The 144,179-nt window shown below is 39.2% G+C and overlaps 1 long non-coding RNA gene and 1 other non-coding gene across 2 annotated transcripts; both read left to right on the top strand.

Annotated features, from left to right (window-relative positions):
• The first annotated feature begins 68,402 nt into the window (after positions 1–68,402).
• LOC126955375 (uncharacterized) lies at positions 68,403–111,423 on the top strand. The gene is made up of 3 exons (XR_007725915.1): positions 68,403–68,682; positions 83,847–83,983; positions 111,082–111,423. It is a non-coding gene; the product is annotated as an uncharacterized LOC126955375 (long non-coding RNA).
• On the top strand, positions 97,596–97,702 carry LOC126955785 (U6 spliceosomal RNA). The gene has a single exon (XR_007726084.1). It is a non-coding gene; the product is annotated as a U6 spliceosomal RNA (small nuclear RNA).
• Positions 111,424–144,179: the final 32,756 nt, after the last annotated feature.

The raw sequence follows: 144,179 nt of genomic DNA, 5'->3' as shown, positions 1-144,179 counted from the left end.
TAGGGCAATTGTAAGGGTTAAATGAGATAGTCTACATAAATGCTAAGCACAGTGCCTGGCCGTAAATATGCCCTGCTATTTTGACCTGTTATTTTGGTTTGATTTCTCTATGCAGCTGAGTAGAACATATGTGACACATAAAATTGTCACCAGAAAGAAGCACAAGCTAACTGTTTACCTGCTAAAAGGAAACAAAACTGAGTACAATACACTGCAGAAATCTAGGAAAATTTATTTCCTAGTTCAGGCATTGGGTACATTCTTACATTTGCATGTGCTACATCATAAGTAATCAAATCAAAAGGATTTTTCAGAAAAATAAAAGTACTTTATAAATACAAAAAAATCTCTTCCTGATCTAAGAGTTTTGAAAGGTTGGATGTTTCCATGTTGAGTGTATATTTGCGTACTATATTGTGACTAAAATTTACGTAGGTTATTGTCCACCTTCTTCATTCAAATCACTCTATATCACTTTGATTTTGGAATAAATATAATGCTAGTACTACATTTTCCCTCTATTTTAAAGTAGTCTCTTAGAAATAACCCTCAGTTTTGCATCATTCAAATTTGTGTCTTAGCACTATTATAAATATACCTTAAAGTAAGATTTTCTTGCATAAAGTAACACTACTAGTGTTTTTGATCTATATAAAGTGAAGAATAAAAATGACAGAGTATTATCCAACTGAAAGTACCTCTAATTTAGAAATAAGACATAACATGTTATTTAACCATGCTAGGGTTTAGCTATGGATGAAATTATGTATATAAAGTTACTGTCTCTGCCAGATTCAATATTGTTAAACGCCTGAGTTTTCCATCCTCACGTTCCATATACATTTCCATACAACGTGTGTGTATTTTCTCACACACGTTGCTTTAATTGTAGGCAACGCTTAACACAATTGTTCCCTCTATTTATAGCCAAAAACTATGGGATCATCTTCAAGCAACTCACTCTACTTTGTGACATTTCCTCTTTCTTCACATTCTCCCAATATTATTAATTAAACATTTTATTTTAGGTCATTTCTTACATAATTTGTAAGAAATAATACAGAGATATCCCATGTAACCTTTACCCAAATTTCCCTAACAATAACATCGTGCAAAATCATAGTACAATGTCACAACCAGGATATTGACATTGATATACGAAGACCCAGAACATTTCCATCACCACAGGGACCCCTTATGTTGCCTTTTATAGCCACACCCACTCCTCTCCCACTCCCTTCCTCTCCTTAAGCCCAATAGCTACCAATTTGTTCTCCATTTCTATAATTTTGTCATTTCAAGAATTTTATGCAAATAGAATCCTATAGTATGTGACTTTGGCAGTTGACATTTTTACTCAACAAAATTCCCTGGAGATTCATCCAAGTTGTTATGTGCACCACTAATCTATTCCTTTTTAAAAAAAATTTATTGATAAATAATAATTGTACATATTTATGAGACACATGTGATATTTTTATACATGTATACAACGAGTAATGATCAAATCAGGGTAACTAAGATATCCATCACCTCAAATATTAATCACTCTGTGTTATGAACATTCCAAATCTTCTTTTCTTAGATATTCTGAAATATACAGTAAATTATTAACTATAGGTACCTTACCGTACTATTAAACACTATAACTTATTAAATCTATCTAATTGTATTTTTGTACCTATTAGCCAACTTCTCTTCATTCCCCCAGATTCTCGAGGAACAGAATATTAAAGATGGAGTTTTTTCGTTGGTTTTGGGGATTCTGGAGTTGGCTGCTTAATATGATTAGACTCAAAAATGCTAAGGACTGTATTTCTAATAGTATGGAGAACAATGATAGCCCTTGGTGTGAACTATTTAGAGAGTTATGCAAAATAAATGCATTTGACACTCCTGATTCACCGCTCATGAGAGGCAAGGAGTTTAATGACTCTATACATAATAAATTTGACCATATGTGGAGAACCAAGGAATATAATGAAGCTGATTGGTTGCTCCTAAGTTCAGTGGACAAAGTGATGAAAGAAAATTATGAACTCAGGGATTCTGTCTCCCAGCTTCATAAGTAGATACTGAGCCTCAAATCTGCTAAGATTGCTCTGAGTGGGAGTCTTGTCACCTGTAGAGAATGAGCTGAAATTGTGGAAAAACAGATACAAGCTCTTACATGAGTAGCTGACCTGCAATGAAAGGTACATGCACAGCCTCACCAGGTGTCTACTATGAAAGTGAGGGCATTTATTGGAAAAGAATGGGACCCTGCAACTTGAAATGGGGACATGTGGGTGGACGCTGATGAAGTTGGGGACACTGAGTTTGTAAACTCTAATGAACCCTTTTTGCCAGAAGAAACACTGTCCTCATTCCCATTAGTGGCAATATCCCCTCCCCGACCCATGCTGCCATCAGCCTTTGCACTTTTGTCTGAGGAGACAAGCGCTGGGCTGCCTGAGGCAACAGTGATGGCCTCCCCTGAGGCAGTTGCCAGGCAAAATAATGTTGATTCTCCCTAGGAACTACCCCCAGCACCCCTGTTTGTTTCTAGACCTATAACTAGAGTAAATCTTAGAGGTGAAGTTGAGAGTGTGACCCATAAGGAGGTTCACTACAGAACTGCTTGAGTTTTCTAATTTATATAAACAGAAATCTGGAAAACGGGCATAGGAATGGATATTAAGGGTGTGAGATAATGGTGGACAGAACACAGAGTTGGATCCGGCTGAATTTATTGATTTGGGCCCACTAAGTAGGGACTTCGCATTTAATGTTGCAGCTTGGGAAGTTAAAAAAGGCTCTAATAGTTTATTTGTTTGGTTAACTGAAATATGGATTAAAAGATGGCCTACTGTGAGTGAACTGGAAATGCCTGATCTCCCTTGGTTTAACGTAGAGGAAGGGATCCAAAGACTTAGGGGGATTGGGATGGTGGAGTGGATTAGTCACTTTAGACCTACTTATTCCAGGTGGGAGTGTCCAGAAGATATACCCTTGACCAAAGCCTTGCGAAATAGATTTTTGAGGGCAGCACCTGCATCTTTGAAGAGCCCTGTAATTGCTTTCTCTGTATGTCAGATTTAACAGTGGGAACCACAGTCACTCAACAGGGGCCAACTGGCAGTACTCAACCATCAAAGACAAGGTGGGCATAACTACCGTAATGGACGGCAGAGGCCAACTGGCAATCCGAATAGTCTGACTCGTGTAGCGCTCTGGCACTGGCTAATTAATCACAGTGTTCCTAGAAGTGAAAATGATAGGAAGCCTGCTGCATTCCTACTTAATTTATAGAAGCAGAAAACTTCTAGGTTGAAGGGACAAAAGACTAATTTGAATTATAAAAGCAGAGAATCACGGCTTGTCAACCAATTTCCAGACTTGAGCCAGTTTACAGACCCAGAACCCCTTGAATGAAGCAGAGGCCAGGTCCCCTTGAGGAAGGACCACACTACATTACCAAAATTTATGCAGTGAATCTTTCTGCCACCTTCCCCAAGGAGACCTTCAGCCTTTTACCTGGGTAACTGTGTACTGGGGAAAAGGAAATGATCAGACATTTCAGGAACTACTCAACACTGGCTCTGAACTGACGTTGATTCCAGGGGACCCAAAACATCATTTTGATCCTCCAATTAAAGTAGGGGCTATGGAAGTCAACTAATTAATGGAGTTTTAGCTCAGGTCTGACTTACAGTGGGTCCAGTGTGTCCCTGGACTCATCCTGTTGTCATTTTCCCAGTGCCAGAATGCATAACTGGCATAGACATGCTTAGCAGCTGGCAGAACTCCCACAATGACTCCCTAACTGGGAGGGTGAGGGCTATTATGGTGGGAAAGGCCAAATGGAAGCCATTAGAGCCACCTCTACCTAGAAAAATAGTAAATCAAAAACAATATTGCATCCCTGGAGGTACTGAGGAGATTAGTCCTGCACCATCAAGGACTTGAAAGATGCGGGGATAGTGATTCCCACCACGTCCCCATTCAACTGTTTCAGCTGACCTATGCAGAAAACAGATGAATCTTGGAGAATGACAGTGGATTATTGTAGGCTTAACAAAGTGGTAACTCCAATTGCAGCTACTGTACCAGAAGTGGTTTCATTGCTTGAGCAAATTAACACATCTCCTGGTACCTGGTATGCAGCCTTTGACTTGGCAAATGCCTTTATCACCATTCCTGTCCATAAGGCCCACCAGAAGCAATTTTCCTTCAGCTGGCAAAGCCAGCAATATACCTTTACTCTTTTACCTCAGGGGTATGTCAACTCTCCGGCTTTGTGTCATCTTATTTGGAGAGACACTGATCGCTTTTCACTTCTGCAAGATATCTCACTGGCCCATTATTACATTGATGACATTATACTAATTGGATCCAGTGAGCAAGAAGCAGCAAACAAACTTATTGGTGAGACATTTGCATGCCAGAGGATGGTAACTAAACCTGACAAAAATTCAGGGACATTTACCTTAGTAAAATGTCTAGGGGTCCAGTGATGGGGGGCCTGTCAAGATATTCCTTCTAGGGTTAAGGATAAGTTGCTACATGGTGCACCTCCTACAACCAAGAAAAAGGCACAATGCCTAGTGGGCCTACTTTTACTTTGGAGGCAACACATTCCTCATTTGGGTGTGTTACTCTGGGCCATTTATCAAGTGACCCAAAAATCTGCCAGTTTTGAGTTGGGTCCAGAACAGGAGAACACTTTGCAACAGGTCCAGGCTGCTGTGCAAGCTGCTCTGCCACTTGGGCCATATGACCCAGGAGATCCATTGGTGCTTGAGGTGTCAGTGGGAGATAGGGATGTTGTTTGGAGCCTTTGGCAGGTCTTCATAGGTGAATCACAGTGGAGGCCTCTAGGATTTTGGAGCAAGTCCCTGCCATCTTCTGCAGATAACTATTCTCCTTTCAAGAGACAGCTCTTGGCTTGTTACTGGGCTTTGGTGGAAACTGAGCGTTTGACTCTGGGTCATCAAGTCATCATGCATCCTGACCTGCCTATCATGAACTGGCTGCTTTCTGACCCATCTGGCCATAAAGTGGGTCATGCACAGCAGCATTCCATCATCAAATGGAAGTGGTATATATGTGACTGGGCTCGAGCATGTCCTGAAGGCACAAGTAAGTTATATGAGGAAGTGGCTCAAATGCCCATGGTCTCCACTCCTGCCACCCTACCATCTCTCCCCCAGCCTGCACTGATGGCCTTATGGGGAGTTCCCTGTTATCAGTTGACAGAGGAAGAGAAGACTAGGGCCTGATTCACAGATGGTTCTGCACGATATGGGGGCACCACCTGAAAGTGAATAGCTGCACTGCTACAGCTCCTTTCTAGGACATCTGTGAAGGACAGTAGTGAAGGGAAATCTTCCCAGTGGGCAGAACTTCCAGCAGTGCACCTGGTTGTGCACTTTGCATGGAAGGAGAAATGGCCAGATGTGCAATTATATATGGTTCATGGGCTGTAGCCAATGGTTTGGCTGGATGGTCAGAGACTTGGAAGAAGCATGATTGGAAAATTGATGACAAAGAAATTTGGGAAAGAGGTATGTGGAGGCACCTCTGTGAGTGGTCAAAAACTGTGAAGATATTTGTGTCCCATGTGAGTGCTCACCAACGGGTGACCTCACAGAGGAGGAGTTTAATAATCAAGTGGATAGGATGACCTGTTCTGTGGACACCACTCAGCCTCTTTCCCCCAGCCACCCCTGTCATCGTCCAATGGGCCCAAAAACAAAGTGGCCATGGTAGCAGGGTTGGAGGTTATGCATGGGCTCAGCAACATGGACTTCCACTCACCAAGACAGACCTGGCTACAGCAACTGCTGAGTGCCCAATTTTCCAGCAGCAGAGACCAACACTGAACCCTCCATATGGCACCATTCCTTGGGGTGATCAGCCAGCTACCTGGTGGCAGGTTGATTATGTTGGACTTCTTCCATCATGGAAAGGGCAGAGGTTTGTCCTCACTGGAATAGACACTCTGGATATGGGTTTGCCTATCTTGCATGCAATGCTTCTTCCAAGACTACCATCCTTGGACTCATACGCCTTATCCACCGTCATGGTATTCCACACAGCATTGCCTCTGACCAAGGCACTCATTTTATGGCTAAAGAAGTGTGGCAGTGGACTCTTGCCTATGGAATTCACTGGTCTTATTATGTTCCCCATCATCCTGAAGCAGCTGGATTGATACAATGGTGGAATGGCCTTTTGAAGTCACAATTACAAAACCAACCAGGTGACAACACTTTGCAGGGCTGGAGAAGAGTTCTCCAGAAGGCCATGTATGCTCTGAATCAGTGTCCAATATATGATATTGTTTATTCCATAGCCAGGATTCTTGGGCCCAGGAATCAAGAAGTGGAAGTGAAGTGGCACAGCTCACCATCACTCCTATTGATCCACTAGCAAACTGTTTGCTTCCTGTTCCTGCGACATTACATTTTGCTGGCCTAGGGGTCTTAGTATCAGAGGGAAGAACACTGCCACCAGAAGTCACAACAACAATTCCATTAAACTGGAAGGTTGCCACATGGACACTTTGGGCTCCTCCTACCTTTAAGTTAACAGCCTAAGAAGGTAGTTACAGTGTTGGTTGGGGTGATTGCCCCGGACAATCAAGATGAAATCAGTCTACTACTCCACAATGGAGGTAAGGAAGAGTATGCATGGAATACAGGAGATCCATTAGGACGTCTGTTAGTATTACCATGCCCTGTGACTAAGGTCAATGGAAAACTACAACAGCCCAATCCAGGCAAGACTACAAATGGCCCAGACCTCTCAGAAGTAAAAGGTTTGGGTCCTCCACCATGAAAAAAAACACGACCTGCTGAGGTGCTTCCTGAAGGCAAAGGGAATACAGAATGGGTAGTAGAAAAAGGTAGTCATCAATACCAGCTACGACCACGTGACCAGTTTCAGAAACGAGGACTGTAAGTCATGAGTATTTCCTCTTCTTTCGTTAAAAACACGTTTGTGCATGTGTACACTTGTACTAAGAAAATATCTTCATTTTAGTTCCCTTTTTCCTTTATCATATGGCATAACATTTATTGACTTCATATCAGCATTTAAGTATTGTTAACTTTATGTAATAGTATTTGGGTTGGGGACTGCTGTGTTTCCAGTTGTATGAAGGATAGTTGTATTATGTTAGGTATAATTATGACCTTATTATTGTCTTTATTTGAAGATTATGTATGATCTCAGGAGATATGTATGGGTTCAAGTTGACAAGGGGTGGACTTGTGACAAGGGGTTAATACTGAGTGTCAACTTGATTAGATTGAAGGATACAAAGTATCGATCCTGGGTGTGTCTGTGAGGGTGTTGCCAAAGGAGATTAACATTTGAGTCAATGGGCTGGGGAAGGCAGACCCACCCATAATCTGGGTGGGCACCATCTAATCAGCTGCAAACGCAGCCAGGATAAAGCAGGCAGAAAAACATGAAGCAGTTAGACGGGCCTAGCCTCCCAGCCTACATCTTTCTCCCGTGCTAGATGCTTCCTGCCTTCGAGCATCGGACTCTGAGTTTTTCAGTTTGGGGACTCAGACTGGCTTTCCTTGCTCCTCAGGTTGCAGATGGCTTATTGTGGGACCTTGTGATAGTGTGAGTTTTTATATATATATATATCTCCTATTAGTTCAGTCCCTCTACAAAACCCTAATACATTACCCTATCATGCCATTAAGCATTAGAACTTATTCCATCCATCTAATTGTATGTTTGTATCCATTAACCAACTTCTCTTCATTCCCCCCATCGAAACCCTTCCAATCCTCTGGTAACCACCATTCTACTCTCTATATTCATGAGATCAACTTTTTTAGCTCCCACATATGAGTGAGATCATGTGATATTCACCTTTCTGTTTCTGACTTATTTCACTTAACATAATGACCTCTAGTTCCATTCATGTTGCTGCAAATGAGGGAATTTTATTCCTTTTTATGGCCAAGTAGTATTGCATTATGTACATATACCACATTTTCTTCACCCATTCACCCCATAGGTTGATTCCATATCTTGGCTATTGTAGTGCTGCAATAAATAGTCTGTTCCTTTTTATTGCTGAATAGTATTCCATAATATATCACATTTGTTTAACTTTTCACCTATTGAAGGATATCTTGGTTATTTCTATTCATTTTAAACTCTAGGTTAATATTTATAATGCTTCTAGTTTACAATACCAATGCTTTATCTGTTTCTACAGACTCTCAGAGCTTTAGATCATGTTCTGTATATGTAATGTGATTTTTCTCATTTAATATCATCTCTCTTTGCCTACATTATATTGAATTGTCCTTTTCATTCATCTGGGTGTCATTTTTATGTATCTCAATGCAAAAGAGATGACTTGTCCATGTTTTCTACTGTACTTCTGCCTAGACTTGAAGAGCAGTAGAGAAATCATAGCCCCAGTCACCACCAAGAAAAAGCCTCATTTCCCCAAACAAACAGACTTCTGCCTCTCTGTCTCCTATCTCCTCCAAAATACCCTCACACATGAGCTCTTCCATGCTTCAGTCCTCAAATTTAAAGCCAGCATAAATCAATTCTGAGGCCCCAAGGCAGCAGACCCTTAGAATAAATCCTCTCTTCCATGCATATAGAAAGAGGCCGCCAAAGACTTCTAAGAGTTATGCCTGGCTGCCAGTTCTCTGGACTTCCAGTTCACATATGTTCTCATTTTGCCAAAGAAGATGTGGATATTAGTCATGATTCACAAATAGCAACAACATAAGGAAAACCACCCATATTTTTATCCTGGAGACAAAAATAGTGAAGAAAAGACAATTATTTCTTTTGCTAGACCAGGGTCTTCCCAAACGTTTCCATCCATTTATCAAGTGGCCAACCAACCTGACAAACACCCTGCCACATATTATAGGTGTGGAATATACAACACCAGTATGGCATATTTCTCAGTATTGGGATATGAGGTTAGCGTTGCTAACTAGAAACTCAGATGAAAAGAGCAGATGAGAAAAATGAATAACCTGTTCCTGGCCAGTGATTGAATACTAACAAATGTACTGTCCAATGGCCTGGGCTCAGAGCTCCTCAGTCAGTGTTACTCCTGAGTGGCAGGTTAAAAAAAACCGTGTGTGTGTGTGTGTGTGTGTGTGTGTGTGTATGTTATACCAGTTATTCCAACAGATATAAAAACTTGGTGCTGCTCCAAGGAGAGAAGTGAGGGTTAGGAAATGAGGGATGGGGTGGGGGAAATGGAATTCTCATTGAGCCTGATTATCATGAAATGTGTAGAATATAAAGGCTGAGGTGAATTAAGAGACCTTAAAGATAGATTTTTCTCCTAACTCTGAACCTCTGATAATTAATAGAGGACCAGCAATGAAGAATAACGATGCTGCATATTTGTATACTGCAGGCAGAAATGGAGTGATGTCTTCTACAGAAAATGGCAAGCCACAAATTCCAAATAATTTCTAAAGGGAGAATAAAATTATTACTATTTATATATTTTTAGTCATCATTAAATGTGTTATTGTAAAATTAATCAGCTGAACAAGAACACTAATACTTTCTAAAATCCATTGAATATTTACCACATGCCACACACTGTGCTAAGCTGTTTATATGCACTAAGCATCTCTCTCACTTCTCAATGCAACTCTTTGAAGTTATTATCTCCGTTTGTAGTTAAGAAAATTCCACTTTAGGGAGGTTGTGTTAGGTTCCCAATACTGCTGCACAAAATTACCACAAACTTGGTGGCTTAAAATAACAGAAATGTATTATCTCACAGATCTGTAGGCGGAAGTTCAAAATCAAGGTGTTGGCAAGGCCCTGCTCCCTACAGAGACTCTAGGGTGGATTCTTACTTGCCTCTTCCAGCTTCTGTTGATTCTGGGAATTTCCTGGCCTGTGTATTCATAACTCCAATCTCTGCCTTGTCTTCACATTGTCTTCTCCTTTGGGTGTCTCTCTCAAATCTGCCTTGGCCATTCTCTTATAAAAACACTTGTCATTGGATTTAGGGCCCATGCAAACATCAGGATAATTTTATCATGAGATCTTTTACTTAATTATGTCCACAAAGACTATTTTCCATATAAGGTCATGTTCATAGATTCTGGGTGTACAGGCATGGACATATCTTGTTGGGGGCCACCATTCAACCCATTACAGAGGTTGAACAACATCTCCAAATCCATGTAGATAGTAAGGGTCAAATTCTAGATGTCTGACCCCAGGGTACATGCTCTTAATCACTTCACTCTTTTTACCTGCTCTCTGACAAGCTATGTGTTCATTAGTGAAAATATTTATGAGTTAGAAAAATACGTACTATTTTTCTGTAAAACAAAAAGCACCTAATACGTGATATGCACAAGGCATTATTAAAATGCTATTTTTAACTTTTGTTAAAATACACAAAGTTCAAAACCATTGAATATAAATGATATGTATTGTTTTTAAAAGGATTTATTTCATTTAGAAAATATTGAAATGACCACATCTTTCTCAGTTTTTGCATTTTAAACTTCTGTTAATTCACTACTATCTAATTGGTTTAAATACAAACGGACAACTCTGACAATTGCAGTAACTTATTCATCCTCATCCAGGTAGTTTTGTTTATCTCTGTGGATTAAATTTTTTTTTTTTTTTTTTTTTTTTTTTTTTTTTTTTTTTGAGACAGAGTCTTGCTCAGTCGCCCAGCCTGGAGTGCAGTGGCGCGATCTCAGCTCACTGAAAGCTCCGCCTCCCGGATTCCTGCCATTCTCCTGCCTCAGCCTCCCAAGTAACTGGGACTACAGGCGCCTGCCACCTCGCCCGGCTAATTTTTTGCATTTTTAGTAGAGACGGGGTTTCACCATGTTAGACAGGATGGTCTCGATTTCCTGACCTCGTGATCTGCCCGCCTCGGCCTCCCAAAGTGCTGGGATTACAGGCGTGAGCCACCGCGCCCGGCTGGATTAAATTATTTTAATGTCCAATCAGAATACTGCAATAGTCTTATCCTAAAACTGGAAGTGAGTTCCTGTGTAGGTGCTATTGAATGCTGCGGCCAAGCTACACTCTGTGAAGAAGCAAAGAAGCAATGACTGACTGTTACAAATTTTCTCACCAAATCTTTTATCTTTTATTTTATTTTGGTTACAAATTAGATGAGAAGATACTCGGGTTGTTGAAACTGTTTCCTGAAGATACTCTAAGAAACTGTTTTTTTAAGATACTCTAGCCCAATGGCTTTTAAATGATCCATTAGTTTGGAAAAAATGAAGAAAAAATACGTCTTTTGACTCCATTTGTCTAGAGGAGAAATTCATTCTCTGCATGATTGCATAATGTTGGAACATTATCAACCTCACTCTTTAATGGTTCATAACAAAGTAAACACCAAGAGGGTTGATAAGCATAAGACCCATCCCACCTCCCCAAAAAAGTTACCGCTACCTGCTCTGAGCACCATTAAAGCAAATGAGAAAAACAGCCCTTTTTTTCCAGAGGAATAAATTTATGTGATAGACAGCCAACCAGAATTCTTTTGGCATGGGGTATCCTTCTTTTAAATATCTTGTTATTACTTTGGACACAGAAAACATATTGGCATGCAGCAGGCATATAGTAAAAGAGTCAAAAACAAAGGGTAAGACTGAGAGATACTGTCAACTTTCAAATACAGAAACTGCAAGTAAACTAAATACAGTTCAGATACAAATATAGAATTTTTAAATCAAATTAGAGAAGGTCATTATCTTTCTTACAAAACTATAGAGCTTACCGAACCTTTGTTACTTTGCTTCCATGGGTGAGCTATTTTTTTTTTTTTTCTTTCCTGTTACAGATCAGGATATTCTTACCAGATGTCAAAATTTTAACTGCCTTTTTTTTCCAATGGTATGTGCCCAAAGCATCTTTTTTTAATTGTCCCCTTTGTCCATATAATAACTTGATGTAGAGAATAAAGCAATGCATTAGCAGCAGTTATCGAGCAATTTACGTGACCATAGATGAAGTAGGAGAGACACAGGAAGCGTAGATAAGATATAATTAAATGCCAAATACGTGTTAAAGAAAATCCTCTAGGAAGCAGTAGAAATAAAAGATTCATAAGGAAGGGGTGGACTTGAGCTTGGCCTTGAAGTTTTGGTAGAATAAATATAAGAAAAATGGAAGTCTTTACAGCACAAGGAAGGGCACAGGGGTGGGAATGTACATGTCTGTGTTTGCTCACTAACTTATTACAATACCTAACATAAGGCCTGGCACACAGATGGCACTCAGTAAATATGGGTTGTTAAATGGTGAATAATGAATACAGATAATATTGATGTAGGACTAGCCCTGCATCTTAAAGACTTCTTGAAGCTACTCTGAGTGCTTTAACATAAGGCAGTAAGCCACAAAGTGCACTGTTACTAACTTCCATATGTTCTCCAGCATACATAGCCCAGTTCATCCCTAAAAATGGTGGTGACATTGTGAGAATGTGGACATAGCAAGACTTTTCATTCTCAAGTTAAAATTATTACAATAGTCTTCCGCCGGGCACAGAGGCTCAAGCCTGTAATCACAACACTTTGGAAGGCCAAGGCGGGTGGATCACCTGAGGTCAGAAATTCGAGACCAGCCTGACCAATAAATATGGTGAAACCCCTTCTCTACAAAAAATACAAAAATTAGCTGGGCGTGGTGGCCTGTACCTGTAGTCTCACCAGCTACTCGGGAGGCTGAGGCAGGAGAATTGCTTGAACTGGGGAGGCAGAGTTGCAATGAACTGAGATTGCACCACTGCACTCCAGCCTGGGCAACAGAGTGAGACTCTGTCTCCAAAAAAAAAAACAAAAAAGTTTTCCACTGGGTAGCCCAGGTGGGACTGGAGGAAGCAGTCAGTCTGGAAGTGTGTTAGGAGGGATTTTCAGAGCCTCTATATTCCAGCCCTCGTCTTGAATTCCACTACCCTTAGCATGTGTCAAGTGAGGTAGTATTGCTATATTAAAATCACTGTAACCAACAGAGGCTTTCCATGAGTGATGGCCAACTGGAGCTATTCTCTTCAAATTAGCGTTCAAGTTAAGGATAACATTAAAGAACTATGAGCATGGTTTAATGAGAAAGACAAAGTTTCTATCTGCACTGGTGCTAGGTAATGCTCAAGTTCCAAGCCAGCTAGCTGGAATGAAAGCATTGTTCATGGGCTACCGCAAACATTGTGCCTGCTCTTCCTTTCTGATGCTCTGTCTCACCTTGGCGGTATCCACAAAGGAATGAAATGTGCTTTGGGCACTATTCCCAGTTGAAAAGTCATGGAATCAACCTAAGTGTCTATCAACAGTGGACTGGACAAGGAAAATGTGGTATGTATACACCATAGAATACTATGCAGCCATCGGAAAGAATGACGTCATGTCCTTCACAGCAACATGGATAGAGCTGGAGGCCATTAGTGTAAGTGAAATAAGTTAGAAACAGAAAACCAAATACCACACGTTCCCACTTATAAGTGGAAGCTAAGCAATGGGTACACACGAACATGGGATGGAGATAGACATTGGGAAAGCCAAAAGGGGAGAGGTAGGGAAGGGAGTGAAGGTTAAAAAACTACCTACGGGGTACTATGTTCACTATCTGGGTGATGTGCACATTAGAAACCCAAACCTCATCATTATGCAATATATTCATGTAACAGACCCGCACATGTACCTTAGAACTTAAATTTTTTTAATGTGCTTTTGAGCATTTATTGCATTTACTGGATAAAGGTTTATATGTATATGCTCCTTGATTTTAGAGCAGATGGTTAATGGATTTGTTATATGTGTGTGTTATATGTGGGCTCAAATGGCTTTCCCTAGAAGTAAGCAAGAAACTGAATGGAATTCTTTTATTTATCTGTGGCTGCTGGTAGATAGCACTACCTGTGAGCATCCATAGTTCTTGAAAGAAGTCTATGATCTCTCAGCTAGCTTGTAATTTCTCTAACACTTTTTAATTCTACTTTTTATGCATGGTAAGTGTGACTTATACTGAAATATTATCCATTCTGCTTGGCTTCCACAAAGTGCCATCCAGCAAAAGAATGACACCTAGCATGCTCTCTCCTCTTCTTCTTCCCATTCCTGTCACTATCCATGATCAACAGTGCTTTTCTAAAGATTTATTAGGCAAAAATATAGGTAGGAAAACAGCACGACCTGTATACCTCCTTTCCTACCTGTGCCTCTTGGTATGAGTCAAATTTACTATAGTATAATGCTTTTCTAGTTCTAGTATTGAGGACAGGATTAACATCAACACAATAGGCTGTATTTTATTACTATATCCCCTCGAGCCTAGTTCAGCCTGCTATATTCCTGATCTCATGAGCTACCAAACCTTTATGTGAAGTCCTGGCAAAAATTTAGGATAAAAACCTCAATAGAAAAAAACAAGAACATCCCTGGTGTCAAATAAAGGAGAAGAGTAATCAATATTTATTTTATATTTAAATGTTTCAATGTATGCGATGGAATGGTACTCTCTTCCCAAATATTAATTTTACATTCAGGTATGCATACATTGTGGAATATATTTTGTCACACTTCAAAAATTTTCAGGATTATCACTGAGATGTGTGTGGGTGGGGGAAGAGAATACGTAGATAGTCTCATAGAAGAGGTGATGAGTAAGTTGGTCTGAAAAGAAGCACTTACCTGAAAAGCAGCCTAGGAAGGATGTTTATGAGAGAGACTTCTCATTATCACATCCTTGACCCAACCGCTGCATTTCTTACTGTGAAAACTCATCACCTACACAGCAAACGTTTTCTGTTTCATTTTCCTATCTATATTCTTCCTTAGCAGGCCCCAGCCGGTGAGGGCTCTGTTCTTTTTGTGTCACTTTTCCATAATTCATATTTTTAATCTTGATAATCATCCTCTGCAGTTTTTTAAAACCAATGGTGGGAAGCCACCCAGAATCAAAACACAGTAGACATCAGTAAGACATCTTATGAGCAAAGTAGCCCTAAAACGAGTAAGTTCAACCACTCGGGGTCGCCACTGCTCCACCTAAGTGGGGAAGCATTTTTTTAAAATATCTTTATAGATGAGAAAATATGCAACATCAGGTCATCTGGCATCCACAAAAGAAACAACTTTACAACACAAAGTTATCCACCTCCTCAATTCATCAATTTACAGTTGTATCTCCAGATCAGTTCTTTCAATTATAACCAAATATCAAAGACTAGTATTACATATTGACAACACTTTGAGTTAGCTGTCTTAAATTTGTAATGGACAAAGGTAGGTAGAAACGACAAGAAGCTTGTCAATTCTAACACACGACATTTTAAAATTACTTCAATCAGCTGAAAACCAATTTATAATGCCCAAGATATGACATATATTTAAAGGCAAATTATTTAGAAATGACCTTCTGTTTTACCGTACTTTTAACCATTACTGGTCTTTATAAAGAAGAAATGGATTAATAACTTCATTATAAAGATGATAGGTACTACGTCTTATTCACACTGATATCTCCAGCCCAGTCCAGGCCCTGACGTTCAATAATACTTCATTGGACAAAAACTTAAATTAATGAATACATGAATGAATGAAGAACAAATGCATAAAATCACCGGCAGAAAATTAAATTAGATATACATTAATAGAAAGCTCTGCATTTGCAATAATTTTAACAAATTAAAGTGTTTAATTGCTTTTAACACTCTAGTAATATATTTATACCAAAGATCCCATCTAGGTCTACAGATGGGGATCCTTGCCTTAAAAATAATTTCACTTACAATATTCAACAAATGTTTCTTCAAAAAGATGGCAGAAACATCACAAAACGGGGAAGTTTGCACGATAGCACTGACTCTGTATAATTAGTTAAGATATGCATCCAAGGCAAAAACAATTATCATTAGGGCAAAGAGAAATGTTCGTGTTTAGGGAATTGGCTAGAATGAGCAAGGTTATGCTAAATAACAACCCCCAAATCTCAGTGGCTTAGAATGACAGAGGCTTATTTCTCACCTATGGGCTATGTCTTTCCCAGAGTGGCTGAAGTTTCTGCTTTATATCATCCCACTCTAAGACCTTGTTGATGGAGCAACCACCATCTCCTACATGTCTAGTCCTTGAGTCAAAGAGAAAAGACAGCTCTGAAGAGTCTTGCACCAGCAATTAGAGGCCAGTCACCTGATCCACAGGAAGCCCAATCTTACAATGTGCCCAGAAGAGAAAGGTAGCTAACATATTTCATAATGGTTACCACATTTAGAAAGTAAATTCTTGCTGATTTCCACTCAAACTATAAAATCCTATATAATTCCTAGAAGAATAATGAACTAAAAATGTGTATCTGAACACTGCCAACTTCATTTTCCTGGTTTGTAGGTAAGTAAAAGGAGCTTTACGGTTCAGGATAAAATCGTGCCTTCTGGTGTGCCTCCAAGGTGACAGACTGAGCCCAAACAGGATCTCTGCACCCACCAGGTGCAGCTCCCTGGCAGTATTGCGGTTGTTTGCAGAACACCTAAAAGGAACACAAAATTGCAAAGACTGTACTTAGGGGACACAGTTTTTTGCAAGTTATAAGGAGCAGAGATACTAGAGGGCAAAGATTTAACAATAATGCAGATGTCAACATTTTCCAGATGGGAGAATGATGTGTGTGTGTGTGTGTGTGTCTGCTCACACTTCACCTGGCTGCACTTCCCAAGAAACCAAGAGAAATTAGGTACAGCCCAGCAAAGAGAAAGAAGAATAAGGTGGTCTTAGGTTGTAAATGCCAGAACTTCTGAAAGATTTAAATATTGCGTATCTGATCTCTTTGCAAGAACCAACAAAGATGTATGAGGAGAAAGTGTGAAGGGGACAGGATTTCTAATGAGGTAATGTTCGGAGCCGACCCGCCTACCGCCCATGAAGAGAACAAGCGGCCGCGTTTACTGCTCCTCCCATCTCTGCCTTGGAGGAGATTGTCTCTGACAAAGTAGTTCAAGGACTCTTGCAAGCTGAAAAAGAAAATGAGCAGAAAACAATTGAACCTAAAAGTACAAAAGAAAAGAGAGGGATGCCTAAGGAGAAATCGAAAAGTGAGTAGAAGAGACGAAAACAAAAAGAGAGGCCAGTTAACGGAGAAAGAGAAAGAAACCGAGAGAAGAAAGTACGCTGTGGGATTCAAAACGATAGAGGATTTGTTTTGTGAACTTCTGATTGTGTGTTGAGGGTGGAGGGTCACACACAGATGAGAGGCTCCAACAAAAATGATATGAAAGGGAATTGAGACGAAGCAGGAAAAGGAGCATGAGAAATATTACCTGAGTTTATGAATCGCATTCCCTTTATTGTTTTCCAGAGACTGAAGGTTTTCATTACTTTTGGTTATTTGGATATGCTTAGATGAATAGGACTCTGTAAGGCTTTCATTTATCTTTAAATACACAGATAAGAAATTGCTGTAATTTATTTAGAAATGCATGAGTTAATATGTCATGATACATTAAAAAAATATCAAAAAATGTTGGTCTTTGGTCAACAGAAAAAAAAAAAGGTTGATCGTCAGCATATTTAAAAGAGAACTTTTAAAGGTTCTCTTTTCGTAGATTGAAAATAGCCTCCAGCTTTTTTTTGTGATGCTGTTATTGGCCTTCTTCACTGCTTTTGGACCCTGGGTCAGGTATCAATTTATTGTCATACGGGTGCAAACACACCCTTCAATACAGTGCGTTGTTATCAACCACCAGTTCCTTTAAGCCTTTCTCCTTTAAGGTGACAGTGATGTTAAACTGTGTCAGTAGAGGGCGCTGGAGGAAGATTCCAAGAAAAAGAGGCTTCCATGATTTGCAGCGCAGGCAGAGGAGTTGAGCGTTAGCCATGCTGGAGCCTGACCAAACCACAGGACCAGGACACAATTCCTCGGCAACCTTGCAGACTTGGCCCGGGGATAACCTGTCCTCCGCCCTGAGAAGTTTTTCCCAGACCCCTGCCCCAGTGCATCCCATGCACTCTGAAGGCCCTCTTGTCCCACAGCCACGTAGCACTGCACCCCCATTGCACCAGTTGCTGATCACCTGTTCCCAGCTACAATCCCCAGGGTTGCCTAGTGTTTGCACACAACTCGGTACCAGCTAACTTTCTCTGCTACCGAGTGGCCAAGGCAAACCTCATCCAAGAGGTCTCAACCCCTTCCAAATGTTTCCTTCCTTTTCTTATATCTATGGTTACTTTTTTATTAGAGTTTGAAATTTTTATACTAAACTTTTCCTGTTAAACCTACTATGTGGTTTCTCTAGAGCCCAGATTGCCACAGACCGTGATAGACCGTGAGTTTGCTATACCAAACTCCACACCTAATACTGTTTCTTGTGCAAGTGTGTAACTGGCTCGTTCACTTGGAAACATCCATTTTATGAATATTGAAAAATGAGCAGATAAAAAAACTTACATAGAGCCACAGGAGTCTGCAGTTGATCCAAAACCAGATCTTCGATGACTAAAGAATTCTCTTTAGGCCGGATACAGTGGCTCACGTCTGTAATCCCAGCACTTTGGGAGACCAAGGCAGGCGGATCACTTGAGGCCAGGAGTTTGAAACCAGTCTGGCCAACATGGTAAAACCCCATCTCCACTAAAACTACAAAAATTAGCTAGGCATGGTGGTGGGTGCCTGTAGTCTCAGCTACTTGGGAGGCTGGGGCAGGAGAATCACTTGAACCCAGGAGGCAGAGGTTGCAGTGAACTGAGATTGTGCCACTGCACTCCAGCCTGGGCAACAGAGTGAGTGAGACTCCATCTCAAAAAAAAAAAAAAAAAAATCCTTTAATCCACTGCTGAGTAAACAGTTTAAAAATAGTTAAAGATCTATGGGGAAACATATTCTGTGGAGGCAAGACACGGAGATGAAATGACATATCCAAAAATGTAATTGAGGGTGAGCTTCAGTCTAGATCTTGTGATTTTTCACTCGTCCTGAGCCTAGAAAACACCAGCTACATCACGTGCAGGTCTGTTTATTAACATGCAGCACATTCTAAAGGAACACTCAGGATCTGTTCCTTCTCTAGGCATCCTGCCCCACTGCTTCAGAGATTTAATGTTTCACTGTGAAAGTTAACCGCTAAACAGTTAAAAGGGTTTTCCCTACCCACTCCATGACCACACACACACAAAGAAAAAAGTTTTGGTATATCTGACTTCTAAGTTGCATGTATTCCTACCTTATATCATTTCATTTTTTTCTTCTTGTTTGTAAACGCCACCACTGCTTTTGAAACCAGGTTATAATTTACTGCATATTTTAAAAGTCTTAATTATGGATCTTGCAGACTTCTTAATCTTGTGAGCAATTATTTGAGTTTTCTCTTTTTCTGTTTGTCATGTCACATGCCTAAGAGTAGAATTTACATTAGTAGTTCTCAAGCCCATGAGTCCCAAACTAAGAAAAGAGAACCTACGGGTTATATCAGCTTTTGAAAGATAAAATAACATCCTGTTGCAAATATCTTAATTCAAATTTGTCATGCTCCGGAGGGCTCATCTCTTTCAAAAGTGCAGAATTGAGAAGGCCAAGAAATGGCAGTAGAAGGTGTGATCTTGAGTGTGAAATATCTGTGCAATTACTACATTAAATATTCATGCAGTTCAGAGCAAATGAAATTTCTCTCATAATCAACTTGCAGTCACAAACTAGCATGTATCTTATTAATCTCTTAACAGGAATGAGACCAAATATAAATTTGAACCATACTAGCAGTTATTGTCTGATCTGCTTTTCCTTAACTTACTAAAGAAAAAAAATCAGCATATGAGAAAAAAATGATATGAGACTTTGTTAGAAAACAATGGCTGAGTCAAACCTTGGAAGATACTATCAATTGAAAATATCTGAATGCATTTTCAGCAAGACTTATGATATTACAAACTGACATCAAGTTACTTGAAATGCATCAGATGTAAAAGTTGAAAAACCTATTGCTAAGAATGTCAAAAACTGAAAAATAATATTAAACAAAGTGGAGCCATGCATAATTCCTATGTTAATACATTTATCATCAATCACCAGTTTCAGATCAACTGCAAATCTTCTATTCTTTCAAAGGTCTCTATACTTCTGATTTTTTTAACTTTATGAAACTTTACTGTTGTAAGTTTCCACATAGCCTGTGGGTAGACTGTTTTGAAGAAGTTTCTTTCCATTTGCTGTCCTCTCTTCGGTATATTCATGTAATCTTGCTCCCTCAAAGCCTATTTCCTTACATCATTTTGAAGCAAAGATTTGACATTCTTTCCAACTACCTTAAACTCCTCTTCAACCCCCACCCCCAACATTGCTATTATCATGATCCTAATACAAGCTCTCATCTTCTTTTGCTTGAATGATTCCGGTAGATTCCAGACTTGTCTTTCTGTCTTTCTCTGACCTATTCTTCCATATTACCTCTAAAGTTGTTTGCAGTTAATGGTTCTGGAATAAGTATGTATTCATTTTGAGAGTAATGAAATTGCATCTTCACCTCACATTAAAGACTCAACACCTGATGTGTTATATACTTAATGTAAAAGACAAATCTGTAAAGCTTTCAGGAGGATATGAGAAACTATCTTCAAGGCCTTAGGGTAAGAAAAGCTTTCTTCAGTAAGTCATCAAAAGCAGAAAATAGACATATCTTAGTTTATTAAAATTAACAACTCATCAAAAAGTACATTTTAATAAAGTTTTAAAACACCCAAGAGTGGGGAAATCTATTGCAGCCCATAAAACCAGGCAACATGCAGGTCCAAAGTATGTAAAATCTTCTACAAAGCAATAAGAAAAGACATACACAATTTAAAAAAAAAAAAAAAAAAAAAAAAAGGACAGAAGACTTGAACAGGTACTTCATACAAAAGAAATCCAATGGCTAAAAAATATGAAAATGTGTTACATATTATATAAAAGCATAGATTATGATTATATTTATTATAGAATCATATTATATGTATGATTATATATAAATACCTCATTAGTAATCAGAAAATGGAAATTATGGAAATCATAAGGAGATTCTGTCACATACACACAGACTGACAAAAATTAAAAGTCTGACAATAACAAGTGCTAGCAAGGATATGGAGCATCAGGAACACTCAAATACAGCTTGTGTCAGGGTTAAATGGTTCCTGGCACTTTTGAAAATGATTTGGGTCTCTTTCACTTAAATTGAAGATATGCTTATTTTATGACCCTGAAAATTTGTGTTTCTGGAGAAACTTGAGTTTCTACTGATATAGGTACCAATAATAGTAAATTGTATAAATACTGTACTTATAAAATGGAAACGTACCTGTCAATGAAAATGAATCAACTATAGCTATCCAAAGCAAGTAACAGCATTAATCAAAAGAAGCAAGACACGGAAGGACACATGGAATGACTTCATTTACATAAAGTTCAAAAACAGGCAAAACTAAACTATAGTGTTTAGAGGTACACACCTCTGCAGAGGTGGTAAAACAATAGAGCTAATCAAGGACTTGATCATCATCATAAGGTCAGGATTGCAGTTTGCATTAGGCTGAGAGGGGAGGGTATGAAGAGGAAGGAACTTCTGGCATGCAGGCAGTATCCTGTCTCAGACCTGGGTAGTGGATATATGGGTGTCTGTTTCATAATTTTTAAATAAACAGTACCTTTATGTTTTGTGAACTTTTCTCTCTATGTGCTAGACTACAATAGAATGTAACCAATTTTTAAAATTTGTCTAGTAGACAAATGTGAATAGAGATATGTAAACCTAGCCGGGTGCAATGGCTCACACCTGTAATCCCAGCACTTTGTGAGACCAAGGCAGGTGGATTACCTGAGGTCAACAACATGACACCAGCCAACATAGTGAAACCCCATCTCTACTACAAATCCAAAAATTAGCCAGTATGGTGGCGGGCACCTGTAGTCTCAACTACTTGGGAGGCCAAGGTAGGAGAATCACTTGAACCTGGGAAGCAGAAGTTGCAGTGAGCTGAGATCGCTCCTCTGCACTCCAGCCTGGGCACAGAGCAAGACTCTGTCTCAAAAAAATAAAAACAAATATATATATATATACCTATTTTTCATAGACCCAGTAGGGTCAAGTATGTTTTCAGTTAAGGAAATATTTATACCACTTTTAGTAGTCATTTGTGGCCGTACAGTCCCTGTGGTCATGGACTGTGTCTGCTGCTTTTGTGGGTTGTGAAGGCTTCTTCCATATCTCTAGATTTGGCGCTCACCAATTTTTTATTATGGACTCTATGACCATCCCCACTGAAAATGATATTTAGAACGAATCCACATATCCTGAGTATCTTTAAAAAAGATAGACAAAAATCAAATAAGTGAGAAAAGTCTGATCATTTGAACTTTCAAACTCAAAGAGAGAGAATGCAATTGGCAATATCTTTCTGATCATAGTGGGAAACCCCAGACAAGTGCAGGCTGCCGCCCTGGCTGGCATGAGAACTTCAGAGAAACCACTGGTCCTGTCTCCCAGCTGTTACTAACCCAGGTGACTCAGATCACCTGCTTCATTTTGTTCTTTTCAATTTTCTCTGGCACAGCTATTAAAATGTTTAAAGAGAAAATGAAATATCTTACTTGGGGAATTTAACATATTTGGTTATTCTGTTGCTATAACTACAGTTACCTTGTTCTTCTAGTTTATTATTATTCACCTGTTCAGTGTACAACACTGAGTTGCTAATGAAACACGGGTACAGGCCGGGCGCGGTGGCTCACGCCTGTAATCCCAGCACTTTGGGAGGCCGAGGCGGGCGGATCACAAGGTCAGGAGATCGAGACCACGGTGAAACCCCGTCTCTACTAAAAATACAAAAAAATTAGCCGGGCGCGGTGGCGGGCGCCTGTAGTCCCAGCTACTCAGGAGGCTGAGGCAGGAGAATGGCGCGAACCCAGGAGGCGGAGCTTACAGTGAGCCGAGATCGCGCCACTGCACGCCAGCCTGGGCGACAGAGCGAGACTCCGTCTCAAAAAAAAAAAAAAAAAAAAAAAAAAAAAAAAAAACGAAACACGGGTACTGTGCAGGGTCCAACTCTACAAGAAGCCACTCATGCACAGCCACTGCATTCTTTCATAGACTTTTCCAACAATGTGATGGGGGAGGCGATGGATACGTTGTTATTTTATTATTAAAATTAGACTTATTATTAAAATTAGAATCAGTTGTCTTTTGCTCGAAACAACCTACCCCAAAACTTAGGGGCTTAAAGCAGCATTTTTTTTTTCAGCTCCAATTTAGTAAATTAGCTAAGCAGTCTCCTCCAATCTGGTCTAGCTGTGCTCATATTGGCCAGGCTCTTTAGTGATGCAGCTAGCACCTAGCTGGCTTAGGACGGCCTTGCTTATATGCCTGGCCAGGATGACAGGGAAAATGGGTCACATGTATCTAATCATACTGTAGGTTCACTTGGGCTTCTTCACCTGGCAGAGTTCCAAGAGCAGCCAAAGGGCAAGCCAAACCGATAGAGACAGGAGGCAGAGAAATCCTGGGAGGGCAGATTCCTGGTGAGGGCCCCACCCTCAAGCTGAAAAGCCTGATACCATGACCCAAAGTGAGAACTTACATGCCTGTTTCCTTGCTTGAATGTTGCCTTCTCCAAAACCACCCATGGCCCACCCCACCACCCCTCCTGTGCCCATAAAAACCCCAGGATTAGCTGGCAGAGAGAGGAGAAGCAGCTGGACATTGGAGACTATGGCTGGATGCCGCAGAGAAGCAGTTTGACTTCAGAGGGACGGCTTGACAATGTAGCTTCAGAGAGGAGTCTGGCTGGGGACGATCAGACTTCCGCAGAAGATAACCTTCCCGCTCTTAACCCTCCTTCCTGCTGAGAGCCACTTTCGTTGGCAATAAAATCCCCCACATTACTGTCCTCAAATTGTTTGTGTGATTTCATTTCTCCTGGCTGGACAAGAACTTGGGGGCCATGAATGTGGGTGCAAAAGGCTGTCACATTGACCCTCCACTGAGCTGCTAACACTTAAGCCATCTGCAGATGGCAAAGCTAAAAGAGTAGTGTCACTCCTTCTGGGGCTCCAGAGGTCATGGGTATCCCCCTTAGATGCTGCTACGGGACCCACATGGAGTTTTGCTCCTACTGGCACCCAAAAGCACTCACCCTGGCTCCTGTACCCACTCGCCTGTGCTCCCCCTCCTGCGAGGGGTGGGACGCAGTGGGACAGAGCAAGTGGGTGGAGTACAGCCCCGACAGCACTGAAGCAGCCAGCTGGTTCTAGCACCTGGGCACTCCAGTTCTTGCCCACAATGAGGTCAGGGAAATATCCTGCTTCAAAATGAGCAAGGATGTTTGAAGGCTCTGCTTATGTCACATTTGCTAAAGTCCATTGGTCAAAGCAAAGCACATGATTTAGCCCAGAATCAGGGCAGCAGGGGACTACCAAGGAATGTGGCTGCAGAAGATCATGAATTCATGGCCATCCTTGCAACCCATCACAGCCCTAGAGAAACTTTACTAGGGTCACACAGTTAGTGTGTGGCATTGGGACCATAGCTTATGGCTCCTTTCAATTCAATGTTCTTTCCACCAGGGCAAGTAAATGTAAGGAATAGGGAAGCAAATGGAGCGGGAGCTGGGGAAGATGTGCAGGGGAAAATGATTAGCAAGTTGCACAGAATAGTTCAGATTGCAAAGTAATCTTTTTGATCTGAATTTTTTGGTTAGTGTGCTTATCTTGTTGAAATCAACTGAACAATTGCACGTTTGTTTACAATGCTAATCAATTTCAGAATACTCAAATCATCAACAACATAAATGTGACGATAAACACGCATCCCAGCTTCCTATATCCTTTCATCCTCTTCCCATCTCCCCAGGATCAACATCTCATTACTGCTTTGCAGAGCACAGAAATCCTTTATTTCTTTTGTAAGTACACATAATATCTAGCTGGGTTTCACAAAGTGAATGTTCCTTAAGTTTGGTTGACTAAATGATCATTAGCATAAAGAACATATTAAAATATCAAACTATTTACTCTGGGAATATTTACTTTATTATGAGTGTTGTTAATGCTACAAAGACTGTTCAGGCCCCGCAGTCCAAGCAGTGCCTTCATTTGTATGTTTAGTTTTCTATCACTCATGTGTCACATTCAAAACGTGGGAGCTCTGCCCACAGGTTTGGAAAATACCAACAGGCATAAATGGTTAAGAGGGCCATGGAGTCAGACACCCCCAACCCACCCCACTGGTGTGGCTCTCACTCTTACCCTTCCCAGCTCTTTATCCTCAAGCTGGTTGCTAATGCTTTGAGACTAAGTGTTCACATCTGTAAAGTGAGGATCATGGTACCTGCCTCAAAGGGTATGTAAAGGATTGAACAGTATCTGTTTGTAGCATGCAGCACAAAGCCTGGTTCATGGTGAATATTCTTTAAATGATTACCCCTACCATTATTAATAGTATTATCATTACAAGACAGATTATTTGAAGAGGGATTGGTTCACAAATGTAGATTGCAGGAGAAACTGGAAGATCCATCTCTAAGGAATTCTAGGTTTTTTTTTTTTTTTTTTTTTTTGCTTGTTTTCTAAAGTTCATTAAATCTCATTTAGAGCAAACCAGAGAAGCTATTTCATGAGTCTTCTGATGTATTAATTAGTTCACCCAGGCCTTTCTTTCATCTCCCTATCTCCTTTTCCCTATTCAGAGGACTGATGTTGCTGACCTACCTTTACACACTTCCTGCTACCCAGAGTCACTCACTGCCTTTCCACATATATTCAAAAACACCACAGGTGTGAAAAAAATCAGACTGATAAAAATGCAGGCTAGTTATTTGTTCAAAAAAAATCACCTTTCTGAATAAAGATGAGAGAGTTTACTAGTAATATTCTTGAAAAAGATCATGTTTTCATTCATATAGAAGAAAGAGAGGGCAAACTCTTTGCAAGGGGCAAGTCTTGTTCTTCTTTGGGTCCCCATTGTTTCTTAAACAGCCATGTGCATCTACAAGGAGGAGAATATCTTGCTGAAACAATAAATGGTTCCTAAAGAACTCAAAGACCCCTGAGGAAATTATTGTTAATTTTTCAATCACCATTTTAACAAGGAAAAATTTCAGATTCAAAAAATTAAAATGGAATCCCTGGCGTCATATGGCACTTGTATAGTGAACAAGTCTCAGTGGACTGGTTTTCCAAAAATATCTTGGTCATTTTCATGAAGGGCTTTTTGAAAAATAAATACCAACAACACAAAAACATATATATACACATACACACACACACACACATAATAGAGGTAGTTCTATATAAGTATGGCCTACTTCAGAGACATGGATTAAAAGGCTACTCTGTGTAAAATCGTTTAAGATACACCAAAACTGGCTGGGCACAGTGGCGCAAGCCTGTAATCTCAGTACTTTGGGAAGCCAAGGTGGGCCGATCACTTGAGCCCAGAAGTTCAAGACCAACCTGGGGAACGTGGCAAAACCCCGTCTCCACAAAAATACAAAACTTAGCCAGGTATGGTGTTGTGCACCTTTGGTCCCAGCTACTTGGGAGCCTGAGATGGGAGGATTGATTGAGCCTAGTAGGTCGAGGCTGCAGTGAGCTGAGATGGAGCCACTCCACTCCAGCCTGGGTGACAGAGTGAGGCCCTGTCTCAAAAAATGAAATGTGATACACTAAAGTCTATTCGAGTTCAAATTATTTTCTACAACAATTGCTACTATGGTTCTCATTTGTTTAGGTTAATTCACCAACTCCTGTAGGAGTAACTCTGGGAGAGGTAACATAATGAGTCACTACCTGTGGAATATATCAGTGTGAATTAATTCATCCAAAGAAAATGAAACAGACTAGCTGTTTTTATGTCAAAGGAGGGGAATACAGAGATTCTGAGCATATATGGCAGGACTTCACCCCGATAAATCTTTTTTGTTTGTTTTTTTGAGATGGAATCTTGCTGTGTTGCCCAGGCTGGAGTGCAGTGGCATGATCTTGGCTCACTGCAAACTCTGTCTCCTGGGTTCAAGCAATTATCTTGTCTCAGCCTCCTGAGTAGCTGGCATTACAGGTGTGCACCACCACACCCGGCTAATTTTTGTATTTTTGGTAGAGACAGAGTTTCACCATGTTGGCCAGCCTGGTCTAGGACTCCTGACCTCAGATGATCTGCCCATCTCAGCCTCCCAAAGTGCTGGGATTACAGGCGTGAGCCACCACGCCCATGTCCAGCCCACCCTGGTAAATCTTAAGCTCACAGGAGATGGGATAGGAGGGTATGAATACAGGCAATGTAATACGACTCAGTTGGTAGTTAGGCAATTTTCTCTAAGCTTCAACTTCCTCCTTTGTAAAATAGAAATAACTTTTTTTAGCTCACAGATTCACTTTGAGAATGAAATTCAATAATATGGTTGAAAAACATTGATGTTTTTCAAATGTAACAAATTAATAAATGGGTCCTAGAGGTGGGTGGCAGAGGGTCATAAGCACAAAAAACTAACATGTATTAAGATGGGATAGGAGCGTTGATATAAGTCAATGAATACATAAATACATGATATAAGAAATGCCAGTTCCTGAAGTTCTGCCTGAACTTACTCCTGAAAAAAACAGTGTAGATATTGTATTCAAGGACGTATTATAAAATAAGGATAAAAATAAGACAAGTTGCTGCATTAAACAAAGTTTCTCTAACGTATTTCTGAAGAACCCTGGAGACATGAAAGTCAGTTTCTTTCCTTGATCTCTCCTTTAAAAAAAAAAAAAAAGCAACTGCTAAAAAAAAGTGGTAGATTTTTAAGCCCTGGCGTGCACAGATGCCCATGAGATATGAAATGAGAAAGCTAACTGCTGAACCATATTCATATATAGATTCTATTATTTATATGTATGTTTGTAAATGCAGACAAAAAGAGCTAGAAACCACACTAAACTATTAATAGTGGTTACCTCTAAGGGGGAAGAGTAGGACTGGGGAAAGGTAGGAAGGAGGACTTTCTTTACATGTTTATACTATTGAAAAATGTTGCAGTCAAACCCTTTATGATTTCAAAAAAAAAATTTTCTTTTTTATTTTTTTTCTTGAGACAGAGTCTCACTCTGTCACCTAGGCTGCAGTGCAGTGGTGTGATCTAGGCTCATTATAACCTCCGCCTCCCTGACTCAAGTGATTCCCATGCCCCAGCCTCCCAAGTAGCTAGGACTACAGGTGTGTGCCACCGCACTGGGCTAATTTTTGTATTTTTAGTAGAGACGGGGTTTCGCCATGTTGGCCAGGCTGGTCTTGAACTCCTGGCCTTAAGTGACCCCCCCCCACCTCAGCCTCCAGAAGTGTGGGATTACAGGTATGAGACACTGCGCCTGGACTATGATTTCAAAAATTTACTATAATATATAGCCTTATAAATCACAGTTATAATTTTCTTGCCATTGGGAAAGGATGGAGGGTAAAGTCTTGAAGACTAAGTGGGAGCTGGTCAGAACACCTATATGGGAGAGGTGTTCAAGTTTCACACATAATGATGTAATCTGAATAGGAAAAACATTGAAATGAGATATGAAGTTTTCAGCATGGGATTTGGTATTAGTTCATCGCATCAGTATGAACCCCCTCAAATCCCTTGCCATTCCAGCCGTGGTTCATACTCTGCACTTCAAGAAATATGAGCTCCAACTATATCTGCAGGCTAGATAAACCTTGAGAATGCACAAGTTTAGATCAGGAAAAGCCCCAAAATAGAATCCTCAAACATAAGAGATGAGCGTAAAAAGAAAAGCTAGCAAAGAAGTCTAGGACACCACACCTGGTCTGAACTGAGAAGGAGAATCTAAAGTGTCAGGAGAAAAGTTCAATGCAATTGCCATTGAAATCAAGGGAGAAAAAAATTAGAAAGAGAAAGCACCAGTTAAGAATGAAGAACTAGGCTGGGCGCGGTGGCTCACGCCTGTAATCCCAGCGCTTTGGGGGGCCGAGGAAGGCAGATCACGAGGTCAGGAGATCGAGACCATCCTGGCTAACACGGTGAAACCCCGTCTCTACTAAAAATACAAAAAATTAGCCAGATGTGGTGGCGGGTGCCTGTAGTCCCAGCTACTCGGGAGGCTGGGCCAGGAGAATGGTGTGAACCCGGTAGGTGGAGCTTGCAGTGAGCCAAGATCATGCCACTGCACTCCAGCCTAGGTGACAGAGCAAGACTCCATCTTGGGGAAAAAAAAAAAAAACAAAGAATGAAGAACTAGGCCAGGCGCCATGGCTCACACCTGAAATCCCAGCACTTTGGGAGGCCAAGGTAAGAGGCTTGCTTCAGCTCAAGAGTTGAAGACCAACCTGTGCAACACAGTGAGCCCTCGTCTCTGTTAAAATCTTAAAAAAGGAATAAGCACAAGAATCTGCCTTCCAATTGGCTCCAAATCCCAAGCAATGGCATAAAATAACAACTTTGTGAAAGTACTATCAGTAGAACCATAATTTTAAGAAATTCCTGAGAGCCATCCGATGACATCAAATGCACGGAGAAACAAAACCATGCCCCATGTGCACACTGAAGATGATTTAACAGATTTAACAAGGGTTAACAGATTAATCAAGGTCAAACAGGGATTATTTCCAGGAAGCAAGCATAATAGATGCTTCTCCCTTTTCTTATCTGTATTATCTTAGTTCCATAATAAATACGCAGTATTTTGTGATATTAAGCAATATTTTTAATTAAAGGAATGTATTAATTATCTGTTGCTGAGTATAAAATTACTCTAAAACATAGTATGTTAAAACAATACTTATTTATTATCTCATAATTTCTGTAGGGCAGGAATCTGGTCATGACTTCTTTGGGTCCCCTGGTTCATGGTCTCTCATAAGGCTGTAATCAAAGTGTGCACCCAGTGTTTGTGGTCTCATCTGTAGTCTCGACTAGGGAAGGAGGTGCTTCCTGGTTACTCAGTGGCTGTTGGCAGCATTCATCTCTTTGTAGGCTGCTGGACTGATGGTTTTAATTCTTTACTAGTTCTTTTCTAAAGGCAGCTCCCGGTTCCTTGTTTGGGGGCCCCTACAACATAACATCATGCTTTATCAAAGTGTGCAAGCCAAGAAAGCAACAGAGAGCATCTGCTAGCAAGAAAAAAAGTACCAATATTTTGTAACCTAATTATGGAAGTGACATTCCCTCAATGTTGCCATGAATAGCAGGAGGCAAGAATCATTGGCACCTATCAGAGAGACTTCCTACCACAAGGAGTCCTTCTTGCCCAAATTATTACATTTAGATCCATCTGACTCTAAAACTATGCCCAAGTGCTTCAGTTTACAGATGAGAAAACTGTGACTCAAGCGATTCCTTTACTTACCCAAGGTCAAGTCTAGAGTGAGAACCAAGATCTCCTCAGCTCCATTTTAATTTTCATTACCTATATTTCAGTTGCTTCTAAATCCAAGCACAGATCCTACATACCAACAGCTTTAGGGTTTGCCTGTGGACAACCCTCCTTCTGAAGATTCACCAATAGCATGAAGTCTCTATGTTACTGACATGGTATTGAATCACACAGCAGCTGAGTGACTGTTTAAGGTTTTAGAGTAGCTGCCTTACCTCCCCAAAAATGTACCTCCCAAGTAAAAACAATATTTCATGCATCTTTATTTTCCTTTAAATCCTAGGAGCTTCCTACCCACAGAAAGAATTTAGTGAACAGTTTGCTGACTGACAAAAGTTTAAAACTTCAAGGAAGCATAAATGTTAGAGAAAGAAACATGGTATGGCTTGCTACTGAGGGTCATATAACATCCTCAAATTGTCAAATAAAAATTTCCTTAAGTAATTTTTATGGGATAATATGGGGTCAATGAATTAATGAAAGCAAGGGTCAGCATTGCCCACCTAGTAAAGTTCAATGTGAGGAAATGTAAAGACCTAAACTAATTCCCACCTCTCAGTCTCTGGCCCTGGGCTAGTTAGCATTTCTACTCCTTGGGGCCTTCATTTGCATGAGGAGGGCCTCAGCTTAACTTTTAAGAGTATAAAAGATATATAAATGACAGTGAAACATTTGGAATGTACAGACCAATGAAAAAATGTGGACAAACATTCAATGTTTGAGAAGAGAGTAATCACAATTATTTTTATTATTTTTCCAGTGCCCCAATCCACTCCCTTTTCCTCCATACAAAGTAAAATCGATCTCTAAATAAACTGCAAAGGAGGAGGTTGAACTAATCATCCTTTTATAACAAACCCACTCCCTCTGTAACTGCACTAATCCATTCATGAGGACAGAGCCCTCATAACCTAATCACCTCTTAAAAGTAAGTCCCACCCTCCCCAACATTGCTGTGTTGTGGCTCAAATTTCCAACATGTGAAATTTGGGAGATATATTAAACCATAGCACTTGGATATCTATATGGATAAAACAGGTACTTGCAAACTTCTCAGTAAAAACAATAGCTGCACATTTTGTCCAAGGCATTATGAATTCCTCCACATTATAAATTTGCCTCCAAAAAGAAACGAGAAGGTAGGTTGTAGGAAGATAAGTCGTTTGAGTTTTGTGACACTCTGGGAAAAAAAAAGGAAGTATAATTATAGCTTCCTCAACATTCAAAGATGAGGAAAATGTTCTAGCGTATATTTAGTAATTGGTAGACACACTGTCCTAAGCACTGGTACAGCAAGCAATACTAAAACAACAGCTTGTTGATGTTAAGACAGGTGATTTTAACATATGGGCAGCTGAGGATAGCAGTACAGCAGTATATACACAATTAATTCTAATGATACTACTGATAGAAAAGTCCAGAAACACATCAGTGATGTAACTGAAGTTTTTACAACATTTATACTTTTATTTAAAAGATAGCTCTATTTCACATTTGTCTCTACGATCTTATCAAGGGAAACTGGGTTTTTATTCAAAGACGTGAAATAGTTCTTACGTGCTTTGAAAGATTTGAACAGACCAAGTTCTGATTTCCTACATTAGTACGTTCATGATAAGGAAATTTGTGATTAACTATTGGCAGCACAGAGACCAGACACGCTCTTCTTTACCTTGGGTTGACATTATGCTTTGATACATTTTTAACAGCTTGAATTCCTTATTTTTGGAAAGGCTCGAAGCAAAAGACTAGGAAAATATTATTAATGACAGGCCTTTGTCTTCCCTCAGAAGATTTGTCTCTTTCCATTCAAATAAACTAAAGAAGATTCTGGTTTCCCTCACCAGCATCCTTGTAGGGGCCTGAAGCAGGGCATACCCAAGGTGGGAGAGAGACTGTAATTTCTAGGAATTTCTTCACATTAAAAAAAAAAAAAAAAAAAATGCATCAGGATTTAAATACTCCTTCCTCAACAAACACAGATATCGAAGTGCTATGGTTTAATATATCTCCCAAAATTCACATGTTGGAAATTTGATCCCCAATACAGCAATGTTTGGGGTGGGACTTTTAAGAGATGATTAGGTTATGAGGGTTCTGCCCTCATGAATGGATTAGGGCTGTTATGGAGGGAGCGGGTTTGTTATAAAAGGGTGAGTTCAACCTCCTCCTCTGCTTGCTCTCTCTCTCTCTCCTTCCATCTCCCCCAGTCCCACGTTATGCCTTCCACCATGTTATTAAGCAGCAGGAAGGTCCTCGCAAGATGCTGACCCTGTAATCTTGGACTTCCTAGCCTCCAGAAATTGTGAGGAAATAAATTTATCTTCTTTATAAGTTTCCCAGTCTCAGGTATTCTGTTATAGCAGCACAAAACAAAGACACCAAACACAATTTAGCTTACAAAAATTTTGCACTCGAATTGATGCCCTAGGGAAAAATCAGTCAAACTAACAGATGCTCAGTCATTTCAGAGATCTTTTAGAATATTGGAATTTAACAGCAGTTTATTATCATCACCAATAACAACAAAAATGATGAGATTCAAGGTCTGGTCTTTAAGACAAAATTATTCCTACTACATTATCCATAATATGACAATTGCAAAAAATAAATTATCAAGACTAAGTAAGAAATGTTTTCTAATAAAGGTGGCTATTGTGTTAAATGAGATTAATAGGGGCTTTGAATTTTAGAAACATTGAATTAAACATCAGGTGATGAAAAATAATTATCCCAATTAAGCAGAAAAAAAATAAAATAAAAGCACACACAATGGTCTTCTTCTTTACTCCTGAAATGCCCTGATGTGTAGCACTAAAATCCTCATGTGATTTCTATGCTACCTTCTGAAAAAGCAAGAACTCTGCTTAATTCTCTATATAACATCAAATAATAGTTTCTCCCTGATTAGTCTCTTCAATTTTGCAACCAAAGAAAGATATAAGTGAAGATAAAATTCCCTAATGATAAGAAGTGGACATTTAAGAAGAAAGATTGTATAAAGGCACATCAATTTTAAAGAAATCAAATATGTGGGCTTGGGAATGGATCTCTAACTCATAAAGTCTCCTCAAAAACACACATTGGGTTGCAGATTGACGGATGGCTCTGGCAGTTTTTGAGCCAGAAATTCAAGGCTGTGGTGAGGGTTGGATGGCATACTTATATTCTAGATGGCCTAGAGTGAGGTCCATAAAGGATCATGTAGATGAGCTTTGCCCTACCTCTTATTTCATTCCCATCTGTGAAATAACTGAAACCCCTTCTGAGGACCTCAATGGAATCGGGATGTTAGACAAAGTGCTTCTGGGTAGATTTCCAAGGTAAATAAAGATGTGTGACCATTAACTAGACATGCTATATATTTTATTCTGATATCTAACCTTTTATTGTGATTAATACATGTTAAATAGCCTTAGAAACATTTTTTCTGAGAAGATAACTAAAATTTTCTAGGTCTTGTGCATCCCAGGTACTCTGTTAAGTGCTTTCACATTTGACGTGTTATCCAATTTAGTCTTTGTAACCCTGTAGGGTGGGTGTTTCACTCTAATTTTACAGGTGGAAAACCCAAGCCTCAGAGAAGGGCAAAAAATAGAAGATTGACAATAATTTCTTAAGATAGACTATGAATAAAGCATGAGCAGATTATCACCAACATCTATAAAGGCAGTCATTTCAAACATAACTAAAATAAAGATTTTTCATTTTTCACAAGATCATGACTAATAGAAAGTATCCTTTCTAAGCAGCCGGCTGTTCAGTTCAGAGAAAAGACTGTCACAGCTTTCAGCATCTACTGACGACAGTTCCCATGGTTCACTTTCTTAGATCTCTCTATACTTCTTAGAGGGTAGAAGCTCCATGCCTGGGCTAGACTGTCTGGATTTGAATCCTATCTGTACACTGGGGGTAAATCCTAGTGAAAGAATTACTGACTTCATTACCTAAGGAAAATTACTCAACATTGGAGTTTGTAGTAGGCCATTAAAAGGGGAACAGGATGGTACCCATGTTGGTAAGTTTAACTACAGCCTGACATCATTCCACAAAATGACAAGTGAGCCATGTGCATACAGCTGCTCATAAAAGGACTCTTGGGGACAAGATAGACCATTGTCACAGCTTCTTCACCCAGGCAGCATACAGTACTCTCTCAGTGGCAGTCAGAGCTCTTCAGAACATTGGCTGGATTTCCGGTTTTGGCCAACCCTTTATATGTGAAGTCTTGTGAAACTGACCTTGTGCATTCTTCTGTCTCTCAGCCAGGGGTCAGGGTAGAGGCAACACTGCTCTAGCATAAGTTTGTCTAGTCTCCTTCGGCTACTTCTATGGTGTCAATTTTGTTTGCTCCCTACATTTTTCAATCCTTCTCTTTTCAAACTTAAAACTCTGCTTTGGAAATCAAGAAAATGAAACACAGACTCTTTCTTCTTTTAGTTATTTTTTTTTAAGAGACAGAGTCTCACTCTGTTGCCCAGGCTGCAGTGCAGTGGCATGTTCATAGCTCACTGTAGCCTCAACCTCCTGTGCTCCAGCAATCCTCTCACCTCAGCCCCCTGAGTACCTGGGACTATAGGCACACACCACCATGTCGGGCCTTTTTTTTTTTTTTTTTTTTTTTACTTTTTGTAGGAACAAAGTCTCTCTATGCTGCCCAAACTGAGTCTCCAACTCCTGGTTTCAGGCAATCCTCCTACCTCATCCTCCCAAAGTGCTAGGATTACAGGCACAAGCTACTGTATCCATCCTTTTCTTTTAGCTCCCTTTATGACATTCCCACTTCTTTTTGGAGTAGTAGGGAAGCGTCTGATAGCCTGGGGGAAAATAAATTGGAAAAAAGAAGGGCTCAACAAATAGTGTCTCAAGATATTATCTCAGTTCGTAACTATATAAAATAAGCTGAAATGTAAGTTTCTGAAGCTAAAGTTACTTCTAATCTTATTTATATGGGCAAGAAAAACAAAAGTGCCAGATTCACTCAATTATATATACTTTGCTTGTAGCTGCTCCCTTGCAGTTCCCTTTTTAAAAAATCTCTCCCATCATTTGCATACTCATGTACTCCAAAAGCGCTCTGAAATGAAGGTTTTGGAATTTGCTCTGTGGTAGTAGAAACTCTAGCAATTGAAAAACAATATCACATCCTTGCCTCCACTCTGATTACAACACACACCACCACTGCCCAAAGTTTCTTCCGTCTCCCACATCTGTATCAAATAATAATAGAAAAATCTGCTTTATAAACCAAACACAAGCAAGTTCTAAATTCCAAGAGATGAAATTTTCTCAAATAATTAAATTCACATTATACATGTGAAGAGCATTCACATATATAATGGAGTGTTGGAAGTATGTCATAATGCATAAAATATTATTCACTGCTGTTGGGAATTACTCTCCTGCTTACAAGCCATCTTCCTATGCAATATTTGGTTAAACACAATAGCTCAATATCTCATTCAAAAGAAGTATTCCAATGGAAAAAAAAATGTCGGTGGCTTGCACTTGTTAAGGAAAGCTGAACTTCTCTCTTATATTGAATACTCACAGGAGCAAATACACCTGGTGTTTCACCTAGTAAATAAGCCACAGGCCCAGCTTGGGAAAGTTGGCTGTGGGAAGTTTGCAGAATAATGTAGCCAGTCCTTTACATCCAATCATGTCTCTAGGCATCCCTTTTATCTAGCCCAACTGTTCCCATTATTTCTGTGATGTCATTCAGCCAACTGGACACCTTAATTTTTTCCAACAATTTTTCCTATTGAAGCTTCATCAGTGTAGCTGCCCCTATGAGTGACATAGCATGTGACACACTGAACATCAAGACCTACCCTTCCCATTGCCAGCAATGGCAGGAATGTCCATCATACCTGCAAAAGCCAAGTAATCGACAAGTAATTCGGGAGGGCCAGCAGTCATTTAGGCAGTGCCCACTTTCATGAACTTCCATAAAACAAGACTTGTGGACTGGGCGCCGTGGCTCAAGCCTGTAATCCCAGCATTTTGGGAGGCCGAGATGGGCGGATCACGAGGTCAGGAAATCGAGACCATGCTGGCTAACATGGTGAAACCCCGTCTCTACTAAAAAATACAAAAAATTAGCCGGGCGAGGTGGCGGGCTACTCGGGAGGCTGAGGCAGGAGAATGGCGTGAACCCGGGAGGCGGAGCTTGCAGTGAGCTGAGATCCGGCCACTGCACTCCAGCCTGGGCGACAGAGCGAGACTCCGTCTCAAAAAAAAAAAAAAAAAAAGCAAACAAGACTTGTGAAAACTTTGCTGGAGTCTTAAAAATCTAAATTATTTAAGCAAATAATACTAAAGTAGAAAAAAAAAAAAAGCCTGTAAATCTTTTCGTCAGAATATGGTGTCAACATGGAATTAAGCTTCAGGTCAAGCTAATGATTCTTGCTGAACAATAATGATTGTTCAATAATGATTGTTCAACAATAATGATTGAACTGTTGTTCAGCCTAATGATTGCCGAACAATAGTTTAGAGCACAACTATGTGGCTGATGTGCTAAGACTTACTAGAGTATAAAAACACCTCCATTATTTTCCCTGTGTTATTTTACCATCTCCAGGATCGACGAAGAAAATCACAGCAAGTAAGAGATGCTGGATTACTGTATTTCTACAGACATCATCTTACTGAACCCTGGAAGCCCCAATAACATGAGGTAGATGAGTAAAGTTTAACATATAGCACAGTTCATGTACAGATCTTGGATAGTAAATGGTGATAGGAATGGTAAGTGATGATGAAAAAGATGACGAGGATATAAAGCAAAATGATAGCAAAGGAAAACACAGCATTTCTGTTCCTCTTTACCAAACCAGGCTCTCTACTTCCTTTAAAACTCACTTCAAGGACGGGCGCAGTGGCTCATGCCTGTAATCCCAGCACTTTGGGAGGCCAAGGCAGGTGGATCACCTGAGGTCAGGAGTTTGAGACCAGCCTGGCCAACGTGGTGAAACCCCGTCTCTACTAAAAATGCAAAAATTAGCTGAGCATGGTGGTGGGTGCCTGTAATCTCAGCTACTCGAGGGGCTGACGCAGGAGAATTGCTGGAACCCAGAGGTTGCGGTAAGCCAAGATCATACCATTGCACTCCAGCACTCCAGCCCAGGCTGACAACAGCAAGACTCCATCAAAAAAAAAAAAAAAAAAAAAAAAAAACTCACCTAGAACAATATCCCTAAACCTAACCAACTTAGATTATTCTTTAATTGTTCATTGCCTCAGTATTCATGTATTCTATTTTTATTCCACCATTTGTACCAGCTATTTTACTTTATAATTTTTTGAAAATTACTTCAGATCTGCATATGTTGGTTTTCTGTCTCTTAGAATGGAAGCTGTGACTAATATTTTTAATGCAATCATTTAAACCTGGCTCAGCGCTCTGTACATCTTGGGTGCTGCTTAGTTATTAAATTCAACTTTATAAATATATGCACATGAGCACCTATTTAATGTGAATGACAACAGGCTGGAAAATGCAAAGAGAAATAAGACATAATGCCTTACCTCACATTCCTGAAACTTAATATTTAGTAGGTAAGAGAGACTTGTGAACAGTTAACAAGAATAGATGGTAGGATGCCATCATTGCTCATGTAATTAGCTAATTTATGCATTAATGCTAAAAACAACAACAACAAAAAAGATTTTTGCTATGGTGATCACAAAAGAAGAGTAATTCATTTACACTTAAAAGAACAGGTAAAACTTTGAAGTGAACAGGGTGAAGTGTTTCAGGAGGACAAAATGAGGGGAGAGCACATCAGACCAAGCCTAAACAAACACATGAAATGCCAAGAGTGCAAATTTCCCTCAGGAAATATCAAGAAGTTTGGCTGTATACTATTCAAGTGCAGGAAAATGTAATACATGGCTGAAAGTTTAATTGGAGTCATCATAAGAGAGGGAGTCATCATAAGAGGGGGAGTCATACTGAATAGTGGACTTTATTCTGTTGGCCACTATTCCCTAAACTATTTTCCAATAAATTCTAGTTTCAAGACATTATTTGTTATTTAACAGTTGTGTGGTGAGAAATTTTGGGGAAATGGGCATACTATGCTCCCTTCTTGAGAATGTTTTATGCACGTTAGTACAGTAAAGTCTCTGAAAAGTCCAATGGTAGAGTAATATATATAACTTCTCAATTTCTCAAGCTCTGAGTTGTTGGGGTCCGCATGTTTCCTAAACAAAGGAATGAACACACAAGACAACACAGGGCAAGACAAACATGGCGGCCGCCCCAAGTAGCACGCTCTGCTTTATTTTATATACACTTGTGGAATTTTACTACGTCACAAGACACGAGTTGTTTTTATGACACAAGTTGTTTTTATGTCATGCGTTGTTTTTCTGACCTTTCCCTAACTTTCTGATTTCTCAAGATGCTTAAACATTAACCAGTTCCCAGAGTCTGCTGTTTGCGGCTGACTTTTGTTCTTCCTGTTTGCAGAGAAGAAACGTCCTGCTTTGTTTGCAAGAGCAGGACTTATCGGGAACATCTTGTTTGCGAGCACGTAGTCCTCTACACTGAGTCCTGCAATTATTTTCTCCTTCTTTGATGACATCTTTAATGCCTTGTAGATTTGGTCTTTAGGAGAATATTGAGAAAGAAGATATGAAGAAACCAGTCAGGCAGGCAGTTGCGGGGGGTCTTCGGTTGAATTTTTTCAAACAAAAAAACAGCCTGAAAAATCAAGCTTTATGCACAGATAAGGGAACTTTCATAGGTGGGTTTGCCTAACACATGCCCACAGCTGCACAGATAAGAAAGTCTACATGGGTAACTTGCTCAGACATGTCCACAATGGAAAATTCCATCCCTTAACATGTGTTAACGCAGTAAGGGGAACAAGGGAATAATGGAGCAACTCAAGCTATGGGTCTGCATGTGCACTAGGAGGACAGAGTAGAGCTACACAGTTTGTACCTTATGCAAATGAGATGCCCAGCCCTCATTGGTTTTTTATAAAAGCCTTGCATTCAACTGTAAAAATGGCAATGACAACCCTCTTCCAGGTCCCCTCTCCAGAGTAGAGAGCTTTCTTCTTTCACTTATTAAACTTTCATTCCAACCTTACCCTTTGTGTACAAGCTCCTTAATTCTCTTGGTCATAAGACAAAGAACTCTGGGTGAAATTCACCTTACAATGAGGGACTGCTACATTGTGGTGCGTTGGCAAGACTGTAACAATATGGCTTGTAAAATGCAGCTCTGGGCAAAGAGGATCAATAATTTACCTGGATGGGAGTGATAGGGTCTGGCTCATGTTTAATAAATGTTTGTAGCTTGCCCACTGAAAAAAACATAAAAGGAATTTTAAGCAATGTAGAATCATTAATGTGAGAGCCCTGAAACTAAGCCACCAACAAATCATCCCTGCAAGGGGAAAGTAGGATAAGTTAGGACCACTCAATTTTTTATTGTGATAAAATATACATAAGATAATATGTGTCACTTTAACCATTTTTAAGAGTACAGTTTGGTAGCATTAAATAGATTCACATTTTTGTGCAACTATCGCAAGACTCCACCTCCAGAATTCTTTCATTATTCCAGTCTGAAACTCTGTACCCCTTAAACACTAACTCTCCTTTCCTCTCTCCTCCCAGGCGCTGGCAGCCACCATTCTACTTTCTGTTTCTATGAATTTGACAGAATTCAGAATTCTAGGTACTTCATGTAAGTGGATTTATGCAATGTTTGCACTTCTGTGTCTGGCTTATTTCACTTACCGTAATACTTTCAGGACAAGTCATTTTTAAAAGAGGTGGCCTAAGGTCCATGAAAGAAAATAAACAGTCACATATTATAACAGGCCCTAGTTAGAATTACTAGCAAAATGCCAAACAATACAAATGTAAAGCACTAAATGTAAAGCACTGAGGGATATAAAAGCATTAAGGCTTTCCTCAAGAAGGACACGCTCTCAAATAAAGGGCAGAAATGGAAAGAGCTGAAAATACATCTTCCCCTGGTATGTAATTCCTTGGGAGCTGGTGTCACAGTTTGTCATTTTCTGGAGACTAATCAGCATCAGGCAAGGCCTTCAATTGGCTTTGCTTATGTTAAAGCATCTAGAACATATCAGACCTCACCAAAGCCATTGAAACTGCTGCAGAAGGTCCACTCTAAACAAGAACATAGACCGAGGATCATGCTTTCATTTGTTCCAAATGGCTACCTTTCAAATCACAAACAGCAGAATGTATCCTGATTAGCACTCAAATATCAAAGGGAAAAACATGACTGTTTTGTTGCGTTGCAAAACTCTCACAGGGAAAGGAACCAGAAAAAAGTAAGTGTGCTTGTTGTAAAGAAGGAAAGCTGAGAAAAGAGGAAGCTATTAAGGTATGTCTTTTTAGGTCTTCTCCAGGTCTCCCAAAATCATATCAAACACAAATCACATCCCACCTAGGCCAATTGCAAGACTGCTCCTAGCTGGCCTCCTACCCTGATCCGAAGACCCTAATTCTCATCACTTTATTCTCCTGCACCAAACCATTCTTCACAGGAGTTGCCAAATGAGCTTCCCATCTAAAGCATCACCATGGTAATTGTCCTTCTCCAAAATCTCTAATTCTCTAATGGGTCCCCGTTGTTTAACAGTTAAGTTCAACATTCACAGTCCTCCATTATTGAACCTTTTTTGACAGACAGATCAAACAGCTGGGAATCAGTCACACCTTCTCTGCTTCTGGAAAACTCCTTTCTGTGTACATCATAAGTTGCATTTCTCATAGACACTTTTATTTGTAGCCTTTTGAGAAGATAGCTGAGTTAAGGGAAAAGCTGTGGAGTCTGCATGCTGAGATCATATTCTACTTCCTCCCTGTGTGACCCAGGGCTAGTTGTTTAATTTTCTGTGCCTCAGTTTCCTCACCAGAAAAATAAGAAAATAACAGGGTCTGTGTCACTGGAGGCACATATGGATGTGTGAGTTAATATGGATGAAATGCTTAGAGAACAGTGTGGACTCTGAGCAGCGCCTAACCTTGTGCTCTCTAGCACACAGTATCATATAATACAACATGTACTACTCAACAATGTCTCTGGATGAAAGAATCCATTGAAATTAAAAAATAATGTGGCCAAATGGAAAGGTTCTTGTGTTGAACACAGGAAATTCTTTTAAAGTTGAAAATTTCCAAACTATTTAGGGTTATCATTATTAATGATAAATTGTAGAAATAAAATTCTGTCATTTTCTCACTTCTAATAATAAAATTCAGTCAAATAAAGGAAAAAAGAAAGAGATTGATGGGAAAGAAAGTTCAGTCATCAATAGATGTCTCTTTTGTTCATTCCCCTTCTTATGCAAACACTACCCTGCTTCCTTGCTAATCCTTCCATTACAGAATTATGAACAACAGTCCTCCAAAGATCAATCATTCTTCTTCCTTACCATAAAGTCTTGTTATTTCATGAAGACACAATGTCCCTCTCAAACTTTTCCAGCAAGAGTGGACACACCCCAATGCATTAAGCAATAAAAATAAAATAGATTCATATGCATGTTGGTGCTGAAATATAGCCAAGCCTTCACCTTCCTTTAGTCATTCCTGGCTTTTGTAATTGTTGCTGTTTACTTTTAGGTTTCCATTATGAATTTACATCAACCTCTTCTATCATGGTTTCTCTGTCCACTCACCTCCAGAACCCTCCCTTACCTTTTTGGATTTTATACGGGCTTTCTCCAACCCATTCCTTGCATTTTATTCTTAGGCCTTCATTAATATGTTAGAAACTACCATTTGAACTGGGAAATACAGAAAAGTGATCTGCAGTAAGAAAAGAAGAGTAAAACAGATTCACTGAAAGGACTTCCTGCATCTCCACAGCACTCTAGTTCCTGATTGCTCTCTGCAGACTATGAAGAGCCCCTGCTCTTAGAGTCCCAGGAGATCCTAGTGTCCTTCCCTTCTAATTCAAGTTGGTTCTAATTAAGTTTCTATTATAACAGAACAAGTCTTTTTAGGTGTTTTTTTTTTAAACATTTGTCTAAAGTCAGAAAAAGTCATAGGGCTCATGTTAATGTGGCCTTCATGTACGGCATGAAGTAAGTCTCTTACTGTCTCTGTCTCTTTTTTTACTTTAGCAAAATGAGAGACTGCATTTAATTTCTTCCCAGAGCTATGGGGAGAACAACTAATCAATCAGTGTGCAGGGTCCTGAAGAAGTATAGTGAGCATCCCCAACACGCTGTGGCACAGTATTCTCCTATGCACACTAATGAGTACTGTAACTAGAACGCATCTCAGTAGCTCTTTAACCTAGGGGAACAACTCCCACTAGTACTGGATTCCAATTGGACTCTGTCTCCTCTAACTCTATGGAGAGTATCCTAGGGGGGTCATGGATTATCTGAGCAACTCAAGCTAAAGACTTGGGTGATTGAACCTAGATTTGGATGTTGAGTATTAGAGACCCAAGTAATTACATATCCACAGGCTCAACTAACTTGGCAATCATGGTGCCAGCTAGAGTAAATAGCCTATTTTAAGTTCTTTCGCCAATCACTTTCTTCTCTCTTATGTTGTTGATGCATCTATTTTCTAACTTTGCACCATAAAGGCTTAATTCTTAATAAGTGTGTATTTATTTAGAAACATTTTACAGATGGCCTAATTCTTAAGTCCCTTCACTTTCTATTAGAGAGTAAACTTTTGTAATGTTTCCATCTTGACTGTCTGAAAATAAAACTGGCGTACATCACAACTAATGCTCCTTGCATGGTGTCTCTCCAAATTTGATTCAATGATAATCCAACCCCTTATAAAAATCCAAAGAATCACACACACAAAAATGAGACTCCGTTTGACTTCATAATCAACCAATCAAAAGTAAGTTCCCTTTCTCTTATTTATCTTTCAAGGAGGATTTAGCAATCTTGGTAAAAGAGCCAGAAACTTAGATTGCAACTGATTTAAGAGTCTCCATGTAGCTCCCAAGTAACAAAAATGTATGATTTTTGGATATTCATTCTAAAAGGAAAAAATACAATGTAAAAGAATTGGGAGCCATCTCCAGAAGTTGGCAGTAGCCTCGGCCGTCAGACCTGTGCTTGCTACAGCAAGTGGTAAACACAGTGTCTTGTGGTTCCTGGTGTTTGGACCTTGCCTGTAATGGTGGGAAAAGAAAATGTCATTGCTTAGCAATAACCAGGCTGCAGTCAGTGCTTCAATCTAGGGGCCAATTCCAATGACGCTTGTTCATCCCACCCAGATGTTCCAGTCTTTGTGATATATTAGAAGGTTGGTCTCACTGTAAGAGAAGCACAACTGATTTTTCTGATTTCTTATGCGTTGCAGGCTGTACTACAGGTAAACGGAAGAGTGAGAAGTCACCTGAGCCAGTCAAACCTGAAGTCAAGACTACAGAAAAGAAAGAACTATTTGAATCAAAACCCAAATTTCAGGAGCTCATGATTCAAGCCTCTAATCCAGCAGAATCAAAAAAAAAGGCCAAGTCCAGATAAACCAGTGACAAACTCGAAACTAAAAAGCATCTGCCTGCCTAAAACAAGCACTTGATAAACTGTCATAAGGGAATGAATATGATAAGAAAGAAGACAGTGAAGAAATCAAGATTGGGAACTCACGTGAAAATGGAGGGTGTTCAAAGATATCTCAGGGTCCACAAAATCCAGAGTAAGCCTGTGTCTATCATTCTGTAGCAGCTATTTTCCACAAGGAGATGAAACTCTGAAACTATTGAAGAAAATAAAAGAAACTTCTGATTTTAATATGTTCTTAGCCCAAGAGGGCTGTGTAACAAGGAAACACATGTAGACCAAAGAAAAAAATGCTGAGAACAATTCCATGTAGACATGCCTGGCATCAAGCAGGAGGTCACAATTTCCATAGATGTTAAAAATTCCCTTCTAGAACTTAGTTGAGTAGAAGCAAATAGTACATTATTAAATATGTACATTGCATTTGAATGTGGCTCTCTGCATGGTGGCTCATGCCTATAATCCCAGCACTTTGGGAGGCCAAAGCTGGTGGATCACTTGAGCCTAGGAGTTCAAGTCCAGCCTGGCCAACATGACGAAACCCGTCTCTACCAAAATACAAAAGTTAGGCAGGTGTAGTGGTGAATGCCTGTAATCCCAGCTATTTGGGAGTCTGAGGCATGAGAATCACTTGAACCTGGGAAGCAGAGGTCGCAATGACCAGAGTTTGCACCACTGTACTCCAGCCTGGGCAACAGAGCAAGACTCTGTCTCAACAACAACAACAACATCAACAACAACGAAAACAACGCATTGTATTTGAAGGAGAGACGTTTCATCAAAATGCGAAATTATGGATTGTCGGAAAGTGAAGTTGGGTAGCTATGACTGCAACGCAGACAGAGAGCGCAGTAAGAATAGCTGGTCCTATGCAATAAGCATGCCTTGAATTGCCTGCAACCAAAAAGCAAGAAAAACAAATAGAAGATACAATAGATTGAGTGATTGAGCTATTGCCTATTTCAGAATTCTTAATAATGTGTGGCAAAGTGGTATCTTGCTGCTATAATCTTTTGTTTTCTTGTTGTGCTATTGAATCTGGCATTTCAGGGTCAACATCAGGTTCCTAAAAGCCAAAGTCAGTTTATCTTTTTGTGCCTCCCATCATTCTTTTGAGTTACATAAGATTGATTATTCATTTCTCCTCACTGATAGAACCATAGTTGTGCCCTATACTTGGAGAAGCTGGAAAATAGCTCACCAACATAATTGCAGTATTTCTTAGTATAATACTATGTTAGGCAGAAAAACATTAAAGAACATTTGTTTTTGTCACATCTCTATTATCTCATAATTAGTAAGGCAAGATGAAATGTCAAATTGTAATCCTTTTTTTATGGATTTGTGTTCCTATAATATATGAAAATCTTTGAAGAAGAGATGAAGCTCTGCATTATTTTTTCCATGTCGGAGGGTTCTTTTTCACAGGAGGATTAATTCTGAGGTAGTATAGTAGGTGGTTAAAGGGAAATATATACACTTATTAACAAATCAGAATTTGTTTACAATTAATTGAATTTAAAAATTATGTCAATACTTATATTGCTTGCCAAGAAGTATGATTTAAGAGTATAGGAAACAAATAAGAGTACAAAGGTATCAATTTGGTTGAAATTTACCATTTTATAAGACTAAGCAATAATGTAGAAAAAAAACTCTTTCCTAATTAAGTGTCTTTGGATGGTGTTTTGGCAAAATTGTAGCTGTTTACAGCCTAACCTCTTGTAAAGCCTTTAATTAGTTACATATAAAAAAAATTATCTACATCTGGCTTCTTGGATGGAAAACTATATCTATAAAATTGTAGACTTAAAGATTCATGGAAATACATTAGGGTATCAAAAAGCAAAATGTATGAACTTTATGACAACTATGATGTATTAAATAAATAGCTTAATTATTTTTTTTTAAAAAAAGGATCTTAATAGGGTTTGAGGTAAAACTCATGCCACTGCTAACTGATGAAGGTAGTATTCCATATAAACCCTCCATCCTTTTTCTTATTGATGGATGGCTCCAAAAAATTTGCTCCCTGCAATTTCACTGATGTCTTGTGTCCTCTGTGAGCAGCCATATTTGTTAGAGCTGAAATGTCATGATGATGGATCACAACCAGACACCCTATTTGGGGCTAGATACCTGAGCCTATCTGTCATTATGTGCAAATTATCTTCTTGCTGGATCTCGGAGAGATAAATAAGGAAGATGAAACTGCACGTGGTTTTATATCTTGTTTTAACTAAACGAAACTATGGCCCTATAAGAATGGGGGTCAGACATCATGGGACTCCATGGAGCCTGTGATTCTGAAAGTGAGCCAGCTAAGGCCCCTCTGAGCCTGCTCCTGCTTTCCTCTGGATTTTTGGATGCACCATGATACCTAAAAAACACTGAACACCATCTGACTTAAATTCTATTTCATACTTGTTCACTTATGCTTGAACCCTTAGCCTGGTCCTCATCTCTTCAAATTCACCCGCATCTAACTCCAAAGATGATTCCTTGAGTTCGTTTCAGACAATGCCATTTTAGTCTCCAGCAGGAGCCGTGGGGAAACTCACTATGTCTACTTTATCTTCCGTGAATATCAAATCATATTTCACCACATAAAGGTTAGGATGACTTTATCAGTTTTATTAAAGCTGTAAATTCTGCTTTTAAAACCTGCCAAAGCCTGTGCTTCTAGAATCCTCTAACAACAAATTAACTTTGTTTCCCTTCTTTCTCTGCATAGTCCTCCAGCCAGTCTGACCAATAGGATACTCCACATAGAGCATGTGTGAAAATTGTCCTGTGATTCCAAACAGCAGAGTGGTATTTCTGTTTTTCTATCTGGATTCACACTTGGCACAGTGCTGTAGCTCAGAAAGAAAAACTGCACATCTAAGAATCACAGTTCCAGGCAAGGCTGTTGGAGGCTTTGGTCTTACAGACATGAAAAAGTTGCTTTCAGTCGCTTGACGTTTTCTACTCAGGAACCCCAAGCTTGTGCCTTTTGTTCTCGTTCCTTGTTAAGGCCTCCTTCTCCAGCCTCTGTGTAACATGATCTCAGCCTCCTGAGCCTGGATTCCCCCATTGCCTCACTCCTCCCATTGCCCTCACTATGCCTTGTGGGAACCTCTCCAGAGGACACTATCTCCTGAATGGAGAATGTACCTTCAGATCTTTCGACTTTTGCTCTGAATATTCCATCCAACTACATTCTCTTTGTCTTGTTTTCCACCTGTTGAAATCCTATAGATCTTTTAGGCACCAGGCTGAATTCACATGCTTCATTCTCCTCCAGTGCATCTAATCACCTTTCCTCCTTTCTCCATACTCCTTTAGCACTTTGCATCCCTTTTCCCTGTCTATCTCTCTCTCTCTGCTTTAAATGCTCATGATCATCCTGATACTCCCAGGACCTGTCTCTGTCTTTCCAATACTAGGCATAGCAAACAAATTGCTTAAAAAGCTCACGTAGGGCCGGACGCAGTGGCTCACGCCTGTAATCCCAGCACTTTGGGAGGCCAAGGCGGGCGAATCATGAGGTCAGGAGATCAAGACCATGCTGGCTAACACAATGAAACCCCATCTCTACTAAAAATACAAAATTAGCCGGTGCGTGGTGGCAGGCACCTGTAGTCCCAGCTACTCGGGAGGCTGAGGCAGGAGAATGGTGTGAACCTGGGAGGCGGAGCTTGCAGTGAGCTGAGATTGCGCCACTGCATTCCAGCCTGGGCAACAGAGCCAGACTCCATCTCAAAAAAAAAAAAAAAAACTCAGATTAGGCCAGATGTGGTGGCTCATGCCTTTAATCCCAGCACTTTCAAAGGTCAAGGCAGGTGGATCATCTGAGGTCAGGAGTTGGAGACCAACCTGACCAACACGGTGAAATCCTGTCTCTACTAAATACAAAAAATTAGCCAGGCATGGTGGTACATGCCTGTAATCCTGGCTACTTGGGAGGCTAAGGCAGGAGAATCACTTGAACCTGGGATGTGGAGGTTGCAGAGATTGTGCCATTGCACTCCAGCCTGAACAACAAGAGCAAAACTCAGACTCAAAAAAAAAAAAAGGAAGCTCACATTAGAAATAAAAAGAAAGATGATTTACAAAGTGAGGCATAGAATTTGCATATGGATTATGGAGCTGAAAAAGACATGGAAGTCAAGGAGTTTGGTGCATGTTCTAGGAATAAACCAAATACCAGTGGCTGTATCATGATAATGTCCTGAGACTTCCTCACCCAGGTGACACTCAAAGACTTAAAGACTTAATGTTTTATTTATTCAATTAGCCAACCAGTATCCTTTGTAAGTCAAGGCCATTTTATAAAACCTGAACAATATGTTCATCAAGTCTTTGTAATTAGGGAACTATATTTCTAAAACCAAAATAAAATCCAAAAGACTCACTCACATTTGCATTTTCCAACATTCATACTTTAGGAGACTAGACCACTGATAACGATGGAAATGTTGTCATGGAGAAAATTCCTTCTTTTTTCCCGGTCATTAATGACAACTCTGGGCACAAAGATCATGGGGTCTGTGTATTTCCTTAGCACCTAGAATACTACCTGGGACATGACAGGTCTTAAGTATATGTAGAATAAATGTTTTAGGAGAAAAATTGATAAACTGTAGTTCTCAATTAAGTGTGGATGGCAAGGCAGAGAGAGAAGTGTAGAGCAACCACCAGTTTGGAGCTGGAACAGCAGAGTGGATATTGGAGCTGTTGATTAAAGGCATTAGTCGCAGAAAAAGCGTGGGGTCTACAGGTAAGACTGTTGGTTTGGCTTTAGATACATGTTGAACTTGCGAGAACTTTGATCCTAATAGAGATGTCTGTTAGCTAATTGATTACTCAGGTCAGGAGCTTAGGAGAGAGGTGGCAACCAGAAATTAAGGCATCGTCTCATGGTTGCAAACTGCTAGCTCACAGACTTGTCTAGCCAGCACAACATTATTTATATTTTTGTGTCATTTGAAAACTTTAACAAGCAAGAAGACTTCACATAAAAATCCAGATTTTCGGCTTCTCTTTAAAAAGCTGAAGATCTAGTAAAGTTATACCTACCTTCCCTCAAGCTATCAAAGAGCGGGGGCTGAGAAGTGGCTTTCCCCTTACATGGGAATGTCCCCTCAGTCACCATAGAACCTTCATTTCATGTTGTTCTCCCCATGCCAAGGATTCCAGGTACCATTGCCATCCTGTTTGTGTGATTATTCTTAGAGGAGAGCTAAGAAAAATGAAATCTTTCTCTATCATATCTATTGAAAGTGGGAAAATTAAAACTACCAAGACTAGAAAAAAAAAAAATTCTTTTACTTATCCAACATCTTTGTTGTGTTGCCAATCTAGCTTCTGAAGGCATTCGACATTGTGACCTCTGACAGTTTCAAGAGTTGTCTGAGTTACTGTCGTGATACTCAGCTTTGAGTTTCATTGCCCAGAACCTCAGCAGCAGATGGTTCTCTCTCAGAAGAATACAGTGGTCTTGGGGTCAAGTTCTGTTCTTCGTTCAGCATTTTCCTTGATGCCATTGCCAACCATTTTTACATGCTTGTTAAGCTGGTAGTTCATTCATAATAAAATTATATATATTGATGTTTTTCTGATGATATCAATGATGAATGCAGGTTAAACTGTATGGGGTAAATAAGGAAGCATTAACAGTGAGCTAAAATTAAGTCATGCTTATTTTAGTAACTATAGAACTTGTGAACCTGTAAGAAATGTCACCTCTCTATGTGACACAGACTTGTTTACAGAATTCTAAAACCCCTTAGATCAGTCTTCGTTGCCTACTCCCAACCTTGATTCTTAGATACTTAGATAATACTAACGCCTTCTTCTAGAATCCTAAAATAAACTATCCTACCATTCTGGGAAAATAAATTTTAAAAGCCTCCTTGAGTTGAAGAATGAAGCACATCTTGCATAAGGAGGAAGCACCAAATAGCTTTATTTAATAGAAACGAACAAACAACTTACTCTACTTGGGTTCAACACTGTAATCCTGCTGTGAACTTGCTATCAGTCTCTGGATAAGTTAATTAACCTTTCTAAACCTTTCTGTAAAATGGGGGTTAAATAATAGCTGAATAATCTACCTCTCAGAACTGTGGGATCTAATATGTAAAGTATTTTATAAAAGCATATGACATTTTTCAAATTTTGATTGTCATTTCATTTTCTGGAGATAACACATGACATATGTTGAATCTACTTTGTGTTCAAGCCAACCTTTTGTCAGCTTCCCTTTGGTTTATTAATACTACATTGATTGTTGAACTAAAACAGAGGCTTTTCATGGGTGTTTGATAAGAAAATATTACCAAGAAAGTTGTTTTTACATTAAACCATTCTTTCAAATGGTCACTTTTTTAGCTTCCCCTTGTTATCTCTTAGTACTGACTTTACATCTAGTATTTTGATCATTTTCCTAAAAAGTCTTCCTTTCAGCGGCTGGGAGTTAGTGCAGCTTACTAAAAGATTAAAAATAACTAAACATTGCAAATAAAGTTCTGTGCTGTCACCCAGGTGATAGGAATTGCAATGGTGCCCCCTTGCGAGGATGTTCTGTCAATGCACCTCACAGATGAATGGATGCAATGTGTTTTTAGAGGATATTCTCAGCACTAATTTGAGTTAGATGAATTCTGTGGCTCTTTATAAATGTAAGAAACTCCCAGGTACGGCAGTCATTGACCACAATTCTCTTAACTTAGCCAACAATGCAATTAGAAGTGGACTTCTATTATAGTATTTCTGGAGTTTTATTTGTACTTGACTGTGTCTGTAATTGGTTGCCAGGAAACAGAAGTTTTTAAAATTATATTTCAATTTGAATTTCAATTAAATTTAACAAATACATATATATGAATCCTCACTTGTCTACTTTTTAGAGGGAATAATAGGCACTACTAACTATTACTTGTCCACCAAGTACAAAGCAATGGACTTCATATAAGTTTTTTGAGATATAATTTGCTATGTCTATCAGATATTAACTTCCCATTTCACTTAAAAGGAAACTGAAATTCAGAGAGGTTATTCAAATTCATGTAATAGTAAGTGACAAAGCTGGAAATCAATAAATCTTTGAGTCCTGTTAATTAAAGCATTAAAAGATATATATGTGTGTGTGTGTGTGTGTATATCTACTATATAGATAGTGCTCAAAAAACTTATCATCTGAAAAGTGATAGCAAATTAAAAATCCCAGCACATTGTGTTGATTGATACATATAAGGTACTTTGGAAGCACTTGACCCAGACTGAGGAAACCAGGGATGTCTTCTTGGTAGAGATGACACCTGGGTTCAGACAGGAAGGATGAAGAGGAGTTCTGCAGGTAACGTAGGAAGAAGGTAGGTTGCTCCTGTCTCAGGCTAAAGCCCAGATCTGTTCTATTCTGTGATTAGTACGATGAGGTGCAGGTCCATCTAGTAAACAAAAATATGAGTCTTTTCTAAAGGATCAAAATTTGTTTCTCTCTTTCATGAGAGAAATCCAGTGATGGATAATCTATGGCTGTTCTGGCAGATCTGTGGTGTTTTTAGGAACCAGCCTCCTATCTTTGTGTCCCACTCTCCACACTTAAGACTTCAAGTCTAAGGGCTCCTGAAAGGTATGGGGCTCCAACCGTCACCTCCCCTGTTCAGTCCTAAGGAGGAGGAAAGGAAAGAGGCACAAAAAAAACACCCCCCAACACCGAGTCTATACTCATTTCAATGTCTTCTCCTAAGTTGCATCCATTGTCATATTGCTGGCCAAAGCATAGATATACGGCTATACCCAGTTGCAGGGGTGGCTAGAAATGCTGCAGTGTGTACAATTAAAACGTAGGAAGAAGAAAAAGGAAGATAATAAATGGATAGGCTAGCAGCTTCCCTCAGACTCCAAATCCCACACTTCTACACTCTAGTATTGTCCCAGGTAAAAATTTTTAGGTAATTAATAAAAGAGCATACATGAATTACAGCAAACAAATGTCAAAGGAGAAGAAATATTTTTCAATGATCAAATGAAATATTACAACAAAGAAAACTTAGAATATGTTTGTATTTGTCTCTCTCCCAAACAAAAAGAAGCAACACTGAATACCTGGAGTATATCTGCCTAAAAAATAATGTCTCAAACTTAGACATTCATTAGTAAACAAGAGGTCCTTCATTATCCAATTTGAGAAAGTATCTAAGTAAATTATTAAAAATCTGTCAATGTGAGGCTAGGCTTTTGGTGGAAACCTCAAAAACACCAATAGTTTATGTTAATATAGCTGTTTTGGTTTAAAAAAAAAGTCACTTTCACATAATTTTTTTCTTTTTCAGAGATTTTCCAGAATATATTACCTAGTCACAACTTTTAAGTATTCTTTAAATCTTAAATACATGCCTGATAACATCTAATTGAAAAACACAGACCCACATCCACTGGAAATTTATCCAAAAAAAATCGATATTTGTACTTTCAGGATAGAGACCAAACTGCCAAGCCATCCCTGATGTTGAATTACACCTAAAACACAGAATCTGAAAACGTGCGTGTGCTAAATGTAGAATCAGTTAAGTCACTAATGAGGGCACGACTGCCTGCAAGGTGTCTAAAACCTGCTTTTTGACATTGGAAGCTCTGTGCGATTTTATGCCTGGCGTGAGGTTCTGCTACGTGGCCTGGTTATTTACAGCTGGAGGCGGTATCTCTCCTCAATTTATTCCTGCCTCCTGAGGCGAAATGTGTTAGCTGGCCTGAGAGTCAAACTGCTGAAACATTTTTATTAGTGACAGATACTTTTAATAAGGTAAAAATGGCTACGGATTTGCATTGGTTTTCTATTGCTGGGCACAAATTACTAGCAGCATGGAGGCTTAAAATAAAACTGATTTAGGGGCTCACGTTAATGTGTTAGAATTTCAGGACAACATGACTGGGTTCTCTACTCAGGGTATCCCAAGGCAGAAATAACGTGTCATCTGGACTGAGTTCTCTTTGGGGCTCTGGGAGAAAATCCAAGTCCAAATGGATTCCTGGTGTTGACAGAGTTCAGTTCCTTGCAGTTGTAGGATTGAGGTGTCCATTTCCTTGCTGGCTCTCAGCCGGGGGTCACTCAGCTCCTAGAGGTCACCCTCAGTTCTGTGCCACGTGATTCCCTCCATCTTTCAGCCAGCAATGATGTGTCAAATCCTTCTCACCCTGCCGGTTTCTAACTTCCTTACTGTGACAAGCTGGACGAAAGTGGTCCAGCCCACTTGATGTTCATCATCTAATCATGGGAATAAAATCCATCCTATTCTCAGTTTCAGGGATCACTCAGGATGTATACGGGGGTGAGAAGTCCTAGGAGCTGTTGAGAATCTGCCTGCGTAGGAGCTGCCCAGAACTCGATTGGGGAGGGAATTCTAGGCTGAGAATGGCAAATCTCTCTTGGGATTTTAATTCTAACACTAATAGCAAATAGTAAATTTTCCTAGATAAACCACTGCTGAAATGTCTCTTTCCTGTGCTGGCAAGTACCCATTCTCCACTTTTTCTGATTGCTCTGAATTAAATGAAGTTTTAAATACCCTAGAAGGACTGAAAGAGATTTGCTTGAGATGCGTTGTCACCTGGGACTTGGGTCTAATAAAGCAGGAGATTGAGTTGTTTGTTACCAGTTTCCAAATGGTATCTCAAAGAGCAGTTAAATATCTGATTATCTGATTATTGGATAAGTGTCATCCCCAGAGTCCTCATATGGCACCATTTGATAAGCCTACAAAGCAGGTAAAAGAAATACTTTTGTTTTAGGTTCCTTAAGGCACCCACCAGAGCCCTGAGACTAAGCTTCTGCACCAAGAGACCACTCCCTTCATGATTCTCAGTTTCTGTTTGTAATTTTCTTTTCTTTCTTTCTTTTTTTTTTTGTTTTTTTTTTTTTTTTTTTTTTTTTTTTTGAGGCAGAGTTTCACTCTTGTCGCCCAGGCTGGAGTGCAATGGTGCGATCTCGGCTCACTGCAACCTATGCCTCCCGGGTTCAAGCAATTCTCCTGTCTCAGCCTCCTGAGTAGCTGGGATTACAGGCATGCACAACCACGCCTGGCTAATTTTGTATTTTTAGTAGAGATGGGATTTCACCATATTTTGGCCAGATTAAAGAGCCTCCTGGGTTCAAGCAATTCCTGCCTTAGCCTCCCGAGTAGCTGGGATTACAGGCATGCACCACCAAGCCCGGCTAATTTTTTGTATTTTAGTAGAAATGGGGTTTCACCACGTTGGCCAGTATGGTCTCGATCTCCTGGCCTCGTGATCCACCCGCCTTGGCCTCCCAAAGTGTTGGGATTACAGGCGTGAGCCACCGCGCCCAGCTGGTATCATTTTTATCTAATAGATTACTCTTGAAATTTCATGATGTGATGTTGGTGAAGTGTTCCTGTCTGTATTACTGGTTTCCTGGTTTTACAAAGGAATTTGGTAACATGTACCTAGAATCTGACAAGGACTTCCTCCTTAACTGGGTACTAGTCAGGCTCCTCTAAGCATTCTTCTTGACCAGGCTTCATCCTTGGCCGACAGTCCAGTTTTACAAGAGTCCTGAGAAGCCAGTTTAGCAAGAATGCCTCCTATAATTGATCAAGTTCCTCATTTTCCCCAATTGTTGATATCTAATCAAGTTCCTCGGTAACTTTTCACTCACTGATCCCACCCTGCCTAGTGGCCATCCATCCCCGGGTGCCTCGGCTGTATTTAGAATCCAGTTTTGTACTGAAGTCTCTCTCCTGTGCTGCAGTAACTTGACAGAATAAAATCTGTCTTGCCATTTTTAACAAATGTCTGTTGCAGTTTCTCTTTGGCAAGTCCAAAAATACTAAACAAACTTTGACTAAAAATTTTTATCTCTGGGAGTTTGTCTCAAGGAAATAATTTGGAGTCAAGTAAAAAGATTTATTTATGAATTTGATGGTAGTGAATAAAATAGCAAAGGAATGGGAACAGGTAATTGATTCTTAAAATACTCAACACTAGGGGGATGAATGACCTTACCAACATGTAGCAACCCAATGATATATACTGTATTAACAGATAGAGTTATGAATATATATAGTTATAGTGGCATTTTTAAAAATGGAAGTTAATACAAAAAGAGAGGCAAGAGACATAATAATTATATATAGTATGTGGACTCTGTTTGAAATATTTAAACAAAATAAATGTAAATAATATATTCAGGGAACAATAAAGAATTTTGAATATGAACCAGTTATCACATTATGTAAATGTATTTTACATTCTATGTTACAAAAAAAGTTCTTAATTTTTAGAAATGTAAAATGAACTAGAAGCAAAATATCATGTTATCTGAGATTTGTTTTAAAATTCTCCTACAAAGAAAAAAAATAGATGAACTATTAAGGAAATCTGTTAGTAGTTATTCTATTTAGGTATTCCAGTTTTCTGTTGCTTTTCAACAAACTATCCAGAAACAGGGTCTTAAGACAGTAATAATCCTTATTTTGCTCAATAATTTGGAAGTTGACTCAAATCAGTTAGGCAGGTGTCTCTCAGGGTTTCTCCTGCAGTACTGGAGAAAGTACTGGAACTGGGTCATTCTTCACTCAAACAAATGGAAGCTGCAAGAGCTGAAACTGTTCAAATGTGTCCCTTCGCTGCTCCTCTTCTCCTGCCTTCTCTCTCCCCCTCACCCCAAGTGGTTTCTCCACTTGGTCCCCTCAGGGAAAACCAACTTCTTATATTGTAACTAAGGGATCCCAGAGTAAGTGTCGCAAAATAAACCAGCAGCAATTATATGTTATTTTTAAGCTATTTTTTGAAATTATGTAGCATCACTTCAGTTTTACTCCAAACACAAAAGTCCACCCAGGTCAAGAGGAGGGATCCAACTTTTGATAGGGGCGTGGCAAGGTCACATTGTAAGAACAGCATGTGAGGTGAAAGTTACTGTTCCAGTCATCTTTTCTTTGTTGGGATTTGTTTTGTTGTGATACAGAGTCTCCCTTTGTCACCCAAGTTGGAGTGAAGTAGCATGATCTTGGCTCACTGCAACCTCCGCCTCCCGTATTCAAGTGCTTCTCCTACCTCAGCATCCCAAGTAGCTGGAATCACAGGTGTGCAGCCACCACTCCTGGCTAGTTTTTGTATTTTTAGTGGAGATGGGGTTTCACCATGTTGGCCAGGCTGGTCTCGAAATCCTGACCTACAGTGATCCGCCCACCTCGGCCTCACAAAGTGCTGGGATTACAGGCATGAGCCACTGCCCCCGACCCCAGCCATCTTTGAAAAATAATATTGCCACACGAGGTGATGAGTATTTGAAATTCATCACAATATTCTTTTAAATATTTTTACATTTTTACTTTTGACCTGAGGGAAAAAAAAGACCAAAAGGAAATGTATCAAAATATGAACAGTAATTCTATTAAATAATTGTCTAACCTCTTAAATTAGCTATAACATACTACTTCTGTTACTTAATAAAAATAAATAATTTCAAAGAATGGTTCTCTTAATTCCTTCCCAGTAGCTAAACATAGCCAGGATATCCTAATATTCTAAAAAATAAACCACAATAAACATCATCACTAAATGCTATAAACATTTCCTTATTTTACATCTTTTTCCTTTTTCTGTTCTAAAGTTGGAGCTGAGAGAGCAAATATTTTTATCCCAGCTTGGATAAGAATCAGATTTTACTTAAGCCAGGAGCCCAGGATTGGTGGATTAGTTAATGAATATGTAAATTATCTAAAATGCTGTGCAAAACTTGGTGAACATGCATCAGTGCATCTTAGAGAAGAGAGGATTGGCAGGGTGCGGTGGCTCACGCTTGTAATCCCAGCACTTTGGGAGGCCGAGGCGGGCAGATCATGAGGTCAGGAGATTGAGACCATCCTGGCTGACATGGTGAAACCCCATCTGTACTAAAAATACAAAAAATTAGCCGGGCATGGTGACACGCACCTGTAGTCCCAGCTACTCAGGAGGCTGAGGCAGGAGAATCGTTTGAACCCAGGAAACAGAGGTTGCAGTGAGCTGAGATCATGCCACCGTACTCTGCCTCAAAAGAAAAAAAAATAAAAAAGAAGAGAGGATCTATAGTTTCTATCAGTTCTGAGATAAACAGTTTAAGAATCACAATTACTCTTGTTGCAAAATATGTTTCACATTTTTCCCAGCTCTGTGAATTCGCAGAAAGCATATAGATCACATTTCTACATCTCTGACCATTTATTTTCTCTTCATCATTCCTTACCTCATTCACATCCAGATGTACAGATTATACTTGCCAGCTTCTCCCTAGAGCCACAGGGTCATATGTGAACATAAGACTCTAGCTGTCCTTTTAATAATACCCAAAGAGTATTCACAAGTCCTGGACTCTGTGTCTTTAAATCTGGGTATTTAAGGAAGAATATTCCTGGATGCTATTTCCTCCTACCCAATGCTACATTGATCTATATTTTTTTAACATTTGGTTCTACTCAAAAATCATCAAATTAGCATTTTTGCCAGTTTTTCTGTGTGTTTTCTGCCGAGACCAGCTCGGTCAGGGAGACCCTAATCCAGTGGCACTAGAGGAATTCGAGATACACACACAGAAATATAGAGGTGTGAAGTGGGAAATCAGTGGTCTCACAGCCTTCAGAACTGAGAGCCCCAAACAGAGATTTACCCATGTATTTATTAACAGTAAGCCAGTCATTAGCATTGTTTCTATAGATATTAGATTAACTAAAAGTATCCCTTATGGGAAACGAAGGGATGGGCCGAAATGAAGAGATGGGTTTAACTAGTTATCTGCAGCAGGGTAATGTCCTTGAGGCACAGGTCGCTCATGCTATTGTTTGTGGTTTAAGAACACCTTTAAGCAGTTTTCTGCCCTGAGTGGGCCAGGTGTTCCTTGCCCTTATTCCAGTAAATCCACAGCCTTCCAGCGTGGGCGTCATGGCCATCAGGAACATGTCACAGTGCTGCAGAGATTTTGTTTATGGACAGTTTTGGGGCCAGTTTATGGCCAGGTTCTGGGGGGCCTGTTCCCAACAGTTTTCTTTTCCCAAGAGGTTTAGGATAGTATTTTTAATCAGATTTTTCCGCAGTTTTATTATGTTATGTTCTTTTGTTTCTCTCAGACCCTTCAGGGATGAATATCAGGTTCAAGTGATTTGATTTATATCCTACTACCTCTGATTCTAAGTTGGACAGTATTTATATTGTTTTGCAAGAGAGAACTTCAGGAATTTGTTGTAGCTATTAGTTTGCTCTTATTATAGAAAAAAAAATCTCATGAGGAATAAAAAAAAATTGAGAAAAAAGGACAAGCATGTGGTTTCTAAGAATGAATGTTCTCAGAAACCCAGCAAGAAACTCATGCTGATGGCTCCCAGTCACCTTGCCTACCTTCTTGGGCAAGTCCATTTGCTTCTGCACTTTAGCTACTATGGATGCACCATTAACCTCCTAGTCTGTATCCCCAGATCTCACACAGATAGAAAGTGTGCTTGTCCACAATCTCTTATCTGCAATTCCAAAATTTAAGAAGTGGTGAAATACGAATGTTTTTCCATAACTCATTTTGCATTCAAAAATGACTTAATCTGAATTCACTTGGTAATAAAACTTGATCTATATTGATGTGAGGCTGCTTTAAATTACTGTTTTTTCCTCTTAAGGAATCATACGGTTAACTGTAGAACTGTTACTGTGTTTGACAACCAGGTGCTCTCCTAATCCTCCTTTGAGAGTTTTACATAATGTAGGGTTATCTATCATTTAAACTGTCTAAAATAGAAATATCTGAATATAAAGCACATCTAGACCCATAAGTTTCCTATAAAGGATTGTAGATCTATCCTGGGCAACATGCCAAAACACCATCTCTATAAAAAATACCACAACATTTAGCCAGGCATGGTGACACATCCCTGTAGTCCCAGCTACTCAGGAGAGTGAGGTGGGAGGATGGCTTGAGCCCAGGAGGTCAAGGCTGCAGTGAGCCAAGATCATGTCACTGTACTCTAGCCTGGCAACAGAGCAAGACTCTCTCTCAAAACAACTACAGAACTGTAGATCTAAACTAACATTTCATTTAACATGTTCAGTCTAAATAATTTCAATCATTAAAGCACTCTAAGGCCGGGCGCGGTGGCTCAAGCCTGTAATCCCAGCACTTTGGGAGGCCGAGACGGGCGGATCACGAGGTCAGGAGATCGAGACCATCCTGGCTGACACGGTGAAACCCCGTCTCTACTAAAAAATACAAAAAACTAGCCAGGCGAGGTGGCGGGCGCCTGTAGTCCCAGCTACTTGGGAGGCTGAGGCAGGAGAATGGCGTGAACCCGGGAGGCGGAGCTTGCAGTGAGCTGAGATCCGGCCACTGCACTCCAGCCTGGGTGGCAGAGCGAGACTCCGTCTCAAAAAAAAAAAAGCACTCTAAAGGCATTTTACCAAGTAATGAGATAGAAAAATATTAATTAACTTCTTAGAGGGAATGTTTTAATAAAATAACAATCTCAAGATTAGATGTCTTTATTAAGATCTAAGAAAAATCTGAAAAAGAGTAATAATCATAGCTAACATTTATTGAACCCTGATAAATTGCTAGACACTCTATTAATTTACATTTATCTACATTATTTCATTAATTCCTCTAAACTACAATGTGAAGTAGATATTTCTATCATACTTTCTCTATAAATGAGAAAACTGAGGCACAGAATAGTTAACATACAAGGATACATTTACAAGTGGTTGAGATAAAATCTAAATCTATATAATCTGACTCCAGAGCCTCTACATCAAACCTATGTGGTATATTGGCTCAATAATAATAGGAAACCAGCCCTAAAATGTATTAAAATACTACAGTGATGAACAGTTTAGTGCTGGCACAAAAATAAACAGACATGCTGACACTAGTAAGATTTCCATGAGTGTTCCAGTTTTCTACTACTGCACAACAAACAACCACAAAACGTAGTGGCTTAAAAATATATATTATCTCTAATGGTTTTGTGATTTGGCTGGGCTCAGCTAGGTAATTCTTGTTTAGAGTTTTTCATGTGATTGCAGTCCAATGATGGCTGGAGCTAGAATCATCCAAAGGCTCATCTGGGATGGATGTCCAAGATGGCAGACTCACATGGTTGGCAGTTGATGCTAGTGTTAGCTGGGACTGTAAACTGGAACACCCACACAAGGCCTCCCCATGTGGCTTGGGTTTTTTATAGGACGACCGCTAGGTTCTACATGGGAGCATTTCAAGAATGAGTGTCCTAAGAAACGCAGGCAAAAACTGTAAGACATCATATGGCCTAGCTTCCAATATTCCAGAACATCTCTTCTCTCCACATTCTATTGGTCTAGCAGGTCACTAAGTCTGGCCCAGATTCAAGAAGAGGGTAATTTGACCCTACTTCTTGATACAAGATACAGCATATGCACACAGGAGGAAAACGATGGTGGACATCTTTGGATACTAGTTACCAAGGTTCACCTTCTGGTCGCCACAATTTACATTTTTCCCGTTAGCAAAATGGGCTTGTCACCATTCCCAAGACCCCTATGATGATATGGCATCAGTTCAAAGTCTAGGATCTGCTCATTTAAATCCGACCCAGGTACAGTTGCAGGTGCAGTTCATTGGGTGTAACTCTTCAATATGTCTCTTCTCAGGCTGAAGAACTGTGAACTAAGTGTCTACACACTACATGCAATGATGGTGCAGAAATATAATAAACAACAATTTTCCTCAAAAACAACAAGATGGGGGCAAAGGTACTAGTCAGAAGACACATAGCAGGTACTCTGATTTACAGCAATTCTTAAGTCCTGGCAGGCTTATGTCACTAGTTTCTTCATAAGGGAGTCATTCCTATGGCTCTTGGTTCTACCCTCTGGACTTTCAGCTCTCCATTTTGAATCAATCTTCTTTCTTTTTAAGAAATGATTAATGTTTCATAACTTAATAGCTTTCCCAAATTGCTTCCTAACTAAAGAAGTTTGGGAACTCTAAAAACTTTTTTCTTTCTGAACCATTTCTGTCCTTTCAATCCAAGCACATTGTACTTCTAATGGTACAACCCTCTTAAAAACTTAACAAGTTCCCTACTAATCTTACTGGGGTTCACTCCTTTATACAAAAGCCACACACACAATCTCTTTAAGACAGGCCTTGTTCACTACCATGGCCCAAGAGTCACAGTTCTTTAGGTCAAATGCCCTTAGGACTTTGTTCACCTGAGACGATCGACAAGGCACCCCCTTGAGTCTTTCTGAAATCTCAGTAGGTGGTTACAGATGCATGCTTAACTCTATTTTCACCCTGACGTCACATCAGTGACACTGGAAACGCCCTAGATTTGTTCTTTGTCCAGAAGCCCTTTCTTTTTTTTTTTTTTTTTTTTTTTTTTTCTTTTCTTTTTTGAGACAGGGTCTTGCTCTGTCACCCAGGCTGGAGTGCAGTGGCGCAATCTCGGCTTACCGCAACCTCTGCCTCCCAGGTTCAAGCGATTCTCCTGCCTCGGTTTTACGAGTAGCTGGGACTATAGGCGCACACCACCACGCCCAGATAATTTTTGTATTTTAGTCAAGACGGGTTTCACCATGTTAGCTAGGCTGGTCTCGAACTCCTGACCTCAGGTGATCCGCCCACCTCAGCCTCCTAAAGTGTTGGGTTTGCAGGCGTGAGCCACTGTGCCCGACCTGCCTTTTCTTGAGAAAATTTTACTCTCTGGAAACCGTTCAAAACTTAACAGTAACGGTACCCTCCCCCTCCCCCCACCTTTTTTAAAGTTTATCCCTCTCTAGCCATTACTTCAGCATATGAGACTAAAAGAAAGAAGGTGGCACTTTCAGTATTCTATGTGGACACCTCCTTAACCAAACCCATTAGTTCATTTCGACTTCCTACATTTCTTCTGGCAACATTGTTACCAAACTTTCTAACATTATATAACAAGGATCTGCTTTTCTCCAGCTTCCACTGGTAATTCCTCACTGTCCCTCAGGTTGTCACTAACAGTCTGCTCAAGGCCCTATTGCCCCTTGCCTGCTGCCTAGTCCCAAAGCCAATGCTACAAGTTTTAAGCCTTTATTACAGCAGCATCCCAGTTTCAATAACAATTTTTGTTGCATGCATCTAATATTGTGTAACAAATCAACCCAAACTTAGATGCTTAAGGCAACAGTTTATTATTACCTCTCATAGCCCCAGAGACATCAAGTACAATGGATGAAATGAGGTGCCATATTGAGAAAAAGGCCACTCCAGTCCCTTTTTTCCACTTACTCCAACCACCACCCCTGAGAATGATGCCTGTCCAGCTAGAAATTGGAGGCTTTCTATGTGGGGAAACTGGAAATTGATGAGTCCAAGAAAAAAGAGCTCTAGATTAACACTCAGTAATCTCACACTCTTACGCCTAGGTTCCTCTCAAATCCCCCTATAGTAAAACCCAGCAGCTGATGAACCCTGCTACTCTTGAAGTGCCTCCAGGCAACACTCTTAAATATGATTAGCCAGTTACAGATCACAAGACATTTGTAAACAGTCTCAAGCATGAAAGGAGAGACTAAGGTAAGTAAACCAAAAGAACTCAAAGAAAACAGAGTCAATGCATTGCATGACACTGTGAAAAACAAAGACTTAAAAAACCTATAGTTAACAAGCTTGAGGATAAAACAATATTTCAAGCAAGAAAAAAGTTGCTACCAACAAAGAATATCCAGGGGTAGAGTGGCCAACCATCCCCGTTTGCCCAGAACTGTCTCAGTTTTAGCTCTGAGAGTCCCACATCCCAGGAAAATTCTTAGTCCCAGGCAAACCAGGAGGGTTGGTGACCCTGCTGAAGAGTGGGAATGCTTTACTAAATTAAGGACATGATAGCAGAAATAAGAAGCTATTTGAAGGGTTGACAAATAAAGTTGAGGATAAAAATGCAGGAGTAGAATGAAAAGACAAAGAAAAAAAACAGGAAAAAATATTTTTTGAAAACAGAGAATCTATCTAGGAGGTAGATCATTTGGATAATAGGAGTTCTTGAAAGAGGAAATAGAATACAGAAGGGAAGAAGCTATCAAAGAACTAATACAAGGACATTTTCCAGACCGGAAGGACTCAAGTTTTCGGACTAAAAGGGCTCACTGGAGGCCCAAAACAGTGTTTGGGAAAAAAGAATGGCAATGGGGACTTTCCTCAAGAGTGTTAAGAGCTGTGGGAGTGAATAAACAATTCTTAAAGTGGAGAAGGAGAGGAGAGGTGTAAAAAGAAAGTGAACATACCAAATTCAAAGGACTTGAATGGAATCAGAAATCCAAATGGCATATTTAACTACTCAACAGCAATGCTGCAGCTTTAATCAATAGAAGATCATGCCTTTAAAGTTCTGAAAGAAAATCATGTGCAACAGAGATGTCTATAGCCAGTGCACCATCATAAATGTACAAGGATAGTTTCTGCATCATTGTTTGTACAAGCAAAAACCTATATACAACCTAAATACCTACTGTTAGAGATGAAAGAAATTATAGCATATTTTATAACATTCAGATCATTTAAAATAATTTATTCACCAAATTTCATTGAAGAATGAAATCAATGTATATGTACTGACATGGAAAGAACTCCATCATATATTAGGCTTCTAGAAAAAAGGTTTCAAAATGTACAGTATTAGATACTTTTTATAAAAGAGCATAAACACACACACACACACAAACAGTATAGGAAGAGAAAAATCTCAATTGTTAGTGACTATTTTTGGGACACAGAACTTAGAAGCCTGGCTGTTAGTTTTTGTTTTATACAGTTCTACAGTAGTCAGATTTTTTTCCTTAGATGGCCAAATTGTTTTTAAAACAATGCACATATTTTATTTCTTTGGGATGACAACACCATCTAGTGGTCTATGTTAACTTAACTTTTAGAATATTTTTGACTTTAAAGTGATATTTAATAATATTTTCATATTAAAATAAAAACAAGTAACTACAGCACAGGGAAAAACATTTTAATATGGCATTTGAAAGAACAAGCCCTCATAATTATTTATAGGGTTTATGTCTTAGAATGATCTCCAAGATGTATCAAATGCAAAAATCACATACAAAAAATGTTTTTAAAAATCTACTATTTGTGCTAAAAAATACTCGGCTAAAAGAAAGAAGAATATTTTTACATATTAGATTATACATGCATCAAATGTTTCTGGAAAGACACATACACATACAAACTAGAGACATTAGTTACCTTTAGTGAGGACAACTGGATGGCTGAAAAATAGGAATAACAACAGAATTTTTCTGTATATCTTTTTGAATCTTTAAAATTTGAACTTTGTTGGTATAAAATTTAAATTAAAACAAAGTTCATACCCAAGGAAAATTTGCTCTGTGCTGCTTTCAGATACTTATGTTATAAACTCTTTGCTATTCTTTATAGGTCTTATTTGTACCACGTGTTAAAGTAAGTTTTTCTTGAAATAAAACACAGAGGGACACAGAACCAAATTATTTGTTTAGGGTCCAGGTCCAGAAACTGTCTTAAAAGAAACATCCAGAGGAAAACCAACTACAGAAAAGATTCTACTCTCAGAGAAAACAAAAGATCGCCACCCATCTTACCTCCTCAGCACCAAAGATTCCAGGTTCCCTAACTGAAGATGAGTGATATCTCATCCTCAGAGACTGATCACTATTAAAAGAAACATGTACAAACTTCTAGAAGAGAAAGCTGTGATCACTAAGACCACAATGCATTATCAAGAACAACTGATATTGGCCCAACCTTGTTTTTCTAGAGTTAATTTACAGTAATCAACACAATAGCATAACTGGCTGTCAATGATGCCTTGATAGTGTCTTTATAATGATGTGTGATTACATAGAAATATTGAATAGATAGTAATGTCCACAAGACAATGGTTGAGTATCATAACCAAAGAATGCCAATTAATACATTTAAATCAAATTGTAGATGTCTAATGCTGTCTTGCATTCATGTTTTTAACAGTTGTACCAGTAACTTCACAGTGTTATCAAGTCAATAGGCTTATCAAATTTGTGAAAAACATAAAGCTTTGAGAGAGATATATGCATCATATAACAGAGTTAGAGGGACTTGATGTTGTACAGAAATGATTAAAATAGAATTTAGGACACAGGAATGCAAGGAACTACATTTGTTTTCAAATAAAGTATCTTTACTAGTACAGAATAGAGAAAATCGGGATTACCTGCAACAAGTGTATATCAGGGGAACCTGCCCCCAATATTTCAACATAGGTTCTTTCTATTTTCCATAAGTGTTGGCTGACTGAAAAATAAAGAGAGACAGTACAAAGAGAGGGATTTTACAGCTGGACCTCCAGGGGTGACATCACATATCAGTCGGACTGTGATGCCTGCCTGAGTCTCAGACCAGCAAGTTTTTATTAAGGGTTTCAAAAGGGGAGGGGGTATAAGAACAGGGAGTAGGTACAAAGATCACATGCTTCAAAGGACAAAAAGCAGAACTACTAATAAGGGTCTAACAAAGATCACATGCTTTTGAGGGAACAGGACAATGGGCAAAAGCAGAACTACTGATAAGGGTCCAACAAAGATCACAAGGCAAAGGGCAAAAGCAGAACTACTGATAAGGGTCTATGTTCAGCAGTGCACGTATTGTCTTGATAAACATCTTGATAGCAGAAAATAGGGTTTGAAAGCAGAGACCCAGTCTGACCACAAATTTGCCAGGGTCGAGTTACCCAACCCTAGTAAGCCTGAGGGTACTACAGGAGACCAGGGCAGGTCTCAGTCCTTATCTCAACCGCGTAAGACAGACATTCCCAGAACAACAATTTGTAGTCTTCCCCCAGGAATGTATTCCTTTCCCAGGGTATTAATATTAACATTCCTTGCTAGGAAAAGAATTTAGTGATATCTCTCCTACTTGCACATCCATTTATAGGCTCTTTGCAAAAAGAAAAATATGGCTTTTTTTACCTGACTCTGCAGGCAGTCAGACCTTATGGTTGTCTTCCCTTGTTCCCTAAAAATCACTGTTATTCTGTTCTTTTTCAAGGTGCACTGATTTCATATTGTTCAAACACACGTTTTACAATCTATTTGTACAGTTAACACAATTATCACAGTGGTCCTGAGGTGACATACATCCTCAGCTTACAAAGATAATAGGATTAAGAGATTACAGGCATCAGAAATTATAAAAGTATTATTTGGGAACTGATAAATGTCCATATTAAAATGAAATCTTCACAATTTATGTTCCTCTGTCACGGCTCCAGCCGGTCCCTCCATTTGGGGTCCCTGACTTCCCGCAACAGGTGTAAAAAAAAAAAGTGGAAACACTAATTCATTGTATAAAGAAATTATCATTATCATTATATTTTATAATTACATGATATAGAATGTTACAATTATATGTTATATGTCCTGTTTAAGGAAAGAACGTTTTCTAGAATGAAGAGGCAATTTCCTGTTCTGTTGTGTGCTGAGCAGAAGCCTCGTGGATGCCGCACAAGCTTCTGGACACCACAGTTTCCAGATGGACACTCAGCAAACTGTAAACAATCTAAATGAAAAGAACAAGGGCATCTAGGAGATGTGAGCTTCTGACATAAGCAAAAGCAAGTAAACGAACTAGCAGATCTACATTTCACACAGACAGTGTGCCCTCAGATATGCCAGTTGTTCTTGAGGAAGTAGAAACACCTGTGTACCTTGGAGGGTGAAAATAAACTCTGTTGGTAGAAATTTCAGAGAAACAAAATTTGCTTTAATGTAAGTTGGTATTTTCTCATAGTCATAACTCTAAAAGGATGGAAAGGACTACTTCAAGAAGTAGTGTATTTTCCCCAAACCAGAAAGCTCAAGCAAAAGGAATAAACTGCTATGTGGAAATGCTGGAAGGCCACACCTAATTGCACTGGTAACACTCTCCAGTAAGCTTTGTGGGTACTATTGCATTAGGAAGACAGCATTCAATATTTCACCTTTAAGTAAGGTGTTAGTTCTAGGTTTTTATTCCTTATCAGACTGAGGAAGATTCCTTCTATTCCAAATTTGCTGACAATTTTCAGCATGAATTACTGTGAGGAGGTTGATATTAGAATTCCATAGAACCCTATATTGCTATGACTAACATGCTCTATGAGTTTCCCTATCTCAGCCTCTCTTATTTCTAATATATGGCGAGAAACGAGTTTTATACATTCCAGATTTTATAAACTAGAGAACTTTTAAAAATCTAGATAATTATACATTCAGTATGTATGTGAATTTTTAAAATGTCAACTTAATTTTTTTTTTTTTTTCACATGAGACTGAAGGGGAGGAGACAACTGTTTCTCAGAGTTTAAAAAATGACAAAAGTTGGTCAGGCACAGTGGCTCACGCTTATAATCCCAGTACTTTGGAAAGACAAGGCAGGTGGATCACCTGAGGTCAGGAGTTCAAGACCAGTGTGGCCAACATGGTGAAACCCCATCTCTACTAACAGTATAAAATGAGTCGGGTGTGGTGGCATGTGCCTGTAATCCCAACCACTCAGGAGACTGAGGCAGGAGAATAACTTAGAACCTGGGAGGTGGAGGTTGCAGTGAGCTGAGATCACACCACTACACTCCAGCCTGGGCAACAGAGTGAAACTCTGTCTCAGAAAATAAAAAACAACAACAACAAATGTTGGACATCCAGGCTGCAACACGTGGTCAAGTGGTCCAGGTGGAATTCATTCTCAGCCCTCATCCTTACTGTTACTGATAGTTCACTTCTTCCCTTTTTATTTTTCGCAGCTGAACTAAAAGTAGAAACTAAAAATAAAAATAATGGAAAAAAAAAAAAGCAAAGGAATAAGATCTCCTTATTGTAAAGAGCAAAAGGGCCATTTAATAAACAACAATAAAAACCAAGACAAGGCTGGGCACGGTGGCTCACGCCTGTAATCCCAGAACTTTAGGAGGCCGAGGCGGGCAGATCAGGAGGTCAGGAGATCCAGACCATCCTGGCTAACACGGTGAAACCCCGTCTCTACTAAAAATACAAAAAATTAGCCGGGCGTGGTGGTGGGTGCCTGTAGTTCCAGCTACTACTCAGGAGGCTGAGGCAGGAGAATGGCATGAACCCAGGAGGCTGAGCTTGCAGTGAGCCGAGATCATGCCACTGCACTCCAGCCCGGGAGAGAGAGCGAGACCCCATCTCAAAAAATAAATAAATAAATAACGAAGACAAAAGCTGACAAGTAGCTGTGAAGTCCCAAGATAAACTGTGGTTGAAAAGTTAATTGTTTACCAAACTCTCATGTGTTCGACTTGCCTGTTATCATTAAAGACGTTAAGGAATACTATAGAAATTGACCTGTGTTCAGACACGTCACTCCTATAAACCACCTGTTGAATTTCTTGTTTGTCAGCCAAAGCACAATCATTGTTTGCTCAGAACTGTGTAGAGTAGTGGTATTTACAGCCGGTTGGGTGACAGCAAAAGTAAATAACTACGTTTCATTAGTTTCCTGTTTCCTTCTTGATCCTTCACAAGGGAAGATTTCCTTTTTAGAGGTATAGATTCCCCTTGGTCAAGTCCTGATTAACACTCCAGCTAAGAGATTAGTAAACCTTGGTTAGTGAAGTGGCATCAGGAAGCACCTACATTTTCATGGCCTGGTAGCGTTCAGTGAAAATGTTTGTTAACAGACACAGGCCATTCAGTCCGGAATCCCAAGACACTGAAGACTCTGTCTGAATCGGACTCACGGGTTCCTTCCTAGCCACTCTCAGGAACAGGAATGCTTCTGGTAAGTTTTTATAAATCCCCTATTTTATTTACCTCAAAACTCTTTTTTTCACTAATACATATTGACTAGAAATGTAATATTTAATTGCCACAGTTAAGAAATTTTACTTATTGTTCTTTCCTGGAGATTTTTTTTTTTTTTTTTTACTGTTTAAAAAAAATGGCTAAAGAGGGAAGGAAAATTTTCCGTTTTGTAGAACAACTCCCCCTCAGAATACTTTTCTTCTCTTTTGCTATGTTTGGTTTATTTGTCCTAGTTTTGTTTTTTCCCAAAGCCAGAAGATATGTATTTTTATTTAATTCCAAGGTAGAATTAACCACATTAAATTAAATCATACGATTTCCCTTGGTTCTTGTACTTTTCTACTGCTGAAAATAATAGTACCATATTTTGGTGAAAGCAAGAAATAATTTCAAGGGAAATATTTTTAAGGAATATAGTTAAATAATGATTTAAGTTTAAGGTTAAAAGCAGAAAAATGACAGTATTTCCTCCTATTTCTAAAGCCTTTTAATAACATAAATCTGATGATAGAAAAATCTTTTTCTATCATCCACAGCCACAGCCGGGCACGGTGGCTCACGCCTGTAATCCCAATACTTTGGGAGGCCAAGGCAGGCAGATCACTTGAGTTCAGGAGTTCAAGATCAGCCTGGCCAAAATGGTGAAACCCTGTCTCTACTAAAAATGCAAAAATTAGCTGGACATGGTGGTGTGTGCCTGTAATCCCAGCTATTCGGGAGGCTGAGGCAGGAGAATCACTTGAACCTGGGAAGCAGAGGTTACTGTGAGCCGAGATCACGCCATTGCACTCCAGCCTGGGCTCAAACAAAAAGAAAGAAAGAAAGAAAGAAAAAGAAAGAAAGAAAGAAAGAAAGAAAGAAAGAAAGAAAGAGAAATCTGTGGCCAGCATTCTTTTGTTCTAGATATTCAACCTGCAAATCTGAGCTGAAATATTATGGGATAGGCCTTGAAAATTGAAATTGAATCAAACTGATGTTATTGACTTGCCTTTTGTCCCATGTGATAAAATATAAAAAACACACCCAGTCTCACACCAGTCTCTGGTGGGACAGAGACTAGCAATTATGTCGTCAACAATTTTAAAAATTCTTTGGAAGGCAGTAGTAGCAAAGTCTTTTAGTTCCTAACACTTTGTTATGAAAATTGTTCAAACATAGAGAAAAATTGAAATAATTGTATCATGAACACTCAAATGCCTTCCATGTAGATTGTAAAATTAACATTTTGCTATATTGGCTTCCTTACATATTATCTAATATCCATTTGTCTGTACATCCACTGATTCACCTTTATTTTTATGATACCTTTTAAAGTTGAAGACCTCAGTAAACTTTACCCCTAAGCATTTAGGAAAGTATATCACTAACTAGAAGTCGATGATACTTGTTTAACTAGTTTCTTGAAATAAAATTCAATTAGAGTGAAATGCACAAATCATTAGTGTTATGATTCAATGAATTTTGATGGACATATACATCTATGTAATCCAAACCCCCGTCAAGATACAGAGAACATCACTGCACATGTAATCCCAGAACTTAAAGTAAAATTTGTTTAAAAGGGAAACTTTAAAAAGTAATAATAATGTAAACAAATAAAAAGATATACAGACCATCGATATAGCTCCAGATCTAGAATGCTGTTTCCTTCCTCTACCTAATCAGTTCCTAGCCCTGCCTCCAGATGTAATCTTCCTCTCTACACAGCATGTATGCTCAATGTTTTCTTCAGATTCATTTGTCTTGTTGTATGTATCACAAAATCGTTCTTTTTAATGTTGAGTAGGATTCCATTATATAAATGTGTAATTTGTGTATATCCATTCTCTTGTCCATGAAGCCTGAGTTTTGTCCAGTTCTTGGCTAGTATGAATAAGCCTGCTATTGGAGATAAGTGATTCTCTGAACATATGAACATATGTTTTCAGTCTGTTGTGTAAATACCTAGAAGTGGAACTTCTAGGTCATACTGTAGTTACAGTTTATTTTATACACTTCCAGAGATTTTTTTCCAAGGAACTGTATCATTTTAACACCCTAACATTGTATGAGCATTTCAGTTACTGCACATCTTTGCCAATCTTAGGGTTCTGGCTTTAATTTTAGCTATGTTGGTGGTTAGGCAATGCTATCTTATTGTGATTTTATTTGCATGTGCCTGATGATGAATATTGTTCAGCATTTTCTCTTAGGTTTATTGGTCATTTGCATATGTTCCTTTGTGAAATGTCTATTCAAATATTTGGGCCATTTTTTAAAACTTGGATTGTCTTTTTGTTATTGAGTTGGAGGAGTTTTCATAAGCATATATTGTTGACACAAGTTCTTGGTCAAATATGCATTTTGTTAATGTTCTCCCCCAATCTGAGCCTTGCCCACTCATTTTCTTAATGACGCATTTTGATGAGCACTAGCTTTAAATTATGAAAGGTCTAATTACAAATTTTTGTTTGGTTATTAATTTTCATGTCCTATTTTAAAAAGTCTTTTTTTTAACCACTAAGTTATAAAGACACTCCACTATGCTTTTTTCTAGAAGTCTTATTGTATTAGCTTTTACATTCCGTTCTAAAACTATGTTGAATTTATTTTTCATATGTTGCTGAAGCAGAAATAGAAGTTCCTTTTTTCTTATAAATATCTCATCGTTCCACTACTGCTTTCAAAAAACCATTTTCTTTTCATTACTGAATTGCTTTGGAGTCTTCGTAGGAAATCAAATGTCATAAAGGGTAGATCTTAACTTTGAAATCTTTATTTAGTACTACTAATCTATTTGTCGCCACTCACACAAATACTATACTCTTTTGATTACTAAAGTTTTATAGTAAGTCTTGAAGTCAGGTAGTTTGAGTCTTCCTACTTTGTTCTTTCTCAAAAGTTTGGGTGTAGCTTTTGCATTTCCTTAGAAAGTTTAGAATCAGCTTGTCAATTTCTACAAAAAAAGCATGATAAGATTATAATTGCCTTGGATTTATAGGTTAATCTGGGAAACTTAACAATACTGAGTTTTTCAATCCATAAATATGGTGTATCTCTTAATTTATTTAGATACTTTATTTCTCTCAGCAGTATTTTTTAGTTTTAAGTGTATATATCTTCAGTATTTTTTGTTAATTTATTTCTAAATTATTGAGCTCTATTTAAAATATAATTTTCATGTTTTATTTTACAATTATTGAAGCCAATATACAGAAACACAATTGGTTTTTCAATATTGACCTTGTATCCTAAGATGCTACTAAATTCTAATCTCGAAAAATTCTTAGGATTTTTTTACATAAACAATCATATCAACTAAAAATAGAGTTTATTTTACTTATTAAATTGTGATCTTTAGGTTTTTAAATTTTTATTTCTAACTTTATTGCATTGGCTAAAGCCTTCAGTATAAGTTGAATAGAAATGACTGAAGTAAATATTGTGCTTAAGGGCAAAGGACTCAGTAGTTCACCTTTACCTATGGTGTTAGCTCTAGGTTTTTCATAGATGCCCCTTATCAAATTGAGGAAGATCATTTTTATTCCTAACTTTCTGGGTGTTTTTATCATGAAGAGTGTTAATTTTTTTCAAACGCCTTGTCAGTATTTATGGAAATGACCATATATGTAGTTTTTCTTTCTTTTTTTTTTTTTTTTTTTTTTTTTTTTTTTTTTTTGTTGACACGGAGTCTTGCTCTGTCGCCCAGGCTGGAGTGCAGTGGTGTGATCTCAGCTCACTGCAAGCTCCGCCTCCCGGGTTCACGCCATTCTCCTGCCTCAGCCTCCCGAGTAGCTGGGACTACAGGCGCCCGCCACCTCACCCGGCTAGTTTTTTGTATTTTTAGTAGAGACGGGGTTTCACCGTGTTAGCCAGGATGGTCTCGATCTCCTGACCTCGTGATCTGCCCACCTCGGCCTCCCAAAGCGCTAAGATTACAGGCGTGAGTCACCGCGCCCGGCCTCATTATGTAGGTTTTCTGCTGTATTCTGTTAATAGAGAACATTACAGTGATTGAATCCCAAATGTTAAGCTGACCCTGGGATAAACCTTACTTACTCATTATAGTATCCTTTTATATACATTGCTGGATTTCATTTGCTATCATCTTACTAGGATTTTTGTGTTTATGTACATTAAGAATACTAGTCTGCAATTTACTTTTGTTATTGTTTTTGTAATGTCTACCAGTTTTGGATATCAGAACTAATCCAGGCCTCATAAAATGATTAGGAATTGTTTCCTCTGCCTCTATTTTCTGATTTTATGTAATTTTTTTTTCCTTAAGTGTTTGATAGAACACACTCACCTTGTGAGAGCTCCTCACAATCTTTCCATGGAAGAGGAGACTGCTGATAATAGCTATCATTTTGTGAGGTCCTACAATGTATCGGTTACTTTATTTGGTATGTTACATATGTTGATTAATCCTCACAACAACCCTGAGAATAGATACTATTCTTATGTCAAAAATACAAAAACTATATCTGTAAGTGCCAGGGGCTAGAGTCGGGTATGACTCTAATGGGTAAGCTTTTTCCATTCAACTAAACTCCCTATCAAATTTATTTTTATAGTGACCTAAAGATATCCCTATCAATGAGGGATCATTCTATCAGGCAAATCTGTATCCACTTCATTAGATCTTCATTCATTCATTCATTCATTGAATCATATTGGTAAATACTAATTGAGCTCCTCCTACTAGCCAGGTACTATTCCAAGCACTGTTCTAGGCTCAGCAAACAAAGCACACAAAAATCCTTGCCCCCGTGAAGCTTAAATTCTATTATACTAAACAATAAATATAATAAATAAGTAAAGATTAGAAGGTGATAATTGCTTTGCAAAAATATAACAAAGCAGGCTAAGGAGACTGGGGGGAATACCAACTTTTAATATGATGGTGAGAGTAGACCACACTGAGAAGGTAACACGTCTGAGCAAAGACTTGAAGGAGGTAAGAGGGTGAGCCATTCAGGTCTCCAGAAAAGAGCATTCCAGGCAAAGAGAATAGCCAGTACAAAGGCCCTCTGGCAGAAACATGCCTGGAGTGAAGGAGCAACAGCCAGGAGGATAGTGCACCGAGAATGGAGCAAATGACGGGGAGGAAAGTAGGAGAGAAAGTCAGAGACAAAGCGGGACCAGATAATTTAGGATCTTCCAACAGGACATTTACAAGGATGCTGGCTGTTAATCTGAGTGAAATAGGAGCCATAATAGAGTGTTGACCAGATAGGCAATGTAGTATGCCTTACAATCTTAAAGTGCTGTCTTAAGGGTAGACAAGAAAAGCAAGCGGAGAAGCTGAGAGATCAGTTAAGACCCTATTTCATTCAACCTTGTGAGTAGTAGTGCTTCAAATCAGGGCAGTTGCAATGGAAGTGGTGGGATTCTGAATGTATGTTGAAGATAAAGCCAGTAGGGGCCAGACCTGGTGGCTCATGCTTGTAATCCCAGCACTTTGTGAGGCCGAGGCGGGTGGATTGCTTGAGGTCAGGACTTCAAGACCAGCCTGGCCAACATGGTAAAACCCCAACTCTACTAAAAAAAGAAAAAAAAAAATACAAACATGAGTCAGGCATGGTGGCAGGCACCTGTAATCCCAGCTATTCAGGAGGCTGAGGTGGGAGGATCACTTGAACCTGGGAAGTGAAGGTTGCAGTGAGCTGAGATCATGCCACTATGCTCCAGCCTGGGTGACAGGGTGAGACTCCACCTCAAAAAAAAAAGATAAAGCCAATAGGATTTCTTGATAGAAGAGGATATGAACTGTGAAAGAAAGGCGTCAAGGATGACTTTGAGGATTTTATGCTGAACAGCTAGAAACATGGAGCTGCTATCAAATGAAAAGGGAAATAAAGGGGTGAGATAAAGAAGGAATTCTGTTTTAAACACATTAAGTTTGAGAAATAGTATGCACGAGTCCAAGGATGCATGAGATCTTTGTCCACTGAAATCTCTTAAGTTTCTTGAAGTTTAGAAATATTACATATTTTCTCAAAGCCAATTGCCCATCTATGATAAATTTTTTATTGCCATTCTAAGCCAAAGGCTTAAGTGCCTTGGTTATTCTTCCCATTTTGAAACCAACCATATTTTCAAATATAGTAGTATTTGAGTGTCAATTTTTCTTTTAAAAGAAAATCACAGGTTTAATAATAATTTATCCTTATGCCATAGCATAACTTTGTCAGAGAAATATTCTTTCTACTATGAAGAAGTAAATCAACAATTTCATTTAAGAGTTCTAGGAAACAAATAGAACAATTTTCTTTAATTGATTTCTATTCTTTACATAATCATCTTAACTCTTGAGCCATTCATCCTTATCTTAAAAATTCATAAATCACCTTTGAACCTTGGCAGTTTCTGCCCTTTGAAATCTAGCAAAATAGAAATTACAACACTGATACACATTATAAAAGAAGCCACAGTCAATTCCTCATGCCTACAGTAGAGTCCATAGTTGCAAGGATTTGGGTCAATTCTACTGTCCAGCAGCCCAGTGGCCCACTGTCATAGTTATACCTGGGTTGCGACAGGTAATCTCTACCCTGTTCATGAAGGTCTCTGGCCAGGCACTGTGGCTCACGTCTGTAATCCCAGCACTTTGGAAGGCCAAAGAGGGTGTATCACAAGGTCAGGAGTTCAAGACCAGCCTGGCCAAGATGGTGAAACCCCATCTCTACTAAAAATAAAATAATAATAATAATAGCCAGGTGTGGTGGCTGATGCCTATAATCCCATCTACTCAGGAGGCTGAGGCAGGGAATTGCTTGAACCCGGGAGGTAGAGGTTGAAGTGAGCCGAGATCCCGCCACCACACTCTAGTCTGGGCGACAAAGCGAGATCCCACCTCAAAAAAATAATCAGGTCTCTGATGCTTTGCGTCGGCTCCCACTTCCAGAGCTCCTGCTAGCTCAGCCAATGTCAGCAGGAGGGAGGAGAAATGTGAGAGAGCCACCCCACCTCTCCACATGCCACCACCCCCAAGGCTCACACAGAGCTCACTCTGCAGGGTCTAGTGGTGGTGAAATGGGAAACTGCTTGCAACTTTAAATAGGAACTTTGGGGTGTGAAGCTTATGACTGAAAGGGGACTATAAATATATCTTCCTTTAAATGGATAACGACCATGGGCAAAAACAGAATAATCTCTGCAAAATGTTAGGGATTCTAAAGACTAGAGATATACCTAACATCAATAGAAAGTCAAGGAATGGGGAATAAGGTATAATGTTCCAAGTACAGCCTTCTTCTATTTTAACAAATATCTAATTCGACCAAGAGGATTAAATCAATGTTTAATTCAATCAAGTGATTGAAAGTATTCAATATCTGGACAGGCATGGTGGCTCACACCTATAATCCCAGCACTTTTTGGGGAGCCGTGGCAGGTAGATTACTTGAGGTCAGGAGTTTGAGACCAGCCTGGGCAACAGGGTGAAACCCCATTTCTACTAAAAATACAAAAAAAAAAAAAACCCACACACACATATGTATAGCAGGGTGTCCTACATGCCAGCCACTTGAGAGGCTGAAGCAGGAGAATCGTTTGAACCCAGGAAGCAGAGGTTGCGGTGAACCAAGATCGCACCACTGCACTCCAGCCCGGGCAACAGAGTAAGACTCCGTCTCAAAAAAAGAAAGAAAGAAAGAAAGAGAGAAAGAGAGAAAGAAAGAGAGAAAGAGAGAAAGAAAGAGAGAAAGAGAGAAAGAGAGAAAGAAAGAGAGAAAGAGAGAAAGAGAGAAAGAATGAATTCAGTATCTAATCAGAGCCCACAATGCTGCTATAAAACAATGTATAGAACATTTGCTTATATTCAGTGTGCACTTCATCTATCAGATTGAGAGCATCAGAGCTACACAGTTGTGGGTGGGTTTATGTGATTCCACTCTACCTAGAAGAATGAAACGCTTTGAAGAACATGCAAAGGGGAGAACCTGAAGATACCTGAATTCATGCTCTCCTTGGACAAAAATAAAGCTCTAATGACTCCAAGTTAAAATGACTTTGGAGATCTAGTATTTTTCAAGCACAAAAGAATTCTAATTATTTTGCTTAGGGGATGAATATCTAGTTAAAGAAAAAAGGCATAAAAAAAGAAAGTTATTATTCACAATGTTATATACAGTGTGTATACCCTTATGAAGGGGAAAAGAACTTTAGTAAACCTATACCTCAGAGACTCGCAAATTTGGCAATGCTTCTTCCAACCTTATAAATGCCCATTGCCTCAATAATTCAATTCATTAAATGAGAATACCAAAATAAAAAAAACCTTCCATGATTTTATTTCCTATTTCCTATTCTCTTTAGTTTCCAAAATTCTTCAACATGTTATATTATCTATAATCACAAAAATTAATAACTGGAATTTTTACATCATCCTTCAGAAACTCAGAAAGTGTCATTAAATAAATTGAAAACTAAAGTGTACATCAGGAAGGATGAGAATAATGTCTTTTAAAAGACATTTTCAATCTCAGAATTTTTAAAAATGAACCAAATAGAAATTCAGCCTAAAATTAAAGAAAAACACTTTTAAAGAATAAATCTGCAATGGTGAATTAAACGTCAAAATTTCTAGTGGACACAGAAAGGGGGATGAATCTCAATGATTGTATGATTGGGCATTCGTCAAATGCCAGACACTGTTCAAAGTTCTGTATTTCACATGTGATCCTCCCTAAGACTCAAACCAGTCTCCTAAGCTTATAGGTTAAGCAAATTCAACAATCACAGTATATTTAGCTTGTTCTTATGGAAAAGATAACCTTGTTTCAAGCAATGTTTTTGCCCAAGATTTAAAAGAAGGCATAGAACACCTGCTTGTTAACCTAGTGAGCATGTGTATATATGAAAAAATCAAATTGTACACCCTAACTGTATACAATTTTTATTTGCCAATTATACCTCAATAAAATTGGGGGGGGAACCTTGTGGGTGACATAAAGCAAAGGAATCTTCGAACATTCTGTGAAATAAGAAAAATAAGGGTAGGTAGGAAGTGCTATATCTAGCTATCTATCTTTAGTTTCCAAAATTCTTCAACATATTATTTATAATCATACGTTTATAATCACAAAAATTAATAACTGTAATTTTTAAATAATCCTTTAGAAACTCAGAAAGTGATATTAAATAAATTGAAAACTAACAATTGCTGAATTTTCCCTAAACTGTTTTGGTCAAATAGATGTCTAGCCTGAATTCCTCTAGTGACAAGGAACTCACTATCATTGGAGGCATGGATTGCCCTGTATTATAAGTTTTTTTAAATGAGGCCTGACTGGCAACCAGACCATTGGCAGATCACTGAGTTAAAATGTGGTAGGTGTGGCGGGGCGCAGTGGCTCTCACCTGTAATCTCAGCACTTTGGGAGGCCGAGGTGGGCAGATCACGAGGTCAAGAGATCAAGACCATCCTGGCCAACATGGTGAAATCCTGTCTCTACTAAAAATACAAAAATTAGCTGAGCGTGGTGGCATGTGCCTGTAGTCGCAGCTACTCAGGAGGCTGAGGCAGGAGAATCGCCTGAACCCGGGAGGCAGAGGTTGCAGTGAGCCAAGATCACGCCACTGCACTACAGCCTGGGCAACAGAGCGAGACTCCGTCTCAAAAAAAAAAATATGGTGGGTGCTGTTGTTGCCTTGTTGGAATCTAGTCAACCTAATTCAAAATATTACCTTCAGCTTGGTTACTCCACTTTAGAGGGATTTAGAAGTAAAAGAGAAATCAAAAGGGACAAAGGATGCAGAATTATGTCATATGAAGAATATTTGTCTAGACAAAGGAGAGAAAGCCCAGGCAACATGACAAAGTCCTGGTCTTCAAATATTTGAGGACCCCTCTCATAAAAGAAGAGCTTTTTAGTTCTGTATTTAGGAATCACATGGTAACAGTTAAAAGGAACAGAATTTTGGTTCATATAAAGATGGAGTTTTCTAAAGAGCAGGGTTATCCAGAGCTTAAACGATTGCCTCCAATGATAGGCAGTTCCTCGTCACTAGAGGAATTCAGGCTGGGCATCTAGTTCACCAAAACAGTTTAGGGAAAATTCAATCATTGTATGATGTCTTCACAAGGGTGATTTTTGATTTTCTTTCCAAACCTGAAACTTCATTTGAAGGAAAGTTCTCAAGGACAAGATGGCTTTTTGTTCAGAGTTTGATGAGAAGAAGACTTGAAACATGGAATTGTCCCAAGAAACAGAGGAAGGCAACGTGGTAGGGGATCCACCCAAAAAGAAAGATTGAGAAAATCAAAGAGACATGCAGCAGGTTGAAATGTCAAGTAGGGACAGCAATGACAGGAGCTGGGACACATCATTTGTCATTCAGCAAGTGCGATTTGCCAAGTACTTGGTGTCAGGGAGTAAATAAGAAACACAGATTTCTGCCTGTATGAGCCTTCAAGGTGAATACATAATTCAGAAACCATACGCAGAGACTAATGAGCGTTGTTGGCATTTCACAGATGGACGGGATAATTAAGGCTTTGTTTAGTAGACAGGATTTACACCATGACAGCATTACTGGTATAGCCATCCACACGCCTACAGATAAAACAGAAGAAAGTGCCACTGGTTTCAGATTATTTAAATTAGATAAGCATTCAATGCATCAGGTGAGTCTTGTTCAGAATTTTTAAAGGAGGAAGGGATACTTTGTCTCAGAAAAAAAAAAAAAAAAAAAAAAAAAAAAGCAGATAAATCCAGCAAGCAACAGAAGTGGCACACATGTTGGTTAGAAGTCTTTAGACTTTTTCCACAAGGCCTTTGAAGGCTAATGGGGGAGTGGGCACTGCAGTATCTCACAGAATTTTTTTCAGCCCATAGTTTTCTAATACAGCAGGCTGTAAGAATTCAAAACACTAAATTCCCACTGCCCAGAAAAGTGCATTTACTTCCTGTAAATAAGCCCTTTATTTTTACTGTAGCAGATTTTTCTTTAGATGAAGGCAGACATTTTACCTAGTCCCTTCGGCCCTTGATGCATGCACACAGCATCTACATCAGGAAGGAGGCCCAGTAAGAAGGGCATGTTCCATGCTGTCCTCGAGCAATCATAACAGCACGCAAGGGAGCCGCAAGAGAATGAATGGATGGTGCACAAAGAGAGCAGTGAGCTCAGTCGGCAACCATGAAGACAGAAACATAAAGCAACAAAGGAAAGGAAACACATCGCCCCCCACCCAGGGCAGTAACAGCAGCAAGAAAAACCATCAGTCCCAACCACGCGGCTTATTTTATGGAAACCTTAAAGTCATTTTCAAAATAGACTTCTTGTCCTCTGGGTGGGATTTTCTCAAGTAACAGAGTGCTTGATGCCGCTGGGATTTCCAAATATATCTTCAATCCAGAGTTTCCATTCACAGCTGCGAAATTCAGATTTTTGCATCAACTTGCCTTCTTCGGTGCTGCTTTCATCCATTCATTTGTTTACGGTCACTCAATGAATACTTATGGAAAAATGTACTATATGCCAGTCATTTTTTCGAAGTCCTATAGGTACAGAGGTAAACAAAGCAGCCTGCTTTCACAGAACTTTAATGGGGAAAGACAGACAAAGAAACAATAACAAAAAAATGCAGCCGGGCGCGATGGCTCATGTCTGTAATCCCAGCACTTCAGGAGGCTGAAGTGGGCGGACCACAAGGTCAGGAGATCAAGACCATCCTGGCCAATATGGTGAAACCCCATCTCTACTAAAAATACAAAAAATTAGCCAGGTGTGGTGGCACGCACCTGTAGTCCCAGCTACCTAGGAGGCTGAGGCAGGAGAATCACTTGAACCTGGGAGGTGGAGCTTGCAGTGAGCCAAGATCGTGCCACTGCACTCCAGCCTGGTGACAGGGCGAGACTCCGTCTCAAAAAAAATAAAAATAAAAACAATGCAATGGAGAATAGCTGTGATGAGAATAAAACAGCGCTTAGATTAGAAGTCAAGAAAGGCCTCTGTGGGGAGGTGGTGCTTGAACTGAAGAGAAGACACAGAGAAAGGAGACAAATGAGAATGTGGAGGAGATTCTCAGGCAGAAGGAAGAGAGGATGAGCTTAGCTGGGCAAGGTACACGAGCCAGGTCAGTGCAGGAGCATGCAAACTGTCACACAGGCTACCATCAGATGGATGCGGGGCAAGTGATGGGAGCCTAGGAGGGAAGAACTGGGAGTTTGAATTTTATTCCAAGGGAAGCCATTTGCTAGTTACATAGAAGAGGAGTGAATCTGATTTCCATTTATAAAGATCATTCCCTTCGTGATGCTGAAGGATAGGAGGAATACAGAATGGTAGGGTTGGGATAGTCTAATGACCCATTTCCCTCCTTAAATCAAGAAGATAATGTCTGAATTTAATCTGTTTCCTAAATGATCTAAGAAATAATGACATATCAGGGTAACCATGCTTTAGTCACTAGTAAATGATTTTAATTTAACTAAGCTTAGATAAGCTTAAATGTGATAGAATATATGGTATGATAAAAGGAGTTCGATTAATTTTTATCGTACAAAAATGAATATGATTTACCTACTATCTGTTACTAGATAATAATTTCAGTTGGTACTAACCCTTAGAGAAGCTGCGGGGAACAAGTGATACATTTTTGCACCAAGTAAGCTGAGATGGAGAAAATGTCCAGAGAACAGACTACAGATACACATCCCAGGAAGAAATGCAGGCTGTACAACCAGCTGTTCTTCAGATGCTCCGTCAAGGATACACAAGAACGGGAACAGTGTAGGCACCAGAAGCATCATCTTTGCATTTAGAAAATATCTCTTGGCTGGTTTATTTATGCAGAAATCACCTTTTCTGGAATTTAGGGCATAGTTGTGGAGAGCCCCTGGTCAAGGGCTGTTTGCCCTGAGCACGTGACAAGAAGGTAGTTGGGTTCCAAGTTCCATAGTCATAGATGTCTGACAATATCTATTATCCCACTATGTCTTCTCCCCCAACTTTCAATTTCTACTGAAAATTCAAAGACCATTATTTTGTGTTTATTATGCCTAGAATGACAGTATCTAGGATAGTGAGCTAGAAATAACTCATCACAGGGCCAGACGCGGTGGCTATGCCTGTAATCTCAGCACTTGGGAGGAGAGGTGGGTGTATCGCTTGAGCCCAGGAGTTTGAGACCAGCCTGGACAACATAACGAGACCTTGTCTCTACATAAAAATCAAAAAATTAGCTGAGGGTGGTAGTGCATGTCTGTGGCCCCAGCTATTCTTGAGGCTGAAATGGGAGGATTGCTTGAGCCCAAAAGGATGCAGTAAACTGTGATCATGCCATTGCTCTCCAACCTGGGCAACAGAGCAAGACTTTGTCTCAAAAAAAAAGAGAAAGAGAAAGAAGAGAAAGGAGAGAAAGAGAAAGAGACAGAGAGACAGAGAGGAAGGAAGAAGATACTCTGGAAGCTGAGGCAGAGAACTGCTTGAACCCGGGAGGCGGCGGTTGCAGTGAGCCGAGATCGCACCACTGCACTCCAGCCTGGGTGACAGAGCAAGAGTCCGTCTCAAAACAAGAAAAAAAAAAAAAAAAAAGTGAGGATTCTGTAACCAGGTTGCCAGAGGAAGGGAGAGAGGGAGGGAATCACCACATATGAGCTATGTGTCCAGAAAACATTAACAACTGCCTCCTCTCAAAGGCAGGTACCTTAAGTCTGTTGATATTCTAGGCGTAGGACAAAACCAGAGAACAGGAGAAACCATTTTGCATGAGCACAGGGTAACACGTATGTATAATGAAACATCTTTAGAGAGTGTGGGCAATTCATCCTTCTTTCTCCCACCTATAGCACTTAAAAACCACTAGAGGGCACAATTTTTTCTTTTCTGTTTTTAGTTTTATTTTTTTCCTTCAGGAAAGAGTCCTCACAGAAAACTGATAGTAAAAATAACCGTATTCTCTGTGCTGCTTTAGCAGAGTTAATAGTCTTCATATTCTCTGAAGAAGCATAAGCATGATCAATTCATTTTCCAAATATTGATGAATGGCCGAATACGTGACAGTGCATCTGCATCCCTAGTAACCACAAGGAAGTTTGAGGAACTAATATTATCTACCACGGTTTTCACACATGATTCTGGGGGCCTCTTTTTCCCAGTGATCTTTGTTTCTCCTCTTCCTTCCCGCACTTCATTTTAATGTTGGGACACCCTCTGCACCCCATAGAGCCAACAAGCTGCCAAGATCCTTCTTCCCTTCTATCAAATCGGCTTTTAGTTTTATCCTTTCCTCTCTCTCCTTCCTGCTAAAATCCTAACACAGAGCTAAAACTCACTCTGAGTTTTTTCCAGTTACCAGTGTCTTCCTTCATTCTCTCCTGTACCTGGAGATGCCATTAATATTCTCAAAATACTGCTTCATCATGTCTCTGTACTACCAAGGACCTTATATTCATCTTCTAATATCATTTGAAAAAAGACTAAGTTCTCATCTTGACATTAAATTCTTTCCAATATCCTTGGCTTAACCGACTTTATCTTCTACTACCTAACATAAAAACTCCTCTCCAATCAACCCACTTAACGCTTTTGCAAAACATGATCCTAACCATTACGGTAGGTTTGGGATTGGTTGGCTGGTTGGTTGGTTATTTGGTTAGTCGAGTGTCAGTATAGTATATTGACTAAGAGTGAGGATTCTGTAACCAGATTGCCAGAGTTGGTGTTTCACCTCTGCCATATACTAGAGTTATAACTTAAGGTAAGTTACATCTTAGTGCTTCAGTTCCTTCATTTATGAAATGGAGACAATACTGGTATCTCATAGAGTTATTATGAGGATTAAAGGAGGTAATAGCTCAAGCTCTTTCAAGTGCCTGGTCCTGTTTAAGTGCTCATTGCATGTCAGCATACCTTATCTTTATTCCCAGAGTAGTGTCGAAAAACTCACAAAGGTGTGTAAAGGTAAATTGACTCTGCCATTCAGACTTCTAGGCTCTCTTCCAATCTACACAGTGAAATTATATGCCAAATTTCAAAACGAGAGCACACTTCATTTTTGCCAGTGCCAAATACATTGTTCCAGGTACACAGAAGTATTTTAACAAGCTTCAGTAAATCTCACACGTGTTGAATTCTAAAATAAATCATTGCTGAGCAAGCTCTCTCTGGATTAGAGTTTGCTGAGCCAATGTTGTATTTCTCTTGTAGGTGAAGAAGTTTTTGGTGGCAGTTCATGGAGCTTCCCTACACCAACTTGGAAATGGCATTCATTTTATTGGCTTTTGTTATCTTTTCCTTATTTACCCTGGCTTCCATCTACACTACTCCGGATGACAGTAATGAAGGTAAAAGAAGAAAAAAAGAAAAAAGCTCTTTGTGGCTACTGTGTACTTTTCCCTCCCTATCATCTTGCTGTGTGTTGGGATTTGGTTTGGTTTCTATCCTGTGTGTAAGGATAACTTTGTTTTTGTTTTGTGGCATGTGTGTGCATGTGTGTTCATTCAACTATACATAGAAAGGAAAAGGATTAGAATTTTTTTGATGAGTTCTTGGTAAAGCCCAAACATTTAAAAAAATATGTAGAAGTATTTTAAAAACCCAGTACATTTTTTTCCTCATTGCCAGTAATAACATTTGTCGATAAGAGAAATATATAATTTCAATGATTGTGCTTAGTAGTTCAGGTCCTACCACATTTCAGACAAAATTGATAATTGGAGAAATGATACACTTGGGAACCAAAAATTTATATTTATTTGTGTGTATGTGTGTGTCTAAATATATGATTAGGAAATTATATATATTCATAGAGAATAAGATAAAATCATAAAAAGCAAATTGTATTTGTGCTTCCTAGCTTATCCCCAACCCTATCAATTCTTGACTATAAAATAAGTGCTGTCTATGAATTAAAAGACTATTCTATCCCATAGACATACAACACTATCATAACAAGGAAACAAAAAGCCACAGTAAATAGACATTCCAGATCATGCTGACTTGCAGATTGCAAAACATAATTGGAATCCATAAAATCTTTTTCCTGCTCACAATTATTTCCACTGTGTTAGTTTAAAATGGGTTTGGCTGAAAGAAAGAGGAAAACCAAAATAGCTGTTACTTTAACTACAAAATAATGTATTTCTCTTACCAGGACAGGAAGCCTGGAGGTAGTGAGTTCAAGGCTGATGTGGCACTTAATAAATATTGGAACCCCGGTTACTTCTACCTTGGTTCTTTCCATCTTCAACATAAATTTTAAAGAATCCACTTGCTGGGCACGGTGGCTCACACCTGTAATCCCAGCACTTCGGGAGTCCAAGGCGGGTGGATCACGAGGTCAGGAGATCAAGACCATCCTGACTAACACAGTGAAACCCCGTCTCTACTAAAAATACAAAAAAAAAAAAAAAAAAAAAAAAAGCTGGGCATGGTAGCACACATCTGTAGCTCCAGCTACACAGGAGGCTGAGGCAGGAGAAGCACTTGAACACGGGAGGCGGAGGTTGCAGTGATCCGAGATCGCGCTACTGCACTCCAGCCTGGGTGACAGAGCAAGACTCTGTCTCAAAAAACAAAAATTAAAAATTAAAAAAGAATCCACTCAACCTGGAAAAACGGTTATCTCCTTTTGGTGACTTAAAAATTGATAAAAATGAAATTATTTAGCTGTAGTGGAAATGAGAATGAAGCAGGGCTGATTCTCCCAGTTTACTACACTGTTTACTGTCTATCTTATTTGCCTGTAAGCATAAAAACAATGGAAATGTTTATCAGGAGCTATATTAATTCATTCTTGCACTGTTATAAAGAAATACCTGAGACTGAGTAATTTATAAAGAAAAGTTTTAAGTTGCTTATAGTTCTGCAGGCTGTATAGGAAGCCTAGTGGCTTCTGTTTCTGTGAAAGTCTCAGAAAGCCTCCAATCATGGCGGAAGGCAAAGCGGTAGTGAGGCATCTCACATGGCCAAAGCAGGAGGAAGAGGGAGAAGGGCGAGGGGAGGTGCTACACACTTTTAAACAACCAGATCTCATGAGAACTCACTGCCATGACTATAGCACCAAGGGGCGTGGTGTTAAATCATGAGAAACTGCCCCCATGATCCAATCACCTCTCACCAGGCCCCACCTTCAACACTGGGTATTACATTTCAACATGAGATTCAGGAGGGGGCACAGACTCAAACCGTATCAGGAGCCTTCCATAAAAAAGGCAGAACACGAAGCACTTTAGAGGTATTATTGTGTTTAATCTTAAAACAATCCCATGAGATGAGTAATAATAACCCCACTATTTCACAAGCAAGGATATTGAAGTTTTAACTTTACCATAGGTCACTCAGCTAATAAGACAGAGAGCCAGAAGTTGATCTCCAGCTTATAGGACTCCAGAATCTGGAGTGTGCATAACCAGCACACTTTCTCTTCAGATAACCTTGAAAAAGATACATGGCTTAAAAAAAAAAAAAAAAACGCATATATACTTCTCTTTCTTTCTACAAAGGGCTTAAATTGGCTAAAAAAGATATAACAAGATACAACTTAATTTTTAATAAGTAGATAAGGACATCCAGGCAAAAGGAAAAATTAGGGTAGGAAAAAAATGGGTGAACTCGGTAGGGAGAAGGAGGCTGGCATACCATTTCAGCACAGAGCACAAATTTGTGATTAGTCACTCCTGGATTCATGTCCTGGCTTTGCCATTGGGTAATTCTGCCTTTGGAAAAATCATACAAATTATCAAAGCCTCTGTGTTAGTCTATTCTCATGCTGCTAATAAGAACATACCCAAAACTGGGTAATTTATAAAGGAAGAAGGTCTATTTGACTCACAGTTCAGCATGGCTGGGGAGGCCTCAGGAAACTTACAATTGTGGTGGAAGAGGAAGCAAATAGGTCCTTCTTCATTTGGTGGCCAGAAGAAGAAGAATGAAGTTGGGGGAAAGGCCCTTATAAAACCATCAGATCTCATGAGAACTCACTCACTATCAGGTGAACAGCATGGAGGTAACTGCCCCCATGATTCTATTGCCTCCACCTTGTCCCTCCCACAACACGTGGGGATTATGGGCACTGCAATTGAAGATGAGATTTGGATGGGGACACAGCCAAACCATATCAGCCTCCATTCCCTCATCCGTGTATTGGGGATAATAATACTACCTGCCCCGCAGAGTTGAAGTGAGAATTAAATAAAATAAAGCATCTAAAATGCTGAAAGGTGACTTGTGGAGTCTTCTTCTTGGGAGTCTTCATGATTAGAAATTTAGATAGAGCAATAAGGGTCATCATCATGAAAAATATTTATTACAAAACCAATACAGCTTGTATTCACTTAATCCACACACTGGGTCAATGTCTTTGTTTTAAATATCTAGTAACACAATACATTCCACACAAATCAATTACAAGGTGACATCACACATGTCACAAAAGATAAAAATCTGATGTAAGGGAAGGTAAAGTTAGGGTCACTGGAATCCTTCAGGCAAAGCCACTGACAAATGAGTGCTTAACAGAATTAGACCACCTATCCAATCAAGAAGAGATGGGCACATAAGCACCCCAAAATAGTGTGAAGTGAATGCCAAAGAAGTGAAAGACATCTCAGAAAATTAATGATGCTTTGACTATTTTTTGCTAATGGTATCCTCTATAGAATTATGCTATGACAATCACAAGTAACAAGAGGAGTATTGTGTGGAGCTATGATGCAAATGTATCAGAAAAGTGATACTCCCCAACCCACCCAAATCAACATCTCATCCATTCTTTGTCTAAAACTAACTTCCAGTTGCAATTACAAACTGCATTTTATTAAATGAGTAACATAATTTTATTTTCATTATTTTTAGTTTCAAGTTTCAATATAAAGTTTCATTCAAAGTTGTTTTTTTTTTAATTTTTATTTTTTGCTATTTTGTATTAAATTTTGCCCTGGCTCAAGTAAATTCACTTTAATTGATCTATTCCAGTACCATTTATTCTCAGATTAAAAAGAAATTACCTGTTACAGAATGATATCCTCAACAATGTTAGCCAACATCAGTTATCATCCAAGGAACTAGCTGGAGGCATGCTCTTAAGTTTACTTACTTAGAGGAAATGGGCCAGACATTTGGGTCTTTTCTTTCTTTCTTTCTTTCTTTCTCTTTTTTTTTTTTTTTTTTTTTTTTTTGAGACGGAGTCTTGCTTTGTCACCCAGGCTAGAGTGCAGTGGCCGGATCTCAGCTCACTGCAAGCTCCGCCTCCCAGGTTCACGCCATTCTCCTGGCTCAGCCTCCCGCGTAGCTGGGACTACAGGCACCCGCCACCTCGCCCGGCTAGTTTTTTGTATGTTTTAGTAGAGACGGCGTTTCACCGTGTTAGCCAGGATGGTCTCGATCTCCTGACCTCGTGATCCGCCCGTCTCGGCCTCCCAAAGTGCTGGGATTACAGGCTTGAGCCACCGCGCCCGGCCTGGGTCTTTTCTTTCTTTAAAGTCAGCCCAGAGGAGAAAACTGACAACACTGAACTTTATCTGAGCTCTGTGCTTCTGGAAAGCAGGTATAGTCCAGAAATTCCCCCAACCTTTTATTTTCTGAAATCTCCTCACTCTTATTTTGCAGGAAATGTCTTAAGGAAAAGAACTACCTTTCCCCTTAAGACACAGATAAGACTCACTGTCCACTCTTTCTCCTGACTTCCCTAAGACCCATGAAGGCTCCCTTGTTTGCCTGAGCCTTGGACAAATACAGACCTTTCCTTTTTTGCCTGAAGCTGCAGACAAGCACAGACACAGACCTTTCAACTCCCTGTTCTTTGTCTCACAAATGATTTAGCTGAGATTTGAACAGTTTGTCCTTCTGAAACTAGCCAGACAGAGCTAAACATTTGCCTTACAGATATTTGAATGAGACTTCTCCTGATTGCAAAACAATCCCAATTGTAAATCATCTCACCTATAACTTTTCTACTCCTCTCTATAAAATTCTAAAATAAAACTACCCTGCCAAGCTACTTGATCTCTGGATTCGAGGTGCTCTCCCTATAGTAATAGTTTGAATACAATCAATCTGCTTCCTTGTGCGTACACGCGTGCATGTGTGTGTGTGTGTGTGTGTGTGTCTTTGACAAAACCCAATCTGGTCCCTATATATGACAAACTGGTGTGGATATGATAAAAAATAATATAGTTGCTTAGTGGGATTACAACTATTTCTGGCATGGAGAAAAGAGACAATGGCTCACTAGAAAAGAATCGCATTAGGGGCTCTAGTTTAGAGATGTTGGAACTTGTTTCAGTAAAACCCGCTTCCAGACCTGCTCCCTCACCTACAACATATTTACCCACGTGTGTGCAGCTGAAATGAGAGTTTCATAAACTCAGCCTCTCTACAGGTGATACACTCTAGTATTTTCTTTTCTGTGTTGTTCTTTTTTGCAAGGCTGGTGGCAATTCACCTAAACTACATGTCAATCTCCCAGGCAGAAACCTTCTCTAATTGGCCATAGCCTGCAGAATAAAATGAAAATTTCCAAGGCTCTTGAGCATTCTTATTCCAAGTAGAAAATGTCCACCTGTCCACCAATAATCCCCTCCTCCCCAACTACTTGAATCTTACTTATTCTTCAAATAAGTCGTTTTCTCTCTTCTTTATTCAGTCTAACCCAAAATGAACTCCCTCTCTGTGGAACTTTCATAGAGCATTTTAAAATTTCACTAATTTGGTGCTTATCTTCATCACCTTGTACTATTGGTTATGTTTAGATAAGTAGGAAGAGAGACTATAAAATAATGAATTAGAGTTCCATGATTTGTTACTTGACTTGGTTGACCATTCAGCAAGTATAGTTTTTTACATGCTGTCTGTAAGAAGGCACTGTAGAGGCATGGGCACAGATGAAAAATTAGCCAATTACCAGTCTTGCCCTTAAAGTGTAGAGTCTCATAGGAGAGAGAACACAGGTAGAAAACTACAAGATGAGCCGGGCGCGGTGGCTCACGCCTGTAATTCCAGCACTTTGGGAAGCCAAGGCGGGCGGATCACGAGGTCAGGAGATCAAGACCACCCTGGCTAACACAGTGAAACCCCATCTCTGCTAAAAACACAAAAAAGTAGCCGAGCGTGGTGGCAGGAGCCTGTAGTCCCAGCTACTAGGGAGGTTGAGGCAGGAGAATGGTGTGAACCCGGGAGGCGGAGCTTGCAGTGAGCCTAGATCGTGCCACTGTACTCTAGCCTGGGTGGCAGAGCGAGACTCCGTCTCAAAAAAAAAATGAAAACTAAAAGGTGATAATTCCTATTCACATAAAAATAAAATGATTCATCCCTGTGCGAAGCCTTTCTTTGAATGGCCAAAAATAAAATAGCAAACTAACAAAAGCGTGTTTTAAAGATAATAAGAAATCACACTTTGCATGTCATCTAGAATGTAAGCTCCATAATACAGATTTGGACTGTTTAACCACTGCTCATCTCAGCACCTAGAACACTATTTGGGACATAGGTGGTTTTCAGTAACTCATTACTGAATAAATTAATAAATACCTACAGCTTATTTCTTTAGGGAATCTCAATGTATGAGTTTCACATTTCGTGACCATTATACATCATCTTTCTCATTTATTCTGTAGCTCTTCCTACCACTTTTTACCTAATAATAGTTCATGTTGCTTTATCTATATTAATCATTTAATCCTAAGATTAGGCCTATGAGGCAGGTATTGTTATAATACTACACTAAATCTAAAATCCTCAGAAATACTCATTAGGATCTCATGGACTTGTATATGAGCAGAATCACAGGCTGATTTATGCACAAAGATAACATATGGGCTATTCATACACCTCCTTCTTGAAAACTCAGTGACATGAAGCACAAATTAATTCAGAATAACACAAATCAATGTAGAGAGGCTTTTCATGATGGTCTTCAATGTATATTTGATCAACTTTCTGTAATGTTCAGGTTTGATATATTCATGAATTGAAAATGGATTTTAATGTCTGTCAAACAAAACATGACCAGGACAGGCATGCCCTCGGGGCAGAAGAAATTATATTCTGCATGCCAAAGTCAAATATAAATGGCGTGGTGTATTTTCATTTTTTGTGTTACCCAGACCACTGCTTCCCTGTATTTTCTTAAATTATAAAGAATCATTTTGCACCTATTTCATTGTTCTTTAGTTTTTAAATTTACCACTGTGAAGCTGCAGTATCCGATTAGAAGAGATTAGTGTAACAGTCTCTTTGTATCTCTAGAGGTAGCACATAGTGACGCAGCAGTAGCAGCTCTTTCCTGCCTGAATTATATTGCTGTCCACCTGCACGCTAGGCCCCGTCTTTGAAAGTTGTCTGGTGTAATGACCAGTAGGAAGTGATAAAATGTAACTGACCCATCAGGGAATTATAAGGATATTCTGGGAAGGTAATGATCCTTCATCAAAGGTGTGTCCAGCCTCTTGACAAACAGTAGCTATCCAGCATCCCCATGCCAGACACTCCCTTCCAGAATAGCTGTAACTGCCAGGTGAACAGTCTTGGTGACTTTGTCCATGATGCACAGAGCTTTAGAGAAAGCAAGCCCAAGGCTGGCAGACCCCCAGTCCAGATTAGAATCAACTTTATAATTTTAGAAAGTCTTAGGTTTTAAAACTTGGTGTCTATTAAGGCTTCATTTAGATATTACAGATATTGCTGTTGTCCAACTGAGTCAACGTGGCCAAAAGGCCCTACAGCATTACAGCACAGAAAGGTATCTGTTCATAAAGAAAAATTGCCACTGCTGTGATTCTATATTAATCAGACAGCAATAAGCATGTTTGTTATTTAAGAAGAGCCCTACCATTTTTTCAAAGCTGGCCTCACAAACCAGAGTCAAAGTCATAAACCTGGCCACATGCAGTGGCTCACGCCTGTGATCCCAGTCCTTTGGGAGGCCAAGGCAGGAGGATGGCTTGAGCCCAGAAGTTTGAGATCAGCCTGGGCAACATAGTGAGACCTCGTCTCTATTTATAAATAAATAAACAAACAAACAAACAAACAAACATAAACCTTTCAGCACTCAAGAGTAGTGAGGCAAAATCAAGTAGGGAAGCTACAAGTTTTACCCATGTAAATAGATTTTTAAAAAATTTTTTTTGCAATGTCACTTCATTCTTCTCCAAAATCAACATTAAGCACAAAACAAAAGTTTAATATACACCTCTAATAATATACAAAGTGATTTGACAGTACCAGCACACATTGAGAGAGTTACATGTGATGACTCGATGAAAAATTTCTTCCCTTGGTACACAATTTGGGTTGTCTGCAAAATAAGAACTGATGATATCTATAGCACAAAAATAATAATTTGAGTGTTCACTGTATGCCAAGCGCTTAACATATTTAAGCCTTCTTTCATCCCTATGACCACATTGTAAAGCAGGGAAGTCATGCTATGTCGACTTTGGAGATAAGGAAAATGAAATTCCCAGAAGCAATGTGCCCAAGGAGAGGAAGAGGCAGGAAGAGCTCGATGAGCATGATCGTGACCCAGGTTCTCCATCCACATGCCTGAGACAGGGGTGAGTGTGAAAACGGGAACTGACTCAGAATTAACTGTGCGATCATGGGCAAGTTGCCAAGTCAACCCTCATATCTAAATTCAGGTATCCTTGAACAAACATAGACAGATGCTGATGATCCACCATTGTTTACTATAACAATAAACTCTTTGTGAATAAAAAATGGCCTCTCACCCCGGAAAAAAAATGTAAAATAATATTGAGAATGGAATCCACCTAACAGGAAAAAAAAAAGAAAAAAACTCCAGAGCATCAGCTGCATCATTTTCAACTGAGGGTCTCTTTAACTACCTTGTTGTGTTTGTAATTAACTAGGTTAGATTGAACATAAATTAAATGTCTTTTGGTTGCAGAGAAGTTCAGCATTTGCATATGTATGCCTAAAACAGTGTAGTCTCAGAGAATGTGGATGAAGGCTGTGTTCATTTCTAATTCTTCAGCAAATAGAGGCGGGTTTACATTTTGGTCACCCCAGCTATTTCCGTAGTGTGTGAGTAAACTATTGGGCTTGCTGAGCTAATACTTCACAACATAGTTCTGTGGGTGCCAAAGGCCACAGGCACCAAGGTTTCCAGTTAAATGGTTAGGAAAAAAATGCCAAAATGTCTGGATCCTGAATTGGAAGCTTCTGCTTTTGCTTTGTAGAAGTGAGGAAAGCCCTTATTAGCAAAAGGCCAAACCGAGATTAGTGGCCAATCTGTAGATTTTCTATTATTTTATATAGTTTTAAAGCAATTTTTCTGCAAATTTTTTTCATGAAAAGTCAACCATTTTTTTGCAATTTTTCTGTTATCTCTGAATACAATGACTCTTCTGCCTTTATAAACCAAATTGTCCCAAATTAAGAAGGCATGGCCGTAAGTGAGACTGAGGTCTTCCTATTTATTTATCTCAACTGAAAGCCACAAACTTGCCTGGAATGAGACTGTTCATTATTTACTAGGGCAAATTTCAGGCTTGTTTTAAATGAAATCAAAATATCCTCTCTGCATCAATACTCCTGACATACATATTTAGGGATATAGAGGAATCAAAAAAGTTATGCTTTAAAAGAAGGATTATTAATCTATTTAATATGGATTGTTAGAGGTGGAGACAGCAAATTTTGAGAGCAGGCAATAAATTGGTTTCTTTGTATTTCTTAGAAGTAATTGCAGCAGCCAGCCAGTAGACGGCAATGTTTGACTAACACCCAAATCCAAGAAAAATAATTTTGCTCTCTTGTGTGCCGGTGCTGCCTGTGTAGAACTAATTTCACACCAGTCAGCATGCTAACCACTGGGAATGCCAAAGCTTTGTCTTTTTCCCCAGGGAACTGTGAGCAATGCATGCAACTCTTCCAGATAATCCCTTAATCATATTTAAAAATACGAATAGTGGCCGGGCACGGTGGCTCATGCCTATAATCCCAGCGGTGGGTGGATCACAAGGTCAGGAGATCGAGACCAGCCTGGCCAACACAGTGAAACCCTGTTTCTACTAAAAATACAAAAAATTAGCCAGGCGTGGTGGCACGTGCCTGTGGTCCCAGCTGCTCAGGAGGCTGAGGCAGGAGAATTGCTTAAACCCGGGAGGCAGAGGTTGCAGTGAGCTGAGATTGCGCCACTGCACTCCAGCCTGGGCAACATTGCGAGACTCTGTCTTAAAAAAAAAAAAAAAAAAAAAGGAATTTCCGGCTGCGTGGGGTGGCTTACACCTGTAATCCCAGCACTTTGGGAGGCTGAGGAGGGTGAATCACTTGAGGTCAGGAATTCGAGACCAGCCTGGCCAACATGGTAAAACCCCATCTCTACCAAAAACACAAAAATTTGCCAGACATGGTGGCAGGCGCCTGTAAACCCAGTTTCTCAGGAGGCTGGGGCAGGAGAATCACTTGAATACAGGAAGCGAAGGTTGCAGTGAGCCACTGTTGAGCCACTCGCTCCAGCCTGGGTGCCAGAGCAAGAGGTCATCTCAAAAAAAAAAAAAAAGGAATTTCCATTCCATCTCTAAATAGAAATGAAATTTCTAAACATCTGTCAATATAGAAAACAACGTTTTCTTCATGTTTCTTAGAAAAACACATGATCCATAAACTGGACGTAATGGATCATGCCTATAACCCCAGCTACTTAACATGCTAAGGTGGGAGGATTACTTGAGGCCATGAGTTCAAGACCAGCCTGAGCAACACAGCAAGACTGCATCCCCCACCTCTCTTTCTGAAAAAATAAATACTTGCACACATAAAAAGAAAAATATGTGATACATCTTGCTAAAATAAAATAATTTTTTGCCTATACTGACATTTTCACTTTATTTATATGAATTTTCCTGTAGCTACTTATACAGAAAAACCTCAGAAAATGTGAAAAAAAAGAAGCAGTTTTCTTTATGACATAAAATTTTAAAAATTAACTCTCAAAGTACTGCTTTAGTAACTTGAAAATGACAAGAATTCCAGGCATTATTTTCCCTCACCAGAGCATAATAAATTCCCCTGCTCACACATCATTGGCTGGAAGAATGGTGGCCCTAAAAATAAAAATTAAAAGTACAACTAACAATGAAGAAAGTTGGGGGTGAGGGCTCAGCTGGGAGTTGAGACTAATTCTGTGGGAGTGGTAACTGCACATCAGGACTTTCTCACCACTCCCTAAGGAGATGTAAAATGTATGATTAAGGGGACAGAAGACGTTCCAAGCTTGACTCCCAAGAATGCTCGCCTTTGAGTTGTTATAGACTAATGACTGCAGTTTGGCTAGCTCTCTAACTGAACCCTGAAACAAACAGGAGTTTTATTTGTGGTGGGTAAATGTAACTGCTAGACGCCATTGGTTCTTGATAGTATTATATGTCACATTTCGGATAAAGTATTTATCTAATACAGAAAAAGTCATTTGATGAGTATAAGAAAACTTTTTAAAAAGATGGCAAAACGACCACAAACAGGTAGAATCAGATAGTATATGATGAATTTCGTATGAAAGGAAATTCAGCACTAAGCCAGTAAGTTGAAGAATATGGTTTGTTGATTCCTGTTGAAGGGACTACGAACATGCTGGGAGAAATAAGATTTACTAACAGTTCACTTCCTACAGGGTTAAGATGGAAATAAGAAAGGCCTAGGTTTGGGAATCCCGAGTCCTACTTACGAGCCTGAGAATCACAAGAATCAATACAGAATCATCTTAAGGAGTTGTGCCATAGCTGGGGTCATTGGACTAATTATACAAATAGGATGCCTTAGGAGTGCTGTGTGTTTGGAAAAGAAAAGATAACTAGCCATACACAAAATCAAGTGATCTTTGCTATCATCAACCTCTCCCCAAGGTTCTGTTTGTTTATTTGTCTGGCCTTTTTTTTTTAATTCCCTGAGTTGTAAAAATAATCTTGTAACATTTACTAAAAGAAGAATAATTTCTTCATGACAAGAGCAATTAAAAACACTCCAAAATGGATTTTTTAAACCATTTTTTTCTTGTTTGTTTACACTTTGTTTTTCAAAATTTTATTAACTAACTCCAAAATTCAAAGTCCATCATCAAACACTAGTAAGATTCAATCTCCTGCTCTGTATAATGGAGATAAACCACATACCAAGGTTTTTGTGAGGATCAAATGAAATGGAAACTATAAAATAATAACCATATTCAAGGAATTATTTGTGTAGGTACCAAATATATTTTCTTTGTTATTGAAATGAATTTGAGCTGCAGATCCAATGTTCAGCTATGCAAAGCATATATTTACATAATCTTTAAACTTATTGTGTGTGTATATATATATAATATATATACTTAAGTTTAATCCTATTCAGTGTTCAGCTACACAATGCATATATTTACATAATCTTTAAGCTTCTTGTGTGTGTGTATGCATATATATACACACACATATGCATATATCTTTAACAAAAGGAAACCTATCTTTTGAGAATTTTAAGTCAGACAGTTTCTTATAATGGTAGAAGTAGAATATCATTTGGAATAGGTTATTAAATGTCGTGGCTACAAATAGCCCAGATCCTTGGAACTCCCTAAATCCCATCCCAGACTTCAATTAGTAGCTAGGAAAAATCGTATATCATGAGGGAGAGTGGTCGTCCCTGAAGACCACATAAACTATGGTTTCCCATCGGAAATGGTCAAGATATTCAGCACTTTTAAGAAAGCATGTAAAATAAACCATTATCCAATTTAAATCTAAATATTAGAACCCCAAGGAAAAAATCAACTTCACAGATTTTAGAAAAATAATAGAACTTATTTTTGTGACACAATTTCCCAGGAACTTAATCTTGGTTGAAGGATGTTTGCTAAGGATGGATGTTTGTTAAACTATTTGCTCAGTAAAACAATTCCCACCAGCCAGCAGTTACAGCCTTTGTGGCTCCAGTTTTATGTAATGAGTTATACTTAAACTACCCTAGCAGCTACTGAAAATGCCATTCAGGAGCTACCTGAAAGCTGTTCCCAGGGCCTAGTTTGTGCTCCAGGTGAGAGAGTAGTTGATCAAAGACATCTTTCCAGAAATGATGATAACTACATTTCCTTAGGGGTAGTTAAAATTCTGCTATGGATAATAAGAATTCTTGCCAGAAACCCTAGGATTTATGGATAACAAAAATTTTAAAAAAGAGAGATTACTATTTGCTCACTTTTGAAAACATATTTTAGCTTTTATGTATATTTTTTGCTAGAATTCTAGTGCTCTCTTCTACCATTATTGAATCAGAAACTAGTTATCCAGAAAATGTATTCACACTTCAGCTACTAAACTCCCTCTTTTTTGTGTGCCCAAATGCCTAAATGCTAGTGGCAAGGCTTTCTAGTTATAGATCCAAGCCAATAAAGCCGGATTAAATTTTCTCTTATCCCAAAGGGGGTTGTCACTGCCTTGTTTGAACATTTGGACACTTTACATTGGGTCAAAAGGCTTACAGCCTGCTTGATGTCATCCAGATGGACCATTTTAAACATAAATGAGTAGGTATAGGACACAAAAACATTTAATTAAAAAAATCATTTGAGCTTAGATAAGCACACATAAACCAATAGGAATCATAGCTCAAAGTTTATTCTTGGAATTGCTAGTGGAACCCCAGGGTTACAGGTGGCACCAGTAATTCTTTGCACAAACTAAAGAACATTTTGCAGAAATGTTTAAGGACAGCAACTTAAGGAAGGGAAGTGAGATTAAGTCCTACCCTCAGGGATAGATGGTTATACGTTAATAATTTTCAGTTTCCTTTTTTATATCTCTGAGTTTTTATTAAATAATTCTTAAAACTACTTAACAATGGAATATTGGTATTTGTGGTAAATTGGGATTAGTTACTACTTCCTGGATAGCATTTGGAGAGATACTAAATGATGTGCCAAGATTTTTTTAAACTACTATAAGATGTTTAGAGAAAGAAATGGTGCTCGCTTTGGCAGCACATGCACTAAAATTGGCATGACACAGAGAAGATTAGCATTGTCCCTGTGCAAGGATGACATACAAATTCATGAAGTGTTCAATTAAAAAAAAAAGAGAAAAGAAAAAAAGAAATGCATAGTTTCCAGAGGATAAACACAGTGTTGTTCTTATATTTTCATTTCTTTCCTTCCTTTCTTTCTTTCTCCATTTTTTTCCTTCTTTTCTCTATTCTGTTTTATTCAAAGTTAAAAATAAGCATTTGTGCTTTTTTTTTTCAAGCTAAAACCAGTGGATACAGTCAGAGTAGGCCCAGTCTTCTCTGTCTTCTCTCTTCCGTGACAGTTGAATCTCAAGTGTCATGAACTAGAACTCACTTTACTTGGATAATGGAAATTCTAGATCTTTTAATCCTGGCCTCCAAATCCCTACGTCTTTAAAAAAAAAAAAAAATGTGTTTTATGTAAACATAGGCACAGTATCACGTGCCCAAGGATATAGGCCTATTTTTCATCCTGTTCTCTTCAAGTCTTTTTAGTGCTTTACATCAGCTATTTAAGAGAAAGCCTGTGAACATAGCATCGCTTTCTGATTTAGACACGTATTTGGTCTTGTAACATCTTTGACAATCTACTTATATATAGATGTACTACTACCTTGGGGCACATATTATTGTCGGTTTTTCAGAATTATAACACCATTTCCTGCCTAGGTTCTACACCCAGCTCTTGGGTTCAGTACTTTTTAAAGATTCTCCCCACCACCCTCGGTTTTACACAATATATATGAGGAAGTTTGCAGAAATGTTTCTTGGATGTATTTTCAATAACTTGCTTTTATTGGAAAATAAATATCATCAGCAATCCATTGAACCCAATGGTCCCTGTTTGGAAGAATGTTTTTAATGCTATGTAATAATTATGTTTCAGAAAAGTAGAGAGCTGAGTATAATTGCTCCTCTAACTCTTGAGACTCGCTAGTGCCAATTCTTCTGATCAATAACACTATTTACAGGGATATATGCACTGTGTTGTTCTGTGTGGTAAAACTGTGAGAGACATTAGAATTTTCATTTTATAAAAGGAGAAACAGAATCACCAAACCTAATGCCCTGGGGTAGTGCTGATGGAAAAATATTTCAAATAAACTAACTACTCGTGACCAATCTGAATCTATAAAATTTCTTTTCTTCTAATTTTTCTTTCTTTTTTTTTTTTTTTTTTTTTTTGAGACGGAGTCTCCCTCTTGTTGCCCAGGCTAGAGTGCAATGGTGCAATCTTGGCTCACCGCAACCTCCACCTCCCAGGTTCAAGCAATTCTCCTGTCTCAGCCTCCCGAGTAGCTGGGATTACAGGCATGCACAACCACGCCCAGCTAAATTTGTATTTTTAGTAGAGACGGGGTTTCTCCATGTCGAGGCTGGTCTCGAACTCCTGACCTCAGGTGATCCGCCCGCCTTGGCCTCCCAAAGTGCTGGGATTACAGGCGTGAGCCACCACGCCCGGCCCTTTTCTTCTAATTTTTTAGGAGCACTTTTTGAGCTAGATTTAAAAACATGTGCTATATTGTATATCTCTTCTTTAGAAATTTTGAACATTTTCAAATGGCAATCTTTGGTATTCTATATGCTATTTCAGTACAAAATTTATCATTTCCAAAAGAAAAATGTGTTGCTTTTATGTTTTAACTGCAAAATTGGGGAGTTCTGAGACATTAATGGAACTTTAGATCTAAGAAGCAATAAAAACAAGAAACTGATTTGTGTGCAAGGCTGATGCTCTTACTTGAAAGCTGTTTGTGATCTGGAAAAAAAATCTTGAAAGTGACTATTCTTGGATATTTTTCCTTATACACATAACAAGGATTAAAGAATAATTTAATTATTATATGGAGTTTTTCAGCTTCAAGACTAGCCTCTGAATGTTTGCAGATTCCACAGATCTGCAAATAATTAGCTGACAATGCTGGAATGCAGAAACAGGTCTGTCAGCAGCATTGGTGTTAAGCACTGAGGGAGAATCAAAGGCCAGCAGAGGTACAAACGAACCCACTCAGGGAGACCTCAGTCTCTCCTTTATCTACACTCCATAGGTAATGTCAAAAAAAGTTTCTCGAATATCTCTATGGATTGAATTAAGGAATAACTTAAGAATCTCATACTTATATAAAAGTCATCTTGTCATTTAACCTGAACATTTTAAATGATTGCATTTTCATGACTACCAAAATATTTGTCCACTGTAAGAGAAACTTCACTGGGTAGAGGCATAATATTCTCAACGCATAATTTTTAGTAGTTTAGCTTTTGGAATCTTGCTCCTACCTATATAGAAAATTCAGAAATGGAAAAGAGTAAAATTCAAATGAATTTTATCCCATAGTAATTACAGGGTTTAACTAAATTTTATTAATCTGATGCTTTGTCATAAATGTGTTTGCATTACCGCAGTGCATTTCTGCAACTCAAGAGATAAGCAATGTTGGAAGATGGTACTTATTTTTGAGAATAAGTTCCGTCTCATCTTTTATCCTTCTCTGACAAAAACTGAAGTTAATGTTTCTCTCTCTGAGTCCCCAGTCTCTTAGATCTCTTATTTATTTCCAGGATACATCAAACAAGCCTAAAACTGTTATGTAGAACGTCTGTTTATATGTAACAAAGGACTAGAAATCTAGTTATACATAGAAGAGGACTTAAGACCCTAAAATACACATTTATTCATTTGGAGACTTCATTCAACTTTCCTTTCTTCAGGTTATGCCTACTTCTGTCTCACAATACATTCAAGGGACCCAGATAAGCAATGAACACATGATTCCCTAGTTTTTGATAGGCCGCACACAGCATCAGAATTCTCCTAGGCACATTTTACTAAGCAAAATCCTAACTTTAAAAAATATAGATGAAATGCTATGATGACTAAAACACTTAAACAGGAAATTTGAAAACTTATAAGCTAAATAATTACTTCACCTGCTATCTCTGATTTGAATGATACTATATTTTAAAAAAAAAAATCTTTTTAAATGAATTAGTATTCAAGTATTAAAACAAGCTCTGAAAACTAAATTATTTGCATATGTTACAGATTGCAAAATCACTAATAAGGTTATCTAATAAATTTCAACATGCAAGTAATTCACTTTAAATAACATCACATGACACTTATAAATTCCTTTTTTTATTAGTCCAGTGAAGCAGTGGGAGTGGGTATAAATTCTTACGATTACAAATAAAGTAAATTAGCCTTACCTTTGACTTTCATGCTTCCGGTAACCATGGCTTCTGAAAAATAAAACACAGAAAACCTCAAAGTGATGAAATTTTGACACAAAAAATAAAATAAAGTTTTCTATTTTTACTTTACCTAACCCTTACAATATTTAAGGTAATATTTTTCAGTCACATAATAAATACTTTTTATTAGTAAAAAGTATACTTTTTGGGTATATTCATCTGTTGATCTAGTTTCACCTCTAGATTTTATGGTGAAAAGAATGTGTAATTATAGAACTTTAATGTAAGAAACAAATGCTGCAGAGGTTACCTTAAGAAATCAAAATAAAAGACCTTAACAATTTTTAGAAAAATATATATTCAAAGAAAAATACATATGGTCAATCCACAAATAGATTATAGACCTGTTTCTGCATTCCAGCATTGTCAGCTAATTATTTGCAGATCTGTGGAATCTGTGCATATTCAGAGGCTAGCATTGAAGCTGAAAACTCCATATAACAATTACATTATTCCTTAATCCTTGTTACGTGTATAAGGAAAAATATCCAAGAATAGTCACTTTCGAGATTTTTTTTCCAGATCACGGATATAACTTCTATCCTCTTTCATCGTTAATTTATAGCTACTTCTAACGTTATCTTGGACTGTTTTTCCTCATTCTCAATAAATTTATTACATTTAGTAGATTAACGTTTTCTTATCACTAAAATATTTAAATCTGTTAGACATACAAATTTATTTACCTCCTATGAAAGAAGACATGACATATCACGGTTTAAAAAATTATAATACATTTGGTAGTTTTAGTCATTTTTTAGTTTTTGAGACAGGGTCTGGCTCTGTGGCCTAGGCTAGACTGCAGTGGTGCGATCTCAGCTTACTGCAACTTCTGCCTTCCAGGCTCAAGTCATTCTGCCATCTCAGCATCCTGAGTAGCTGGGACTACTGGCACATACCACCACACCCAGGTAATTTTTGTAATTTTTTGGTGGAGATGGGGTTTTCACTACATTGCCCAGGCTGGTCTCGAACTCCTAGGCTCAAGCAATCCACCTGCCCTGGCCTTCCAAAAGTTTACTCGTTCTTAACAAACTAGTTATAGTGTCTACAGTAATCATCTATAGCAATGATTCTCAGACATTTTGTTGTCAATATTATTACTATTATTATTATTTAATTTTATTTCAATAGATTTAGGGTACAAGAGGTTTCTGGTTACTTGAATGAATTGTGTAGTGGTGATGTCTGGGCTTTAAGTGTACCCATTACCTGAATGGTGTACATGGTACCCAATAGGTAATTTTTCATCCTTCACACCCTCCCACACTCCCCGCTTTTGAGTCTCCAGTGTCTATTTATACCACTCAGTATGCCTTTACGTATCTACAGCTCAGCTCCCACTTATAAGTGAGAACATGTTGTATTTGGTTTTCTATTCAATATTATTGTCAGCTACACAAGATTTTCTGGGCAAGGCAGGGCAAGTTGATGCTTTAGATCCTTGCTACACAAAGTTCCATTGAATTAGCTATGAATTAATCAGTGCCTCTCAAAACTTTAATGTGAATTTGATTCCCTTGAAGATCTTGTGAAAATGCAACTTCTAATTTAGTAGATTTGAGATTCTGCATTGTTTCAGAATGCTCTCAAGTGATGTCATGGTGCTAGGCCACAGACTACACTTTAAGTAGCAACATTTTAGATTATCATTAGTCTTTTTCAAAACAGTTTATTGAAAGCTGTCTAAAAAGGGGGAGCTAATTGAAAATACATTTTTAAAAGATGTGTAGGAACTCATTGACAAAAGGACTGTTCTGAAGTAATATAATATTTAGGCAATATTTTGACAAATTTCTCCGCCCTTTGGGAAACTTAGTTTGTCTTGATGTAAATTTTGCTAATAAATAAATCATTAGCAATAATTATTTTTTTCACAGCTTATTTAATTAAGGTTTCCTACATGAGATCTGAGGAAAGGAGCAACACGAAGATGCAGTCTGTAATTCCTAAAAGAGAAATTTGCCAAAATTTATCTAAATTGTATAGCATTTCAAAGTACTGAATTTGTTTCAAAAGGTTTTGTCTTTTTAATTTTTCATTTAGCATTATTAACTGGTGAATTCAGCATCTGAACTGTGATTACTACTATGGAAGACCACTTCAGTACACATAAAAATCCAAATACTATTCAAAGTTTTCTACAGATTCAACAGAGTTGCTACCACAATTCAATAACGTTTTTTGCAGAAATAAAAAAATTTGTCATAAAATTCATATAGAATCTCATGGGACCCTAGTCAAAACAATTTTGAAAAATAAGAGCAAAGTTGGAAGATTAATATTTCCTGATTTCAAAACATTACAAAGCCACAGTAATCAATACAATGTAGCACTGGCATAAAAACAGAAAACATATACCAATGGACTAGAATAAAGAGCTCATTCAATTGCAAAAGGGCCTTCTCTTCAACAGTTGTTGAGAAAACTGAATATCATGGAATACTATGCAGCCACAAAAGGAACAAAATCGTGTTCTTTGCAGCAATATGGCTGATGCTGGAGGTCATTACGTTAAGCAAATATACACAGAAACAGGAAGTAAAATGCCATTATGTTCTCTCTTATAAGCCGAAGCTAAATATTGGGTACTCATGAATAGAAACATGGACAACAATAGACACTGAAGACTAACGGAGCGAGGAGGGAGAAAAGAAGGGCTGAAAAACTAACGATTGAGCACTAAGCTCACTATCTGGGTGACAGGATCATTTGTATTCCAAACCTCGGCATCCCACAATAACTCAGGTAACAAACCTGTGTTTGCATCCCCTGAATCTAAAATAAAAGTTGAAATTATAAAACAAAAAAACTAGATATCCACATACAAAATAATGAAGTTGGACCTTCATCTTACACCAGGTATTAGTCTGTTAGGGCTGCCATAATAAAATACCATAGACTGGATGGCTTATACAACAAAAATTTATTTTTTACAGTTCTGGAGGATGGGAAGTCCAAGATTTTAAGGTACTGGTCAAGTAGGTTTTATTCTGAAGCTTCTTCTCTTGGCTTTTAGGCAGCTGCTACATTGCTGTTTGCTTACGTGATTTCTTCTTTGTGTGAATGTAGGGAGAAAGAGCAAGATCTCTGGTGTCTCACCTTATAAAGGCACTAATTCTACTAGACCAGAGCCCCATCCTTTTGACCTCATTGAACCTCAATGACTTCCTTAGAGGTTCCATCTCCAAACACACACACTAGGGGTTAGGGCTTCAGCATCTGAATTTGGTGCTAAGTGGGACAGAAACATTCAGTCTATAACACACCATATACATAAATTAACTCAAAATGGGTTAAAGATCTAAATGTAAGACTCAAAGATATAAAACTCCTGGAATAAAACATAAGAAAAGCATCGTAGCATTTGACTTGGCAATGATTTCTTGGCTATGACACCAAACGCACATGCAACCAAAAGTACGAACAAACTAAGTACAAATACATATAAATAAATAACATAAACTACATCAAACTTAAAGACTTGTGCATCGAAAGCCACAATCAACAGATTGAAAAGGCAACTTGCCAGGCACAGTGGCTCACGTCTGTAATCCCAGCATTTTGGGAGGCCAAGGCAGGTGGATCATTTGAGCCCAGGAGTTCCAGACCAGCCTGGGCAACATAAGGAAACCCTATCTCTACAAAAAATTTTAAAAATTGAGTTGGTAGCAGTGGTGCACACCTGTAGTTCCAGCTGTTTGGGAGGCTGAAGTGGGAGGATCACTTCAGCCCAGGAGGTTGAGGCTGCAGTGAACCATGAATGATTATGCCACTGCACTCCAGTCTGGGTGACAGAGGGAAGCCCTGTCTCAAAAAAAAAAAAAAAAAAAAAAAGAGAGAAGAAGAAAGAGGAAGAAATGTAGATGTATATGTGGGGAAATGTCCACAATCTTTAGTGTAAAAAAGCAATGTATAGAATAATACGTTTACTACAATCACATTTTTGTTTAAAAACTAAAATAGGGCCAGGCGTGGTGGCTCACACCTATAATCCCAGCACTTTGGGAGGCCGAGACGGGTGGATCACGAGGTCAAGAGATTGAGACCATCCTGGCCAACATGGTAAAACCCCGTCTCTACTAAAAATACAAAAATTAGCCGGGCATGGTGGCATGCGCCTGTAGTGCCAGCTACTCAGGAGACTGAGGCTGGAGAATCACTTAAACCCAGAAGTGGAGGTTGCAGTGAGCCAAGATCAGGCCACTACACTCCAGCCTGGCAACAGAGCAAGACTCTGTCTCAAAATAATAATAATAATAATAATTTTAAAACTAAAATAAATGAATATATCTTACAGAGATACACAGAGAGGAAGAGAAAGTATAAAAATTTTTTTTAATATTTTTTAAATCTGGAAACATAATGAACTATTGCCCCTTAACATAAACTCTAATGAGTAGAATTAGAAAAGAAAAACTTTCACTTCTTACTTTACATACTTTGCAATGAGAAAATAAAATTGTACTCTCACTCAATACTAATAAATCTCCATTTTTACACCGGAAGTTCTAAATTCGGCTACATAATGGTACGAAATTTAATTTTAATGAAGGCAACGTTGTATTATGACTTTGAATCAGAAAGTTCTGCATTCAAATCTCAAATTTGCTCCTGACTCCTTGGATAAATTAGCTTACTATCACTGAGCCTCAGTTTTGTCCATCTATAACAAGGGGTTAATAAGAGCTACTTCGTAGGGGCCAGGCGCCGTGGCTCACACCTGTAATCCCAGCACTTTGGGAGGCCAAGGCTGGTGGATTACCTGAGGTCAGGAGTTCGAGGCCAGCCTGGCCAACATGGCAAAACCCCATCTCTATTAAAAATACAAGAATTAGCCAGGTGTGGTGGCGGTCACCTGTAATCCCAGCTACTCTGGAGGCTGAGGCAGGAGATCGCTTGAACCTAGGAGGCGGAGAGGTTGCAGTGAGGCAAGATCACGCCACTGCACTCCAGCCTGGTGACAGAGCAATACTCCATCTCAAAAAACAAGAAGAATCCTAATTTGTTAGAGTAAGATAATTGAATATAAGTGAATGTAAGATAATTGAATATAACCCTACTTCACAGAGTTGTTGGGAAGAGCAAATGCTTAATAAATAAAGATTATATTTTTTAGTCACTTTCATATTTCCAAGGCCTGCCATGTTGTAAGCAATCAAGTATTAATTATAATCAGTTAATAATGCATTTAATCACTGTTTACTAATTGCTTACAATATGCCAGGGCTGTATAGTATACAGGTGACTGAAACACAGCCTCTGCCCTCCAAGAAAGCACAGTCTAGTGAGGTGCAACATCTCAGTTCCCTCATCACAGGTCGCCAGACACGGCAGAGATACCCCCACCTTCACTCCTTGCTGATATCCTCAAAAGACTCTGAGAAGGTGGCAATGTTATTATAAATTTATAGAAGTATCCAGCTTATGGGCTAATTCTCAATGGGCTTAGAACTACTTTAATGCCTGAATTTGCTTACCCAAAATATAAGCAAACTTGAATCATTTCCTCTGAAAAATCCTCAACTAGCTCATCAGTAGATGTGCAATTTCTATTGGATGGGTTGTGTTCAAGCCACCATGTGTAAAATAAATTCTGCAGCATCACTTCTCATTCTGTTCTTTTTCTTCAGTTTGCAAACTTAATTTATTCACAACTGCTGAAAGTGTTACTGCAGTGATTATTTTAAATCTGAATTCCTTCAATAATGAGAAATGCGCAGATATACATCTCTTGGTTCCCCCTCTGCCTTCCCTGTCAGTCCTTGTGTGCCTCCTCTGTAGATTCCCCCTGATGCTGGAGGGCCTGGGACTCAGTCCTTCCACCTCCTCTCTATCTGCACACGTTCCCTTGGTGATCGCTTTTACCTTGTTGCTTTGGCTTTAAACAACATCTGTCACCTGATGAGTTACAAATTTGTATCTCTAGCCTAGACCTCTTTTCTGCTCAGCATGCCTACTTCAAAGTCAAAATCCAAACTTAATTCCCGATCTTGCTTCCAAAACCTCATCCACCCACTGCCTTCCCTTCAAAGTTGTTGGCGACTCCACCTTTCCAGTGGCTCAAGACAAACCTCTTCCTCTCATAACCATATCCAAACTGTCAGCAGATCTTGTTGGCTATAGCTTCAAAATGCACCCAGAATTTGCTAACATTCCTTAAACCTCCACTGCCACCACCCTGATCCAAGCCACCATCACCTCTCACCCAGAGTACGGCAATAATTGATCATATCATTCATTGGCTCAAAATCTTGTAATGACTTTCTATTTCATTTAGACCAGCAGCCAAAATTCCTACAATGACTAACAGAGCCAAACGTCTTTCCCCCAGCCTCTCGATCTTGTTTTCTGTATCTGTCTCTAGGACCTCTGACTACGCTGTTCTTCCAGCTGTATCTGAAATACACAGAGGGGTTCCTGCTTTAGGTTGTTCTACTGGCTGCTCTCATTGCTTGGATGACTCTTTTAATTAATAATATTCACATGACTCCTCATCTCCCTCAAGTACTTACTCAATGTCGCCTTCTTAATAAGCCTTATGCTCACCACATCATCTAAATTTCAATCTCCTCTTTACCTCAGTATTCCTGATCCTCCTTAACGAGTTTTACTTTTCTTATATAGTGCATGCTAGCATGCCGTAAATTTTCTTATTTATTATATTTTGTTATTTATTATCTGTCTCTGTCTGCAAGAAGGTAAGCTTGGGGATATGGGAAGAAAGAGTATATTAGTCAAGGGTTACAGAAACACAGACCAATAGAATATAGATATAAACACGGAAACAAAAGGACATTTATATATATATGCACCCAGAATTTGATCACATTCCTTATATATATGTTTAGATAGATTTAGATATATTCCTATAGATATATATTTGGAGAGTAAAGTGTAGATTTTCTTTCTTTTCTTTCTTTTTTTTGAGACAGAGTCTTACTCCGTCACCCAGGCTGGAGTGCAGTGGTGTGATCTTGGCTCACTGAAACATCCGTCTCCCAGGGTCAAGCAATTCTGCTGCCTCAGCCTCTGGAGTAGCTGGAACTACAGGTGCCCGCCACCATGCCCAGCTAATTTTTGTATTTTTAGTAGAGATGGGGTTTCACCAGTTTGGCCAGGCTAGTCTTGAACTCCTGACCTCAGGTGATCCACCCACCTCGGCCCCCATAGTGCTGGCATTACAGGTGTGAACCACCGCGCCTGGCTTAAAGTGCAAATTTCTTACATGCGTATATTGCATAGTGGTGAAATCTGGGCTTTTAATGTACCCGTTACCCAAATAGTCAACATTATACCCAATAGGTAATTTTTGAACCCTCACTACTCTCCCATCCTCCCACCTTTTGTTGTCCCTGATGTCTATTACTCCATTCTGAATGTTCACTTGTGCCTATTGCTTATCTCTCACCTATAAGTGAGAACACACAGTATTTGTCTTTCTGTTTGTCAGTTAGTTCGCGTAGGATAATGGCTTCCAGTTCCACCCATGTTGCTGCAAAAGACGTGATTTCATTCTTTTTTATGGGCTAAGTAGTCCATGACATACACATACCACATTTTTAAATCCAATTATCCATTGATGGACACTTAGGTTAAATTCCTTATCTTTGCTATTGTGATCATTGCTGTGATAAACATATGAGTATAGGCATCTTTTTGATATAATGATTTTTAAAGGAGATTTACTATAAGAAATTGACTTAGGGGATTATGGAGATGGAGAAATTCCATGATCTACTGTCTGCAAGCTGGAGATCCAGGAAAGCTGATGGTATAATTCCATTCAAGTCCGAAGACCTGAGAACCAGGAGAGTCAGTGACGTAAACTGCAGTCTGAGGGCATGATATTGTTTGGATGTTGTCCCCTCTAAATCCCATGTTGAATTGTAATCCCCAATGTTGGAGGTGGGGCCTGGTTGGGGGGTGATTGGATCATGGGGTGAATTTCTTGTGAATGGTTTAGCACCATCCCCTTGGTGCTGTCCTCGTGATAGCGAGTAGGTTCTCATGAAGTCTGACAGTTTAAAAGTGTGTGGTATCTTCCCCCTCACTCTCTTGTTCCTGCTTTCACCGTGTGAAGTGTCTGTTTCCATTTCACCTTCTGCCATGAGTCAAAGCTCCCTGAGGCGTCCCTGGAAGCTGAACAGCTGCTGGTGCCATGCTTGGGGCAGCCTGAAGAAGCATAAGCTACTTAAACCTCTTTTCTTTATAAATTACCGGCTCATGTCTATAATCCCAGCACTTTAGGAGGCCAAGGAGGGTGGATCTCTTGAGCTCAGGAGTTCAAGACCAGCCTGGACAACATAACAAACCCCATCCCCACAAAAATTAGCTGGGTATGATGGCACGTGCCTGTAATCCCAGCTACTCAAGAGGCTGAGGTGGGAGGATCGCTTGAGTCCAGGAGTTCAAGACTGCAGTGAGCCAAGATCGCGCCACTGCACTCCAGCCTGGGCAACAGAGCAAGCCCCTGTCTCAAAAAAATAAAAAATAAATAAAATAAACATAAACATAAACATAAATTAGCCAGTCTCAGGGATTTTTTTAATAGCAATGGAAAGAAAGAACAGTGTAATATAGGGCAGAAGAATATCTGAGATGAGAGCTCCAGCTCAAGTAGCGAGGCAGGAAAAATGGGAGGAATTCCTCCTTCCTTAGCCTTTTGTTCTATGCACCCCCTCAGCAGGTTGAATGATTCCCACTCACATGGGGAAGGCCACCTGCTTAACTGAGTCCAATTCAAATGCTGATCTCACCCAGAAACACCCTGACAGATACACCCAGAAATAATGTTTCATCTGGGCCCCATGGCCCACTCAAGTTGACACAAAAAATGAACCATCACAAGAGGCAGTGATCTTTGTCAGTTTTATTCACTGATGTATCCCAAGCATCTAAAACAGTCTGAAGCATGGTGTGTGCTCAGTAAGAATTGCTGAATGAATGAGCGAATGAATGATTGAAGATAAGCGGTGCTAATTGACATCAGGACTAATAATATAAATGGACAGTATGTGCAATCAAAGTAGATAGAAGTAAAATTTCAAAGCCATAAGGTGCTTTAAGACTCACCCAACACAACCCGTTTAAAACATTTAGAAAACAGAACCAGAGAAATAAAATGATTTATGAGAGATCATTCTGCAAACTAGTGGCAAAGAGTAAAGAGAATCTGAGCCTTTTAATTTAGTAGTTTTCCTCAGCTCTTCACTAGTTCTCTTGCCTAGGGAATGCTTTAGCCTAGACTTCTTGAGGTTCCAGAGGACAGTCATAATTACATTTTAAGGGTGTTTAACTTATTTTTTTCTTTTTCTTTTTTTTTTTTTTTTTGGACAAAGTCTCTCTCTGTCAAGGCAGGAGTACAGTGGTGCTATCTCAGCTCTCTGCAATCTCCACCTCCCAGTTTCAAGCAATTATCCTGCCTCAGCCCCCTGAGTAGCTGCGATTACAGACGCGCCACCATGCCTGGCTAATTTTTAAATTTTTAGTAGAGACGGGATTTCGCCATGTTGGCCAGGCTTGTTTTGAACTCCTGGGCTCAAGTGATCTGCCCGCCTCGGCCTCCCAAAGTGCTGGAATTACAGGCACGAGTCATCGCACCTGGTCTGTTTAACTTACTTATTTCAGGAAATATTAACTAGTGCCTAAGAAATGGTATCTTGATAGCTCACACACTAGGCCCAGGGACCCCAGAACAGACTGAGATGGGTTACCAGACCAAGTGACAATGCCCCTCAGGCTTATGGATCCCAGTCTGTGGACAGTGGGCTCCCAAAATCTATCACCAGTTGTCTTGAGCACCCAGCCCTCTACAGCTTTCTCTGTCTTTATATGTGACATGTTTCTCACATGCCATGAATTTTAACATCAATCTCAGTGCTCTTTCTGCTCATTATCTTAGTGCGTCCTAGTTCAGAGGCAGTTCACACCTTACAAAAGATGTCATTAGCCTTTGCGATATTGGACCAAAACATTACCTAGGAAGAAACGAGTGCTCACTAGTCTCCTCCCAATGGACAAACGTCCTCTTATCCTTGCTCTGTCTCCTTTCACTAGGTGTAATCCTCTTCCTAGCCAGCAGGAAAAGTTACGTTAGTGAGCACCCAAGTCTTCTTATAACCGAAGTTAATTTCTACTTTTTCCAAATGGCGAATTTACATTCTTTTTTCTGAATTCTTTTTTATTGTAGAGGAAGAACATGAAATAAAGGGAAGAGAGAAGAAAAGGAAAAAGTCTGAAGAGAAGAAAAATTGCTCGGAGGAAGAGCATAGAATTGAAGCTATGATCTCATAGCCACCAATATTTCTCGCTAAGAAGACAGAGAAAGCAATCCATGGGAGTTACTTATCCACAGTAAACAAGAAGCGGGGATAATGACGAAAGTTAAAATCACTTACTGATTAAACACGATGATAATAACCATTAATAAACGCAATACTTGGGAAAGGTACTTCACAACATTTCTGGGACTCAGCATTATCCAAAATATCTATTCAGAGCTATACACCATTCTAGCTGCAATGGATTGTACCAAAAAAAAAAAAAAAGGCCAAAGTGGTTACAATAATAAAATAGAACACAGAGAAAGAAGAAAACTACATGTGTTACAATTTGGTAAGGTACAACAACAAAAAATAAATTTTAATCACTTTTTTTTGGTCCTGCAACACACATGATAATTTATGTCTTCATTCTCCTAACAAATGATAATGAAAAGCTATAAGTAACTGTGCTATTGCTTCTGTATCTGAAATAAGTGAAAGAGGGGGGAAAACACTATATATTTTTAAAGCTTTACAGCAGAAATTCTGAAAGACTTACGTTCAATTTAAACATTAGCATTGCCTCAGTAGGCTTTAAAACACAAATGTCTACGTTTTCTGAAGCAATATGGTTTACAAAGACATGAGTTTTTGTAAATCTCTGGTCCCAATACTATGTAAATCCTTAATGTGTATGCATCCAGGAAAAATTGTCATTCTGTGTCCTTTATTCATTCTAAAAGCTGAAAGTTTTCTGTTATTTATAATTTTTTTTTTTTTAATTTGAGAGAGAGAGAGGGCCTTGCTTTGTCACCGAGGCTGGAGTGCAGTGGTGTAATCACAGCTCACTGCAACCTTGAGCTCCTGGGCTCAGGTGATCCTCTTGCTTCAGTCACCCAAGTACCTGTGACTACAAGCATGTGTCATCACACCCAGCTAATTTTTGTAATTTTTTGTAGAACAAAGGCCTCTCTATGTTGCCTAGGCTGGTCTCAAAATCCTGGACTCAAGCGATCCTCTGCCTCAGCCTCCCAAAGCACTGGGATTATACACATGAGCCACCACGACTGGGCTGTTATTTATAAATCTTACAGACATTAAACCATCACAATCAATGCTGGACAGCATTATAGTGGCAGGAAGGAATCCACGATACAACCAAAGATACCTAATTGCATCTCGTAAGAATCATAGCTCAGGTCTCCATTGCCAGAGTTTCAGTCATGTGAGAGACTCGCTTTATCTGTACATACCACTGCCCTATACTGCTCACTTTCAAGAAAGATTCAATAAAGATGGCTTTCTGCCCACAGAGATAGGCATACTAGTGTAAACAGAATGTTTACAGAGTTAACCAAGTAGTCGCCCAGGTCAGAGTAGTACCAAGAGTAGTACCAGAGTAGTACAAAGTTTAAAAGCGCTCACTAAGTGAAAGAGGACAGAGAATGGACTTCAAAGATTAGCAGATCTGGGTCTGAGTCTGCTCCAACCTTTCCTTATTATATGACCTTGGGCACATTACTTACTTTCTCTGAGCCCTGGTGTTCTCTGAAAAAATGAACATTTAAAAAAATCTTTGCTGGGTTGACGAATGGATGAGAGATAGTATAAGTAAAATGTGTAACAAAGTGCCTAGGATCATTGCTGAATAAGGCTATCTATTATTATTGGAAAGCATTTGGGGACACTTGGACTTTTAAGTTTACTGATAGGGTTTTTCAGAAAAGCAGAAAAATCTACAACATGGTTTCAAATACTTGGATGAGGCTCCATTCACTCCCTTAGCCCATCTTACATATATTCCTGCATTGACTGGAAATGGGAAGCACTTCTCAATTAGGAATCTTGTCAGGTCAGCCGGGCACCATGGGCATGCTTATAGTCCAAGCTACTCGCAAGGCTGAGGCAGGAGGATTGCTTGAGACTGGAAGTTTGAGGCTGCAGGGAGCTACAGCCTGGATGACAGAGAAGACCCTATCTCAAAAAACAAAAACTTTTAAACACCTGTCAAATTAGATGTTAAAGAGTACATGTAAAACAAAATCTCCCTAACATGTTTATGAAATAGCTGCAAAAGGCTGAGCACAGTGGCTCACATCTGAAATCCCAGCACTTTGGGAAGCCGAGGCAGGTGGATCACCTGAGGTCAAGAATTACAGAGCCTGGCCAACATGGTGAAACCTCGTCTCTACTAAAAATACAAAAATTAGCCGGGCATGGTGATCCATGCCTGTAATCCTAGCTACTCAGGAGGCTGAGGCAGGAGAATCGCTCGAACTTGGGGAGCGGAGGTTGCAGTGAGCCAAGACTGCGTCATTGCCCTCCAGCCTGGGCAGCAAGAGCAAAACTCCATCTCAAAAAAAACAAAAGAAAAGAAATAACTGCCAAAAGCCCGGGCTATTATTTTGTTACCCAAAGCATAACCAATCTACCAAAGCAATCCAAAATGCTTCAGAAGGCCGGGCACGGTGGCTCACGCCTATTATCCCAGCACTTTGGGAGGCAGAGTCAGGTGAATCACTTGAGGCCAGGAGTTCAAGACTAGCCTGGTCCACATGGTGAAACTCTGTCTCTAAAAATACAAAAATTAGCTGGGCGTAGTAGCACGTGCCTGTAGTCCCAGCTACTCGGGAGACTGAGGCACAAGAATTGCTTGAATCCAGGAGGCAGAGGTTGCAGTGAGCAGAGATTGTGCCATTATACTCCAGCATGGGCTAAAAAAAAAAAAAAAAAGTGCTTCAAAAGCAACTGTACTGCTCATAATTATGTATAACAGAGACATACTGAACATAAGATTTCTGCCATTCATGTCTGCCTATAAGGATAGACAAACTATCTCAGATAAAAGCTGAGATATTTCTTCAACGGTATTCTCATCGAGCATAAAATATTTTTTTCAATGTAGTAACAAACTTACCATCTTTTACTTTAAGTGTTCTATCATTTTTGATTTGCATTCAGAGTAATAGTAAATTGAGTGAGAAAGTTCTGAGTTTTTCAGAAACTGGAAGGTGTAGGAATTTTCTTAAGAAATCGTGTTCTCATAGCAACCCATCCCGGTTTCTTGATGAAGGAGTTTGGATAAGTATATGAAGTTTGGAGTGTTTATTACAACTCTCAGACCTTTTGAAATTTACCCATCACAAATACCTTCTGTTTTTATGTGTGCAGTTAATATAGATTTAAATATATACTTGCCTTCTGAATTTTATTATAGATATACAGATACAGACACCTTATGTTTCTTTCAATAGAAGGATCTAAGAAACAAACATTGTCTTTAAACTCTAATCACACTTAACAAAAAAGTTCTCTAGATCTAATAGCAACTTTCAAGCAGCCACATACTAAATAAAGAAACCTAGCATCTCTCCATAACTTGTCCTTCCATCTCCCAGAAAATCAGCTGTTCTTATTCAAAAGGGGTTTCCATTTTGTGAAGTATTTAAAAGGTAGCAAAGGAGAGTTAATAATTGGAGAAATATGATGGATAAGAATTGCATTTCAAACTTCTACTCTTGACACAGTCAGAGTCCAGCACTGGAGCTAATGGGTCGCTATGCTGTTCACTGAGAGACTAAGAGTCAAACAAACAAACAGAAAGTTTGCTCAGATAAGAGAAAGAGTCCATCAAGGAAAATAAGAAGATAGGGGAGAGAGACTGAAAGAAAGGTATAGTGTTTCCAACAAGTAAACATTTTATTTTGCCTTACAATAGGCAAGAAAACAGTCTATTCTTTGTTATTTTCCATCTGTTAGTATTTTAACTGATAAAAGACTGAAGTACTTTATTTCTCTTTGTTCTGATTTGGGAAGAAAGAATGGGACTTCAGAAGCACTTATTCTTAAGAAAACCTTTGTATTTCAAGCACTCATAACAGTAATGAAATATACAGATGGGTTCGAAATGTTACCTCTATATTTATCAATCCAAATGAAATGATTATTATCTAATGACTGGAAAATAGATGTCAATTTTTCTAAAAGTAAAACCAACAACCCGTTATTTGTGCTACCTGGAAATAGAGAAAGAATAACTAAGGTTCACAAATAATACAAGAGCTGACTTCATTCAGTGGTTTCAAGCTTCTCTCAAGCTTAATCTATTATTTGAAGAGTTAACCAGAAACTAAACCAATCAGCTTAAGTTTTAACTTTTTCTTCTTTCAGCTCTAAGTCCTTGTGGAAAAAGATATTAAAGTATAAGGAAAAGACCCTAAGTCTTGCAGGAAGTAAAAACATGAAGAGAAAAATGTGGAGAGACAAGTAAACTGTGTTTTTCCCCAGTCTCAGAATTTATCCCGCTCTGTATAACCTAGAAGTGACTCAGAGGGCGCAACCTGTGTGTCTAGCCTGGACCCCACGTGCTCTGCTACTGGGCTTGAGTCATTAATCTTCTGGCCACCGATTTTTCTCTCAAAAATTACATGAGCTTCCCCCATCAACAAATATCTTTAGTGCTCTATCCATTAATTTCCCACCCACTGAATAAAGGTTACAACAACTATTCATGAGGTTAGGTTTGTTTAAAAATACAGTTTACATCAATTAAGTAGGGTACATTAGGGAATTAGAAGGAGAACAGAAAAGGCAACAGTGTGTGCTTCCAACCCAACTTCAGGGGCTGGGACAAGGTGAAATTACAGAGATCACAAACTGAAAATACTAAATAGGAATGACAGGGGCTGGTCCCCACATGTATCACAGCCCACCATTTCCAGAGACACAGCTCTCAGGTTCCAAAGGGACTAGTTGACATCAACTGCAAGATGGTTTTCTAGATCCCACAGCCTTTCTCAACAAGTTTACAAGAGAATTAGCCATGCAGAAAATTATTTGAGTGACTATTTTTTCCATTTTCCCAAGAGTTGTGCATAACTAGTACTATTCTAATTGCACAGGACAGAAATTAACTCATGACATTAATGCCTTAGGGTAGGTGTTGACAAACTAAGAACAGAGCTGCCCACCCGTTTTTGTAAATGTGTGGGGATTTTTTTTGCTTTTGTTTTTTAATTTTGAGTGGAGTCTCACTCTTTTGCCCAGGCTGGAGTGCAGTGGGCTCACTGCAACCTCTGCCTCATGGGTTCAAGCAATCCTCTCACCTCAGCCTCCCAAGTAGCTGGGATTACAAGCATGCACCACCACACCTGGCTAATTTTAGTAGAGATGAAGTTTCACCACGTTGGCCGGGCTGGTCTCGAACACCTGACCTCAAGTAATCCACCCACCTCGGCCTCCCAAAGTGCTGGAATTACAGGTGTGAGCCACCACACCCGGCACCATTTTTGTAAATATGGTTTTGTGGTAACACAGTCATGCTCATTCATTTTTGTATTGACTATGACTTGAAGCTATAATGGCAGAACTGAGTAGATACAGGTATGTCATTGCTTACAATTGCATATAAACTTTGGAAGAGTAAACAAGAAATCAGTATCATTATTTGTTCCTAATGAGGAGAACTAAGGATCTGGGAACAAGTGTGGGAAGGAGACTTTTCCACATACAGCCTTTGGGCATAAGCCACCATGCCCAACCCCAAGTCTCTTCATAGAGGAAAATATTAATACTTTGTCTTGGTTGAATGTATGTTAAATGGAACCAAATTGATTCCTTTAAAAAATTATAGCTGAGAGCAGTGACTCACGACCATGGGCCCAGCACTTTGGGAGGCTGAGACAGGTGGATCACTTGAGTCCACGAGACCGGCCTGGGCAGCCTGGAGAAACCCTGTCTCTATGAAAAATAAAAAAGTTAGCCGGTGACGTGCACCTGTGGTCCTGGCCACTAGTAGGGAGGTGGGGGGCAGTGCTGAGGTGGGAGGATCGCTTAAGCCCAGAAAGTGGAGGTTGCCGTGAGCCGTGATCTTGCCCCACTGCACTCCAGCCTGGGTGACCGAGTGAGACCCTTCTCAAAAAATAAAATATAAAATAAAAATTATAAACAAGGAAAAGTCTTAGTTCATAGATGAAATGATTAGACCTTCTTCTCTGGAGTAATAGAAATCAGTCCTTTTTGGATGAGAACCAGCATCTTTGCAGCCTTAAGCCACCTGAAGCTTAGCTGGCATGAGAAGGTAGTTAGAAAACTCCTCTTTATTACTGAGAAGCAAATTCCAGAGTTCCATCTGCCAGGACTAACTTGGATCTGAGGGGTAGATACCTTTGCTCAAAAATGCAAATTCTTCAGAGCTCGTGGGAGTGGAAGAATAACTACTGAGGTAAAGAAAATGGCATCTCTGTCTCCACAAGCTTCCTCTAGCAGGCCGGGATTTTTTATGGTCAGCCTGTTTGAAGCTCTGCAGAAATGTTCAGCCTAAGAGGTTTCTGTGCTTGGACAAACCCCAGCGTGGATGCCACACACTTGGGGACGAAGGCATTCCTTTCATGTTAGGGGACTTTGGAATTTCCCTCCCTGGGATTTGTATTGTTTTCTCTTCGTGTTGGGATGAGTCCTATCGGTTTTCTTTTGCTAGAATTCCTTAGATCTTACCGTGAGCCTCGTATTCCCTAAGCAGATGTCTTTGGTTAGATTTTTGAAATGCCACCATTACCTTCATTTGATACTGGAGGAACTATATTGGCATCCTGTCTTTGCATTTGGGTAGATTTTACTCCTAAGTGTTCATTGTGAGCAAGACTAAGCGCTTGCCTTACATGGCCTCATGGAGTTCTCCCCACGATGCTATCCTCTTGGAGACTCCATAGCTGCCTCTGCTTCACAGTTAAGGACACTGGGCCTAGAGTGTTTAAGGAATTTGCCCAGTGTCTTGGTACCTCACTTTGGCATGTCTTGGAATATCGATTCATTAAATCTGTTTAACATATGTAAAAAATATAGAGAGATAGAGCTGGGCGCAGTGGCTTACGCCTATAATCTCAGCACTTTGGGAGGTCTAGGCGGGTGGATTACCTGAGTTCAGGAGTTCAAGACCAGCCTGACCAACATAGTGAAACCCTGTCTCTACTAAAAATACAAAAATTAGCCGGGTGTGGTCGCTGGCGCCTGTAATCCCAGCTACTTGGTAGGCTGAGGCAGGGGAATCGCTTGAACCCGGAAGGCGAAGGTTGAAGTAAGTTGAGATCACAACACTGCACTCCAGCCTGGGCAACAAGAGTGAAACTCCATCTCAAAACAAAATAAAACAAAAAATACTTGAGTCTAGGAGTTCAAGACCAGCTTGGACAACATGGTGAAAATCTGTCTCTACTAAAAATACAAAAAATTAGTTGAGTGTGGTGGCACATGCCTATAATCCCAGCTACTCAGGAGTCTGAGATGGGAGAGCCATCTGAGCCTGGAAGGTTTAGGCTACAGTGAGCAGTGATGTGCCACTGCACTACTGCCTGGGCAATGGGAGTGAAAGCCTGTGGAAAAAAGAAAAGGAAGGAAGGAAGGAAGGAAGGAAGGAAGGAAGGAAGGAAGGAAGGAAGGAAGGAAGGAAGGAAGGAAGGAAGGAAGGAAGGAAGGAAGGAAGGAAGGAAGGAAGGAAGGAAGGAAGGAAGGAGGAAGGAGGAAGGAGGAAGGAGGAAGGAGGAAGGAGGAAGGAGAAGCAGCAGCAGCGGAGAAGGAGGAGGAGGAGGAGAGAGGGGGAGGGGAGGGGGAGAGGGAGGGGGAGGGGAGGGGGAGAGGGAGAGGGAGAGGGAGAGGGAGAGGGAGAAGGAGATCCTGCAAAAGTTTTGCTTGAAATAATTAACATGGCCGGGCGCGGTGGCTCAAGCCTGTAATCCCAGCACTTTGGGAGGCCGAGACGGGCGGATCACGAGGTCAGGAGATCGAGTGGAGACCATCCTGGCTAACACGGTGAAACCCCGTCTCTACTAAAATACAAAAAAAAAAAATTAGCCGGGCGCGGTGGCGGGCGCCTGTACTCCCAGCTACTCGGGAGGCTGAGGCAGGAGAATGGCATGAACCCGGGGGGCGGGGCTTGCAGTGAGCTGAGATCCGGCCACTGCACTCCAGCCTGGGCGACAGAGCCAGACTCCGTCTCAAAAAAAAAAAAAAAAGAAATAATTAACAAAGTCCTACCACATGATGTTGGGTTGAATTAGGTCTCAGGCCATTATCATTACAAAGCTTATCCCATTTTTTTTCAAGGAACTTAACATCATATGCTAAGAAATATATTTACTCTTCACCAGGCGCGGTGGCTAACGCCTGTAATCCCAGCACTTTGGGAGGCCAAGGCAGGCAAATCACCTGAGGTCAGGAGTTCAAGACCAGCCTGGCCAACTTGGTGAAATCCTGTCTCTACTAAAAATACAAAAATTAGCTGAGTGTGGTGGTGTGCACCTGTAGTCCCAGCTACTCGGGAGGCTGAGGCAGGAGGATTGCTTGAACTCAGGAGGCAGAGATTGCAGTGAGCCAAGATCACACCACTGCACCCCAGCCTGAGTGACAAGTGAGGCTCTGTCTCAAAAAAAAAGAGTTTTGACCTTATAGTCTTCTATGCACGTTTTTAAAATGTCTAATCCCATCCTGTCATAACTAAATACCTGAGAACTGAATATCAGGAATAGATTTAATTTCTGGTAGTTAGATTTTTTTAAACTTTTATTAAAATTAACACCGTGGCAGCCACCAAAATGAAAATTTGTATTTGCCCTGTCATATGACCCTTCCTAATGGCAAAGGACATCCTAAAATTGTTTCACATCTAAATACAGAAGTTTTCTAAGTAAATTAACTCTGTCCAAGAAAATGCTTAGAGAGCTCTTAAAAGCAATCTGTAAATGGGTCGATGGTTACATCAGAATCACCTGGGAAGCCTTTATAAAACATTAACTCCAGAATCTTGCTCCCCAGTAGTATGATTTAGTAGGTCTAAAGCAGAACCTGGAAGTTTATATTTCTGAAAAGTCCAGGAGGTTGCCACGCTGCCAAATTTAGGAAGCACTGCTTTATACTACTCTTCCTCCCTGAAACATCAACGCAAGACAACATTTGTAGAAGCGCAACATTGCTCCTACGAGACTTCAAAAAGGAGAAGCAAGCTAGAGCTCAGATTACAGAAGACTTTAAAAATTACATTCAGAAACCAAACATTTGAAAACTTGACGTTTATAGGTAAAGTAATCAAACCATTCAGGTTGAAGTAAGAAAAACCTTTCTACCCACATCTAAGATTTCAAATTACCTCTCAGTGAAAAGAAAGGCATTCTCCGAAAAGAGAGAGAGAAAGAGGCTCAGAAAATCATAAATAAGATAAATTTATAGGCGTGGATTTCAGTCTGTAGATCTCAGACCACAAATTTGTGTTTACAAGAGAAGCATTGAAAATTTTAACCTCAGGGGTTTTGCCTTGGGGATTTTCTGCCTCCTCCTCACTTCACTGGAAATGTTCCATGAGTGATTTTAGGACCTCATGCAGTTGCAAGGTTTTTTGAGGGGTCTGAGAACTTGAATGAGTATCTCATAACAATGTCCAGGCTCAATGAAAGAATTAACAACTCATCTAACATATGGCACAAGTGATTCAAATTACTCCTTGGGGGTCACAGGCAAAGGAGGGGCCCCTGTACATAGAGGCCCCAGGGTGGCTGCTATGAAGAATAAACCAACATCTTTTTTTAAAAAAGGACTTAAGATTGTCCCTGTCATTTGCCTTACAGGTCCTCAGACTTGTGTGATTTTCTGCAAAAAACAGGAGGAGAGGAGGGAATAAAATAATGTGCATTCCAGGCCAGGTGTGGTAGTTCACTCCTATAATCACATCACCTTGGGAGACTGAGGTGTGAGGATTGCTGGAGTCCAGAAGTTCAAGACCAGCCTGGGCAAGGGTGAAACCCCATCTCTGTATTAAAAAAAAAGAAGAAGAAGAAGAAGAAGACTGTGTGAATTCCAAAATAACAAAAAGTGAAAAAAAAAATAACAAAAAAGATTACATTTTGAACAGATATATTTTAAATAAAAGCCGGGAAAAGACGGAATGACCTTGGAGTTTTCTGGAAAGAAAGAGAACATGTTTACTTGTCCCTTTGTCAGTCTAAGTCCTGGAATTAGTTCTGTGTAGGAAACTCAAAGCTCTTCTTAGAAGCCCACAGCAAACATTTTTTATCAAGAAGAAAAATCCTTTGCACTTAGGAAAAAAATACAAAAGCCAAAGTACTTTGTTGTCATTGCACTCTTGTTGCAGTTTAAATAATATAACTCTAAATAGTTTAAACCATATGGAGAACACATTTCAGAAACCTGTAGATCAAATTATACAGGCTTCTCAGCTTTGAGCTTTCATTAGTGCTATGGGTCAACTAGGAGTAATTTCACCAGTTACATCACAGCATCATCATGTAAGGAAAGAATTCGGGGGGGGAAATATCTGTAATTTTGATTAAGTATCCAATTAAATCTCTTGCTATACATACCAAAATATATCTTCCCTGGCCTAATCACTTAAGAAATTTAAAATTAACTGTCTAAAAACAAAGTCTTCATTCATCTTCATTTTGCAGTATATGTTGTTGGACATTAAATGATTTCAGTTGGATTTTTTTTTTCAGTTTTCCTAAAATGAATTATAACATTTTGCCATTTGTACATCAGAGATGAGAAACTTTGTATTAAAAACTGGGCTTCATTCCATATACCAAAAGAAAATATCAATATTATTCCCACTTTATCTTCAGTATTTCCTCCATTCCTCATCAAATTACTTTCCTTTGTCTTTTCCCTTTTTTTGAGATGGAGTCTTCTCCGTCACCCAGGCTGGAGTGCAGTGGCACAATCTCGGCTCACTGCAACCTCTGCTTCCCGGGTTCAAGCAATTCTCCTGTCTCAGACTCCTTAGTAGCTGGGATTACAGGCGCACGCCACCACGCCCGGCTAATTTGTTGTATGTTTAGTAGAGACGGGGTCTCACCGTGTTAGCCAGGATGGTCTTGATCTCCTGACCTCAGGTGATCCACCCGCCTTGGCCTCCCAAACTGCTGAGATTACAGGCATGAGCCACCGCGCCCAGCCATCCTTTGTCTTTTCATGAAACTGTATACAAAGAACCTTGGAGAACTGAAGCCTCTGCGTTTCTTCCCTGTACCACCACCACCTGAGCCCCGGCGACAACTGTCACTCACTAACATGTGGGAAGGAGCCTCCCAGTCTCAATGGCTCTCCTCCATGTGTTCTCCACAATGGAGCTAGAGTGTACTGTTCAAAAATTTGCTCATTACTCACAGGACTCCCAGTCATCCCATCTACCTCCCAACCTTCCCTATCCCACAACAGACACACCCTAAAACTCTCCAGTCTTTCCACTGTAGTTATGATGAAGTTAAAACTCCTTAATTTCTCCAGAAGGCTGTGCAAAATCTGGTGCCTGTGAGGGCTCCTGCCCGCATCTCAGACTGTGCCCGCCTTCACACCCAATCTTGGTCCCATTGATCATCTTTATTAAGTTCCTGGCATTCTCTAGGCTCTTTCACCTTTCAGCCTGCACTACTTTGTGCCTAAAATGCTCTTTCCTCCCTCGGTCAGGCTGACTCATCCTTTGTGGCACTTTTCTACAGATGTCAATGCTCTGTGTTTTGAATAAATCTCTAGCGGATTCTATTTGGATGTCTTCTTGATAGGTTTGTCTTAATGAATGCTTCACTTCTGTTCCACTAACTATAATGGTACTTTCATGTTGGTATGAAACATGATTGCATTCAAAATACTTTTTTTAAATTCTGATTTTGAAGAAATGAGATGAGACTCCATATGGATAAAAATAAAAATAAAGGCCGGGCGCGGTGGCTCAAGCCTGTAATCCCAGCACTTTGGGAGGCCGAGACGGGCGGATCACGAGGTCAGGAGATCGAGACCAGCCTGGCTAACACGGTGAAACCCCGTCTCTACTAAAAAATACAAAAAACTAGCTGGGTGAGGTGGCGGGCGCCTGTAGTCCCAGCTACTCGGGAGGCTGAGGCAGGAGAATGGCGTAAACCCGGGAGGCGGAGCTTGCAGTGAGGTGAGATCCGGCCACTGCACTCCAGCCTGGGCGACAGAGCGAGACTCCGTCTCAAAAAAAAAATAAAAATAAAAAATAAAAATAAAAAATAAAAATAAAGCTAGTGTTCACATGCAGCATGTTTTTAACTTCTAATACACCTAAACCTCTGTGTCCCATAAAGGAGCAGAAACATGAACTCAAAGTGAGACTCAGGTAGGGAAAACATCTGCCACTCATATGCTTGAATGAAGAAATGTGGATAACCTGCAAGTGTGTGAAGGCTTATCTGAGCAGTCTTGTGAAATCTGTGATTTCCCTTCACCACAGTTAAATGGACCCCAATTAGGAAATGGGCCCAATTAGGAAACGAATCTCACACTATTTAATCTCTTGAATTGGAAGTAACATGTAAAGAAAGCAAGTCCACCATTAACCTGAATCTTGAAAGTCAGGTGTGCTCATCAATATCAAGGTGGAAGAAGTTCTTTCTCTTCCACCGAATCTGAAGAATGAAGTCCTGAAGTTTTCCAAGAGCTAACACATTTGTAAAAGGCCCTCTGATGACTTATCAGTGTTTACTTGTCTTTGTTAGTTGATGATGGTGGCAGGGGACAGTAGTTAGATAAACTCCATATCATTGTTTTAGTGTCTCTTAAGTGAGTGGCAAAGGGTCTGGGAATGCAGATCAATAGAATCTACATTTTTCCTCAGTGATTTAAGAAAGACTGTTTAAAGTGTCTATAGAGATCAGAAGTAAATTGATGAGTAAATGTATTGAGTACTTCTGGGTACTGTTTTGGGATCATATCTTGAAATAGATCAAATCATGAAACTGGTAGTGACATTTTCACATTCATTTGTTTGACTTGTATGAACGGACGGTGATGATTTATTTCTTCTTTGAAAGCATAATGATAAATATAACTTAAATAAAACATTAAAAGCTGGGTGTATCTGGACCTAGGAACACATTCTGTTTTAACTTTAGCACAAAATCAAAGGTTATTCTGTCAGGATCAGAAGATGCACAATAAATGTCACCAGATTATACACATAATCTAGTAACACACAAAGCTAGAATATCATGTAGCTTACTAAGAAAAATTGAAATTTCTTTTTAATTTCCAGGCTTTGATGATTTACCAAATAAACCATTGTGCTCTCTTTTAATATGAAAAATTTTCATTTTAAAGTAGATTTGTACAAATTTATGAGCAAAAATGAAAGATTGTAAAGTTAAGTTTGATAAATGATACCCCAATAATTAAAATCAACAACCCCTGGAATAAAATGTCACACAGTTAATGAAAATAATAGCATAGCATTCAGACATAGCAGATGAAACCACACATGCAATTAGGTCTTAAACTGAGCTACATGTATCTCGGCTCAGCTTGGAACCATTTGTGAATTTTGTTTTTTTTTTCTTTTTTTTGAGACAGAGTCTCACTCTGTTGCCTAGGCTGGAGTGCAGTAGTGCGATCTTGTCTCGCTCCAATCTCTGCCTCCCTCCAATCTCTGCCTCCCAGGTTCAAGCAATTCTCCTGCTTCAGCCTCCCAAGTAGCTGGAATTACAGACACGTGCCTCCACACTAGCTACTTTTTTATTTTTAGTAGAGATGGGGGCTTCACCATATTGACCAGGCCGGTCTCAAACTCCTGACCTCAAGTGATGCACACACCTTGGCCTCCCAATGTTCTGGGATTACAGGCGTGAGTCACTGCACCTGGCCTGAGTTTTCGGTAACATAAAGGAAAGATCTATTAAAATGTTGTTGTTGGCCAGGCGCGGTGGCTCAAGCCTGTAATCCCAGCACTTTGGGAGGCCGAGACGGGCGGATCACGAGGTCAGGAGATCGAGACCATCCTGGCTAACACGGTGAAACCCCGTCTCTACTAAAAATACAAAAAACTAGCCGGGCGAGGTGGCGGGTGCCTGTAGTCCCAGCTACTCAGGAGGCTGAGGCAGGAGAATGGCGCGAACCCGGGAGGCGGAGCTTGCAGTGAGCTGAGATCCGGCCACTGCACTCCAGCCCGGGCTACAGAGCAAGACTCCGTCTCAAAAAAAAAAAAAAAAAAAAAATGTTGTTGTTAATATTATGTGCTGCAATGACCGAGTAATTCCAAAGACATTTTTTATAATGACTTTGAGATACAGATAAATTAAAAACTTTTATAATATCAACAATTAATCATTTCTAATAAGTCCAGGATTAACTATATTACCTACCATTTCAGGCTACTATATGCTAAACCATACTGTCATTTTACTGTTTCATTTTGCAAGGCCTTAAAGTGAGAGACAGGAAAACATTATATGTGATGTGGAATTGTGTCATGGCTCAGTGAAGGGAGAAGACTTTGTATTACTTATATATGATGCCTTTTGGGAAAAGTAAAATATGAAATATTCTCTATATTTTATTTGGCTGTATAGTAATTTTTATTAAATAAAAACATACAATTTTTAAAGATATTAATCATAAAGTAATAGATGATACATACATACATGTAACTTAACCTGTATATCAATTGCCAAAGTATTTTCTGGTTTGGTACTTTAAAAACTTGCGTTGGCTGGGTAGAGTGGCTCCCACCTATAATCCCAACACTTTGGGAGGCCAAAGTGAAAGGATCGCTTGAGCCCAGGAGTTCGATGCTGCAGTGAGCTATCATCAGGCCATTTGCACTATATCCTGGGCAACACAGCAAGACCCTGTCTCTAAGGTATAAATAAATAAAATACTATAAATATTATTTGTATTTATTCAATAAAATGTAAATGAACACGTATAAACATCAACCAGGCAGAGTTTTGTCCATAGGTAATATACAAACAAGCTATAATTCCTGGTTTCCAGTGTTTTTGTTTTTTATTTTTTGTTTTGCGACAGAGTCTCACTCTGTTGCCCAGGCTGGAGTGCAGTGGTGCGATCTCAGCTCACTGCAGTCTCTGCCTCCTGGGTTCAAGCGAGTCAAGTAGCTGGGATTACAAAAGCGCGCCACCACACCTGGCTAATTTTTGTACTTTTAGTGGAGACGGGGTTTTGCCATTTGGCCAGGCTGGTCTCGAACTCCTGACCTCAAGTGATCTGCTCGCCTCAGTCTCCCAAAGTGCTGGGATTAAAGGCGTGAGCCACCGCGCTCGGCTCCAGTGTGTTCTAGTAAAGCTAATCATTTTCCTGTCACTTTATTCTGTCTCATGATAGATGCCTAATATCAGGTAACACTGCATATGTCATCTCATATTATGCTTTAAGCCCATAAAGGACATGGTTCATACTTGAAACCTATACAGCAACAATTCTGACATGAATTCAGTGCACATTCATGAAAAAAAGGTTAAAAATCTGCAATTTCCCAATATTTGTACAGGCTCCATAAAATGTACTAAAAGACCTCTCAGTTTTTCTCTGCGATTTCTCCAGTGTATGAGTAAATCTGTTCGAGTTAGGTTTGGGGAGAGGAGTTACATTAGTGATATGCCAAATCTAGTAAAAGTAACTGAAGGGATAAGGTAAAATTTCCCAATTTAAATTTAAATTAGGCTGTTTCAAAAGAGGAAATACTGTTTTTGAGGCAGACTGTCCCCTCAAAAAGTGAAAAAATAAGAAATAACCTGATGCATTTAACAGCTTTATTTTCTATCAAGGGAAGACTTCTATAGATGATGAATTATAGATATAAAACACCTCTTATGTAAAAGGGACTACTTTTCCAAATATGAGGTTGCACATGGGCCTTCAGAGACTGCTTTTTTTTCTGGGAAAGCATGTTCCTTTCCAAAATGGTAACATTCTCAAGACCATTTTTTTAATACTGTATTTTAAAACTAAGTTCAGATTCATATCCCTTATCATAATTCCAACACCCAAAATTCTGAAAATCAAGTTTCCTCTGCATTCATAAGGTATGAAAACCTTGCCAAATTTGATAATAAAATCTCATTTGAACTAATAAAGCTATTTATAACCTTTTTTCCTCTGATATTTTACAAGACAATCATCAAAGGAGATCTACAGTATAGTATGTGGTTAAGCATCTTGAGTCAATCCTAGCTTTGTTACTGTCTTTAAGACCATGGACAAGTTATTCAACATCTCTCAGCCCATCTTGTTTCATCATGGGAAAGGTAATGGTCTTAATTCAAGCTAGCTCCTACTCCTACCATTACTGTTGGGAAGTTTAAAAGCTACAGTGTATATAAAGCACAGTGACTAGCCCATAAGAAAAAAAAAATCAGTAAATGGCAGCCATTAGCAGTATCCATCCTATAAAAATCTTGATAGGTTTTCTATGCCCCATTGTTTAAATTTTGTCTCCAAGGCAATTTTGTTTGTGTTACTTAAATTTTGTATTATTTCCATACAAAAAAAAAAAAAAACACAGAAAAATAAAATCCTTATTGCATTTTATTCTCCAATTCATGATGGCTTTTTCTGCTTTAAAACTGTTTCTTCATTCCAGTATTGAACAAACGTTCTTCCAAATATGCCTTTACCCATTTTTATGCATAGTAAATACACAGAATGACTTCTGAGGATAATTCAAAATGCCAAAGAATTTGAACTCCTTTTCCCATTCCCAGACACTGTGAGCAGTGAATAAAGCTTTTATTTTACCTTTTATTAAGTAATATTACTACTAAGACCGGGAAATACAAAAACAGCTGAAAAGCATGTGGAAATGAACCATGCAGGCAACAGCCCTGAGCACCAGTATTAATCTCAGTCACACTCAGTTCTGTTCAGTAGGCAAGAAAACCAGGCAGAAGAGGTGACGTAGAGCTGCACTTTATTTAGAAGAAGACAATACTATTCCAAGGACTAGGGTGCTCAGTGCCTTTTAGACAGCTACATTGTAGATTACATGACAGGAAGAGAAAGGAACAATGTACCTTTTTAACTAGCTTGCAAACTTCCCAGGCTAAACCCTAGGAATGTGTTTTTATGGAAGCTGCGATCATTCCACAGGAGATGGCCACAGCTATGTTTACTTTTGGCTGTTTTCATGCCTTCCCAACAGTTTTTTTGTCATCATGAATACTGGCGGTTATTCATATCAAAAATAAGCGTGCCTCAGAGTCAGAGAAAACTATGCCAAAGGGGTTTAGAAGAAAATTAAAAAAAAAAAAAAAAAAAAAAAAAGTACCTATGACGCACATTAGCGAGAAACCAGATGCCCCTTTTTAAAAGAAGTACATACAAATTACATGAGGTAACCATTCTAAAATATAAGACCACTGAGAACATTCAGGAATTTTCACTGTCACAGGCTGATGATGGCAAACTTAGTAACATTGAATGAAATCAGTTGATTTCATTTGGCTTTCTACAGTTATTTTGGGCATCATGCTTTTTTTTTTAATGGAAGGGAAGGAAGCTTTGATTTGTAAGAATTGCCTTTCTTACAAATCTACCTGGCAAGTTATTAGTATGGCCTCACCCAAACCAGCTATAGCCAATCATTGGGTTGATGGACCAATGAACCCTTTTATACTTACTTATATGAAGATAAGTGAAAATATGTAACTTCAGATAGTGACATATTAGTTAATTAGATACATATACATATCAGTATAGTTACATATTATATAGTCCTAAGCACTATAAATGTTCTCTGTGAATCTCCTCTTGCTTAATTAAATGTTAATCATGCCTGAGTTTTGTTGGAAGTCACTCGGCTTGATAAAACGTCATGAGGATGAGACTTCATGGATTAGAACCAAAAGAAAAATTTGAAAATTTACAAGGGGAAAGAAAAAGTACTTCATTTATATTCAAGTTTTCTTCAAATTATTTGTAAGTAGCATATTAGGTCCACCTTTTTTTCCCAAAAAATTTGATGTGTAGTCAAGTCCTAGTTAGCATTCCCTAAAGATAAATACAATATACAAATTTTCCAATTTCTTTCAACTTTCTAGCAATTTCCTTTTATCAACATTTGCCAGCCCAGAGCAAATACATTATTGTATTCATATTATAAAACATATTATGTTATTTATATTATATAAAACATACATTATTTTATTCATATTATAAAACGTATTGTAAAACAATTAGAAACAAAAATCATAAATTTTTAGCAGTCTGTGGTTTCTGCTTTATGAGAGTAAAAATCACACTGGTTGCTCTAATATTTACTCAGAAGAATATATTGTATACATACGGCCACTCTAACATTTTTGTTCTCTAAAATTTGGAATTTTTGTTTGAAATTTTCCTATAAACAAAACGTATAACTGTTTTCATATGAAGACTGCTTCTGTGCACTTTCGATTGTAGCTAAATCAATTGTACTATTGCAGCTGTGGTGTGCAAATGAGGTTTCAATGTCTTCTGTTTTGTCCTGGCTCCCTTACGCTTCAGACCAGAGCCTAGGTTCTGTTTTTTGTTTGTTTTTTTTTTTCCTTCTTTCTTCTTTTTACCCCTAAGTGACAACCCTATCTAAAACTGTCAAATAAATTATCTGGGTTTTTTCACAATAACTAGGGCAAGTATGAATAGCACAAAACCTTTCAGCACAAACTAGCCATTTGTTTCTCATTCAGCTCTATACTGCTTTTACAATACCTTCCTGGATGGGGGTGAAAGAATGGGAGGAATAACAGCAATGAACACAGAGGATTAGCTTACTTTCTTCTGTGTTCATCTTTTATGGGCCCTCCTGATGTTTCCTTGATAGATCGTCTCTATTGTATATCTCTATGTACCTTTAAAAACGAATCTGCGTTTTACAAGCCCACTTCTTGTTCAGAGAATAAGTAAAAAGAAGGGTTTTTTGTGATGTGATAGAAACTTTCTCATTGTAATGAGAATAGGGATGGAATCTAGTTAGGGGTCAAATTTACATCTCCTTTCACCTTCTCTGTGATCCATCTACTTCAAGAAAAAAAAACAACTGAAAGAAGATATATCTGGAAAAGCATCTCTTCACCCCAGTGACCATCTGATAGTTACTTCTAAAGTCAAAAGATTTCAATCAAGCTTTTCTGTGCACACAGGATGTTATATTAATTGAAAGCAGTGACAATATTAATGCTAAGTCACCATAATTCCTTGAAACGAGGACCAGCATTGGCGAGATGTAGCAGGGGAAGGGAAAGACACCCTACACAGAAGTCAAACCACTTTCCTTCACTTTCTGGTTCATTGCCAGGAGAGGGGAAGGAAGAAAGTGCTGTAGGGAGCAAATCGAGTTTTATGTGGGTTTTCTATTGTTGTGTTTCTCCTTTTTACTTTGAGGATATTGCTTTGGAAATACCCTCACTAATGTGCAAACTTAAATGTTTCAGAACAATAATTATATGTCCAAATCAGAAAAAGGAAACTACACAATGGTGTTGACAAAGAGTCTCTCCTGGGCCAAACTCCATTCACGGTCTTCTGAGCTCTTTTTTACTAGGCCCTGATCTGGGGACTTCCGTGTTTGTGAAGCAGACTCATGGTGCACTGGTTGCCAACTTGTCTGAGTCTAGTAAAACAGAACTCCCACGCACACCACAGTTACGTGAAGTGGTTATATTACTTACAGAGAGGCAGCAAGAAAATGCAGAAGGCTATGAGTCCTCCAAGGCTGTGGAAAGCTCCCTTGGACAGATGAAGTCTTGTTTGTGCCTACCCCACTTCCACCACAGCTGAAACTCTGCAAAGCCATCCACCCTGGGTTTTATATCCCAGGGTGTCTTGACACACTAGGCTAATGCGTTAAAGGACATCTTGCTCTGGAGGGCCTGGAACAGAGTCTGGGCTGTTCCGGTCACCTCCTCCTTATCTCAGGATGTTGCACTCCCAGCACATTCTGTAGTTATGCTTGAGAACTGCAGGTAAGAACGAGGATGAAAACTGGGTCAGTCTAAGGCAACTCAGAGAATGACCCTGCAGTATTGGCATCTTCATTGTCCAGTTTTAGCAGAAGTTCTCATTAGTCAGTTTAACCAGAACTTCCCTCCTTCAATATCTGATCACTCTACACACCAAGTTAGGTTTGTTATCCTCCACCAGCCCCCGGGTGATATCTGATCACCCAGGCCTGTCTTCAGCAAGAATCCTGTTAAGTTGGTTTAGCCAGAATCCCCCCTTACCCTTGATGTTCTTGCTTAGTTTCCACCCACTGAATCCCACCTAGCTCTTTGAATACAAATTCTTACTTCTTCCTGTTGTATTAATTGTTGAGCTGGATCTTTCACTCCACTGCAAGACCCCAGAAGAGCTCTGTACACCTATCCTGATAGTCTCTCCTTGAATGAAGTCTTTCTTACTACTTTCAACAAGTGTCATGAATAATTTTTTTCATTCCAAGAAGAACAAATACTAATCCTCCTGAAACTATTCCAAAAAAAAAACTGAAAAGGAGAGAATTCTCCCTAACACATTATATGAGGTCAACATTACCCTGATACCAAAACCAGACAAGGGCACAACAACAACAAAAGAAAAGAAAACTATAGGTCAACATTCCTGATGCAAAATCAGATAAATGCAAAAATCCTAAAGAAAATGCTAGGAAACCAAAACCAACAGCACATCAAAAAGATAATGCACCACAAGCAGGTAGGATGTATACCAGGAATGCAAGAATGGTTCCATATACACAAATCCATAAATGTGATACATCACATCAACTGAATGAAGGACAAAAATGATACGATCATCTCAACAGACACAGAAAAAGCATTCTATGAAATAATTTTTTAGTCTGGGTGTGGTTGCTCATGCCTGTAATTCCAACACTTTGGGAGGGTGAAGTAGGAGGATCACTTGAGACCCAGAGTTTGACACCAGCCTGAGCAACATAGCAAGACACCATCTCTACAAAAAAATTAAAAAATTTTTAAAAAGTCTAAAAGTACTATCTATTAAAAAATAATAATTTTTCATTAACCATGTGCTGGAAAATGATGTATGTGAGGGTGGTAATTGTAGGGAAGGAAACATCTTTTCCTTCTACCCATCTTAGTTTCATTAGGTGAGGCCCATGTAACAAAAGAGAAAATAACAAAAGGAAAGCACCAAAATTCATTTAATGCTACATTTTCTGTTGTACAGGAGTCTTCATTAGACAATGAAGACCCAAAGAGGCAGTTAAACCTGAATATTTTTATGCTTGGTTTGGTGAAGAGTAGAGTCATGGAGAAATGCAATAGGACAAAAAAAGTTGTAAGTGTGAAAACAGCCAATCTGTTTATTCAGATTCCCCTTGGTGTTCCTGTGTCTTCAGAGATGAGGATATTCCTTTTCTTTGGGTATAGGGAGGGCACCTCTCATGAGGAGTCTTACAACCTGCTTCAGGAAAAGATCATAAATTTCTGCGCATGCTGTTTCTCAAATTCCACAGCTTAAAATATTAAATATGCTAAGATGCTGTACTTTGGGGTAATATGTCCTAAACCCCTGATCTAGCATTTGCCAATTTCCATAGTGTAAATAATACCACTACTAGCTGATCTCAAGCTACTCATGTGATGTCATCTGAACGTGTGAAGAGGTATGACAATCAGCTCTTATGAGGGGGTACAAACAACTTCCAGCATACCACTGAGGCTACACTTAACATTTATCAGATAAGCATTATTTAAATAAACCTAGACACATTTACATAATATTACAATACTACCTGCCATACTGTGCAGCCATTAAAAAATGTAATTGAAATTAACATTTATATAATATGAAAAGAGCTTCAAGGTATATATTATTAAGTAAAAATAAAATTCTGTGTGATTCCCATGTCACTAAAATTGATATATAATATGTATTATAGAGACATAAAAATGACTAACTTTAAGTGAAGACTTAATATTATGCCATGTGTATGGAGCATTTTAAGCATTATCTCACTGAATAGTCACAATATCTTGATCAGGTAGGTACATCATAGTCACTTTAAAAATGAGGAAACTGCATTGGCTAATGAGTGGCAGAGTCAGAATTTCAGACAATCAGACTTCAAAGTGTGCACTACTACATATAAATATGTGGGAGGTGGGGGGAAGCTGTAAATCACGTTTACCTATTATTTACATTCATATGTGAGGAGGAGAGAGATTACAGAAAAGTTCATATTCTACATCAACATTTCTTTAATATTAGGTTTGTGCAAAAGTACTTGTGATTGTTGCCATTATTTTTATATTTTAAAAAAATGACAAAAACAGCAATTACTTTTGCACCAACGCAGTATTTGACCATTTACCACATGTGTTCTTTTTAATCAGAAAAAAATGATGATCTTTCTAAAAGCCAACTACATCAATGCCTCTTGTCAGAAAAGAACATATCATTTACCTGTTAGTGAAATCAGTGGGATAAAAACAAGTACTTGGCTCTATTAAAAGATAAACTACCAACAAGTACATTTGCAGCATACACTGACATGCATGTATTATGGCAACAAATATTCACAGTGGTCCTGACCAAATTCATATCTAAGGCAAAGGCCTTGTTTTCTGATCTTTGACATTACATATAAAAAGTTCCAGGAACAAACTAGGACCCCCTCAGAATGGCAAAGGATAAATATAGTGTTGTCACATAAAGATTTCCTGAGGAAACTAGAGATGTACACTCAGAAGAAGAGGAAGCTCACGGAGAGGCATGACGTTTCTCTCCAAATGCTGAAAGATATTTTTGGGTAGGTTCTATGACTCATGCCCATAATCCCAGCATTTTGGGATGCCAAGGCGGGAGGATCACTTGATCCTGGGAGTTTGAGACCAGCCTAGGCAACACAGTGAGACCCCTCCATCTCTATGAAAAATTTAAAAAAACAAACATAAAACCAGCCAGAGTGGTACTGCACACCCGTAGTCCCAGGTACTTGGGGTGCTGAGATGAGGTGGGAGGATGCTTTGAGCATGGAAGGTCAAGGCTATAGTGAGTGGTGAATATAGCACTGCACTCCAGCCTGGATGACAAAGCAAGTCATTGTCAGAAAGAACAAATGAAGGAAAGAAAAAGAAAGAGAGAAAGAGAGGAAGAGGAAGGAAGGAAGGAAGGAAGGAAGGAAGGAAGGAAGGAAGGAAGGAAGGAAGGAAGGGAGGGAAAGAAAGAAGGAAGGAGTAAGGAAGAGAGGAAGGGAGGGAAAGAGGGAGAGAGAGAGAGAGAGAGAGAAAGAAAGAAAGAAAGAAATAAAGAAAGAAAGAAAGAAAGAAAGAAAGAAAGAAAGAAAGAAAGAAAGAAAGAGAAAGAAAGAAAAGAAAGGAAGGAAGGAAAGAAAGAAAAAGAAAGAAAGAAAGAAAGAAAGAAAAGAAAGAAAGAAGAAAGAAAGAAAGAGAAAAAGAAAGAAAGAAAGAGAGAGAAGGAAGGAGGAAGGAAAGAAGGAAGGAAGGAAGAAAGGAAGGAAGGAAGGAAGGAAGGAAGGAAGGAAGGAAGGAAGGAAGGAAGGAAGGAAGGAAGGAAGGGCGGGCAGGCAAAGAAAGAGGGGTATGTTTCTTAAAATATTATTTTAAAAGACTAACAGGGGACAAGCACAGTGACTGACACCTATAATTCCAGTGCTTTGAGAGGCTGACCCCAGGAGGATCACTTGAGGTCAGGTATTGGAAACCAACCTGGGCAATATAGTGAGACCCGTATCTCTACAAAAAAAAAAAAAAAAAAAAATTCTTTAAATAATTAGCTGAGGATGGTGGCATGCACCTGTAGTCCCAGCTACTCAGGAGGCTGAGGCAGAAGAATTCTTTGAGTCTGCCAGTTTGAGGTCACAGTGAGCTATGATGGTGCTGCAGCACTCTAGCCAGGGCAACAGAGAAAGGCCCTGTCTGTAAAAATAAATAAATAGATACTGCAGGGAAAAGGTAGGTAAAATTAAAAAAAAAAAAAAGGAACTATTATAGATTCATTATAAAATATTACAGAGTTCAGAACTAGAAACAATGGCTAGATATTTCAGAAAGATATGATTTATTATCTTAGAAAATAATTTTATTGTGAACCTGGGAGGTGGAGCTTGCAGTGAGCCAAGATCACGCCACTGCACTCCAGCCTTGGTGACAGAGTGAGACTCTGTCCCCCCGTCAAAAAAATATATAATAATTTTATTAAAATTTTTTTTAATGTAAAAATGTAAGTCACTCCAAATGGTCTTCCTCATAACTAAAAAAGTAAATATGTTAAACATTAATTAATTTATAATTGGAAGGGTTGAGAATGATCATCTCTCTAGGATATTATAAAATAATTTATTCCACTGGGTGGAAGACAAGAATAAATAACTCTAAAGTATTTTATAGCCCTATAACTCTGTGAAAAGTTATGACTTAGGTCTCATTAAACCCCTGAGAAAATTTTAATGATAAGATGACAGATCAACGTTGACTTTCCATTTATCATCACAGCCATTGACCTTCTCATCTAACGATGAAGTTTGGAAAATTTTAAGGCTGATGGGACCTGATAATATCTACTTTAGAAAACACCTCATCACTCTCCCCAAAAAGTATTTTCTAGGCTATCAGACTAATTTTTCAGCTCATGTGAAACTGAACATTCCAGACTTCACTGAGCCTCTTATCTAAACCACAGCCTGAACTCAGAATTCTCTAATCCCAAGGAATTGAAACTTACATTATATCCTGAATTAAAGAAATTAATTCAAAGCAATTTTGTGACACAGAATCCAGACCCATCAGTTCTTACCTCCCTTATGATAAAATTTAATAATAAACAAATAGCCTGTCTCATTTTAAAATGTTACTTGGGCATTAAAATTGATAGAACTAAAAGGCACACTTACTGTTAACTGATTTGTTTTTAAGTTTCTATTATCATTCAAACTATGCTAATCAATGTCAAGCATAATTTGGCTTTCTCCACTTCCAGAGCATTCTCTAAAAGCTGATAAAAATGGTTATGTACATTTTGGACAAAATTTCATTTATTAGGCTCCTCTCTACATCTTGAAAATATTGGGTAGAGGAGCTGGGCACTGTGGCTCACACCTGTAATTCCAACACTTTGGGAGACCGAGGAGGGCAGATCACTTGAGGTCAGGAGTTTGAGACCAGCCTGACCAACATGGAGAAACCCTGTCTCTACTAAAAATACAAAATTAGCCGGGCGTGGTGGCACATGCCTGTAATCCCAGCTACTAGGGAGGGAGAGGCAGGAGAATCGCATGAACCTGGGAGGCGGAGGTTGCGGTGAGTCGAGATTGAGCCATTGCACTTCAGTCTGGGCAACAAGAGCGATAAACTCAAAAAAAAAAAAAAAAAAAAAAGAAAAGAAAAAAAAGAAAGAAAAGAAAAAGAAAATATTGGGTAGAGAACCAAAGATAGAGGCTATGCTGAGGCCCCTTTCCACAAGTTCAGAATTAAGGGTTATTTGAGAGTTTGTGAGAGGAATGAACAGTCTCCAGTCTCCACAATGACTGTTTATTTCCTCAAAAATAGAAGTGTATGTCTTTCTTCAAGCACTTTTTACACATAAAGCATGCTGGTCTTGGAGCTTTTGAATGAGATCCAGCTTTCTTCACATAAGTAAAATTGTTTTGGGGGTTTTGTTTGTTTCTGCCTACAAAGAAAATTCCTTAGATGGCATCCACAGGGAATTGGTTACCTACACCACAGGTTCTTTGGGGAGTGTTTTCTGGTGACAAATCCTTTGCTCTTCCCTCTTCCTTTCTTTATTTGTTCTTTGTTTTTGGTTTTTGTTTTTGTTTTTTACGTTTTGTGGGTACATAGGAGGTATGGTCTTCCTTTCTAGATCTTTATCATATTAGAGACTAGGGCTTTTATTAGAAGGTACTGTTAATATTTTCTCAAGTCTTCTTTAGCCATTTTCTGAGCTAGACTATATATAAAGGGTCTTAAATATAGACCCTATGAATAAAATAATTATGGCTAATGAGATTAATTTGAAAAATTGGACTGAAGATTTTATTCCTAAACCAGCTCGTTCTATAAGAGTTCTCAGTTTTTGTTTCTGATAATCCATTTCCATCAAAGTCGAGTATACATATTGAGCAAAGAGCCAGTTAGGTTCCATGACCCACCGTTATTAGATGGAAGATCTAAGGCTGCTTATAAATGAAATTTCAACTCTGTCAGACTTGTATGGGCTTAGAGAAAACCTCTAACTCAGGCTCATCACCCAGGCCTACAGAGTCTTCTTGGTAAATGGCACGACATTTGAAGAATCATGCCATTTTCACATCTGTTTTTTTTATTTTCCCCATGACCAACTGTTACCAGTAAGAACGCTTCTTTTGCCAGCTGGCTAGTATGCTGTGGATTAAATACTTATAGCTGTGGAAAAATACTGCTTTATAGCTTTAAAAATAGGCATTACTCAAAATTCCACTTCTATTACAGAAATTTATCCTGAAGAAATACATCACACGTGCATACGGATCTTTAAAAGGTTTGTATGCATGTACTATTTATGAAAGTTAAAATTGGAAACACAAAATGTGCAAATAGAGAAGATTATTTGCAACATGAAAGTGATGGAATGCTAAACAGCTCTACAAAATGCCTATTTAGATAAAAGATACATTTAATGCTGGATGCAGTGGCTCACGCCTATAATCCCAGCACTTTGGGAGGCCAAGGTGGGAGGATCTCTTGAGTCAACCCAGGAGTTTGAGAACAGCCTGAGCAAAATAGGGAGACTCGTGTCTCTACAAAAAATATTAAAAATTAGCCAGGTGGGGTAGTGTACATCTGTGGATCCACCTACTTGGGAGACTAAGGCAGGAGGGTTACTTCAGCCCAGGAGGTCGAGGCTGCAGTGAGCACTGTTGGTGCCACTGCACTCCAGCTTGGGCAACAGAGCAACATTCTGTCTCAAAAAAAATAAAAAAGGAGGTACATTTATAATTCATTAAATAAAAGATTTTTAATAGGTATAAACAAGGCCCAGTGTGGTGACTCACGCTTGTAATTCTAGCACTTTGGGAGGCCGAGGTGGGCAGATCACCTGAGGTCAGGAGTTAGAGACCAGCCTGACCAACATGGTGAAACCCTGTCTCTACTAAAAGTACAACAATTAGCTGGGCACAGTAGCAGGTGCCTGTAGTCCCAGCTACTCGGGAGGATGAGGCAGGAGACTCACTTGAACCCAGGAGGCAGAGGATGCAGTGAGCCAAGACTGTGCCACTGCACTTCAGCCTGGATGATAGAACAAGACTCCGTCTCAAAAAAAATGTTTTTAAAGATATAAACAGTATAATCTTATCTTTTAAATACATGTGAATTTGCATTACAAAATCTGAATAAAATATACTAAAGTGTTGACAGCTATTATCTCTAAGTGACAGAATTTCTGTGTTTTCTACTTTTTAATAAATGTGTATATTTTCAATCCAAATAATTGCTTTACAGAACACTACGTATGTGTGCATTTTACTCCACCAAGTAAATTATATGAAGGTCATTTTTAACTTCGACAAGAACAGTTTGGTGGGGTGATGAGTCAAATTTTGTTTAAATGTGTTCACATATCTGTGATTGGCTTTGAAATAAGCTGGTAGAGGCTAATTGATGGGTGTTGGAGTATTCATTTTACAATTGTCTCTCTGTTTGCTTATGCTTAAATTTTTCTATAATAAACAATAAAAAATGAGTGAGCTAAAGAAAAAATGAGAGGGGTAAAATTGGAGACAAATCATCAAAATGTATAGGCAACTCTTTCAAAAGATTAATTTTGTTTGTAAAGGTGAGAAATAGGATGATAGCTGGAGACTATCCAGAGAGAGTCTGTTTTTAAGATAGGAGAAAGTACAGCATTTGCAAATGATCCAGGAAACACTTTAAAGAAAAATGCAGAAGTGATTGGGGGGACAATTGCTGCAGTGATGAGTTTACACAGATAAGAGGGAAGAGAATTTATTGTGCAGGTAGAATGGCAAGAAATAAGAGGGGAGGCCGGGCGCGGTGGCTCAAGCCTGTAATCCCAGCACTTTGGGAGGCCGAGATGGGCGGATCACGAGGTCAGGAGATCAAGACCATCCGGGCTAACACGGTGAAACCCCGTCTCTACTAAAAAATACAAAAAATTAGCCGGGCGTGATGGCGGCGCCTGTGGTCCCAGCTACTCGGGAGGCTGAGGCAGGAGAATGGCATAAACCCGGGAGGCGGAGCTTGCAGTGAGCTGAGATCTGGCCACTGTACTGCAGCCTGGGTGACAGAGCGAGACTCCGTCTCAAAAAAAAAAAAAAAAAAAGAAATAAGAGGGAAGAGGTCCAGGACAATATGACAGAGACTTTAAATCCCTCTATAGAGAAACTGGATTTACTCAGCAGGTTACTAGAAACCTTCAAAGAATTTTAAGCAGACGAGTGGCATGGTAGATTTGTGTTTTGTTTAAACAACAGCATATCCAAAATGGGATTTAAGTTAGACTATGCATTTCCATCTACTGTTTTTTTTTTTTTTGCTTTGTTTTGTTTTGTTTTTTGTTTCTTTTTTTTTTTTTTTTAGAGATGTAATTTCACTATGTTGCCCAGGCTGACCTCAACCTCCTGGGTTCAAGCAATCCTTCCACCTGGCCCTCCTGAGAGACTAGGACTACAGGTGTGCACCACTGCACCTGCCTAGTATTTGTTTATTGTATTGTACCAAAACTTTCGGTGTTCAAGTGAATTATTTTGAATGGCATTTTACATCTTTTTTGGAAATCATTTGAGTATCAAAAAGTAAACTTTGTCTCAGAAAAGAATATCAACATTCATGATGTCACTATATAACAGCCAATATCAGAAAGTGCAATCTTTGGCCAGGTGTGGTAGCTCACACCCATAATCCCCACTTTGGGAGGCCAAGGCAGGAGGATCACTTGAGCCCAGGAATTAGAGGCCAGTCTGGGCAACATGGTGAAATCCTGTCTTAAAAAAGAAAGAGTAATCGTGTATTCTTTGTAATTCAATACATAAAAACTGGTATCTCATCACTGTTTTAGGTTGCTTTTATTTAACATCCAATGAGGGTAAACATTTCCATAGGTATATTCATTTTCAGTATTTGGACTGTTAGTAAACTTTATTGGTGAAGTTTCCAAGGTGAAGTTGTTGTTCAATGTGTGTTAGTAACTGAAGAAGTCTCCGTAAGTCTAAGAAGAAACTGTATCTGGTTGTTTCTATTATCATCCCAGAACTCCCTTCTCAAAGAAGCTTAAGCTTTTAAACCCATGTGAAATATTTAGTTTTAACTTCCTAGGCATTGAGTGTAAGAAGCTGGAGACACGGTAACCACAAAGAAACATGTCCATTGCAGACAAACAGTCACATCCCGCAGCAAGTCTGTTCTTTGCGGTCTCTTTACAAATTACTTCAATGCATACCTTCTGTTGGTATGCTGCAGAAAGCTTTTTATGTCTGACAGATAGATGTAAACATTGCTTGTAAGCTTTAACTTTTCAAGGAAAAGAATACACAGATATTACGCACAGTCTTAAGGAAGAAGAGAAAGTAAAAATAAATCTAGGCTAATTTTGGGTTACTTGCAATTTAGGGATAAACCTTTAGATTACTCCTCAAAGATATTGAAATCACTGGTTCCTATTAGATATCTGTTTAAGGCCGGGCGCGGTGGCTCAAGCCTGTAATCCCAGCACTTTGGGAGGCCGAGGCGGGCGGATCACAAGGTCAGGAGATCGAGACCACAGTGAAACCCCGTCTCTACTAAAAATACAAAAAATTAGCCGGGCGCGGTGGCGGGCGCCTGTAGTCCTAGCTACTCAGGAGGCTGAGGCAGGAGAATGGCGTGAACCCAGGAGGCGGAGCTTGCAGTGAGCCGAGATCGCGCCACTGCACTCCAGCCTGGGCAACAGCGTGAGACTCCGTCTCAAAAAAAAAAAAAAAAAAAAAAAAAAAAAAGATATCTGTTTAAATGTCTCTTAAGCCCTGGGAGTGAGAGGGAAATATAGTATGGTATTTGTTGCTGTAATGCAGGGGTGAGTAAATTTTTTTGGTAAAGGGCTATATATACACATACACACACATACACACACACACACATATATATGTGTGTGTATATATATATATATTTTTTGAGGCCAAATTTTGCTCTTGTTGCCCAGGCTGGAGTGCAATGGTGTGATCTCGGCTCACACAACCTCCACCTCCTGGGTTCAAGCAATTCTCCTGACTCAGCCTCCTGAGTAGCTGGGATTACAGGCATGCGCCACCACACCTGGCTAATTTTGTATTTTTAGTAGAGACGGGGTTTCTCCGTGTTGGTCAGGCTGGTCTCAAACTTCAGACCTCAGGTGATCTGCCCACCTCAGCCTCCCAAAGTGCTAGGATTAGAGGCGTGAAGCCGCAGCGCCTGGCTATCCTTTTTTTTTTTTTTTTTTTTTTTTTTGAGACAGAGTCTGGCTCTGTTGCCCAGGCTGGAGTGCAGTGGTGTCATCTTGGCTAACTACAACCTCCACCTCATGGGTTCAAGCAATTCTCCCGCCTCAGCCTCCTGAGTAGCTGGGACCACAGGCGTGTACCACCACACTCAGCTAATTTTTGTATTCTTAGTAGAGACAGGGTTTTGCCATGTTGGCCAGGCTGGTCTCAAATTCCGGCCTCAGTGATCTGCCTGCCTCAGCCTCCCAAAGTGCTGGGATTACAGGCGTGAGCCAGCGCACCCACCAGGATAAATATTTGAAGCTTTGAGTGCCATATAGTTTCTGCTGCAACTATTTCACTTTGCTATTGTACTCAGAAGGTAGCCATAGACAACACTTAAACAGATGCACATGGCTGCGTTCTGATAAAACTGTAATAATGGATGCAAAAATTTGCACTTCATACTATTTTCACATGTCAGAATATACTATTCTTCTTTTCGTTTTTAACTATTCAAAAACATAAGAATCATTCTTAGCTCTAGAATCGTACAAAAATAAATATCAGGCCAGATTTGGCCTGTGGTCTATAGTTTGCCCACTGCTGCTGCAACAGATTAATCAAGTGTTTCTTTTTGAAATGAATCAGCATTTCTGAAGCACTTCCAAGGAAAACAGCTCATCTAATTTCCCAAATGAAGATATTATCATAAATACTCTATAAATGACAATTTGCAAAGAGCAGATGACCACGTGAACCTGAAAGTTAAAGGTTGTATTAAATTCAGATGCAAACAATTCACAATTCACAAGAATCCATTTATTAACAACAAAAAGCTTGCCTACATATTCGAATGCTTGGCAACAAGATGAATGTTAATGGATAAAGCCATGGAAGGGAGTTCACAGCTATGATATGAGCTGCAATTGTATGATATGAGAGCAAATCCCTTAAACTTTCTTGACCTCAGTTACTTCATCTATGAAATAAGGCCATTAGATTAGATTATACCTAAACTTCTTTCCAGCTGTGAGTTTTCATCACATCTATTGAGTTACAGCATAAAATAATTCATCTAGCCTGTATCTTGGAATATATGAGCCCTGAATATGTAGATCATTTACTAAACTATGTTTGTCTTTGTTCACCATTGAATCCAACCGCAGGATCTATCCGAATGGCTAAAATATAGTAAAAATATAATAAATGTGTTGAATAAATTTTAAAAACACAAATTTCCTCACTTTACAAGACAATGTAAAAAAAGTGATTGAAATAATTTAATATATCTATTCATTTAGCAAATATTTTCTGAACAACAACTGTGTGTCTGGCACAGAAACTGGGTAGACACCAACAGTAGGCTGGGCACGGTGGCTCACACCTGTAATCCCAGCACTGTGGGAAGCCCAGGCAGGTGGATCACCTGAGGTCAGGAGTTCGAGACCACCCTGGCCAACATGGTGAAACCTTGTCTCTACTAAAACAAAAATTAGCTGGGCGTGGTGATGTGGGCTTGTAATCCCAGCTACTCGGGAAGCTGAGACAGGATACTTGCTTGAACCCAGGAGTGAGCTGAGATCACACCACTGCACCGCAGCCTGGGTGGCAGAGCAAGATTCCAGCCTGGGTGATAGAGCAAGAGTAATGAGACAAGGTACCTGGCCAGGGAATTTCACAGTCTGATGGACCTGAGGGCAGAATGGGGTCAGGGTACAAAGGGTGATGGGAAAATTTATTTATTTATTTATGCCAATTTTCCTTTCAATTACCTTTTATAATTAGAATATAAACATTTAGTAGAAAGAGTGAGATCGAAATAACATTTGATTTCTATATCTCTGTCCCAATCTTTGGAAATGAATAAATATTGGCCTGTTAAGGTGTCTTAGGCCTGTAATCCCAACACGTTGGGAGGTGGAGGCAGGTGGATTGCTTGAGCTCAGGAGATGGAGACCCTCCTGGACAACCTGGCAAAACCCCATCTCTACCAAAAAAAAAATACAAAAATTTGCCAGGCGTGTGCCTGTAGTCCCAGCTACTTGGGAGGCTGAGGCGGGAGGATCAGGTTGCAGGGAGCTAAGATCGTGCCACTGCACTTCAGCCTGGGAGACAGAGTGAGACACTGTCTCATAAAACAAACAAACAAACAAACAAATAATTAACTTAAAAAATTAAAAAATAATAAAAAATAAAATAATATTAAGAAATGAGGCCAGGCACGGTGGCTCACGCCTGTAATCCCAGCACTTTGGGAGGCTGAGACGGGCAGATCACGAGGTCAGGAGATGGAGACCATCCTGGCTAACACGATGAAACCCTGTCTCAACTAAAAATACAAAAATTAGCCAGGCGTGGTGGCGGGCGCCTGTAGTCCCAGCTACTCAGGAGGCTGAGGCAGGAGAATGGCCTGAACCTGGGAGGCGGAGCTTGTAGTGAGTGGAGATCGCTCCACTGCACTCCAGCCTGGGTGACAGAGAGACTCTGTCTCCAAAAAAAAAAAAAAAAAAGGAATGAATAAATATTTTCTGTCATTTGCTCTTTCCCTAGCAAAATCTCGTTTTCACACATATATACACAAATATACACAAACACACATACACTCCTGATTCTTTCAACTCATGACCTTTTATTTGCCATCTCTAAAAAATGTTAATATTATGAAGATGTTAGTGTTACGTTAATAAATGTTATGTTAATAAATGAGGATTGTTATGTAAATGAAAATTATAGGTATTTATAAAAGGTACAGTAGACAAACACGGAAAGTGTTGACTTTAGATTTGGAAGACCATCATTGTGTGAACACAATAATAAACA

This window comes from Macaca thibetana, chromosome 5 (genome assembly GCF_024542745.1).
Source record: "Macaca thibetana thibetana isolate TM-01 chromosome 5, ASM2454274v1, whole genome shotgun sequence".
NCBI classification, from domain to species: Eukaryota; Metazoa; Chordata; class Mammalia; order Primates; family Cercopithecidae; genus Macaca; species Macaca thibetana.
Note: the sequence above shows the minus strand (reverse complement) of the source record. Positions and strands in the feature narration are given on the sequence as shown.